Here is a 120,000-nt window from a genome sequence, read left to right as displayed (position 1 = left end):
CCCGCCCCCCCTACCCCAATGCACATGCTTGCCACTTCAAACGACACACATCTGATCTCTCTCTCTCTCTCTCTCTATTGCATACACACACACACACACACACACACACACACACACACATATCGGTGTGCGCCCGGGCGTGCAGGGTTAGAAACACAGAATCTTTTGCTCCCGTGGATGTGAAGCCGCCGCACTCCAAACGAGGCAGCTCCGCCGTCTTCCTCCTTTTGGTCGGAAAATTGAGTCACGGTCCTTCTGCTCCCATGAAGCCGACGGACAAACCAGGCGAAAAATGGAATGAGAAACTGCCCGCAGAGTTTTTCCCGAGACCGTGGAGTAGGGGTTTGGGGGGGACACCACCGCCGCCGCCACCGATTCTATAACGGCTGCATGGAAATCTCAGGCGATCCGAACCTGAGCTCGTTAGACAGAGCCCGGCAGGGTTAGGACGACGGACGAGAAAGCGTCGGTGGTCGTCTGCGGTAGCCCTGCATATCCACAAAGACCGCCGTGGCTTAATGCAGCGATTTGAAAGAGGTCATGTCAGCTGATGTGCCTCCTTCCGCTACCTAGTCAAGCCGTCTTGCCCCGCCGCTCCCTCATTCTCAGTCCAAACCTCCCGAGAGAGGGGCCATATTTGTAATGCAGATCACCCGTCTCCCATAGGGATGCAACGGTACAGTGGGCTCATGTATCACGGTTTTTGGGCCACGGTAATGGAAGGCTTCAGTATCTTTATATTTAAGAAAAATAATAATAAATAAATGAAAGTTCAAAAGTGTAAAAAAGGTTTTTATTGTTGTCTGCCAAAAATAATTTGTGTAACGCTCTGTGTGTATGACTGTGGGGGGAGATAGGGTTCAAGTGCATTGGTTGGTTGTTATAATTTGCTTACGTTCATCTGATTGGAGGGGAGGTGTCCAGGATAGTGGGTAATTGGCCCAAGTGTCTAGGAGGCGGTTGTGGAAGGAGAGGAGAGCACCCGGTGCCAGTGGAAGTGAATGTCTGAAGAGAAGTTCTTAATAAAAAGGGACACGGCCATCCCAGGGGTTCTTTTCCGATTGGAAACCTTGATTGACTGCACTCTTTATGAAAACATTTCTATGTCGTTTTATCTAGTGTTTATATTGAAAAGGCACATTTAGCCACGCAAAAAACACCCCTCATGCAAAAATAGAGAAATGCAGACCATGCCGCGCCCATATTCCGCGCCAACGCATCGGTTGGACTGAACCGTATAGCGCGTACCGTACGGTTCGATAACGTACCATGTACTGTTGCATCCCTCGTCTCCCATCATCTTATCTCTCCAACTGTAGAGAGAGAGGAGTGGGGACTATGAATGTGACAGGCGGTGTTCGTTATTTCTCCAGCCCACCGGTGTGGAGTCCAATCAAGGGGGTCTCTACGCCACGAGCACCCTCTAAAACCGAAGGCTTTAATGCTTTCACCAGCACACACACACACACACACACACACACACACACACACACACACACACACACACACACACACACACACACACACACACACACACACACACACACACACACACCAACATATTCCTGCATCCAGTCGGCAGCAGGCGGGTCGACTTGGTTGGGTGGGTGGTGGTACGGGGTTATGGAGTGGCAGCAGCTCCGCCGCCTCGCTGAGTGGCTGATGGCGTGCGCTCCTGCTCGACATGCAGAGCCATTAACATCAGCCCACGCGCTGCCGCACGCCGTTTCCATTAAACGCTACAGAGTCGCAAACCTCTCGAGGCCGACGCCGGGACAACGCTAGAACCCTGTTAAAGCTTCGCTATTAGCAGGTACCCAAATGATACCCTCCAAACTAAAAAACAGGAGGGAGGTGCTGTGATATATTGTTCCTCTTTGAGGACTTTCACCGTTTAGCTCTCGCTTGCTAAGCTAGGCGTATTGTGTGTAAACAGAAAAATAAGCTTCATTGGCCAGACTGTCAACATTACCAGCAGCTAATACAAAGTAATTGGTGTAGTTTATAGGGGTGCTTTTGGGGTGGGGGGGGGTGGTCTGGGGGCATCGTGTGGTCACAAATCTACAGTTCGCAGGCGGAAGCCCAAGACTCTTGCTTGCAGCACTGTGGCTGTTTGGGCCATTGTGGAAATATTTACCTCCCAAATACACATCCGCAAGGGTAATCAGCGGCGTGTGTGCACTGATCGCAAGCCTGTTTGGTGGTCTGATTGACTTAGGCAATGGACAAATAGCTGGAGTGCTAGCTGGCATCTTCCGCCGATAAAAGAGGACAAACACCGGCCAGCGCCATGGCCCCCGATTCTCGCTCACCGCCTCCCGTCCCCCTGCCCTTGAACCGCCAAGATGGAGACTGAGCGACAGATAGACAGACGGGCAGGAGATGTGATTTCAATCTGGGGGATATGGTTTTCCGAGTTGCCGTTTCATTCCGGGGTTGCACAAGGGTAACGGTGAGGAGAAAGCTGGGCCACTCAGGATATTGTTCCATATACTTTTTTCCATATAGACTTAGCCAAATGGAATCCCTGGGATGGGATGGGGGGCTGGGCTTTTTTTTTTCTTCCCCTAAACGAATGATTTTCTGTAATCCAATCGCAGATGTTGATGTAAACGGACTCTTGTCAAGTGCCGTGGATATGTCACTGAAGATGCCTGTCGGGAACGCTCAGCTCTTTTTAAAGTAAGGGGGTTAGCACGGGCCACCAGTCAGTCAGGCTGGAGTTGCTCCACCCTCCCTGGGTAGTCACAGCTCATGCCTTTCCTCGAACGATATGGAAAGCAATCACATGAGGCAGTGGGAAGCGGTAAACAAGACTAATCAATATTCACACTCATTCACCCTCATTAGATAAGCTTCTGCATGTGCGTGTGTTCGTTTGCTCGTCTACGAGTGCATGTGTGCGCGGCCCCCCCTGGTCCCTAGAGCCGCCGCGTACACGTTGCAAGCCAATATGGCACCGGGATTCAAAGGCTGCTCGCGGAGTGCATCCGGCAGAGCGGCCCTGGAATGAAAGGAGATCAGGATTCCCTCCACCAGGAGAGCGGGGCATGGAGGGGGTAATGAATTCCAGGAGGCTGAGAATGTTAACGAGTTCATTATTCCGGCACGGTTTGAAGTAATTAGCAGTTTGCGTCCAAAGCCATCCAAGACTGGGGTTGCTCTTGTCAAATTAAGCAGAGCGAGAATTCGGATAAATATTTGCACACGTACGAGTGCATGAGTGGTGGGGGGGCCTTTGCGACAGCCCTGGAAAACTAGCGCGTGGGCGTTGTTTTCCGCTGCTGTTTCCTTTTTGCCCGCCATGTTCCCACCGTGCTCACGTCTGCTGGGTCCTCCTGGAACACGTCGAAGGCTCCGGCGCACGGCGGTGGCGCCCTGGTCCAAAGCAACTGGATTTTGACAGAGTTTCAACTTGAGCCCTCCCCTCCCACCGATCCCATACGTCTCGCGGGGCACGGAGATGATGATTCAGGTTGACCGGCTGGGCGCGGTCCAGAGCAGTGCACTCCACAACTGTGAGCTGGCACGACTGGCTCCGAAAGCACTTGACAAAATCATTTTCCATAAATCAAATCCTTTGCTTAACAAGCTGTGCCCGGTGGCGGTCGACCGAAGGCGGCCCCATTAGCGTAAGGTGGAGCCTTGACAACGGGTCTTCGCACCTAGGCCGTGAATTTTCACACGGACCCCAACAATGCTGTCCTCTTCACTAGTGAGAGCGACACCCTTGGCCGCAGTCCACCAAAACCGCTCACGGTGACATTAATTCTCAAATTGTGATTGTTTCTTTAATGTCAATTGCACCGTTGTTTTAGTTTTAAATATTGGTTCACATCATCGCACGACCTCGGTGAACACCTTACCGTTGAGAAACGTACCACTGTGCTGCAGCTTGTCATTGTGCTTGAACGCCGTCAATTGGGGTTTAAGCCTGGTAACATAAGCTGCAGTGGGTTGTGAGAAGGAAGCGGCTCATCTTCCTGCTTCTCATCTCTTACGTTAGTGTGGACACAGTCAGAAGAGCTGATTTGTGTCCGTACAAAAGAGTTAATTTAACCCTGGAAAAAAAAAAAAAGGATAAAATGTGCAGTTTGCGACCACTGTTTTCTAAGTATAACCTATAAAGACTGTTTCATTGATTATGGGAGCTTTCCGTTGATGAAAAGTAGATTTCATTTCATTTAAAATTGTAAGACTACGACATTTTTTTACCCATTAAACTGCTTGACTGACATGGATTTGATCCCCATCTCCGATAGTGATTGTGGCTAATATTTGTAGTTTTACAGTCGGCCTTGCAAGCAATTTCTTTCACCCCATATGTCCCTGAGCTTTGCACGTGAGATCACATCCAGAATCGTCCCCGATGAGCATGATCCTGGAAGAGATAAGAGATAAGAAGACGTAACTGATCCTCAGACGAGACGTGTCATGGTGAGACGGACCCCTTTCCGGGCCTGACTGTTTGCTGTTTTGGGGCTTACGACATGTCTTCTGATGTATCCAGCGCAACAATTGGCGTTCTGCTGTTCATGCTTTTCTTCCAATCAGTTTAAACTCCGAGTGATTCCCAGAGAGAGTACATAAGTCCACGATTCGATCCATACAGATTTTAGCTAGATTTGCGATGAGCCTCAAACCCCCTATCCCATACTCGCTATGGGACATTCTGTCTAAATCCATGGATGCACATTATGTATTATATTTTATTTTTTATTTTTTTCAGCCGATACCGATGATTTCACATTTTTGTATTTTAAAAAGGTGTTAATAGCATGAAGTTTATGCACACCTGAGCTTAAGAAAGATGTAGTGAGCAAAGATGGATTATTTAATTTTCCATAGCGCTGACCTTAACCAAATCTAAATCACATCACTATTGTTGACACAACAAAAACAATTAACAGTTCAGACTCGTCAAATTCGTCATTTTTTTTTTTTTCTCGTCAAAAAACTTCACACACTGACTTTGGCTTTAATAGAGCATTTTCACATAATCTGTCAAATCAGACACGTCGATGTTATTATATACAGGTTATTTGTCGTAAAGCGAATCACTCGATACAAAAATAAAGGTTTTTATGGAGCTGAAAGCCTATGGCTGCTCTGTCTGCAGATAAAACACAATGCATAACAAGGAAATGGGAAATGGCCGGGGGAGAAGCTATGCTACTTTGAGGACATGAGGGGGAGATTTTTCTTGATAAAAAAACAAGCATCTCTGCCTTCTCGCATCCGATTCAGTTTCTTTTCCCATCAACCACACGAGCAGCTGCAGAAAACAAACGCTCGCTGTCGACGCTAGTGCGAGGGGCTGACAGGTATTTCCGTACAAGTTGGGCCAGGGTCGGGAAACGGGATTTGTTGCTTCTCCAGTATTCCATTGGGCTCTCAGTCCTGGGAATCGGGGACTATATCCTTGCATCTAAAAGTAGAACAAAATCACAATATTATCATCTTCCGGGGTATTTTTAATAGAAGCTGAAAGCTTTGTTTATCCAAACATTAAATTAAATAAATGACCCGCACTTCCGTTTGGCTGCTTGCCTGTGAGATCAGTGTTTTCTTGGAGGATTTCATCGTACCTTTCCAGCAAGGAATAATTGTTGCCATCCGTCCTCGTCTTTGTTGCGGCTCGTCTGGCTTTTCAGCTGTTCCACAACCCTTGCCGTTGTCCGTCCTTTCCCGCAACGTTTCTGTTGCTTGGCGTTTTTGTTCCAAGGTTAATGTAGCGGTCCTTATATCTAGGGTTCAAGATTGTTGGCAGATAATACAGGGGCTCTGCATGGATGTGAGCGAATAGCTGCTCGACCGCTTGTGAAAGGGTGCTCTTGGATGTTTTCACTGCCTGGTCTGTTGCAACAGTCGTGTTTAACAGACGTTTTAAGGCTTCGATGGAGGGGATCACGTCAGCTGCTGCGGTTGTAGCTGAGCTAATATCTCCAGTCAGCTGTCCACACGGGTCGAGAATGGTCCACATGTTTTCAATTAGCGCCCATTGGTATACGCTTAGAGATGCAGGTAATTCATGATTTACTCTGTATGCTAGAGGCGTTCGCTTCTGCTCCGGCAAACTCCTCAACATATAAAACCTGCTGTTCCATCGTGTGGCTCCGTCTCGTTGGTTTTCATGCCCAGTTGTGTCTGTAAATCTTCAGGACGGGAGGCGGCAAGTTGGGAGCGCTTCAAATGCCCCACCATCTTCCTCCCGATCAAAACACAGTCTGATCGTTTACGGCACGCTGTAAAGTGTGCGCCACGCGGCCCAAGCTTGCGACCCCACGTTTCTCCGCAGACTCGGCCCTGTTGTGCGCATTGTCCCTAAGCACAACGTGCCCCCTCTCCTTTGTTATGTTCCACTGCTCAAACATGGTTTTCGAAAGCTTCACAGATCGCTGTCGCTGTATGCGGAACCGGAGCACTCCTGTACAATACTTTCCTTTTCATGTTGAAGTCTTCATCCAGCCGCTGAGCCGTCAAACCAAACATACCCACTGGACTAACGTCAAAAGTCCATACGTCCGTGGTAAAACTTATGTCGCTTACATTGGTATCGATCAGACTATGAACGGTGGCGACCGTGTCATACAGGGCAGAGATATGTCTGCAAAGTAGCGGCGACTTGGGGGAGTATACAGTGGTTCAAAATGCACCATTAGCTGGCGATGAAATCCTTGGTCTTCTACCATGGAAAAAGACTGGTCATCAAGTGCCATACATTTCCGTGATTTTGTAATGAATTGCTTTAGCCTTTGGGCTGTCTGTAGTAAACTTCCTGTCTGTTGAATAGGCACTACCGCGTTCCCTTTTTTATTTTTTTTGTGTGTGCCAGTGCTGGCTGCTTCGTATTCCTTCAATACATCGTCGCTGCGATGATGACTTTTCAGGTGACTTATAAGGTTTGTTGGGTTAATTTGCGGGCTTTTCCTCCTCCTTTTGGAACCCTGGTGGAACCTGTATCGCAAATTGCAATCCTGCCGTCTTCCTCTGAAACTGGCGAAAAAAACGTCCACGTCGGCGATTACATGTCTGGCTCTGGTCTACACCGCCTGGCTCCACCCAGGCACGGCAGTTTGACGCCACGAGCGCGGCAGCAGCGCGCTGCCTCTGCGCTTATTAAGTCAGAGAGCCTGGCTTCATCTCATCAACTGTATTTTTCGGCTATTTCATTATCTGAATAATTCATAATTATATAAATTTCCCATTGTCAGCCGATTATTTATTGGCCCGATCTATTTCGTGCCTCAGTAAAAGAAACATGTGAATTGTGGCTTTGTGAACAGCAAGCAGTTCCATCAAAGCAGTCGGACATGATTCACATCAGCCAGAGGAGGGAGAGACCAGCGCCGGTGGAATCTAGCGTACCGATAATTCCCAAGTTCGTTTGGGGGTTGGTTTGTTGTGGTGTTACTATGCTTACTCTGGTGTGTAACCGAGGGAGCTTGTTACCGATCTTGTTTTGTTTTTTTTGTTTTTTTTGTTTTTTTTGTTCCCGCCGTGTATTTATACCACATCAAAGAAAACTTTTCAGGCCGATACTCGCGCAGGGCGCAAGGTTTCATACGAAGCCGTAATACGCTCGAGGGCTTTTTAGTGGGATAATGGGTACTTTTTGTGTGGCTGTAAGTACAGAATGGTACTGGCATGTGCTTTGTTGCTGTGTCTCATCACCGCCGTGTTCATCATCTGCCTGAAGAACCGCCTCGCATGAATTATTACATTGCAACGGCTCCCACAAAGGACTGTGTGGTTAATACAGCAAGAAAGAAAAGGTAGTGGCAGAATGCTGTATCAAGTTTCACTATTAATGGAATGAATCTCAATCTCGACATCTACTGGTATGCACATTGTCATTTTTTTCAGACGGTTGACAGCCGTATTCTTGCGGCAGGACGTCAATTCGTACTGGAAACAATGAATTACCACAATGACAGCGCCGACCAACCTGATGTTATTTATCTCATAGTTCACTCTCCAGTCTCCACTATTCAGAGAGACCAGAATTCCAATAAGACGGCACATAATAATGTCATCTTTATTTGGGTGCGTCAAACAAAGCATTCAATTTCCTCGATATATTTCCAATTGCGAGACTGCGTTTGGAAAAGGAGCTTTGGTTCGGAGGCCGGGATTGATTTTAAGATGGCTCTCATGGCTCTCCGTCTGCCTCCGAGTACAGCTCAATGTAGAAAACCCTGCGTACACAAGTACAAATGTTCTCCTCTTTCATTTGTATTCTCATGGCTCACGCCCCTCCGCACACCCACATACTCTCACACACACACACACACACACACACACACACAGACACACACACACACACACCGCTAAATCCCTAGAACGGCGGCCTGCCTATAATGTAGTATTTACAACTGACGCATTTACGGCAATCAAGTGAAGGTAAGCGTCATTCACTCTGTTCTAATTCTGCTGCCGCCCTTTTCCCAGTCCCCCGGGTGCCATTGTGGCTGTTTGTCCCCCCCTCCCCCAGGCACTGGGAGATAAAGTGTGACTGTATCTCACAGCACCTGTGGACTTTATATTTGGAAAGCATAGCGCCGGACTACCAGTGGGGATTTGTTAATGTTGAACTTTTTTTTTCCCCCATTTCCTCTCAGAAATGTGAAACTGGGAAGGAAGGAAAAAAAAAATAATGGAGTGGATTTCTGCAGGGTGAATTTTTAGTTGCTAGGCAACAGTTGTTGGCATTGGACAGGAACCCTCAAGTAAGGGAGAGGGTGGTTGGGGTTGGGAGGAATAGGGGGTGCCGGTGATGGAGGTGATGTGGCGGTAGGTGAGTTGAGTGGATTGAAATGGACCTGTATGAACTTCCCCGACTTTCCGGTTGCTGTTGTTATTGTTGTGACGGATTGTCCCCCATGCCGTAGTTGTGTACTGAAACCGCAAACCACCCTGCAAGGACCACCCTGCAGCCCTCCCAAACTTTTTTTTAATTTTTTTTATTAATCTGAAACATTGATGGGTTTTTGAATTGAATTAGAAGTGCTGTCTGTTTCAACCTCTGCCTGTTTAGAGTTATTTGAACAAATCACCACATTACTCGTCGAGCTTCCTAACAGATGTCCTCCCATCACGCCCTCCCCCCATCTCTCTCTTGGAATCGTCATTTTTTCTTCTTTGTTCCTCCATCATCTTCTCACTCGGCTCATTTTCGCCTCTTTCCGCATCCCCGCTGGCCCCCGGGGCTAGCAGCCGAGGACGCCCGTGACATTGATTCAGGATTTTCTTAACACTGCGGCCCATCCCGGGCCAAATCTCTCCCGTCAGATTGGATGTTTTGGATATTTATAATCTCGGGGCATCGGCTAATGGTATTTGCAGAGCGAAATCAGTTTAGCGCGTGTTCCCTGTAATGGCTCTGGCTGCGTGGCGCTCGCCAGAGGCCCCGTCTTGATAGGTGGAGGGATGGCTCTAATTTGGAGCTAACGGGCGCCTCAGCCTAGTTGGGGGCTGCAGATGGCTGGTGGATGAAGTGGTGGGGTGAAATCGGGTCTCTTGCACAGCTATTGGGTCTCCCGCTGCACAGAGGGAAGAGGTTAGTCCGCGGCCAAACTAATGGGCTCGTTTGTCACCAGATTAGATTAGATTATCACATTGAATACCTCCACCCGCCACCCTCACCCACCCTCACAGAGGACAATCTTGTGGAAGTTGGTGCCGCCATGCGAGGACACAGGTCAAATAGCCACGCCAGCAAATAATGCACAGGCAACCAACCCCTCACCTTTGTTCATACTGCCACCCCCAACACCCCTCCCCCAACTCTCCCCCTCCATCCACACGCCTGAAAATAGAGACGAGAGACGAGAAAGAGAGCCTATCACCGTGGCAACAGAGATGCGAGGTGGGCGCCAGCCAGGCAGGAAGGTAGGCGGTCTTTGGAGTCCCATCATCACAGTGTCGCATGGCGACACTGTGATGATGGGAGAGGCACTGGAATGTACCAAGTATGGACCCAAGTAAAGGAGGAACAGACAGACAGAATGACAAGACAGGCAAATCAACAGACAGACAGGGACAGGGACTGTAATGCTGCAGTGGCTGTTTGGCATTCTTCAAAGCTGACTGCTCTGTGCCCAACCTCTGCTCTACCCTGCATAGGTACACACACTCACACACCCCAGACATACATTTCCATACATTCCTACTCTCTCTCTCACACACACACACACACACACACACACACACACACACACACACACACACACACACACACACACACACACACACACACCATCCATCCATCCATCCATCCATCCACTAATAGGTTCTAAGGGCTATTTATGGGCTCCATCATGGACTATTGTTGCTGTTGAATGTTAAGGTGATCCCCTACAGAGTGTGAGACAGTGGTGAGTTACAGGTGAAAACCACTTGAGTAGTAACTGTATCCACGTGCTGATGTCCTGGAATCCCAAAATCCATTGATAAAAAGGGTGACGTTCTGCCATATTTCTATTACCACCCACATACCCAGCCAAAAAATGTACACACACGCACACACACAGCTAACCTCCCCGCAGCCGTGTTGGCAGATAACAAGGAACCTCATCGGTATTCTCCCCCCACCGCCCCTCCCACCAAAACCCAAAGTAACCCTGGCAACAGCGTCTCCTTGCACCCTTGCGGTGGAGATTGTTGGAGGGTGGCGGTTGGGGGTGGCGTGTGCGTGCGTGCGTACGTGCGTGTGTGTGTGTGTGTGTGGGGGGGGGGTCATGCCTCTACTTGAACCTGTCAAAGATCTGCAGCAGGTTAACTTGTACCTCTGTGCCTCCGCTGTGTTGGATTTAAGGTACATGGGGGGGCGTCGGCCTCCCAGGAGAACATGCGTGTTCCGCTTGCGAGGACTGGCAGTCAACCGTATGTTTGTGTGCAGCCGTGCTTTAATTTCTCAATTCTTGGGCCAATGGTAGAGCATGGACCCTGCTATTTAACCAATATAAATGTCACAATGTTAAGATGGCAAGTTCATGGTATAAATCTACCGTTAGCACGAGTTTTGTCATTTGTAATCCTTGCTTTTCTTCAACGAAATTCCTCAAAATCCCCAATTATTGCAGTTTTCAAGTCTTTAGTATTGCTTTTCGCCCTTATTCACCCAATGAACAAACGATGGTGTTCTTTCTTCCTTCACTCCCCAATCACCTCCCCTGCCCCTGGGGTGCTGACGGAGCCAGCGCCAGGATCGCATCAAATCAAATCAACTCAAACTCATGTTTCCCATGGACCCCGCCCCCCCCTCCTCCCCGCAGAGAAGAAGTCCTCTGTCGTCCTTGGCACCGACGCAGATGTAAGATGACATTAAGGAGAGACATGCGGCCCGGCGTGGCGCATGAGGACCCGAGAAAATTCAAACGCTTGGCTTGCAGCCTGCTCGTTCGGTCGCGTGCACATCCACGTCTGAGGGGCGTAAGAGCCTCCCCATCCGCTTCACAATCTTTTGTGAGCTTTTCTTCAAACCCCGCTACCTGCTTGGCCTTGAAATGTGTTGTAATACAGTACCGCGTCCATGCTCCATTGTGTCTTAATGTATATTGATCGGTGTATGAAGACATCTGAGGTTGTATTAATAATCCGCTGTATTAATTGTATCCAAATATATTACAATGTATTCTGTATTCTCTATAAGTCCAAAAGATCTGTAGTAGTTGAACTGACTGTACATCACAGCCCTCACCCCTTCAACCCTTGTTTTGCTTTGTTGATGGTTAATAGGTGAGGATCCTTCGTGGGTGGAGAGGTCTGTGCACGTAGGGTCCAGGAGATGGGTTTATAATTTGTGGTTAAAGATGGATAGAAATTCAACAATCCTGTCGCTAGGGGAGAGCTCGTTGCCACAAGGCATGGGGCAAGACCCCGTAGCGATGGTCGGTGCTTGGCGACCGGGGGTGGTGGAATCATGACCCCCCCCCCACATTGTTACACATGACTACTTTACTGCCAAATTATTGCAAATTCACAGCCCTAATGAGACGAATAACAAACACACACACAGCGTGGCAGTCCCTGCAAGAAAGAACCCGTAACCCATTGTGTACAACTTTTCTTCCTTCCGTGATGAGAAAAGCATTGTTGTGGATCCAGCCCGAATCCCGGGAGCCGCTGTCACTGCCTCCCTGCGCCATTTCGACAAGGCTTTTAGTGAACGGAGGAGAGGGAAGGGCCTCCCAGTCTTCCCCCGCACTCTGCTCATTAGAGGGCTGGGTAACAACAGGGCGCGCTGCAGGGGAGGCTGGCAGCGTGTGTCATGGAGGAGTCCTCGAAATGGGGCGTAAGGCCAAGGGGGTGGAGGTCTCAGATGGGACGGGCGAGGTGTCCGGCGAGGAGGGCGGCGGCAGAGAGATTTCCGACCCCTGCCTCCGTTTCCCCCAGACAGATTTGGGGCCCAACCGAACCGGTTGTCAACCCACGTGCTATTACGCGGGTTGTTATCTAGATAGCACCCAAGCATGTTCGCAGGTACCGCTTTTTGCTGGCAGAGGCAGCGAGGTGAGATCAATGTTCTCTTTGTGCGGAAAGAATCCGCTTTGACGAGTTATGGGGCGCTCAAGCATCGTGGATGCTGGGTAGATGTGATTGCTGAGCCGGGAACGGCTGTTTGAACTCGAATCGGGGCGCTGTGGCCAAGCCTAATAGGCTAGGGAGGGGCTGAGCGTCTGAGGGGCTGCGGGTCTTTCGGCGCCTGCAAATAGAGGCTGAGCAAAACAAGTCCAGAAGGTCGTGCTTTTATTGCGTCAATGAAATTACACTTTGCACTTGAGTTACTCTCAATGAGTGATCGGAATGGCCTCTCCTCCTCTTTGGTAGACTCCAGATGGTTTACGTTTGCCTTTGATTTATGATCTGGATATACACAAACACACACACACACACCAGACAGTGCGTACAGTGACAGAGAGGTATTATCATGTCTGCTTATTGCGTATAAGATACACATGACAAAATCAATAATTCAGACGGGAGTTGTGCCGGCCAACCGCATTACGGTGCAATATTGCGGCAATAACACTGAATGGCCCGTTTGTCACCGTGCCCACGGTGCTGGCCTCCAGGAAGAGGCGGCGATAGATATGTCTCTATTATGTCGCGGTTAAACCCCTCAGTCTTGTCCGGATAGTCATTTGTGATTCAAAGCATTTTTTCTGATAACGGGCTCAACCCTCCTAGGTAAAAAAGGCAGCGCCAACAAAGACCAGGAGAATGGGAAAGGTAGGGAATTGTGTTATGTCTGTCCGTGTTTAGCTCTCCACCAAGTCTATGCAAGCATCAGCTTTGTGTTTCCTCCTCCGTGTACTGGCTGGATGTAAGTCCAGCTCCTCTCCCCTCTGCGTATCTCATTGTGGGTAATGGGGGAGCGATGGGTGGAGGAGGGAGAGAGGGGGCAGTCAGGGACGCATTGAGTGATCGCTCTGCCCTGCCGATCGTTCCTGTCCGGTACGAGGTATAAGCGCCAGGCCGAGTTGCCGGCTCTGGACCAATAGGGCCGACGCCGGTCATGGGGAGAAGAAATAGTTCCTTTTTCATCTCACCTAGTATAATAGTTACATACAAGAACCCCCCCCCCCCCCCCACGGCCCCTTTCCCCCGCTCACTTCCCCATTCTGTTCCATCGTGGCTTCCCCCTCCTCTGTTCTCCTTGCCCTCCCCACGGAGGAGGGGAACCCTGTCTTTCATTCTGGGCTGTTTGCTTTGCACACAGAGCTGGCAGGTCCAGCAATCACCACTCCTCTGATTGACATGGACGGAGCCTGGAGGAGCTGCCGGCCCGACGGAACATAATGAGCAATGCGTTATTGATTGTTTTGCGAACCAACCTCTGTGCGGGGCAGCAGTGCCACCGCCCCTCCTCCCCAGGGTGGCAAGTGAGTACCTTGAGTCAAGTACAAATTTGAGGTTTTTGTACTTTTTGCTGCGTTTTTGGGGACTTTTACCCATTTCAAAGCAAATATCTGAGTTTTTATTCCAATATATATTGCCTGTAACGACTACAGATTGTTAATTGCTAGAGTCTTTTTTTCCATTCTATCAACGCAATCCGTTTCATAAAAAAGGTTATCTTTAAAGTTTCAGCCTGCCACCAATAAGGGGTATTAGGGCGGCAAAACCAATTGCTTAACCAACAGAGGTTAAGACGTTATGATGTCTTCAAACTGAAATACAATTCAGTACTTGAGGGAAGCTGGTATTGCTATAGCTAAGGTACATACAAACTATCATTTTGAGCAGCAAGATACCCTACAAGCTACCTAGAAAAAATGTAACTCCATCAAACCCTGTGAAGAAAATCAACTGTGACGTTACGTCATTTTCTCTTGTAGCTACTTTAAAGCCGTAAAATGAATTTTGCATGCCTTGTACATGTCCCGCAACAATCATTGGTGAAAATAGGTCAAAAAGCTTCAGGATTGTTTTTGGTCTTTTTTTTTGGTCTTTTTTTTTTTTTTGCAAACTATTCTGCCCAGAGATGAACTTTTTAATGTTTGGACACAGAAATGTAATTGATGCCTTATGCCTTATGTGCTGTGTATCACTACCATAATACTTGGACTGGTAGACTGTGGATTGGTCCAGGCACGTGCGTTCTCCACCAATCAGAATCGAGGAACTGCATGCCATGGATAGGTGGCTCTGTGGACTTTGCTCCCCTTGTCTTTAATAGGATATGAGTGCTTCGGCACCCTCCTCTGCAAACACTTCCTTATTTTCCGTGCATAACTTCCAGCGTGCAATATGCAGTGTTTCCGCTGCCGTAGCCGTTAGTGAGCGGTGACAACAGTGAAACGTGAAAAAGGTTTTTACGTGCATCAAGAAATCCACTCTGGCGCAAGGTAGCCTTCTCCCATCTGTAGCTCGCTGATTGCTAATTTGTCCGAGAAGTGCGAGGTTGTATCCATTAAATGAATCCGGGAGCGTCGCGCCGTCACTGACAGCGCAGCCGTCACGCACTGTCTGGTGTTTCCGGTGTTGAAAAGATGTCAAAACACGACAGCTTCGTGTAGTGTTTAAAAATCGTCATTTTGTTTCCCCGAAGAACGCTTTACTCGTGTTGAAGGGCGAAAAGTAAAAACTATTAGTCCGTGGTGTGAGGTTCCGCTCTTATTTGAGATTTGGACGTCATGAGTCACTCAGTCAGTTTTCCGGCTTTTCGTTTGTCTGGTTCAGGTCTGCCCTGCGAGTGAGGGAACGATGAGAGTCAGAAGAGTTGGTTGGGCTCTGGGTTGTGTGTTGGAAAAGTTGAAAAATTACTTATTTTGGTGGAATGCAAAGTGTAAACCAGTCGCATTCAATATGAATTATGCCAAATGCCTGAAAATTGTTTGCCTTGGACTTTTATTTAGCCCTCGGTAATTATTACGGTTTGTGAGTCCGACTCCCGACTGACTCCCAGCTCATTTAAGAGATCTGTTTGCTACAAACGACTCGTTTCCGAGGGGGGCGGGATTATTTCGTTGTAAAACGTGTTTCGTGGCAGGACGTAAGGACATAAGGAAGCATTGTTTTACACAACATTTTTGGACCCTGCACCCAGGCAAAAGTGACCTTTTTTTTTTGTTTATACCACAGTTGACAGCATCCCTACTCCATCGCCGCCTCCCACTAATAAAGGAATTTCTTGGGGGAACAAACACTTCAAGTGCGTCCATCTCCTGGTGGAAAGTTGGAGCGAAACTCTTGGAGGGGTTTCCAATAACGGCAGACGTGTTCGCACTCATCTCCCTCTGTTTACCCGTCGTTTGGCAAGCGGCTCGGCGCGGCGTGGATGTGTGTATGGGTGTGCGTGCGCGTCTGTTGCATCCATACGCACATCTGGTGTTTGCGTTTGCCACCGAACATACGTCTTTCATCTGTGTGGTCTCGTCACAGTGGTCAGCGAGAGAGAGAGAGGGAGAGAGGGAGAGAGAGAGAGAGATTTAAAGGGAGAGATAGCTGCATTATAAATAGAAGCCATCCATCACCAGGACGTCCTTCAGTTGGCACACGTCAGTCCCGGTGTGTGTGCGTGCGTGTCACTTGCGCTGCACCTCCGGCTCCGGACGCAGCACAGCTGTGTATGGCGGCGGCGCGGGGCGCTTGTGCCAGGGAGACCGACTACGAACACCGATGATGAGCCCAGAACCTTCTGTGTGGGAGCAGGGCTCGACATAACCCCTTACTCCTTGAGGTGCTTGGGTTATGTCCTCAGAAATGTAACTGGAATACCTTGAAAAGTCTTTGGAAAAAAACGTGATTGAAATTGCAACATTGAAAACCTCTGATATTGCCCCTGGCTTTGTTATTCAAATCGTAACGTAATAAATATTTCCAGGATCCCTTTTAAGACATAGATAATGCCAGGAAAATGTACATGTAATCCAGCATGGTAGGAAATAGGCACTTATAATGATGAGATTAATAAAAAATATATATATAATATATATTATATATATATATATTTTTTTAAATATACACATTATAGATATACTGATATAAATAATAGACAATGAGATAAAGAGAAGATGAAAGATGAAAATGAAAAATGCTTGAAAAGTCCTTGAATTTCATTTTGTAATGCCAGAATGAACCCTGTAATAATGATAATTGATTTTAATGATCATAATAGAAAAATGGTAATGATAATGGAACGGAATACCTCGCCATCTGTTTAGAAGCCGAAAGGATAAGAGAAAAACTTTTCAACATGGTACAAACTGTCCGAAAAATTGCCTGAAACAAGTTTGACTTCATGCCAGGGCCCTGAGGGGGTCCCCACATAGCGACAAACTGGAACCCCCAACCCACCCCAACGCCGCCTGTCTGGTCCCTTCTTGAGCGTTGAAAGGCTTTGGCAGGCGCTGACGTGTGGCATTACGGCGCCGCGGTTCCCAGCGAAGTGGCAAGTGGCGTCACGGGGCCCGACAGACACGGAACACGGCCGAGAGAGAGGAACGCTGCGCAAGGGGGGCGGGTTGAGCCGAGTCCCTCTTTGGCTTGCCTCAGCTGATCCTTGACATGTGGATGTGTGTGTGTGAGTGTGTTTGAAAGGGTCCGGCGGGGGCCAATGATGCGATGCAGCATCCTGTCAATGTGTTTACGGAGCGAGACGTGCAGCTGCTCTCGGCTCCGGACTGGAATGTTCCGCCAGCGAGTTCCACCAGCGAGTTCCACCCCCCTCCGCCCGCCTCCCCCAGCCCAGTGTGTGGACGGGACTGCGTAGACTCTTGATCAATAAAGTTTTTCATGTTGACACGTTCGCATGTTGACGTCCTCCCCGCCGAGCTCCGTGAGCGGTGCGGAGGTTTGATTGGCTTCCAGGGAGGTTGAGATTGCGTCAGCGCCGCGAAAGCCTCTGCTTTTCTGCCCTCATTCCGCTCTTTCGTGAATGTGTATTATTTATTTTTATTTTTTTGGGCCTAACTTAACTTTTTGTGGGTCTTACTTGGTGGCGGGGTCTGCTGAGAGGAGAAGGATGGTTGTTATTTCTTTTTGTTGTTTTGGGGATTTTGGTTTCCTCGGAGGCGCCGCAAATGTGGGTCGGGGGAGATAAAGAGGACTTTTTTTTTTTTTTTTTTTAACCGGGACGTTCTATAGTTCCCGCTTTTCAAGTGAGCATTGCGTTTCCTGTTTTGTTCGTTTGTTTGTTTTGGGGTTTTGTCTCCAGGAGGAATACAGTGCTGTTTGGGGGGGGGGGGGAATCCACCAAGGGAAACGTTGGCCATCGTCAGTCAAACTGTACTTGTTATCAGCCCGTGGTGCAGCCCGCCACTAGGCGTGTCCAGGTGAAATCCGCCACCGTGTTTATCTTTCCGGGCAAATGATCGTTCTCTGCTGCACTCAGAGACAGCTCGCCTCGCTTGACTCCCGGATTTTTGGCGGAGGCGTGTGTGAACTGTCGCTGAACCCGCCGAAGGCCAACATCGGGGCCACTTCACGATGGCCGACATTTCGTCATGCCCCAGCGCCCTGCCCCCCCGACCCCCACCCCGACCGCCCGCCTTCTGTGGCGTTTACGAGTTTGCACTGCGCCCCGACCCATCCATTTTTTTTCTCAAGGCCCCTTACGACCAGGGGCGGGCGGAGGGCGGAAGCTTGGTTGTTGGGGAACTCCTCGAGCGGAAGCGAAGTACGGTGGGGGCGGCATCCGAGCAGAAGCTTATAGAGCGAGCGGGAAGAGATGGGGGATGAAAGGGGGAAGTCAGGCGTGTGCGATGATCGAGGGCCCCCGCCCCCCTCCCTGAAGCGAAAAACGTGACAAGGCAGAGCGACATTGGACAGGAGGAGCCCCACTCCCCATGTGTTGGCTTCTTTTTCATTATGAGAGAAAAAAAACAACTAAAATTTAGGGGGAATTTTTTTTATTTTTATTCTTTTGTATTTTTAAATGTGATTATGCTATAAATTACTTTTTTGTATTTTTGGTGTGTGTGTGTGTGTGTGTGTGTGGCAGTGCCCGCCCTGCGTGATAATTCTCTCGGTTGGTTTAAGGGGCAAAGAAAGTTATGTACAGACCCTGCGGTGGGTGGGTGGGTGGGTGAGGTGAATGGAGGTAATGTAGCAGTAAGGGATGGAGAGATGGCGGCTCTGGGCTACGGCTGTTTATAGAAATCCTGCTCCATATTAGTCTGGACGCAGACACCTCAGGGAACACACCACCCCCACCCCCACACCCTCCCCGGCCTCAGGCGCTATCTTTATTTTCATTACCACTTCCCCCCTCCACACTCTCGATTTGCTTTTATATTTTCCTATTTCCCCAAACAGGTTGTTTCCTTTGGGGGGGGTGTTAACGTGTGTGTGTGTGTGTGTGTGTGTGTGTGTGTGTGTGTGTGTGTGTGTGTGTGTGTGTGTGTGTGTGTGTGTGTGTGTGTGTGTGTGTGTGTGTGTGTGTGTGTGTGTGTGTGTGTGTGTGTGGTCTGCTCACTCGTTTATTGTGCTGGAGACACTCGCCACCCTACACACCTCCAACGACGCCCCACTCCCCTCGGCCTCCTCCATCACGCTTTTATTACACAATGGGACCCACCCCACCCACTCCGCGCCACCTCCCGTTAACTGCTGCACTTCAACCGCAGAATATATTCTTCCTCGTTCTTTCCTCTTCTCACTTCCCCACTAGCTGTCACTGGGGGAGGAAAATTTAAGACACGTGTTTTCCTCTCTTGATAAGATCTGGTCAGCAAGGCCGTTATTTGTCAAAAAGCAACAACCACAAGGTGCAGTAATCGGTGCACGAACACAGCGTTGGGTTCACAATACCAATAAAAACAGAACTTAACTGATTTAGGACCTGGATAGTAAAACATTACAAGATACCTGTAATATTGGGTTTCCAATGAAAGTTGACAGAGAAAAAGCATCTGGATGCATTGGAGTGCCTCAAATAAGTCATATTTCCACATTTGAATGGGTGTGGATCACTGTTGGGGGTCTTTTGGGTAGGGTTCCCTGCGTTGACGGGACCACCGTCTTTAAAGGGTTGAGCAACATCCTTTTTAGTCACTTGATGTTATACAGTATATCCAATTATTCATGTCAATACATTTAAATTACGTCATGATGTTCATTAGTTGTCATATAATATATTCCTTTATCCCTTGAATTAGATGTTGTGGAAATGGCTACCTGTCGACTTTGAGCCACTCAACCTGGGATGCTATAATGGGCGACAGCTTGCTCGGAAAAACAAGTTACGACCACTGACCATCTGGATGCGTTTTGGCGTAGAACCAAATGGAAAAAAGGCAAACCTGAGCACACGGGACAACAAATCTAAATAGGGAAAAGATGCTTGGACCAAATATTACCGCTCTCAAGTATGTCTTCTTCGAATGTGGCTGCTCGGGGGCTATCGCCTTGCGAGCACAAAAAAGTATGAAAAGGGAAGATCCAACCTACTATTAATGTTAACTTTCACAAACAAAAAGGACATTCTGCGGAGGTGCACATTCACCTCAAAGCGGGGCCAGTCATTCCATGGGCTCTTGTAACTTGCTACAAAGGAGGCGGCTGGTAATCGGAGGATCCAAAGTGTCCCAACTGTCCTTGAGCAAGAGGGTCAACCCCGACCTGGCAACCCCTTTGTGTCCTCTGGAGTAGAAAGGGCTGTATTTTAAATGCAGTCAATTTACCAGTCCATTTAGAAATATGCCAATACATTTGTTTGGTGAACTCCTATTTTTTAAGCCTCAAGGTTAACATGGTGTCAGCAAATGCCTGCATCCAGTGATCATTTTTCACTTTAAAAGTAAACTTTAAAATCCATGGACTGCTGGATACAGGCTGCTTCAAAATCGCTTGGATCTTGCTTGGTCAGGTTCTGGCACCGGCACCAGATGATCTTGTCGCGCATTTTTTACTTGCGGCGTAGCACGTCGAGGGCGTGTCACTTGCAGTTAAATCAAAACAAGATAAATGAAATTAAAATTTGACAATGGGGTTTTAAATTGATCATGTGTGATCAAATTATCTGTGTGTGTGTGTGTGTGTGTGTGTGTGTGTGTGTGTGTGTGTGTGTGTGTGTGTGTGTGTGTGTGTGTGTGTGTGTGTGTGTGTGTGTGTGTGTGTGTGTGTGTGTGTGTGTGTGTGTGTGTGTGCAACCCGTGATTCACCGACACGGAAACTGGATGGTCGTCATATGGCCTCGGCAGGTTCAAGCCCAATCTTTCTGTCCGTGAACCACGAAATTCTGTACAAGCTGCCGAACCCAAAGGGTTAACGCTGGTGTGATTAAGTTGAGGAAGGGTTCTGCGGAGTCAAATTAGCTTCACGTGGCGTCTTCTTAGCACATGCCCTCGGATCGCTTGTCAACGACTGTCAAGGATTGACGCTCGCCAGTCATCGCCGACGTCATATTACGTCGTCTTGCCCTCTTTCTTCTCTTTCTGCCCTTTCCGTCTAGGATACTTGCCTCCCTCCTCTCTGACTCCCCTCCAGTTATTAACCACCACCCCCCCCCCCCCGGGAGGGTGTCGAATTAATTCATGATCACACTGTCTGCTTCTGAGTTTCGAAATGCACGAATGGAAATAATCCATCTGCTCTCATTTGAAGTGTGCTATCAAAGTAAAAGTCCCTAAAAGTTCCTCGTAGCAATAGCAACTGTGGGGGTTGGGTGCGGGGGCACAGGAGCAGTAGCCCCCCCTCCGCTGTGCGCCTCACCTGCCTTCAGCGCTTCCCAAAGCACCCCTGCACCGGGAAAGGTCAGCTGTCATCGGGACTCATTATAAAGAACAGAGACTGTGTGTGTGTGTGTGTGTGTGTGTGTGTGTGTGTGTGTGTGTGTGTGTGTGTGTGTGTGTGTGTGTGTGTGTGTGTGTGTGTGTGTGTGTGTGTGTGTACACTCTTCGTGCACCCCCTCGGGTGTTTCTATGGCTCTGTATTGACGTATGCACGGGCACGCCTGTGAGCCTTTTTGATTCCTCGTGCGTACGTTTGCTGAGAGTTTGTGTGAACTGCAGACTCCACAGCCAACAGTGGAGTGGATGTGCTTGTCATGTGTCGTGTTTTCGTTTTTTCCGAAGTAACTCTTATCTTTGGTAAATGATCAATTTGTAATGATCCTTTTTACACCAAACTCCTCTGCTAACCTTTTGCCCAACACACACACACACATTTCCACGCTCACCCTAAAATGCCTCTCTTCCTCACCTGCACACGTACTCAGTGTCCCGTCTTGTCTGGTCGTGATCCATGCGTCTGCTTGAGTGGCATTGACTTTTGCTCTCCCCTCACACACACTCCTATACACACACTCCTACACACACGCACCCTTGAAGCAAGGCCTCTCCATCACCCTCCCCCGGCATGCTGAATTTACAATGCCGTCCTTGACATTGTCTCGGCCCCCACGTGCACCTTTGCCGGCCTCAGAGACGGATAGGGAAGGCAGGACAACCCCCCCCCCCCACACACACACACACACACCACCCTGCCCCCACAACCTTTTTTTTTTTTTTTCTTCTTCTTCTTTTATTTGGAAATAAAACAGCTAAAGAAACTGCAGGAACCATGGGAGCTTTTATTCCTAACCGCTAATCATGTGTCCACTTTCCCCCCCTCCATCCCAATTACAGCCTTGTTTGCATAAACCGCCTGCACAAACACAACCCCTCCATGTAGCACCCCTGCAGGGCTGGTGTGTGTGTGTGTGTGTGTGTGTGTGTGTGTGTGTGTGTGTGTGTGTGTGTGTGTGTGTGTGTGTGTGCGTGTGTGTGTGCGTGTGCGTGCGCATGCGCGTGCGCAAGCAACTATGTGCCTCTCAGTTTGTGTTGCCGTGCTTCTGTTCCACGCCTATGTGTCACTTCCTGAACCCTGTGCGTGTGTCGCTGTGCGTCTGTGTGTGCACGGCATGCCTTAGGGTGTGTATCATGCTGTCAGCAAATTCTCTCCAGAGATAACCTTGAAGAAGTGAGGCGGTGTGCCGGGCTCTGATACCGAATGCCAAGCTGCGGAGAGCTGCTGGCTGCGCATTGGCTAGAATTTCACTGAGGGACCTTTTGGACCACTTCCTCACAGAGTTAATCCCAAAGTTGTGACGGGGGAGAGAGGTGGAGGGGGAACAGGCCATAGGTTCCTGGGTTTCCTTTCTCGAGGCGTAGCTCGCACCGGAGGTGTAGCCGAAATTATTTGCAGTTTTCCAAATAAGTTACCATTCTAACTGGTGCTGGGTCCCGTCGCCTTGCGTTAGGGGTCCCAGACACTCCCGCACTTTACAGCTAAATCAGAAGCGTCGCTCTAGGTAGCTCCGATTATCATATCAGGCTTTACATTCCAAATTGGGTCACAGTCCCTTTGACACAACAACCAGGAGACAGTTCTCTGAGGTCCATAAAACATGTTTTTGAAGTTTTATGTTGAAAATAGCACTCAGATTATGCATCATAACCATTCGAACATGCCTCTATAGCCCTCCTGTTCCAGCATTCTCTGTTTCTGTGGGTTAGCTCCTCTCTCCTGAGGCCCCTAGTTCTGTGAGCCAATGGGGTTTGAGCACAAGTTCCAGGTTCTGTTGTCCGTAAATTTTCACTGATTTTACTTTATCAGTCCACTTCCTCCTCAGTCCTCTCCTGCAGTTTCTTCACGGACTGTTGGTATTAATTCCTCCTTTATTTAAAAGGTTTGTGCTGGTGGGTAAGCCAACAGCATTTCCCAGTAGCACTTGTTATTCTCCAGCCATGGGTGGAGTTACTCAGATGGAGGGCGGTTCTACTGAGGCACCAAGTGACGGAGGGATCGCTAATCTGAATGGCTTGTTGAATCACATGTTTTCTCAAATAGGCAGCTCACAAAAAAACGGACCCATCTGGCCCATCAGAGACCCGAATGTATGTGCACAAGCACAAGTTTTTCATAATTTTTCCCCTTGAACGTGGTTACTTTACCTTGGGCATTCCCTTATCCGTCTTTTCCTTTTCCTTTTTTATTTCTTCTCCATCCTCTCGTTCGCTCGCTCACACTCTCTCTCACTCTCCCTTGTTCCCACGCTAGCTCCTCCGCCATTTAGCCAAAGTTAATGGACTCCGGCGCATTCAGCTTGGAAATATTGTGAATTAAACAGCGGCTCATGAAATATTCACCACGCTCCTCTGTGTGTGTGCAGCCAGCCGTGCACAGCCGGGCCGGGTGACTCCATCATGCGCATACACACACATACATAGAACCCACTTCGACTCCCCAAAAAGCCAAAGCAGCGTCTGTGCATCCTGGCGCCACACCAGAAGAGAAGTGAAGTGTTTTGGAGTGGGTGCACTTCACGCTGCCTACTGCCTAGTATGAGTCAGACGTTTTCTGATATCGACCGCCCATATTGGAAAGGGTTTGTTGGTTCTCATTCACCAAAGTGCCTCTGGCCAGCGAGCGCTTGTGGGTGGCAGTCCTGCCCTCCAGCTCCACCCCCTTGGACTCCCGCACAGCAATTATGGTTGCATCCTCTTTCCCGTGCGCAGGGACGACAGGCGGAAGGTGGTAGATCTACACCGCGATGCAGATGATACTCCATCGCGGTCATTCCCAGGGGCCCGGGCGGCAGTTGTCCTCGTCCGAGCTGTCGTTCCATGCATAATTCAGCGGGGGACCTTGTCCTCGGCGCTTATTGCCCCGGAGACCGGAGCCAGGCACTGATGGATGACCTCCATCCGAGGGCCAGGCCGGCATTCCAGCTGCACCAGCTGCATGGAGAGCAGGTTGTCCCGCTTTGGCACCTGCGGCGCCCCTTGCACATCATCGCATTACAGAGGGCACTCGTTGGCTCACTCCGCAGAGAGGCCTTTCCCAAAGCTTTTATCTTTGCATCCCGTGGACGGCAATGCTCCGAGCTCTGAGTCAGGGAGAGCGAGGTGAAGGGTGCAGCCTTTATTGCGCCCTCAGTGCAGTAAGAGACCAGAGGCGTCTAAGGCAGGTCCTCTCTATTATGTGTCAGAGAGAGAGAGAGAGAGAGAGAGAGAGAGAGAGAGAGAGAGAGAGAGAGAGAGAGAGAGAGAGAGAGAGAGAGAGAGAGAGAGAGAGAGAGAGAGAGAGAGAGAGAGAGAGAGAGAGAGAGAGAGAGAGAGAGAGAGAGAGAGAGACCAACTTTCTCAAAATATCACTGTCAGCAAATCCGTTGTACTGCCAGACTTTCAAGTTATTCTGCCAATGGGGAGTGTTTATTTATTTATTTGGGTGACATTATTATAATTTCCATTATTTATAGGGCCACACTCATGGCCACTCAAGTGACAGATGTAGACGTCGATGTTGCTTTGGGAAAAGGCAAATGGGTTTGGCAGTCGTAGCTTTCCGGCTCACAAGGCATCGTCTCCAAAGGGAATAACGAGGCTGTTAACCAGTGCAATAAATTGCACCAGCCTCATTGAGCCTTGTTTTTTTTTTTATCATCAGCTAGCTGCCGTTACGCCTACAGCTAAGAGCGTATTTAAGAATTTACCCCATGCTTGTTGTTCTTATCCCGCAACATAACTATCTGAAAAACACCTGAAAAGCAAGCATGAAACTCAGCCATTCTCATTCTCACCCAAGGCTGAGCTGAAACGCCCCATTTTAGGCGGGTTTCAGATGCACTTTGCTCATTTTCTAATGCTGTTCACTGAGGCGGATAAGGCTCCTTTTCCCCTCATCGGTAAAGAATGACTTGAGGGTGAACTCAGGTAAGTACCTTCCTCCGCTAGACAGCGACCCCTTTCTTTGTTGCTCTGGGGTCCTGCCAAACAGGGGCCCAGTCCCAGGAAGCAGCCAGCAGCTCTGTCTCTCGGTCAGTAACATGACCAGCCTAGCTTACATAGCGGGCACAGTCAGGGCGCACGGCTTTGGGATCTGTGCCAGCAGCTCAACATTTTCTTTCTGGGGCATTTGCTCCTTTCCTTCTCCTTTGTTTATAAGTGACTTACTCTCCTGTCACTGTGGCCACTAAATGCGAGATTAACGTCCATGTTTGCTCTCCCAGTATTCCCCAGATAGTTGGAGCCATGTACTGGAATAAAGCAGCCAGTGACACTGTCCCCAAATGTTCATGTCATTTGCCTCGCCATATCATAACTGGCAGCAGGTGCCCACCCCGCCCTCTCTCCCAACAGCTTTATATTTATCTGTTTCAGTCTGCTGAACACAAACCTCATTATTGCCACGGCAGCTCCTCAAACACAGTGGCAAGGGTTTCTCAGTCTGCCTTTTACCCAGCTCCCAGTCGCGAATTAGCTGGCGGAGAGCTGCTCGCTCGCGGCTCTTATTTTCCATAATAAAACACAGCTCAGCATATCCCCGTCCTGCATGCGTAAAGAGGAGCACTTGTCGCATCAGCTCGGGTTAGACGGGACAACGTCAAAGCGGCGGACCGGGAGCAGAGAGCCCATACCCCTGCACGTCTGCCGCGGAGGCATTAGTGCCGTCGCAAGGCCCATATCGCTCAATAAGAAGCTAAGGGAGAAGTGGCTGGCGCCGCATTGTTTCCCCGACTTCAGCTGCCGCGCCGAATTCTTGGAGGCCACCCCCGGTGGAGCATGAAGGGATCTCTGTGGGGCTGCACAGCGACACCGTTTACTGTCCTACATACCAACAGCCCTGCCGGGGGCCTAGGCAGTGGGCTCCGCCGTTAACCTACTTCTGTGCTACCCAGCCAGAGTGGCCCCGCCCGCCCCACCTCACCCTCAACCACTACCACCCCACTCCCCCCATGTTCTTCCCTTCAAGTGGAGCCGTGATCCACATCCTTTGCAGAGCAGAAGCGGGGGCACGGCAAGACCTCTCCGTCAGCCCAGTCCCGGCAAAGCCTGTCATATTGGGGGGAAAGAAGAAAAACTGAAAAACAAGCCAAGCAACTCGCGAGTTAAACTGGTAGACGTGAAGAGACAGCAGCGCAGAACGGAGATATACCCCGGCACTGCGGCGGCAACGTCTGGTAACCTACAAACGTGCACGCGCCTGCCATCCGGGATCCCGTCAAGAAGCGGCGGCACCGTCAGCTCCGTGACAGGGGTGTTGCCGGGGCTCTGACAGGGAAGGTTGTTCAGAAACTGGAATATAACTCGGCATCCATCTCTCTTCGTTATTGAACTCCACTCCACCGCCACAACCACATATGCCGCTGAGTCCGCCACCACCGCAGTATCACCTTGGCAAGAAAAGGGTGCTGGTAGGGCAGCAGTCATTTCCCTATCTCTCGTCCTCTCTCGCTCACTTGCCCCCCCCCCCGTCGGTATGTAAATGCAAATGGCAGTGTCGTGTTGATCCATCAGACAGGGCTGCTGAGACCACGACGGGGCCTCCAGTCAGTCTGTCTCTCTGTCTCTCTGTCCCTCAGCTCCCTGCTTGTCCCCTTATGCCTCCCCCAATGCCGCCCCCCAAACCACAGAAGGAACATGGAGTTTTCTTCGCATTGCCTCTCACAGTTCGCTGTTAGCTGGTTTTCATTTTGGCTCTGGGTGGTTTGACTGCCGGAGCTGACAGTTGTGTGGAACTAAATGAGATTCGCAGATCGCTCTTGCGGTAAACAAAACTAATTTTCCTCTCCTCTCTCTCTCTCTCTCTCTCTGTCTCTCTTTTTGTGTCCCCCCCCCACAGGTTACAGGAAGTGGCGAGGCACCACTCGGGAGAAACCAGCCAGTAGGGGAAAGCCGCGCACAGAGGAAAGGACTAGTGGATATCGGCTTTGGAAATTGCACAAAGTGCATGGATTTTTGAAAAGATCCCTCCGGAGGTCGGAGCTGGAATTGCAAGTGGACATCTTTCCCATCATGCTTTAGCACATGTAACTTAGCAGGACACAGGAACTACCTCCGCCCAGTTTGGCCCGAGAGACTCACTCCCGTTTGGCCCGCTCCCGTCACCCTGAACGGCTTCCTCCTCCTCTGTCCATCCAGCAACCTAGCCACCCGCCGGAGATGCCAACGCCGATGGCGACGCAGTGGCAGCTGTTGTGACGGGGGGCGGGGGGAAGCCAGAGCGTGCTGCTGGGTGCGTGTGTGCCCGGGGGCCAGGGCGGGCGGAGGACCGGGAGGGGGCGTGCTTTTGGGGGCGTCGTGCGGCGCCGGAAGCATGCGACCGTGGGCGGGTTCGTGGCGATGGATCACCCTGGTGCTGCTTGCCTGGGGCACGCTGCTGTTCTACATCGGGGGCCACCTGGTGAGGGACAGCGAGCACCCGGAGCGCTCCAGCCGCGAGCTCTCCAAGATCCTGGCCAAGTTGGAGAGGCTTAAGCAGCAGAATGAGGACCTGCGACGCATGGCCGAGTCCCTCAGGTACCGAGAATAGAGAATGTCTATCTTCTGTGCACACTATGGTTTCAGGTGCAAAATAAACAGAGAATGGGTTTTTGTGTGTGTGTGTGTGTGTGTGTGTGTGTGTGTGTGTGTGTGTGTGTGTGTGTGTGTGTGTGTGTGTGTGTGTGTGTGTGTGTGTGTGTGTGTGTGTGTGTGTGTGTGTGCGCGCGCGCAATGAATGAAGGTGGTTTTTTTTGTTTTTTCGGAGCTTTAGATCCGGCTGTCGCTTCTCCTCTGTGATATCCCGATTCGCTTTGATGCGGGGCCCTCGTCAACACAGGCAAACATAAAAAATGTATAAAAAGAAACGTGCATACGCGCCATGTCAGGCAGCTGGCCCGCGATTAAATCCCTTGCTTTTGTAATTATTCAGAGTTGGCGCGAGTACAAAGGTGGGATTCACAGCGTGAATGAAAGAGGAAAAAACAACAACAAGCGCAGCTTTCGCACGGCCCCGTGTCCAGATGGGATCCTGACACCGTGTGCACGGCGGTTGCTTGTTAGTGGGTTCGGGGCATCGATCCGGGACCCGCAGGCCTCTGCTGTTGTTTACCGGCAGCGAGCGGAGGAACCCTTGGCGCCGCGGCTAAGTACGTTGCGCAGCGAGCCCCGAGCAGGCAACTGCCACGCCGAGGTTAAGCTTTGTGAACTATCGACAGTGAGAGGAGTTCCATCCTTTATTCGTGTGTCTGTGTGTGTGTGTGTGTGTGTGTGTGTGTGTGTGCGTGTGCGTGTGCGTGTGCGTGTGTGTGGGCGCGCGGCAGTAGAACGGCTCTTGAGAGGGGCTCCTGCCAGCGTCTCATCATGCAGCGATCTCTTGTCCACAAATTAGCGCCCTAATAGACGCACGGAGGCTGTTAGCGAGCTGCCCGTCAAAGCCCCTTCCTATCCGCCTCTTTTCCACCGCCCCTTCTTCACCTCCCCTGCTCCCTGTCTCCCACCGTTTCACCACCACCACCACCACCACCACCCAAACTGCTGACAGAGAGGTGGAGTCCGTCCAGGGTTTGTCAGGGGCTGACGGACAAAAAAAACAACTCACTAGCTCGCCGATCAACTGAGTCGTGGCGCCGTCCAACCCAATTTGGGGAATAATTACCAGGGGTTCTCAGCCTTATTTTCTGGACCGTGACCCCGTTTTTACGGTCTAACGACAAGAGGCGTGTGCTCTTAATGGAAGTTACAAAGCCCGTACGAGTGCTGCCCCGTGTTTAACTTCTGTTTATAGATTTGTATTATTCTTTTTTTTTTCATCCCTATTTTTTATTCATTTTTCTGATGTTCCCATGTTCTGTCAACCCCCAAAACCTTACTTCGCAAAATTCTTGCGACAACACCCGAATGTGACACATTGCACACATACAAGTCATTTGACTCTGGCTGTAACTGGTATTCACAGGGGTAACTTCACAAAGTGATTGAGCGGCTTTTGCAGCTGCCCAACCGGTGCTGCAAATAACAGAAAAAGCAACTGTCTCACTCTCAAAACACAGCAAATGGTGAAATGCGCCACTAGCTGGGCTGTCATGCAAATTGCGTCTCGGTGCCTTGGTGCTATTTGCAGGTAATGAAATTAGGTTTTATTCAAACATTTGGTGCAAAATTGGCCCCTCTCTATGCAGGGTTTCCCCCAGTGCATTGCAAGCCCGGCGACCCGCTGGGCTTTATTTGACGCTCCGCCTATGCATCATTTATTTTTTTTAATCTATTTATAAGGTTGTTGTTTGAAAATATCAACATTGACTGCCACTTATTGAGTTTCAATTTTTTTCTATTTATTAAAATGAGTCAAATCTTTTTTGCATTGGTTCTCTCTCTCTTACTCACTCACTCACTCTGACAATGGACCCGTCTGTGAATAATCCTCCTGTTCGTGCACACTCTGAATCAAAAAATGATCATGCGTGGGGTGTTTGAAACATCCCGTTGGGTTGGGCACCGAAACCCGGTACCATTATGCAAACCGGTATGATCGGTATCTACCGGACTGAATCACAATGCAGAATTGGGTTACAAACAGCAGCGGTGCTCGTCAGTGTCACATTATGGTCGCTTAGCCAATCAGATAAAAGAGGCGGGTTGTAAAGGTTTTCACTACAGATAACGTCCGGTTCATGGAAACTATCAGTTATTGGTTAACGTGTGAAAAGTATATGAAAAGTAATGAAGAACAAATGGGGTTAGTTCATAAAAAATTGCTTAAATAGCAGCGGTCTAAAATGCATGTTACACGGAGACCCTGTTGAGTCTCCTGGTGAGTCTCCGTCTCGACCCCCGTCAGGATTTGGCATAGCACCGGCGCAGTCCCTCCAAGATTTTCATTATAATTGTACATTTTCGTTAAACACTTTAAATAAAAATAGCTACTGTCCGACAATTATTTTAAGTTTGTCATAATGACTCCAATGGAGACACCCCCTACTGATGCACGGATTACAAACTTTTCCACGTGGATAATTGTGATCAGACGCAAAACAAGGGCAAATTGCCACTCAACAGCAAAACCTCATGGCTGTGTTTGCGCTGGCTTATCATTAGCGCAATATCTTTTGTGAATCAGACGTTGAGACGGAGCAGATAGCAGGCGCGATTGATGAATGATGATTCATGGTGCTATTAGCACCAGCTTCGTGAATTCCCCCTTCAGTGTGGAAAGATCAACAAGAAACGGCAAACTGTAAAAAGAACAATACAAGAAAGTGGAGCATAATGTAAGAAATGGAATTACAATAGGATCTTTAATAAAAGTAATTAACAGTATTTACAATGTGGGCAAGTAGCGCATTGTACAACGTATAAACTCTACAGCCCTGCAATGCAAAAATTAAAACTATCTTATCTATCTAATCGACGTGCCAACACAACCCACCAATCAGCTGGTGGCGTTAAGCCTGAGGTGAACGGCGGATTGAGGCGGCAGCATCCCCCCCCCCCCAGCCCGGCAGTTGTCAGTCACCCACCGGGCCCGAAGCCGCCTGCCCCCCCCCCTCACCGAGAGAGATCGTGACAGCCACGGCTGAGTGATGTGCGCCCGATCGATCCACCCCACCACCTCCATCCTTCCACGCCCGAAAGGGGGGCAGGGGGGGCGGGTGGGTATGAGGAGCGAAGGATGATGGATGCGGTTGGGGATATGCCGCGCCAGGAGTCGAGAGGGAGGGGTGTGAATGGATGGATGAGTGTTTGGAGGCGGAGAGGAAAGTGGCGAGGCTGCCGTGGTGGCGCGGCGCCAACCCCGCTGCGTTCAAATCCACTTTCATCCCTCGTTTTTTTTTTTTTTGTTTTTTTTTTTGTTTTTTGTTTTAGCCTAGCCCGTACCTTGCTATACAGACCGCCAGACAACAAAACAATAAAGTAAATGATGGGGGGGGGGTTGCTTAACAAGGGAGCAAATGTCAACTGCGGTGGAGAGGACACTGACAGGTGGAGCGAGAGTGAGACCCCTCGTTAGCCACTGACAGCTCCGTGACTGGCTCCCCTGTCAGAATCCGACACTTTGTTGACAATCCGTTGCCATGTATGAGTTTTTTTGTTCTTTTGTTGTTTTTTTTTTTCATGTTTTTATCTTTCATGATGCAATGACGTCGCAAAACCTTTCAGTGGAAAACACGGGGAAGACTGATCTACACCTTCATGAAGGTACCGCGCTCACAAGCAGTGCAAAGTGATGTAACACAGTATATTTGAGAGTATGGGTATGGTGGAGCAGTAAGTGGTATAGCATAAAATAGTATGTATATATTAAAGTTGGCGATTCTACCAAATTCACGTCCGTGAAAATCAGTGAAATCTGCCGCCTTCCACATCATAGACAATGTGAAAAGGAAAAGGGAAAAAAAACAGGCGTGAAGTGCCACCGTGCCGAGTTGTGCAACTGCTGAAGTCCTGAAGAAAAACTACAGTGACAACAGCACACGGCCAGGGTGTTCTTGTCCGCGCACGAATCTGGCATTTATTTGGCAAATGTATATTCAATTATTTTAATGCTGTGGAGTAGTTTTTTGATTTTTGGCACTGTAGGGGTAAAGATAAAACACCAGCTGCCAGATGAAACAGCACCGCATGTGTGCTTAAAAAATTATCATCGCCGTGAAATTACGTATTTTTCTTTTAAGATCTGTGAAATCTGTTACTTTTGATTATTGAGCTCCGTGAAATTGAGCAAAATTTACAGTGAATCTGGTATCATATATATAGTATATGAACTTAAGTAATATTTTTATAGCACTGATGTATCGAAAATGATTATTAATTAATTATTACTGATGATATGCATTAGACCACACTACACATGTGGACTTGGTTGCAGTAAAGTTTTGTTGCCAAAAATTGCAATTCCAAATGCTAATTTTTTCCTGTCATGTGTAATCACATGCTTATCATATTATACATATGCATATCAGAAACAAATGGAAATATTTTAGTACACATCAACATTACAAAAATCGAGTAATAGGTCTGTAAAATTAAATTTCATGCCAACATACAGTGATCACCAAATCAAACATTTACTGTATGAGTTGTGCTGCTGCTAACACTGCCACTGGTCTTCATGGGGAAGGTTGCTTTGGTCATTTACCGTTGAAAGGTTGCTACAACTTAGGCAAATATTATGGAGTGGTTGAATTTGCAATTGCGATTGCAGTTTACTGGAGGGACTGATTAGAGACAACGCCAATATGTGTTTGGGAAGGGCCACTACAGCTATGTTGAGGAGTCCGATGGCCTCAGAAAAGCTGTTATGGTGGGTACAAGTGCACACAGCTGAGGATTTGTAACATTTCTGTAAGTGTAATTTGAGATATGGGTGGTTGTCCAGACCCTCACAGGCACACAGAGGCAAACTGGCAGCCAGTAATTCTCTCAGCAGAGCGGACAACACTCTGCCGCCTGGAGGCAGAGGGAGACCAAACCGTGATGGACGCTGTGAGGATCCTCTCATTGATGGAAGTGAACCGGGCCAGGATTGGTTTTTACGATGTGGAGTTTTGTGAGCCGCCGCAGGCAACCGTAGTGATGATGAGAGAGTTGTTTAAGGGAGTTAGAGATAATGGTCCCCCGGGAAGTTCAACGACTGGCGGTGATCTCTTTTGAGAGCGGTGAGCTCCGGGTTGTTAACAGCTCACTGTGGCTCAAAGCGGGGCTGCCTCCATCCCGTGGATGAAGCCCCCATGTGCCGTCCGCTAACTTCAACCGCTTGAGTGTACCTCGAGCGACCTTTCTCAATGACCCAAAATGCTCGGCGCTCAGGAGAGGACGGACAGAGCGTGGGCAATCCATGAGGGGCAACCAGTTATTTAGACCAGGGGTTCCCAACCTTTTTATTATCACGGACGCAAACACGACTCTCGGGGCGCGCCCCGATCGCCGTGTCCAGTTCCTCCGAATAAAAACAACTAAAAACCGGGCACGGGTAGGGATGGGTATCATCAATATTTTAACGGTACTACAACTCTTACCGATACTGCTTATCGATCCGGTACTTTAACGGTACTTTTTTATTTTTTATGAGAGAAACGAAAACAAATTAAGAGCAGAATTAACACTGCTTTATCTTCTCCGCATTACGCGTAGAGTTAAATTAATAAGATTTTAAATAAAATCAATTTTCTTAATTTCTCAAATACAACAGTATTTGAGAAATTAAGAAAATAGATTAGTACCGATAACCTCAGAGCTTAATGATATAACGTTCGTATAACGCAGGATGGCAGCTCAGGCGGTAGAGCTGGTGGTCTAGTGATCTAAAGGTTGCTGGTTCGATCCCAGGCTAGCATGCTGTAGTGTCCTTGAGCAAGACACTTAACCCCTAATTGCTCCTGATGGCTGCGTCCGTCGGTGTTCGAACAATTGTAGTCGCTTTGGATAAAAGCGTCTGCTAAATGAAATTTAATGTTAATGTTTAATGTTTAATAATTTAGTCCCAGGGACCATTTAATACTCATTTAATACAAATATAATATAAATAAAAACACACTGTTTTTACAGTGTGTTTTTATTTATTTTGTTTGGGGGAAAAATCGCTCTGATCGCGCTGCGGAGCGGAGATCGCTTCTGAAAAAATTCTCGCCCTCCTTCTCACAGCTCGGTGGCAAATGGCCAGCGGCCCGGCACCAGTCCACGGCCCGGTGATTGGGAACCTCTGATTTAGACAACCGGACGTGCAGTTTCCTTTCCATCGGAAAGCCCGAAACGTGACGTTGTGGATTCCCTTTCTGCTCTAGAGCTAGAGCAGAGCAGTTGTAGAACAGTCTGTGTTCTGCCAACAACATCTTGTAACGCTTGTCGGTTTATGACACTTTGCACGGTATATCATTCCTAAGATTGTTGGATCTCTATTATTCATGAGCCCTGGACTTATTTATTTCAATTACCTACGCCAGAGTGTCCTGAAGTACAGGGATAGTTGTTGCATCAGTTTTCCTAAAGCAATCATTTTAACCTTTGTACTCATTACTATCATTCGCCAGCGACGGCCGCAGTTCGGGGGGATTTATGCCTATAATGCGGCACTAAGACACTGTTGGTAAAAGCCAGTGTTCCCGGAGATTTCGGCTACATGCCTTACATGTTAATGTAAAAATCTGTCCCTGCATCTGAGAGATCTGAGAGTCTGGAGAGTACAGTGACAATGAAACACCCCTGCATGCCCCAACCCCCCAGAGCCCATCTCCCGCATGGTGATAGATGCTCATTTAGCACTAACGACGTCGCTGTCTGTTCCCGGCCTAAACTCGTATCGACCCATCCTGGTCTCTCAGGCAATGCCAGGGAAATCGGGGCCGACTATGCACGCCACACACACACACACACACACACACACACACACACACACACACACACACACACACACACACACACACACACACACACACACACACATACACACAGTGGCCTGATTGTGATGGCTGTCCATGGGCTGAACAGCTCTGTCTGTCGGGCTTGGTGAAAAAGCTGGCCAACCGTGAAGGGGTGAAAATGTCAAAATCTTTGAATGCACCTTTTCAACAACTTTTCAAAGTCTAGTCTTTATGAGTCAGTTTACAGGGAAATAATGTGGACTGTCGCAGACGTATAGAGAATAAAGCGTTTGAGAAACATTTGCTGCAGTTTTTGTGCCGCGCCCAGGGTTTGGTTTACGTGCATTTCCTGTCTCGATCCCTCTGCTGGGTAGCTTGACTTATTTGAGTCAAGTGGTTGAATGAACGCAGTTTGTAAGTGGACAGTCTAGTTTGCCAGGCTGGAATGCATCACATGTATAATGTCTAGTCTGTCACACGCACACACATACACACACAAACACATACATAAAAGCATCCACTTATACACAGAATGGTATTTAAACTTTGCTTCCCCTTCATGTAAAGGCAAATTGCATTTGCGTGGCCAACTTTCATCTGCAGAGCACTTTGCATTCCCATCCATATGTATGGATTCGCAGGTCAGCTTATAGGTTTTGCTTTGAAGTTTTACCAGTGTCAGTATATAGAATATTCAGAATATTTTGAAATATGTATATGCAGCCCTAGCGGCATAATGCCCCCGCCCCCCCGATGATCAAACCACCACACCTGGCCCTGACCCACTCCCCGATGAACTCTACAGTAGCCACAGGTGTCGGCGAGAGCTGCAGCTGGGGCAGCGTGGTACTTCGCCTGCTCTCCAGCAGTGCACTGCATCCCCGATTTCCACCTAATCTCTCCCTTTCGAACTTGAAATACCCACAGAAAAACACTCCCCATGATACATGAGTGACTTAGAGAAGCCACTACAAGTGTGATTATGAACCCAAAATGTCAGCAGGACTGAATGCCACAAGTCTCTGCGACTCCTTTCCGCAAGCCATAAGAACTGTCAATGCTGAACTCACCAGGGGTCCTCACTAAGTCACTCACACAGGCCCCACTGCCTTACTGTACTGTATGTAGCATACTGTACTGCATACTGTTTCACTGTTCTGGGTTACTGCATACTGCGCTGTATTGCTCTTCTGTTCGGTGTTACTGTATTGCTGTGTCATACTGTTGTATACTATACTGTATATCTCCATACTCACTTCATATTCACATGCACTTTACTGCACATATCTGTATATACAAATAGCCTATCCCATATACATAACTTCTATTATCCCATATACATAACTTTATTCCCTTTACTTCTATTTTGTTATCTGCTATTTTGTCTTATTTCATTTTTATGTTATTGTATTTATATTATTCTATGGACTAACTGCATTACGTTTTAGGAATCAGTTTCAGTTAGTTAGCTCGGTAGGAATTACGTTACGCTATTATGTTCAGTTTAGAAACTATTGTGCATAATCTCTGGGTGCGTTGTAAAGGCATTTCAATGCATATATATATATATGAACTTATGTATATGTAGTGACAAATAAACCTCTTGAATCTTGAAGCAGAAATGGCCACTTGTCTGGTCGACTGTTTGTAAAACAGACGAGGCAGACAACCATCCACTGCTTTGGGTTTTGCAACACAATGAAATTCTGCAGCGTCGGGCATCCAATCAGTCAGGCCGAGCCCGGAGTTGGAAGTGCCAATCATCAGCCCGCCCGCCAGTTATTGACCCCTTAAAGGAAATGCCCTCCAGAGTTACTGCCTCTCACGCAGCTATAATGCTCCAGTTTTTTTTCCAGCTGGCTAATAAGGCAGTGAATTCGTCTGCCTCTCCTTGGAGCCTTTTATGGAAAACCTTCAGAATCCAACTATCCTAACTGTGTAGAAGCTAAACACCACAACCCTGTTTACTGCACATGGAGGTTTTTAAAAGTGCTTAAGCCAGCCCGCGCTTGAGGTCTTCAAGGATTTACCCAAACCTAACTGCGCGAGAACCCGAACAGGTGCATATTTTATGATGGTTCGGGTCGACGGTTGTCTTCTAATGCCTCAGGTGGAGCAGCAGAGAGCAGGTGCACACATGGATATTGTACGGCCAATTTTGATTATTGTGTCTGTTCGGATCCGGAAAATACCCAACCCGACTCTTTCCCGAATGACCCCGGTCCGATCGGGTTCGGGTCAGAATTTTGAGTCCTGTGAAGACCTCGGCCCTGTCTGCCGTCCCTGCCCTGATTAGCTTGCATCGCATGGTGCGCTTGCAATGGCCCGAGTGTTCTGTTGCATCCGGAGGAGGTACATCACTCCCTCGGGTTACCTTTTCTCTTGGACACCAAAAAAAAAAAAAAAAAAATGAAACGAAACAACGCTCTCCCGGGAAAACAAATGCTGTCACCCGAAGAAGTTGCCCTACTTCCTGTTGCGACGACGGGGTCGGGGTGTGGCCCGCCTGGAGATTCTGCCGCGCATTGTTTGGAGCGTGCTTGTGCCGTGTGAACCCACTAAGCAGCTGATACTGAAGTTGGTGGTGGAGGGGGCAGGGCACCTGGGTTCTCACTTTCCCTTTGGATGGCTCGGCAGAAAAAACAGGGAAATAGCCTCGGGTTTCCCTTTGAAAAGGCACGCGCACACACAGGAATTTCGGGCGGGTATATGTGTATTTATTCAAAATCTACAATACCACAAATGTACTGGGGGAGTCAGCAGGGTGGGCTTCTTTTTTTTTTTTTATTGTATTTTTTTTTTTTAACCATCAAAAGTGCGTTGCATAATGTAGAAGTCAAGAGTATCCTCTTTATGTCTTACTTCTCACTTTTGTTCCTTTAGCTCGAAGCGTCCGTGATGCTTGTTGAAGTGTGGGAAGACAGGAGTTTCTCACAGGGTAGGGGGGCGGGGTGTAGCGTGTGTGTGTGTGTGTGTGTGTGTGTGTGTGTGTGTGTGTGTGTGTGTGTGTGTGTGTGTGTGTGTGTGTGTGTGTGTGTGTGTGTGTGTGTGTGTGTGTGTGTGTGTGTGTCTCTGTCTGTCTGTGGTGTGCTTTGTCTGGTGGGCAACGGTGTGGGTTTAGATGTAAAATGAGAGCGGCTGTCTGAGCAACTTTAAAAGTCCCATCTTTGTTGGCTGCCAGCGGTGGACTTTAACTCTCTCAGGGAGTAAATTGAATTTGCATGCTTTGATGACTCATTAACGTGGCTCTAACCGTTGCCCCCCCCCCCGTCTTTCAATTTGTAATAACTCCATGTGGGGGGAGACGTTTCAGTATCGTTTGCTGATGACACCTCCGTTTCATCTCTGGCTGAAGGGGTCTGAGGTGTGTGTGTGTGTGTGTGTGTGTGTGTGTGTGTGTGTGTGTGTGTGTGTGTGTGTGTGTGTGTGTGTGTGTGTGTGTGTGTGTGTGTGTGTGTGTGTGTGTGTGTGTGTGTGTCCCCGGTGTGTGTGTGTGTGCGCGCGAATAGGTCTCCTCTCGAGTGTCTGGTCCGCGTCTTCATCGCCCCGGGCGTTCCGCGAACAATTCACCGAGACAGAATCCGATTTAAATCCCCATTTGCCAATGTAGAGAAAAAAAAAAAAAAAAAAAAAACATGACGCCGCGCGGCCGTCATTAGATTACCAACGCGCGTTACGGAGCGGCGGCCCTCGGCACGCGTCGTATCATCGCCGCGAACGGTTAAAGCGGGATGAAAGGCCGCCTCAAACATCATTTAAACTATAATTAGCAATTAGGACTTGCCAGATTCTCGGAGAAGAAGAGGAAAGAAAAATAAATTAGCCGCGCTTACGGCGGCGCTACGCCTCTGAGCACTGAGCACTGTCATGCGTGCTGGCGTTTAATGAAGACCGCTGTAAAGATCTGAACAGAAACGAGCGAGCGCGAGAGGAAGACAGAGAGGGAGCAACAGCACAACAAGCCGTGGACGACAAACAAACAGGGCACAGGGGATGGCGATGATGGTGGGGGGATATCTGCGGTGGACTACTCTCTTATTGTTTCTCTCCCTCCTCCCTCCACCAGGATACCGGAGGGCCAGGCGGAGGCCGGCTCGCTGGCGGCGGCCGGGAGGCTGCGCTCCCTGGAGGACCAGCTGACCAGGGCCAAGCAGAAGATCCACAGCTTCTCGCAGCGGTTGGTGGGAGACGGTGAGAGGACATGAAAGAAAATCAAGTTTTGGGGACCGAGAAAGTGGGAAGGGGGATGAACACAATGAAAGATGAGTGAAAAGAAGTTTTTTTTTTTTTTTTGTTTGTTTCTGTTTTGTTTTTTTTCCTGGAACACGGCTCATTCGAGCCAGGCAGACCAGTGTTCTGCAGGTTACTCATAGACAAGCTGTCACGGTTGTTACATAGTCGCCAGGATCGCAGTTATTTGAGCCAGTCGCGATCTTTTTGTGAAATCGTTCGCTTCCACAGATGAGATTGCTTGTGTCCGTCCAAATTTCAGGGGCATCTCAAAATGATGTGGGAAATGTCGCAATAAACACAACAGGTTCAGGTGGATTTAGGCAAATTAACTTTGTACCCAAAGGTTGAATCGTAAATGCTGATAAATGGCTCTTCGGCAAACAGGCAGAGATGATGTTACGGCTTTCATTTTTATGATACTATTGTAGTGGCATGAAGTCAACAAAAAGGGACAAATGCCAAAGAATACAAATCTTTATTGAACATGTTCAATATTTACAATCTGATATCCTGTAGTGCGGGGGGAAACCCGAGGGCGCGGCCTGTGGTTTGTCATGTGGGAAAGAGCGATAGCCAATCGGGAGCCAAGCTGACTGAAAGGGAAGAAGTTCTGAACACAAGAGCAGCCATGGCAGCAAATGATCAAATGTACAGTTCATGTTCACACCGTCTCCACCACTTCACCCAGTGTATTTTTATTTTCTTCTTTTGGATTTTCTGTAAAACAAAAAAAAAGTTATTGTCTTTTTTGTCATTTTAAACATATGTTTTCATTTGAAAAATCTTGTCGTGAGGTTCCAGGCATTCCATTGAACAGATTTTCCAACGCGGTTGTCATGACTTTGCCAACGTTCAGGTTCAGGTTAAGTATAATTCATCGTCCAATAATCCAAGTTCTCCCCCACCTCACTTTGGACACTCGGGTGGTGAGTTGCTTTGTGACTTTTGGCTACTGACACGTTGAAAATGCGTGCGTGCGCCACGCGGGGAGAGCTGTCAGGTGACCGAGGGGAATGTGTGAATGAAGTGAACGCAGTGTGGACGCGTGAGGGAGGGAGGGAGAGAGAGAGGGAGGGAGGGAGGGAGGGAAGGAGGGAGGGAAGGAAAGACAGACGGACAGAAATAAAATAAGGAGGACATGCGCTCGGAGGGCAGCGCAGGGTCAGCCTTTCCATCTTGCCGCAGGAGGAAGCAAAGTGCTAAAAATACCCCCCTAGCTTTCTCCAACTCCGGAAGGAGGGAGGGAGGAAGAAGAAAGAGAGATAGCACTGGGGAGCGGGGGGCTGTCCCCCCCCCCCTCTCATTTGAAGACAGCTTTTCTTCGCCATATTTATTTTTTCCTCCCATCCAATCCGGAGCACAAGCAGCTGCGTCCTCCATGTGGGTCAGGCCACATTGTTTGGTCTGGGCGGGGTGCTGGAGTTCCTTCCTGTTGTTAGAGGGAAGAAGAGAGAGCGATATGAAACGGTGATCAAATGGCTCCTTTAATGAGGTCAAAGCAACACCCCAAGGAGAAAGCAGTAAAGAAGAAAAAAAACAAAAGAAGGGAATATAATAATGGTCCCAGAGCCATTCTGCATGCCAATAGCCTGTGACGGAGGTGTGGAGGGGTGGCAGGTTGGGGGGCGGTGGTCGGGTGGGTTCTTTTATAATACGTAGATGCGGCTCAACCTGAGGCTCCCAAGCTGCAAAAAAAAAAAAAAAAAAAAAAAGATTTTTCTTTGGTCAATGTTGTGCATTTAAATGTCTTACGTAACACTGGAGGCAGCCGATCTATAAACAAATGGAGCGACAGCCGTGTACTTTGAGATGCCAAATGTGTTGCCATGACGATTTTGCAACAAAACTCCCGCACAATATAATTTAAGCCATTGATGTAAACATTATGTCAGGTTCAGGGGAGTTTGAAGATAAGCAGGTTGCGTAAGATGCGGATCCTTGTTGCTGTGCGGCTTTTTTCGACTCCTAGTATGGAAACCATCACCCCTGATAAACACCCACTCCACCCATCAATGAGTTAGAATCATTTTAATCTTTTTTTAATCCAAGTCGGTCCCATCTTATGCTTCTTTTGACCGATCCCCTTCGTGCCCACCCAGGTCCGGGCGCCACCCAGGAGGAGCTGCGGCGGCGGGTGGAGAACGGCGTCAAGGAGCTGTGGTACTTCGTCCGCAGCGAGGTGAAGAAGCTGGCCACCGTGGAAGCCGGCGAGAGGCAGAAGTACGCCGACTCGCTGCTCCAGGACCTGGGCCACCAGGAGAGGTGGGGGAATCTGCCAGTGATATACCGTGTGGAAAACACGATTGTGATTGGTCGATAGCAGCGATCGGTGGGTCGGTTATTTATATTCATGAATAACGGCCGCTGATTTGTTGATAATGACCACTGTCACATGGGCAACCACTTCTCGGCCTGGGTTCATGTCACTTGTTTCAGGCCGCCTACATGATAATGCTAACGCAAGCTAGCAATGATGCTATATAGAAACTGCAATGGAAGACTTGAGAGATTAATACGGATATGCCCAATTTCATATTAATGACAGTTAATAGGTCAGTCATGTGTAGGGCAAAGTTGTGTTTTTTTGTGGGGTGAATTGTTCACTATGTTGTTGCGGACTGTTCTTTTTGGTGGAAGCAAAGAAGCAGCGCTGCGCTAGCAAACTGATTATAAAACTAGGCATGCTAGTTATGCGAATAGGCATATTAGTTATAAAACTACGCATATTAGTTATACGAATAGGCATACTTGTTATAAAACTTTGCACACTAGTTATAAAACTAGGCATACTAGTTATAAAACCAGGCATACTAGTCATAAGACTTGGCATACTAGTTCTACAAATAGGCATACTAGTTAGAAAACGGGGCATACTAGTTAGAAAACTAGGCATTCAAGTTACTGAATAAGCCAAGGCATACTAGTTATAAAACTAGTCATACTTGTTATAAGACTAGGCATACTAGTTATAAAACTGGGCACACTAGTTTTAAAACTAGCCATACTAGTTACAAAACTAGGTAAACACGTTATAAAACGAGGCATCCTAGTTATGTGAATATGTGTGAATTTGCTCTTAAGAAAGTTTTGAACTGCACAGGAATTTTCCTTTCACTTAAACGTATCTCATAAATAAAAACACATTATGTGTTTTTATTTGAGAAATGAGAGCTGCACCGGTGGTTATGAGGCAGCTTGGGACCGTGCACCTCTCCTCAGGCTCATGGATAAAAGCTTTGAATCCAGACAGGAGCACGGTGCTGTTTTTGTTTTGTTAAATAAGGAAATTTAGTAAGATAAAATATATTGTGCGCAAATTGCGCCCTCAGAGGACACACACACACACACACACACACACACACACACACACACACACACACACACACACACACACACACACACACACACACACGCACTATTTTAGATCCGGTGCTATTCATAAAACCCGGCGAGCGTGGGTGCCCCCTCGCCGGGTTGCTCTATTTATCTATTATTAATTTTTCCTTCCAGCGCTGTATGCGCTGCTTGAAAATATCAGATTCCATGTGATTTGCGCTGTTCACACTGTCATGAAAAAAACAGATCCGAGTCACATATTAGCAAAACAACAAAATCTGATTTGGGACACTTTGGACTGCAGTGTGAATGTAGCCTTCGTCAATCAGGTGAAGCAGGGCTATCTAAGTGGAGTGACTTTTCCGAAACCTTACTGGTATTCGTAAAGAATTGAATTAGAATTTAGATGAAAAAGAATCCCTTTTATATATAATTCTTTCTAATTTTTTTGAAAAACGTGACAAAATAGATATGGATCTATAGTTAATTAAAACAGAATGGATCGTCTGCTTTAAACAGAGGAGTAACTTTGCCAACTTTAAAATCCTCTGGCACAACCCCTGTTTTCAAAGGCAATGAAAAGATGTGAGCAAGTGGCTGCAAGCTGAGGATGTTTTTAGTTTAATTATGTCACTTGTTTCTTGGATATCAGAGGGTTTAACAGATAACAGGAACATTCCTTGGAATAAAATCCAGAAGATTACCATGCCAAGCAGAAATGTTAGCTAATTCATAACCAATTTTAACAAAGAAGTCGTAGCATTTTTCAGCTATGTCAGTTGGATTGTTTAGATCATTTGCACCATCCAAAAAGACTGAAGATAGCTCTGGGTTGTCTTTTCTGTATGCGACAACTGATTTATTACTTTCCGCATGGTTTTTTAATATCTTTTGAACACCACCTTCAATTTTTCACTGGAATATTTCTTTTTTGCAGAACTTATGGAATGAATATATTTATTTCTATAGGGTTTATGAACACCATGGGTAAGAGGAGTAGGATTTGAGACATCTTTTCTGTACAATTTTATTATTTTTCCTCAACAGCTTCAGTAAATCAACTGTAAACCAAGGCTTATTGAGGGCTTGGCTGTATTTCTTGGTAGGACTGCCAACTGGAAACCATTAATTGAAACTAAAACAAATTGCTTTCATAAAAGGTTGATATGCAAAATCACCATTATTTCATCCCATGAAATACTGTCATATCCAGGCTGGATGGCTGGAGCCTCTTTAAATTGAAATATTTGACTTGCGCATAATTCTTTTGTGCATTGTTTTCTTGGTATGTTGAGCTCTATTAACCTTGATTAAAGAGAACTGGAATATGGGAAAATGATCTGAGAGGTCTAAATACAAGACCCCCGATTTCATTCCTTCGCTCAAAAAGTTAATTAAGATGTTATCAATCAGAGTTGCAGAATTTTCTTTAACTCGTGTAGATTTATGAATAAAAGGGAAAAACGTCACTTGAATAAAGAATATTAAGAAAATGGGTATTCCACCAGATGCCCCCTCAGCCCTATTTGACTTCAGAGAGAGATCATCCCTCATTTTAAATTCAGTCCCTCTGAATAAACAAAGATACTCCACTTCCAGATCTAGTGTCTCTTACGTAGTGAACCAAATTGTATTTAGGTTATTTAAAAAGTTCTCGAGTCCTCTATAAGCCATGTTTCTGATAAAGGAATAACAGAAAAAAAAACCTGTCTCAGTGAAGATGAATAATTAATTCATTTGTCATAGTTGCCGGAAAGACTTCTTATATTCAGATGAAAAGTAAAGAAAATATCTGGAGTCAATTGATTGCAATTGACTGGAGTACAATCGATTGTAAGAATCAATTGTAGAGCGATCAAAGGGTTTAAAAATCTGGCCTTCAAAATCTGATTTGTTGGGTTCCATATTGTGTGTGAAGAACAATGTGCTGTAAATGTGTGGTTAAGTAATCAAAATACTGTATGGGGAATGTAAAGCTGACGTCAGATGGCTGGAGCAAGCCTCCATATGTAGGGGATCACTCGCATTGACTGTGAATGTCGGTCGGCAATTTTTTTTTAGTTAAGAAATGCCTTGGAAGTCTTGTTAGGTGAAAAAAACACTGCCACAGAAAACCTTGCAACCATCTTCTATGAAACCTCCACCCCTCTTTTTCCCCCCTTTCTTTCGCCATTGTTGTACATTTGCTATATTCATATTTAAGCTGTTTCTCTATGCAATTGAATGGAAGTGATGCTCCAAGACCAGCGACTGGAGTCCATAGCAACCGCATAGCAACCATCAAACTTCACATTGCCCTATTCTGTAAATGCCTAAAGGTCAGATCTAAACTCTGAGCGTTGGCCTTCCTTTGTTGTGGTGTGCTTTGGATAGGTGGATGGACATTAAGTTTGTCGTATCTCAAATTGGCAATATCACCTCCCTCTCGAGCTGCCTTCATTACCGGGAGTGAATTCTTTCCTTCTTTGCCGGCCGGCTTCAGGGAAGTCCTCATTGATAAAGACGCCTGAGCCCTTCAGGTTTTTAAGCTTTATCCAGAGCAACAAGTTTTTCCTTCAAACACAGAAATCTGACCACAATGGGTCAGGGCTTTGCTGATGATGACATTGGCTTCCCACTTAATCCAACTCTTATTTTCAAATGATCCAGTCTGAATAGTTTTCTCTTTAATGCCATCTACAACACCATTATGGCGTCTTGACTGGACCTCCAGATGACCTGTCTGAGACGGAGATCAAGCTGCTGTAAGTTGTGTCCAAAATCTGCTCTGGTTTCACTACAGTTCTTGGACCAAGTTTAACGTGAGATTTTAAAATCGTTCAAACTCCTTTTGAGTCCTTTCTAGACCCACCTCGAAATCAAAGACTTGCATTGACAGCTCATTAATCCTCCTGTTTGAAGAATCAACTATGATCTGTACACAAGTTTTGAAGCTTTTTTTTTTCTTGTAGTTGAAGCAAAGTTCTGGTGAAGCCTTTTCGCTGGTCCAACAATTCAGGGTGGTGGTTTGGTCCTCAAGGCCTACTAGGCCCATCGTTCAGCAGAATAGAGCCGGAAACCTCCACAAGATACCAGTAATGTCCACAATTTTGCTGTAGAGAGCAGTGTTGGGTAGTACAGTAGTAATATTACCCAGTAATGAGTAGTGTAACAAATTTCTAATAAAACTTCAGTTGAAGCCTTAGCTGCTCTTACCGGCCATTACCCTGACATTCAGAGGGTATTCAATCTAGGCAGGTATTCCTCAGATCGTCTCTAAGCAATATTCCCAATGTAGCGGTGTAATAAGCTGGATAATGTGCAGCCGGCCGGACGTTTTTAACGCAGAATAACTCCCTTTAGAGTGACACAAGACCCTCACCATCCCGTGGGGGGTTAGTTAGCGACTGGCTGGCTGCACGTTATTCCTTACAAAATCATTGATTGTAGACAACATTTCTAATTCTCAGGTATCCTTTGCGTGTTTTCCAAATCCTTTTTTTTTTTCCCATTTTGTAACCGGTGTTGTGTGGGGGTTAAAGGTCACAGATAATCCCACGCCAGATAGCCAGGATGGCTCGCCTCTGCACGGCCCAAGTGAAAGATTAAAGGGCGCTTATTGTTCAGCCAAGTGGTTGGTTGTAATCCCCCCATCGGAGTGACTTACAGGGCCCATTGTCTCAGCCTCTGCTGCCTTAACTGCTTTCTACAGTCTGACTCCTCTCGCTGTGCACGCGCATACACACACACACACACGCACACATACATGCAGAGGTGCACGTACATATACAATCACGTTCCCTGTAAAACCTCACAAAGTCTCCTTGTATGGCGAAGGGGAAGCTAGTCTGAAGAGGCCGCTGGCAGTGGAAGGAAGGCTGAAATGTTTACCTATGTGGTATAAAAGAAAAGCTGACTAAGCATATTGGACATTTAAAAAGTATTCAGTTGAATAATAGATGCAATGAATATGTTGTACAGTACTGTGGACCAGAATGACTGACAGAGTGATTTATTGTTGTTTATTTTGATGAATTAATTTATTGATAGTTTTTTAGTTATGGCTTTTTTGAAGGATATGTCATTGTATTTTATGATGGATTTCATGAAAGATTTATTTATTAATATGTCACGGGTCCTCCATAGCAACGGCTCCAAAAATATTATCCTAATATATATACAATATTATATACCGTCTACTTTGAAGGGACTCATAGATTGGAAGCCAATTGTTGAACAACAGCCGGAGTTCAAATGTTTTGACCTTTGACCCCACTGGCAAACTTTCGAAGGGCTTCCGATCAGAATGCAGCAGTTGTAGACAGTTGTTTTCTAGTTGTTTTTAATGGGATATTTGATTAGATACTGTCAAAAATGAGCCACATTTAATGAGTTTTGACAAGCATAAATGGGATTTATTGTTGATTCTCGTCTTGTGTAGCTTGATTCTATTACACTATTACTGTACTTAATAGAGTATCAGTACGATTCTATTCTATTTATGGAATCGAAACAGGGTTTTTTTGGATACAGGTTTAGTTTTTGAGCTTAGAGAGCGATCTTGTAAGCAAATATTCGAGAGTCACAGTTGCAGATCAGGTTTTTTCAATGAATGCAAAATATAAGTTTATATGAATAAATATTTTTGAAGAATGTTTAAAAAGATGAATAAATTCACACGTGGAAAAGAACATTTCACTATACATACGATGTGGATTTTACAGTAAACAGTATCAATCTGCTGTAAGATAAACAAGGATCTCAAATGGATTTGTTTTTTCATTTGCTGTTGGAATCTTTAAGACCTAATCTTTTTTTCATGCTCATTCTGTCATCCATCCACATTTATCTGTGTAAAGTTACATAACAAATTCAGAAAAAAAATAAAATAAAAATACTTAACCCCACTCCTTGTTTTGATTCCAATGTTCTGGCTCTAAGATGAGAACACGCTTTTAAATCGAACTCTGGTTTAGCTTTTTTTAGCGCTGAAACACTGAAGGCTCTCTGAAAATGTAGATTTATGGGAGTATAATGGAAACGGGGGGAGGGGTCTTTCCCACCTCCACCCTGGACCTCCACCTCTTCTGCCTTCCCCGTCTTCTCCCTCCCCCACGTGGACATGGAGTTGTTTTTCCTGTTTCCATGCCATCGCAGCCTGCAGCGTCTGCAGCCTCGGCTGAGCCACAGTATATCGCTCGCATCTGCATGCATAAACACACACTCACACGCACACATTATTGTACTGCTATCAAATTGAGGTCTTAGTAAATACACCTGGTGAGTGAGGGCCCATGTTCCTGGGGCACTTCTAAACCAGAAAATAGTCCATTCGGAAACCGGCCCTCAAAAGTATAGTAAAACACACACACACACACACACACACACTTCTCAGAGGCCTTGGAGGGCCTGTTGGTTCCCACCCCCTCTCGCTAAGTGGCGGGGCCGGCGTGGTTTTTCACCTCTGAACCTGCAAGACGGTGTCGCAAATCCGCTTGACATCTGCCATTCTCACACGCTCACTCACTCACTCACTCACTCACTCACTCACTCACTCACACTCACACACACACACTGTGGTTAGGGCGTTAAAACGAGACAATGAGTAATGGTCACATCTCGGCAGTGTTCTCCACGTCGTCATCAATATACGTGTAAATATATAGATCAGGGCTGTTAAAATTAATGTGGTATTTAACTTTGATTAGTTTAGAAAGTTATAGCATGTTTTGTTTTATGGAACTAATTAACGGGTGCTTTCAGTTTTTACGCAGTGGACTAAAATACTGTGTTGTGTGAGCCAATTTGACTTTGCCCGCACATAATTATATAAAGAAGAAGACTTAAAGAAATTAAAGTAATTGAAGTAAGTAACACTTATATTAATTATTTTAAATATTTTAATTACTAAGTATAGTTTACTCAATTTAAAATGTGCACCTTAATCTCTAAATGTCAAGTTGAGAATACCCCAAATAAAGTTTAAACAAATCAAGGTAGTTTTTTAAAGTTCATCCAGTGACTTTATTTTCACTCTTTTACACAATTGATTGATTTTGGGAAAATAGTGTGGGTTTGAGTGTGTGTGTGTGTGAGTGTGTGTGAGTGTGTGTGTGTGTGTGTGTGTGTGTGTGTGTGTGTGTGTGTGTGTGTGTGTGTGTGTGTGTGTGTGTGTGTGTGTGTGTGTGTGTGTGTGTGTGTGTGTGTGGGCTTGTGGGCGTGTGTGTGTGGGCGTGTGGGCGTGTGTGTCCTAATGTGAGTCAGTGTCAGCCCTCACCCTTACATGCTGGAGGTTCCCGCCTATATTTGTAAACCAAACGGTAAAATGTTGTCTTTGTCGGCCCCCGGACGCTTTGCCGTCAGCCCTGTGGTGAAGGCGGGCAGATGGTTGTTGTTTATTATTATTATATTGTATTTATTAATTTGTGCTGATTATTATTATTATCCTTCTTCTTATTATTATTATTATTATTATCATTCTTCTTCTTCTTCTTCAAATATTAACACAGATGGTTCCCGTGGGAATGTTACCCCATAGCTGCATAGGATGATAACGTCTTTACAGAATTGTCATGAACATTAGCAGTTTAGGGTTGTCATTGGCCCCTAGGCTACTCTTTGTGCAGGGCACCCCTTTACTCATCCTGCTTTACCTGATTGAGGCTGTCCTGGCTGTACAGAAAAAATCACCACTGTGTTGCTCATTCTGGAAGCTGGAATTTGACAGAGAAGTAGCCCACCTTCTCCCCTGCTGCCAAACGGCACTCCTCCGCGGAGCAGCTCACGCCGGCGAGTGGGCACCGGCACTAGCACGACAAACAAACTCATCTAGAACAACGATCAGAAACAACACAAAACACAAAATAAACTACGCGTTTATAAGGAACGCTCACCCTCCCTCTCTCCCCCTGCCTCTATTACTCTCTCTCTCTCTCTCTCTCTCTCTCTCTCTCTGAATGCTTGTTTCTTATGGGCCAATAGGGGTCAAGGATGTTTTTCTCTGAAGTAAATTTAAATAATTAAAAATTGTCTGGCCAATCCGGGGCCTTTGTACACTTGGGGCCCCTCGGCTGCAACCGATCTCACAAATCTCACAATCTGTCCGTATGTGTGTATGTGTGATGGCTGCAGGTCCATCATGACAGACCTGTACTACCTCAGCCAGGCGGACGGGGTGGGTGAGTGGAGGATGAAGGAGGCCAAGGACCTGTCGGCGCTGGTCCAGAACCGAATCACCTACCTGCAGGTAACCTACAGGATCGCCTGCTGCTCCGCCAAGTGTGCACCCTCCACACCCACACACACACCCACACACACACCACACACACACACACACACACACACACACACACACACACACACACACACACACACACACACACGTGCACACACGTGCACACACATGCACATGCACACACACACTCAGGCAACTGTCCACCAACACCCTCCCCCTCCTCCCGACACACATGCTGTGGGCTTTCATGCAAAACCTATCCCTCACACACACATCAACACGTTAACATACGCACACACACATTCTCACACCTGCTTGTTAAATTTACACCACGGCTAACTGTCAACAGTCTTCTGTCAGCAGGCAAAAAAGGAGTGTTAAGCCCCTTAACGGTAAATAACTGGCATAACCTTTCCGGCACCACTAGTGATTTTCACTATTCACACGTGCAGCTACATTCCGGAACATTACCTTTTTGTGCCTTTTTACACATGCCATGATAATGCCGGAATAGATGGGCGAGGAACAGTCCGTTCCAGTGTAGATGCGATGGCTTGGACAATCTGTGACGGCAATGGACGTCAATCTGAATTGGTTTTGTTTTTTTCCTGGCGCTCAAAGACCAGCGCTTCGGTGTCCATCTCCGCGCCCCTCAGTTCCCTTCGCTGACGGAGGGACCTGTCAATGCCAATGTTATTAAATGAGTGTGATCATTTTAAACTTCTGGACCCAAGGAACTTTCTGGACCGATTCTTCCTCCCCCTGTCCCCACATTGCATCCCTACATGTAAAAGACATGTCTAGGGTCTGAGTGGAATTTTTAAGAAGAAAAATAATAACATTTAAGAATAAAAAGACTGGTCTCTATGGAGACTGGACATAACTGGACAAACGCCACAGTTCAGATCAGACTCGCTTTTTTTGAGAATGTTTTTTTTTTATTCCTGAAAGCAAATCATTTTTATCAATATTTGTACAAAAATAAATAATCGTGAAAATTCACAATTTTTGCTTTGCCGATACTGTATTCGGATTCGGCTAAACCCCCACTTCACGTGCTTTGAAATGTGCCTGCTTCCATTCGCAACACAGCCGTATCGGCATTTTCCCAGGAAATGTTACTAGGTCTTGGTTGGAAATTGCCGGCGCACATTTCCCGGACTATCGATCCCTGTTCCTATTCACACATGACCCCATGCAGGAACACTTCTGGACTATTGCTGGGAAAGGGTGTGAAGGGGCTTTATGGAGTGTTTCAGCAGGCGGTGTTCGTGGTGGTGTGATGGGCGGTGGTGGCGTTTGGATGCCGGGAGGGGGAGGATTCCTCCCTTTCTAAACTGCATTGACAACATGCATGACTCGTATACAGCATGCACATATGACACCAGCATCTTCACACATGCGCAGGCGAACACCCACACACACACACACACACACACACACACACACACACACACACACACACACACACACACACACACACACACACACACACACACAGCAATGTACGTAGATAGGTCATAGATAGGTTCTAGTAGGGGTGTCACGATTGCGATTCAAAATCTAAAATCTTTCAAAATGAGGGTTCAATTTTGAACTTCCAAATCACAAGCAGGTTCGCAATTCTCCCCGTATTTTTGTGGGTAATACTGTTAGATATGGTCACTATATTGGGGCGGTCAAGATCTGCCGGTAAAAATCCCCGTGCTTGGGGGTTAGGGGCCAGCTTGGAGTCGTCTGTGGCTCCCGGCTCCAAACCGACTTGGGGCTGGGAGAGCCGCGGTCGGCTCCGGAGGATCCGCTGCAGCCAATTCCCTAAACCAACACACACTGCACATGCATATGGCACGAGGGCTGCAGGAACAAAATTCAAAAAGAATTTGAGTATTATAAAAAAACAAAACAATGAAGTTCAATATAAGTTCATCTAGTTTGTTGCCCAGTGAACACACATTAGAGAGAAATATTCCCGGTAACGGTGTGCCAAGTCTGCATTGGCGGAGACGCAGTAGCGCGTCTCCCTCTCTTCTGGCGTTTCACTGTGTGTACAAGAGAGAGTGCACTTTTGACCAGAATGTCCAGTAAGTTCACAGATGTGGCGATGAAAGTGGGAAATAAACCCGATGGAATGTCATATCGAGTGCAGAGGTTCACAAACACCGGCTACCACCAGGTATTTGCCACCGGACCGTGACAACACGGGCGGGTTAGATCTGCGATCTGCTCAACAGCGGATCAGAAGCGGGAAACAGAGCGAATTAAGTACATCTAGAGTTTTTATTTTCTCTGTTTGGACAAAAGATTGCTCTGATCAGAGCTGCAGGTAGTAATTTGCCTTTTCCTACCAGCGTTCCCCTCTGTCAAAAATAGCATCTGTTTTTCAACTTATTGTTTATTATTCTGAAGTCTAGTTTTGCTCAAGCTCTTAACTGTTTAGGTGTGTTGTTTAAATATTCTCATATTTTTTATAATTATTTATCATTTTTAATATTCAAAAGAAGTTACTTATTGAGAAACAAATGTATTTCTTTACAAATCAGTGCTGAAAAAAATACATATGTTTAAATCAAAAATTGAATTCAATCATGACCTTAAAATCGAAAGTCAAATCAAGCTGTGGATTTTGAGAATCGTGACACCTCTCGTAGGTAGGTATGTAGATATTGATATGGGTAGATCGATCTATCTATCTATCTATCTAATCCTACCCCTCCCTTCACCATCACCGCCGGTTGTTCCCCTCACCGGGGATTGCAGCGATCCCAGTCGGAGGGCGGGGCACCGGATGCCACCGGGCGCGGGGCCCTGTGCCCTGCGGCATTCATGAGCCGGCGCGTTTGATGAAGAGGACCCGGGCAGCGTGGCGGGGCGGAGACAGCTCAGCTAACAGCTGCTGTCGCCACCGCTGAGGGATCACACTGCTCCGCTAGCTGCCATCACTAATTCATCACATGCACGTGCATGCGCGAGAGCCGCACTTGCTTTCGCCGTGTGCACAAGCACACACGCACGCACGCACGCACACACGCACACACACACACACACACACACACACATCAATATCGATATATTTTGTTTATATGTGTACACGATAACACATGTTCCCCACTTGTATCTTCCCCACATAAACACACATGGCAGTGCATAAAAGATTCAAGAGGTTATTTGATACATACATATACACACTGCACGCACACACGCACACACGCACAAAATTGTATACACGTACAAATGCACTCAAGTTTGCAGACCTGTCAATATATTCACCTGCACTCACACAGAAATCATCACTCTCACGCACACACACACACACACACAGATAGACACTAAGGCATACATAATTACAAACACACAACGGTCCCCTCCCTCCGTCTGTCTGTGCTCCCCTCGCCAGTCTCTATCCCTCTCTCCCTTCGTCTATGATTTGACGAACTCCATCTCTGTCGGAGCGCCATCTGTCCACCCACACCACTCTCTTGTCAACACCCGCTACTCACAACAGTCGCTTTTGTTCCGTCTATTCTTGTCTATTCTCAATTTCTCGTTATTATTATTTTTTTAGGCTGTTAACCTGATTTATTTGGTGTTTTTCCCCCCACAATGGCATCCATCCATCCTCTTCTCTTGTGATATTTCCTTTCTTTTTCTTCTCCTTCTTCTGTGATCTGTTTAAAAGGTTCTGTATCTGTGGTTGACGATCATCTTAATTTTCCCTTTTCCCGGTGCTCCATCCTCGTCGTCGCTGTTTCCCAGCAGCAAACAAAGTGCCACGAAAATAGATTTGTCAGATGAGTCACTGTTGGGCTGCTGGCTCGCGAAGTGTAAAAAAAAAAAGAAAATAAATGAAACCGTTTAAAACAAAACCACTTAAGGCAATAATAATGAAATAATGAATAATGAATAAAAATGTAATGATAAATAAAAACATTTTTAATTGATCATTATACAAACTAAACTAAAAAATGGACTAAAATGGCAATATACAATAAACCTAAAGAATAATAATATATATTTTTTAATATAGCAATATAGAAACATATGAATTATAATCAATAAACCACTTTATCAATCTGTATCAATTCACATTTTGACAAAAGTAGAAAATTGTGCAAGTTTTTAGGAATATACAGTATATCAAATCTCTACAATATAAAAAGCTGAGAGCTCCCAAAGATGGACTCCCTAAGCACTTATCGCAATTATCAACCTGACATTTAACCCAACACACACATACAAACACACAGATGCGCACACACACACACACACACACACACACACACACACACACACACACACACACACACACACACACACACACTCTCATAGCTCCACACGACTATTGTTGGCTGTCAAAGCTAGCGCTACTGCATCATGCACCGCTGGCTGTTGGGGAGTAATAGAAAAAAACCTTTTCAACTAGGCTTTCCGTCAACTCGTGCCCGCCATAGATTATTAGCCGCGTTAGGTCGACGCGCGCCCGGGGGCCCCGCAGGGCCCCTCGCGCTTCTAACCGAGAGCCAAAATAACACTTGTAGCAGCTGGTTCTGTCAACGCTGATGTCTGCTTTTACACTGTTTATGTTATGGAACAGCGTGAGTGGGGGTGTGCCCGGGCGGCCTCGCCTCCCGCTCTCCCTTCTGCGTGAGCGAAAGAACGGGAGAAAGGAAGGAAAGATAGAAAAAAGCACACGAGGGATGGGGGCCGGGCGTCCTGATTACGGCGAACCGTCTACAGCTGTGGCAGACTAATGAGGAAAACACTCCCATCGGCGCGTAATTGCTGTTTAGGAAAGACGGCTGGCACTAGGGCGCACACCCACCAAACCCATCCACCACGCAGAGTGCGTCATCTTTCTTTTCTTTCTCTCTTTTCTCTTCCCTTCATTTCTTTTCCTTTGCCTTTGCTCCCCCCCCGCCCCGCTTTGATACTTGTTTCGCCTGCCTCCGTCTCCCCCTCGTGTGGTCCCCCCCCCCCCCCCCCCCCGTCGTCTATATGTGTGTGTCTATGTGTCGGAGCTCATTTATAACACAAGGGGAATTGGAGGAAGGAAAAAGGGAGGGAGGGAGTTGGGGGGGGGGTTGTAGAGGGGTGGAAAAGAGAAAAGAAAGTGGGAAATAAAATGGAATGAGATTGTATGGAGCGAAGGGAAAAGGAGAGAGAGGGAGAGAATATATTTGCCGCTCTTTATTACAAGACAAAGAGCAGGAAACGGAGCATGGGCGACACGAAGGTCAAGCAATAAAATAAGAAAAGTTACATTTCTTTTTTGACTTTTTCCCTCCACCTCTCCCCTCCACCCTCCCTCCCTCCCCTCCACCCCAGAACCCCCCGGACTGCAGCAAGGCGCGCAAGCTGGTGTGCAACATCAACAAGGGCTGCGGCTACGGCTGCCAGCTGCACCACGTGGTCTACTGCTTCATGATCGCCTACGGCACGCAGCGCACGCTCATCCTGGAGTCGCACAACTGGCGCTACGCCACCGGCGGCTGGGAGACCGTCTTCCTGCCCGTCAGCAACTCCTGCACCGACCGCACGGGGGCCACCACCGGACACTGGTCGGGTAGGTGTTCGCGGAACGCTTGAGATACTTACGCAGGTCTATCCCTGTTTCCCACGGCGTGTCTGGAGCAAAATCTCCCTCCACATGCCACAGCAGTCCGACGCTGCACAGTCGAGGAAGTTAATTTGACTTCATGTTGTACGGTAGCAGTCCAGCCTTGTCTACCTGATTTTATTTGATTTTTATCTTTTTTAATAACTTCTCGAAAAGTGACTTTTTGCAACGGACGCAGATTACGGATTTGTCCCCCAATACTAAAATAAAAATGTGGAACTCCTTGCAAAAAGATCCATAAACGAATGAATAAGATGATACAATACAATTCTGTTGTTTACGTTTCTGAGTCTATTTAGAAAATTCGAATAACGATATCTTTGTTTGCAAGTTATGCAACAGTTTTCCGCTTAAATGACTTGAATCTGCACCAGTCACCAGCCTCACAAATAAAATGTCAACATATCGATATTGAATGACATGATGGTTACTATTCGTATCGATGGCAAATCGAATCGTGAGATCCTGCCCCGAGGAAGAGGAAGAATGAGTCTGTTTTGGTGCCAGGTTCACAAAAGACGGGGGATTCAACACTGTATCACGCTAATTTGCTGTTTTTATGAATTCTATCATTGTCATTATTACGATGACAGTTTGGGGCTTGTGCCAGGGCCTTTCCGTCGGGCGTCCAACTCGATAAAATGGCGACAAGAGCGGAAGCGGCCACGTGGAAGCGCGGCGGCTCGGCCGGGGCCGTGAGCACTGTTTGTCTGAGCCGAGCTGACGGGACCTAAATCATCCGTACATGAAGATCAATGATGACGCCGGGTTTTAACTCCATAGAGCCAGGGCCCAGCTTTGTTCTCTATCTCTATCACTCTCTCTCTCTCTCTCTCTCTCGCTCTCCGCTCCATTCGCTCAGCACTCCATTTTCACTATCGTTTGACTTGTGCTCCCTCCGGGCTCCTCCCTCCTTTTTGCTCCTTATCTCCCGCTCTCCCTGCGCCTCCCTCCTCTCCCTTTTTTTTTTTCTCTCCACTGCCTTTTATGCATCCTTTCTCCCCCTCACCCCTCCACATACCTCACCCCACGCACACTTCCCCCTTCCTCGCCATTGAATGCATTTCTCCTACAGCGACTCTTTTTCCAAGCGGCCTGCCTGTAGGAACCGGAGGTGGCGTGCACCGGTGCGTTCTAGCGAAACTCCCCCGCCGCGACGCTCAGATGACTCTTTATTTTGTGTTTGCCTCACATAATTATTATTCATTTCCGACGTGGCGCCTTCCGGAGCACCTCATTTTTTCCACCCACCCCCCCTACTCCACATGTCGACCGAGCTACAGCGCCGAAGCCAAAGCGTGCGGGCAGCCTAAATAAGGCGTCGAAGGTGCTCTGAATTTCATATGCACTGACCGAGCATGCAGAGCACCGCACTGCCCCCCAGGAGGCGGCGAAACCCCCGGCCCGCCCCCAACGTCTCGCTGGTTGCAGTTGTGTTCTGTGCCTGCGCAAGTTAAATAATTGAGGCGGTGAAAGAGCCTCATTCTTCATGGGGGATCCGGCCCAAACAAAAACAGCACCATCGGCGGTGAATGTCGTTTTTTTCCACCGTCTAACGCCTTTTACGACTCTCCACCGTTTCTCTACTTTCGTCGTTGACATCAGCAAGTGTAATTTGTTTGGAAAAAGTTTTAATTGTCACGTTTCTGATCGAGGCTGTGTTTTCTTTTTGGCAATAAACCCCCATCAGAATTTACAAACTCTGATGAAATAATGTGCCAACCGGCTCTTATTTTCATTAGCGTTTGTCGTAATTTTGTCCCGATTGTGTTCAACAACTGTTAAATTGAAGGGGGGAAAAAACAAAGAAAATCCACTTTGCAGAAATGTACTGTGTGTGTGTGTGTGTGTGTGTGTGTGTGTGTGTGTGTGTGTGTGTGTGTGTGTGTGTGTGTGTGTGTGTGTGTGTGTGTGTGTGTGTGTGTGTGTGTGTGTGTGTGTGTGTGTGTGTGTGTGTGTGTGTGGCAAGATCATCCAGGCCTGCCTATGATGTTAAATATCAAGAGAATTGATTTGAAAGCAACAAACGTCGACTGGACTCCACTCCAGTAGCAGTAAAAAGTCTCCTTGACCTCCCGCTCTCCAAGTCTTTTCGAAACCCCACGCTGGGCCGTGCACTACAACATGTCGGCTTGAAGTTGGCTACCATGCTTAGAAGTGGTATAACGGAGCGTAGATCCATGATCCGTACGGGTCGCCCCCCACGGTTCGGCTCACATGTGAACAGCGGATCAATTGCAAAATGTAACCATCATAGTGAAATACAGTTTTACTGCCACTGTTATTTTTCAAGGTAATAATTCCCTCAATCTGGATGCAGAGTTGCTGTGAAAAGAAGATAGATAAGACAGACGCGTGCTGTGTTTTACTCTGAAGTGCAATGATTGCTTTACGGTGAGCTGCTGTATGTCGCCGCTATGCGTCTGGGAGTCGGCCATATTCGAGTGGTTAAGAGCCGCTAGTAAACAAATACGATGTGTATTGAGAGATGCAGACTTCTCTACAAAATCGACTGTAACTTGTTTAATTCTGAACCGATTTCATGAAATTTAGTTTGTTATAAACGTGATAAAATGAACATGATACTGGTTACTTATTGTAAATAAATTCAGTTAGTGGGGGCGAATCATATCATATTTTTTCATTCATTACATGTGTAAAGGAAGAAGGTATCATGCATGCCTCATATTGCATTTTACACACGTGGACAAATTTGTTGGTACCCTTACAGCTCATTGAAACAATGCTTCATTCCTCCTGAAAAGTGAAAAGCAATTAATTAAAAGCAATTTTCTCATGTATACCTGCATGCCTTTGGTATCTCAAAGAAACTGTGAAAAGAGATAAATTATTGCTAAATAGATCAATTATACTCTAAAATGGCCTGGACAGATTTGTTGGTACCCCTTAGAAAAGATTATAAATAATTAGATTATAGTGATATTTCAAACTAACTGCATTCTTTAATTGGTATCACACATGTCTTCAATCTTATAATCAGTCATTCAGTCTATATAAATGCAGAAAAGTAGTCACTCTGCTGTTTGGTATCATCGTGTGCACCACACAGAACAAGCAAAGGAGAGAGTTGTCTGAGGAGATCAGAAAGAAAATTATAGACAAGCGTGTTAAAGGTAAAGGCTATAAGACCATCTCCAAGCAGCTTGATGTTCCTGTGACTACAGTTGCAAATATTATTAAGAAGTTTAAGGTCCATGGGACTGTAGCCAACCTCCCTGGACGCGGCCACAAGAGGAAAATCGAGCCCAGTTTGAACAGATGGATAGTGCGAATGGTAGAAAAAGAGCAAAGGACAACTTCCAAAGAGGTACAAGCTGAACTCCAAGGTCAAGTTACGTCAGTGTCTGATTGCACCATCCATTGCTTTTTGAGTGGCAGTGGGCGGCTCCATGGAAGAAGACCCAGGAGAGCTCCACTTTTGAAAGAAAAATATAAAAAAGCCAGACTGGAATTTGATAAAAATGCATATTGACAAGCCACAATGCTTCTGGGAGAATGTCCTTTGGATGGATGAGTCAAAACTGGAACTTTTTGGCAAGTCACATCAGCTTTTTGTTCCCAGACGAAAAAATGAAGCTTTCAAAGAAAAGAACACCATACCTACTGTAAAACATGGAGGAGACTCGGTTATGTTTGGGGCTGCTGCTGCTGGGTCCGGCATGGGGTGCCTTAAATCTGTCCAGGGCACAATGAAATCTCAAGACTATCAAGGCATTCTGGAGCAAAACGTACTGCTCAGTGTCAGAAAGCTCTGTCTCAGTCACAGGTCATGGGTTCTCCAACAAAATAATGACCCAAAACACACAGCTAAAAGCACCCAAGAATGGATGAGAACATCTATGACATCTATTACTCTGACATACCAAAGGCATGCAGGTATACATCAGAAAATTGCTTTCATCAAAATGTCATCACTTTTAAGGAGGAATGAAGCATTGTTTCAATGAGCTGTAAGGGTACCAACAAATTTGTCCACATCTGTAATTTAACAGTGTTAAATATTTTTCTATACTTTCAGATTTAAAAATTGTACATCTTGAGTGTCGTAAATAAAGCAAAGTTATATTTGTCTGCTTTTCTTTTTATTTTATTGTTTTGTTTTTATTTTTTTATTTTTTTTGCTGATCCGTAAAAACATCCGACCTTTGACTCAAAACCATGATACAAGTTTTGTGATCTGTTGCACCCCTAATCCTTAGCATAAAATGTAAAAAGTGGAATTTGGTTTTTACCAGGGGACGAGTGTGTATAGCACGAGGGGTTGTAGGAGCTCAGTGTGGAGTTTCCCTTCAGGTTTGAGACATTGGTAGACCGGGAGAGAGTGTATGGTCTATACTGAATGTGTTTGTGTATTGGATTCATGCATGCGGGGCCATCTTTGTAAACAGAACTTATAGCTCACAGGAGGGGGGGTGTTATAGCGGTCAAGGCATTATGGGAGCTGCTCCAATTCCTTCTGTAAACACATGGGGAGGCAAAATATGAAGTGAGGTTTGCACTGGACAGACTGACAGCTGCCAATTTGGCCCCCATCACTTGCATTAAACTTCTGATAAGAAACCATAGAAGTGGCCGCCAGGTTGATATTTATACCACCCGCTGTGCTGTAGTCATTGAATTTCCCCCTAAAAAGACATGAAATATAGATATAAAGTACCATTGTCAGCGTGAGGGCTGGTCTTGTGAATCCCACACAGCCAGACCCGAGCGGCGCCTCTCATTTCATGTCTGACGTCAAAAGGAATATGCGGAAAAATGAGGGCACGCAAGCTCTTTCTTTGATCACCTCAATTTCTGAGCGCTCTCTGTGCGGTGGCCGGCCTCGGTCTGGTTCCATGCTAATGGCTTAAGCTCACACGTGTGTAATGTAGTCGGCGGCTCAAGCTAGCTTAACACCCTCTCATACCGAACACACACAGAAGCAGCTAATGGTGAACAGTCTCCTCCGCCAATGCTACATTGATCAAAGAACTAATTTGCCAAAAAGTCAGCGAGCTCCCCCAAGGGCTCTATAGCTGAGATATTATAACCTTACCCAGAGGGATTCTGATGGGGAGAGCGGCCAAGTTCGCATTCTCCACCCTCAGCACTATGTGAAATAGAGAAGGCATACAACACACGGCCAGCAATTTATTGTCAACAAAGAGGGGTCCTGCACAGACGATGTCGGACACGGCACTTTCCCCTGCTCTGACTCCGCTTCTGCCAAATGGTTTTCAAATCCACTTTAGTTGATGGGATGTACAGTTTATGAATTCTGTCTTAGGGAGGAACGCATTGTCAGCTTGCAGCTCAGAGGAATCCAGAGAAGCAGTGTGATCTAATTAGCTGTGCATTTCTGCCATATATACAATGGTGTGTGTGTGTGTGTGTGTGTGTGTGTGTGTGTGTGTGTGTGTGTGTGTGTGTGTGTGTGTGTGTGTGTGTGTGTGTGTGTGTGTGTGTATGTATGTATGTATGTATGTGTGTGTGTGTGTGTGTGTGTGTGTGTGTGTGTGTGTGTGTGTGTGTGTGTGTGTGTGTGTGTGTGTGTGTGTGTGTGTGTGTGTATATATATATATGTATATATATATATATAAATAAATACCGATCAGCCACAACATTAAAACCACTGACAGGTGAAGTGAATAACATTGATTCATCTTGTTCCAATGGCACCTGTCAAGCGGTGGGATGTATTATGCAGCAAGTGAACAGTCAGTTCTTGAAGTTGAAGTGTTGGAAGCAGGAAAAATGGGCAAATGTAAGGATCTGAGCCACTTTGAAAAGGGCCACATAGTGATGGTTAGAAGGCTGGGTCAGACCATCTCCAAACAGCGGGTCTTGTGGGGTGTTACCAGTATGCAGTAGTTAGAACCTACTAAAAGTGGCCCAAGGAAGGACAAAGAAAGAAGGTGGCCTAGTCTGATGAATCACGTTTTCTTTGACATTATATCATGGCCGAGGTTAGGGTCCTATCCAATTGCGCATCAGTGGGATGTGCTGGAACAACTCGCCACTTCCAGGACTTAAAGGATCTGCTGCTAACTTCTTGGTGCCAGATACCACAGGACACCTTCAGAGGACTTGTCGAGTCCATACCTCGATGGGTCAGGGCTGTTTTGATGGCACGAGGGGGGGCTACCTAATATTAGTGGTTATTGGTGGTTTTAAAGTTGTGTGTGTGTGTGTGTGTGTGTGTGTGTGTGTGTGTGTGTGTGTGTGTGTGTGTGTGTGTGTGTGTGTGTGTGTGTGTGTGTGTGTATGTGTGTGTGTATGTGTATGTGTATGTATATATATATATATATATATATATATATATATATATATATATATATACACACACACTACTCACAAAAGGTTAGGGATTTTCGGTTGAAATTTCAGGATGAACCTAAAATGCACTATAACCTTTACAGGTGAACTTAATTTGACCTTCTCTAAACTTTTAAATGCACATGTCCAACTGTTTAATGTTTCAGTACTTTTTGCACAACTTGCTGTTCTCTAACAAGGAGCTGAACGGCAAAATTCATAACAGGTGTTTGATCCATAAATCGACCAATACATTTCCTGGTTCAATTAGAATTCATAATTAAACAGTCCTCTTCATCATGCTTCTCACATTTTGACATCATGAGACAAGACAACAACAACAATTGATCAACAGTACCTCGCCTTGCGAGGCTTCAAAAAGGATGTTCTCAGAAGGAAGTGGCCACTGAGCTTAGAGTGTCACAGAGTGTCATCAGCAGGTTGCAACAGAGATACAGAGAGACTGGAAGAGTCACAGAAAGGCATAGAAGTGGACGTCCTTTGGCCACATCCCACACTGATGACCGCTTCATTGTGAACAGTGCCCTGCGGAACCAGATGATGAATGCCACTCAACTCCAGGCACATTAAAGGGAAGTGAGAGGCACCCAAGTGTCACGTCAGACCATTCGAAACCATTTACATCTGCGTGGTCTACGTGCTAGACTACCTGCAAGGGTACCTGACCACACCACCAGGCACAGGCATCATCGTCTTGTATGGGCCAGGGAGCATTTACGCTGGACGAGGGACCACTGGGCCTCACTGCTGTTCTCTGATGAAAGTCAATTCACGTTGAGCAGAAATGATGGCCGCCAACGATGTTGAAGACGTCAAGGAGAGCGCTAGGCATCAGCCACTGTTGTCACCAGACGAGCCTTTGGTGGTGGTGGTGTTACAGTGTGGGCAGGTGTGTCTAGTCAATACAGAACTGCCCTACACTTTGTGAATGGTACAGTGACAAGCCCATACTACCTGAATAACATCATTCATCCAGTCATTGTGCCCCTGCATGAACAACACAGGCCTCATTTCATCTTCATGGACGACAATGCTCCAGCTCATCGAGGTCACATCATTAGGGAACGGCTGCTGGAGACTGGGGCACCTCAAATGGAGTGGCCTGCACTTTCTCCAGACCTGAATCCCATAGAAAACCTATGGGATCAGCTGAGTCGCCGTGTAGAGGCTCGTCACTCTGTGCCCCAGAACCTCAATGACCTGAGGGCCGCTCTTCAAGAAGAGTGGGGGGCCAGGCCTCAGCAGATAATAAATCGACTTGTGACCAGCATGAGACGTCGTTGTCAAGCTGTAATTGATGCTCAAGGGCACATGACAAGTTATTGAGACATTGACATTTTTTGTTGTTGTAAACCCACCACTGTTGTTGGCTTTTGTTTCAAATAATTGTTTGAGATGAGGAAATCACCATTGCATGCTTTTACTTAAATGCCCTACTTTCATGATATAATATCACTGTCGTGTGAACTTTTTACATTTTCCATAAATTTCGCCCGATAGCCAAATATCCCTAAATTTTTGTGAGTAGTGTGTGTGTGTGTGTGTGTGTGTGTGTGTGTGTGTGTGTATATATATATATATATATATATATATATACACACACATATATATATATACACATACATATATAGATAGATACACATATATATATATATATACAGTGTATCTAAATATATATATATATACAGTGTATCTAAATATATATATATATACTGTATATATATCCCTATCCTCCCTTGTATCCTGCTACTGCTGTTATATAAGACAGGCCTGGGAATATTTCTTACCGTTCAATATTTAATGTTTCTTCCAATTTATATTCAGTTCAGGCACTGACGTACACACACACACACACACACACACACACACACACACACACACACACACACACACACACACACACACACACACACACACACACGTCTCAAATCGAAGCCTTTGCTTTCTGTGGCCTTGTTTTAATGTGTTTTTTTATGTGCCTCTCTGTGAAAGGCCATTTGTAATGAGTCATTACAGTGTTGATTTGGAAGGGTGTTGTGAAGGCTCCGTTTGCAGCTGCATTGTACCTGTACGTGGAAGTTAGAGCAGCCACTCTCCTTAAGAATGTATGACTCAGCCTTGTTCGTAAAAATGGATAGAGTGAACTCACGTTTCCCCAAGCTCCGCCAAGGAGTTCTAAAAGTTATTTAAGTTAATGCACAGTTTTACTTGATTTAATGGAAATACTACTTTGAAGTATATAACTAGTATCTGTCAAGCCTTGTGCTTTTCCGAACAACAACTAATTCCTTAGTAATCCACTTTTGAGTGACTACAGAAGGAGGCCGCAGATAAAGCCTTTGACTTTCCTGAGCCAGCTAACGTAACGCCTTCCGGCATTATTGGGAGATACGGTCATAATTAACCCTTACGACCACACTATCTATCACCATGGGATTCACTAAACAAGGTAGTTGGGGCCCAGGATCAGTGTGGCTGTATAATTGTTGCTTGTTGGTTGGTCTAATGAGCAACAGGTAAAACCCCATCCCCACACACACTCAGGATAGGAGCTCTTGTCATGAACTGCTGTCCATCTGCTCCTGGGCTTTTTCCACTTAGCCCACTCTCTACAATAAACTTGTGTGTCTGAAACCCCATCGTCTGTGTCTCTGTGCCGGAGGGCCCTGAAAACGCCAATTGGGTGGCGTGTGGCAGGTGAAACTGCCACACTGGCACCTGAACAGGGACTGCCAGCACAGGAGAGGAACACAGCACCAGCCCTCTCTCGACTGGCAGCAGCAGCACCCAGGATGTCTGGTGGAGGACCGGGGGAGAAGCAGCCACAGCAACCATCACAGGTAATCACTGGCAGCTAGCTGCTCCGCCCAGCAGCCACCGCTGAAACCATGCAGAAAGCCAGGTCAACCCTCCATCACCCCCCACAACAGCCAGTGACAGATGGAGCAACGGGACACCAGACGCCTGGTCCACGAGTGTGGACGCCTCCCTAGCCAACGGACTGAACTCCTTTTTTGCGCAGATTGAGTCTGGCAACAACACCGCTAGCTTGCCAGCTAATTGGAGTTACACTGCTGGGGATAAGCGCGCACTCTGTGTCTGAGCATGATGTCAGAGGGCTCTGATGCGTGTGAACACCAGGAAAGCTGTTGGCCCAGATGGCATATCTCAGTGAGTACTGAACACCTGTGCTAACCAGCTAGCCCCGGTGTTCACTAGGATATTCAACGGTTCCCTGGCAAAGTCGGTGGTCCCGTCCTGATTCAAGAGGTACACCGTGATTCCTGTCCCAAAGATCGCCTCTCCAGCTTGCTGCGTCCTCAGCCCCCTACTGTACTCCCTCTAAACACATGACTGTGTGGCCAGGTCCAGCTCCAACAGCATCATCAAGTTTGCTGATAACACCGTCGTGGTGGGCCAGATCACCGACGACGATAAGAAGGCCTACCGTAAAAATAAGGAGCTGATCGTGGACTTTAGGAGGGGATTACAACCAAGGACCCACGTTGATGATTAATCTGACTTCTGTCGACAGAGTGAGCAGCTTCAAGTACCCCGGAGTCCACATCACAGATGATTTAACATGGACTACACACACAGACACTCTCGTGAGAAAGGCAAGGCAGTGTCTCGGTGAGGATCCTCAAGTCCTTCTACTCTGGAGAGAATCCTGACAGGCAACATCATTGCCTGGTTTTGGGAACTGTACTGCTCAGGACAGGCAGGCCCTGCAGAGGGTGGCACGTTCAGCTGAACGTACTACTGGAGCTACCCTCCCCTCCTTGTAGGACTTATAAACCAGGAGGTGTATAAGCAGATAGCAGTAAGGCAGAGCACGCAGGATCATGAAGGATCCTCACCACCCCAACAATGGAGTGTTCCAGCTGCTGCAGTCGGGCAAGCTCCTCCGCAGTCACACAGCAAGGACAGTGAGATTGAGACAGAGTTTCTTCCCGCAAACTATATGGACTGTCAACGCTGAACTCACCAGGGGTCCTAACAAAAAGCACTGAGACACTCACACAGACCCCACTGCCTTACTGTACTGTATGTAGCATACTGTACTGCATACTGCATCACTGTTCTGGGTTACTGCATTCTGCGCTGTATTGCTCTTCTGTTCGGTGTTACTATAATGCTGTGTCATACTGTTGTATACTTTACTGTATATCTCCATACTCACTTTATTCTCATGCACTTTACTGCACATATCTGTATATACAAATAGCCTATCCCATAACTCTATTCCCTACACTTCTATTTTGTACCCCCACTTTGTATTATCTTTTTGAGTCTTTTTTATTTTTATTTTATTTCATTTATATTATTCTATTCACTAAGTGCATTACATTTTAGGAATCGGTTAGTTTCAGTTAGTTAGCTAGGCAGGAATTAGGTTAGCTATTATGTCCGGTTAGTAACTATTGTGCATAATCTCCGGGTGCGTTGCAAAGACATTTCACTGCATACAGTGCATCCGGAAAGTATTCACACCCCTTCACTTTCCCCATATATTTTGTTACAGCCTTATTCCAAAATGGATTGAATTCGATTAAACAGTGGGGCCTTATAGAGAGGTGTGCGGCTTTCCAAATCATGTCCAATCAATTGCATTTACTACAGGTGGACTCCAGTCGAGTTGGAGATCTCAACATCTCAAGGATGATCAGTGGAAACAGGATGCTCCTGAGCTCAATTTTGAGTGTCATAGCAAAGGGTGTGAATACATAGACTACTCACAAAAAGTTAGGGATATTCAGCTTTTGGGTGAGATTTCAGGATGAACCTAAAATGCACTATAACATTTACAGGTGAACTTAATTTCACCTTCTCTAAACTTTTGAATGCACATGTCCAACTGTTCAATGTTTCAGTACTTTTTTTGCACAACTTGCTGTTCTCTACCTGGTTCAATTAGAATTGGTATTTAAAGAGACGACACCTAACAACTGATCAACAGTACCTCACCATTGCGAGGCTTCAAACAGGATGTTCTCAGAGGGAAGTGGCCACTGAGTTTAGAGTGTCACAGAGTGTCATCAGCAGGTTGCAACAGAGATACAGAGAGACTGGAAGAGTCACAGAAAGGCATAGAAGTGGACGTCCTTTGGCCACATCCCACACTGATGACCGCTTCATTGTGAACAGTGCCCTGCGGAACTGGATGACAAATGCCACTCAACTCCAGGCACATTTCAGGGAAGTGAGTGGCACCCAAGTGTCACGTCAGACCATTCGAAACCGTTAACATCAGCGTGGTCTGCGCGCTAGACGACCTGCAAGGGTACCTGACCACACCACCAGGCACAGCCATCATCGTCTTGCACGGGCCAGGGAGCATTTACGCTGAACGAAGCCCGGTGGGCCTCAGTTCTGTTCTCTGATGAAAGTCGATTCATGTTGAGCAGAAATGATAGCCGCCAACGATGTTGGAGACGTCAAGGAGAGCGCTATGCATCAGCCACTGTTGTCACCAGACGAGCCTTTGGTGGTGGTGGTGTTACAGTGTGGGCAGGTGTGTCTAGTCAATACAGAACTGCCCTACACTTTGTGAATGGTACAGTGACAAGCCCATACTACCTGAATAACATCATTAATCCAGTCATTGTGCCCCTGCATGAACAACACAGGCCTAATTTCATCTTCATGGACGACAATGCCCCAGCTCATCGAGGTCGCATCATTAGGGAACGGCTGCTGGAGACTGGGGTACCTCAAATGGAGTGGCCTGCACTTTCTCCAGACCTGAATCCCATAGAAAACCTATGGGATCAGCTGAGTTGCTGTGTTGAGGCTCGTAACTCTGTACCCCAGAACCTGACCTGAGGGCTCTCTCGATCGTCGTCAGACGAGCTTCCATCGGAGTCTCCAATCCTTCCGGTTCTCCATACACCCGGCCAGCTCAGAAGAGCTTTCAGCTCCCGCATCCTTCTTCAAGACGTCCACATACGTTAGCGCTGAACGTCCTCGCGATCGATGCCCGTGCGTTGGTTCCCATACGGCCAGCCTGCTGGCCGGGAGCTCCCGATGTCTGTTGCAGTGGCCGCCCAGCCTCATCCTCCTAGATGCTACCTTTTTGCTGAGCCTTGGCAGTTGCCCGTACATGTCCTTGTTGGTAATGTGGATGTTCTGGTCCACATTCAGAACAGCTCGTAGCATTCTGGTGTAGCACCCATCCAGGGACTTCTGCAGGGTGGGTGTCAGGGTCCAGCTTTGGCAGCCATACAGGAGCACAGACTCCACAGTGGCGTGGAATAGGTTCAGCTTTATCGTGTCGTGGGAGATTCGAGCAACACACTCTTGACATACCGTTCAGGGCCCTCCACGCTAGTGCCTTCCTGACCTTAAGGTCCTGTTCTGTGGAGTTCACCCAGGAACCCAAGTATTTGAAGTCATTGACCTCTCGCAGAGCGTTGCCATCTGATGTTGTAATCGGCGGGTCGTCCATGTGGAAGTTATAGGTGATTACCTCAGTCTTCTTTGCATTCAGTCTGAGGCCAGCCTTAGCACATTCGACCTCCACTCTGTTCAGGAGTTCCTGTGCCTGATCTACACGGTCAGACACCAGGCAGATGTCATCTGGGTAATCTAGGTCTGCCACGGCTACAGCAGTGCTTCTTCTAGACTTCCTTGGTGTAATTGTGAAGCCAAGCTCCTGTTCCCGCCCGTTGATGGCTTTCCTGAGCGCGTAGTGCAGAGCTATGATAAAGAGGAAGGGGGCAAGAGTGTCTCCCTGCTGCACCCCTGCTAGGATTTCGAACTCCTTGCTGATGCCATCTGGGGTTACCACCTTGGCTCTTGTGCCCTTGTACATGGCCTCTATGGCCCGGAGTAGATTCGTTGTTCTTCTTCACCTCCTCAATGATTATCCTTAAGGCCAGAATCTGGCCTACGGTGGTCCTTCCCTTTCTGAAGCCATTTTGGTTGTCCCTCAGGTGTGGGTCAATGGCGTCCCTAATCCGGCTTAGTATCATGCGGTTGTACATCTTCGCTATGACACAGGTCAGGCTAATGCCACGATAATTGTCTGGCTTAGACAGATCTCCAGATTTGGGAATGTATGTCGGGCTTGATGTTATCTATCAGAGCCTGGTTGCAGATCTCCAGTATGATGTTGTCAAGATCGCAGTTTTTAGGGGCTTCTGGGGGGATACCGTCCGGCCCAGCACTTTTTCCTTGCTTCAGGGTGGACTTCACTGTGGCAAACTCCGTAGCTGTAAAGGGGCCATCGTCAATTTCGAGATTTGTGAGGACTGCAGGTATCTCTTCCTCAGCTCTGTCCACTGTTGGGTGGGTGCCCAGGAGATCCCTGGGTGAACCAGGAAGTTACTCCCTCTTCTGGGCTGCAGCCTGCCAGCTGTCCCTCACTCGCCCTCTTGCGCCCACTCGTCTCGTTTATGACCTTCCATGACTCCTTGTATCTCTGTTCGCCATGTTCTGCCTCCACCCTCTTCACCTTCTCCAACATCTCCTCCCCTTTGATCCTGTTGTAGGTGTTGAACAGCTGTTGTTTGGTGCTGTTCAGCTCCTCCCGACTCTCTGCAGTCCCCTCTCCCTCATAGTTTCTGCGTGCCTCTGCCACCTGCGCCCACGCTTGGACAACTTCTGGGTGTTTAGATCTAGTGGAGGCTCTGAGTCTCCCCTTTGTCGGCACCCATTTCCTGGTTGCATCTTCGTTAGCAGAGAGGAACCACTCGTAGGTTGTAAGGTGTTTCCCTCCTCGGCCAGCAGATGTAGGCGGGCTCTCACCTCCGCTGTGTAGTTGGCCTGGAGTTCAGGACTTCAGACCCGCAAAAGCCTCCCAGTCGGGCCGGGTCCTTGGGGCGCTCTTAGGGACCCTCAAGCTCAGGCGCAGCCTTATAGCGACCACACGATGATCAGAGCCTACAGAGTCGAATGTGCTGTAGGACTCTGCGTTCAAGATGGACTTCCTCCACTTCCTCCTTACCAGTATATAGTCCAGTGGGCGCCGCATACTGGTGGCTCAGTCCTGGAACGTCAATCTCTTGCCCATCCTCTTACGGAACAGGGTGTTGGTGGCCAGTAGGTCATGTTCCGTGAGGAGGGCAGCTAGATGTTCTCCGTTGCGATTGGTATTGCTGTGGTACGTGAAGGGTGCGTCTTCCGGTCCAAGTCTCGCATTGAAGTCCCCCAGGATTATTAGGAAGTTGTGAGCAGGCACATGGTGGATCGCTGTTCTTAGGTCATCATAGAACCTTTCCACTTCCTCAATCAGTGCCACGTTGGTGGGAGATTACACACTCATGACCGTTGTTACTGGGTTTCCCTCGAAATCGGCACTAAGGATCCTGTTGGTGTGTGGTTGCACTCTACGGAGAACCTTTCGTGCTCGGGGGCTCACCATGAGTCCCACGCCACCTGTTGCTGCTTGGGCATCATTACGCCATGCAGATGAGGTGATGAACGTGCACCCCCCACTCTGTGATGGTTAATTGGCTGGTCCATGTGCACTCTCCTATGCTCCTGGACTGCCAGGATCTCCACTCCCTTTTCCTCAACACAGTGTGCCAGTTCTTCCAACCTCGCCTCTTCCCTCTTCCCTTACTATGTTTGCGTTGTAGGTTGCCATAATACATTGCCTCCTACAGCGCAAGAGTGCATTGGACAGTGGGCTGTGGTCAGACTGAACCCTCCCTCCCCGGAGGAGAGGGTTTGGGGTCCAGTTGTCATAGTGCCCTCCCGAGGGAGGACCAGCACCACCGTCCGCTGCGTGGCTCCTGCGGACTCCCGCCACTGGAAGTATAGGATAATCGGTGTCTTGAGTCTCCATGGAAGCTATACATTGCGCATTAATAATGACTGTGGAGTGCAGCTCCTCGTAGCCATACTCTGGCCGTTTCAGGCTTAAAGCCTTCATCCGCCCTTGCTGCACACCTTCAGATGGTATACGGTGCGGAGCCAGGCGCGAGCAACGCCTGTGGTTTTTGTTCGGAGTGACCTTCTCCTAGATAGGTTGCCTACCATGGCGAAGCCCCATCTGCCCACTATTTTACCCATAGCTGGGACAGTGGTTGACAGGCACCAGGGCGTGTTCACCCGCCGGTGTGCCTGCGCACCGCGTCTATGGGGCCCACTGCTGCTCCCCGATCCCCTACAGTTTACAGTTTACAGAGGCTGTATACCAGCAGGAGGAGGCTTACACACTCGGCTCCTCTTTTCGCCCCCCTGCAAGGAGGGCTAGCCGGCCGCAGTAGTTGAAAGCAAAGCACAGCAAGCAGAAGCGACATGCAGCATGCACAAACACATGCACAAGCTACAAACACTACTACTACTACTATGCATGCACTAATGCACAAGACGCATCACACGCACCCTGTGTGCAAGCACACACACACACAAGGGCCGCCCTTCAAGAAGAGTGGGGGGCCAGGCCTCAGCAGACAATAGGTCGACTTGTGAACAGCATAAGACGTCGTTGTCAAGCTGTAATTGATGCTCAAGGGCACATGACAAGTTATTGAGACATTGACATTTTTTGTTGTGGTAAACCCACCACAGTTTTTGGCTTTTGTTTCAATAAATTGTTTGAGATGAGGAAATCACCATTGCATGCTTCTACTTAAATGCCCTACTTTCATGATATAATATCACTGTAGCGTGAACTTTTTACATTTTCCAAAAATTTCACCCGAAAGCCAAATATCCCTAACTTTTTGTGAGTAGTGTATGTACATGAGATATTTCAGTATTTTATTTTTAATACATTTGCAAAAATTTCAAAAAAACTTTTTCACTTTGTCATTATGGGGTATTGTGTTTAGATTGATGAGGGGAAAAAAAAAGAATTTAATCCATTTTGGAATAAGGCTGTAACATAACAAAATGTGGGGAAAGTGAAGGGGTGTGAATACTTTCCGGTGCTCTGTATATGTATGAACGTATGTATATGTATGTGACAAATAACTCTCTTGAATCTTGACTGTTACATTTGGTCTAATTCTAATTAAAGGGCTTGACTCACTCTTACTTTTTCAAAGGACGACTCAACAGCCAAGCTTAAGAGGGCAATCAGCTGTGACTACACTTAAGCTTTGTAGTTGGAACTGTAAAGGTTTAAACCAACCAATAAAGCGTATCAAAGTGCTCCACTATCTCCAGCATTTAGGAGCTCATCTGCATTCTTGCAGGAGCCTCACTTGAAGGTCTTGGATAATTCTAGGTTGCGGAAGCGCTGGGTTGCCATCCTGGGAGAAGAGGTGGAGGTAGTGGAGGGTTACAGCTACCTGGGCGTTCACCTGGACAACAGATGGACTGGAAATGCAACACTGAGGCTGTCTACAGGAAGGGACAGAGCAGACTCTTCTTGAGGAACCCCAGCCCTTCAATGTGTGCAGCAAGATGTTTAATTATCTTCTACCACACTGTTGTGGCTAGTGCAATTTTCTTTGCAGTCATCTGTTGGGGCAGCAGCATTAGAGCCAGCGACTCCAAGAAACTGAAAAAACTGATAAAGAAGGCTGGCTCTGTGATGGGGACTGCTCTGGAGCCCCTTGAGCTGGTTGTGGAGAGCTCCACTGCAATAAGGACCATCACAGGACCATCACTGCTGCCCACCGCAATAGCCACCTACAATGACTCCTCTCTGTGCCAGGAGAGAAAACTCCTCTCAATGGCAATGCACAAGGCACATTTTTACTTTACATTTAACTTCCACTTTGAGCTTTACCTTTCACTAAGTTAGATTCTATTTTATTCTAAATATTTATATTATTATTATTATTATTATTTATATTTTTCATTTATTTAGTTCTTTATATGTATTAAAACACACATTCTTTTGTAAATTATGTGTGTTTTGTCATGTATGTCATTGCTGCTGCAACACTGGAATTTCCCTTTATCTTATCTTTATCTTTATCTTGGCCAACTGTACCACACTGCTTTCCAAAGCTAGAGGCGCTCCTATTCTAATATACAAATCTGAACCTTTTGTTTCCTCCAATGTCATCTCAGACACCAATGATAGATATATTTTTGTCACTGGAAACATCTGTAATACTAAGATGATTCTTGCCAACACATAATGCGCTAAATTGGGACAATGGTAACTTTTCTTGCACTTTTTTTTCCCCCAAGCTTCCAGATATGTTCTCACACCTTGTCCTCAGGGGAGATTTTGACTTGGTTGGGTCCCTTAGATCGGTTCTTCAATAAACCTAGCAATCCATCTAAATCTTCTAAAGTTTCCATTATTATTTCTGTTACAGACTCCTGGTGTTTTTTTAACCCCATAGGCAGGGAGTATTCATGTTTCTTCCCTGTATATCATACTTAAACCTGCATTGACTACTTCTTCCTAGACAATAGACTCATACCCTCTGTTGTATACCCTCATGTTCTCACAATTCCATTGTCATATCAGACCACGCCCCCTCGACTTTATTTCTAGTAGTAGGTGGAGGACCTGAGTCTCGTGCACCTTGTCACTTCAACCCACTCTTGTTGCCTGTTGACAAATCTTGTCATCTCATTTCTCATTTCTGCCTGCTCAGATTGATCTTGAGAGCTAGAGATTTTAGAGCCACGAATGATACACCTGGGGTCCCATCGTCTCTTCTCTGGGAGACATTTAACGCCTACTTTAGGGGACTGTGGTGTGGGGATGGGGTGGTTTGAGCAGCCACACCTGACCTGGATCTAGGTAATTGGGATCAGAGTGGCTGCATACCCGTTGCTCGTTGGTTGGTCTAAAGAGCAACAGGTAAAACCCCCATCCCCACACACACTCCGGAGAAGAGCCTGTGTCATGACATGTTTCTATCTGCTGCTGGGCCAATTCCAGCTAGCCCACGCTCTACAATAAACTGGTGTCTACAACCCCGTCTTCCGTGTCTCTGTGCTAGAAGTCCCTGAACACGCCACTTGGATGGCACGTGGTAGGCTCAACTGCCAAAGGGACAAATTATTGTCCCAAATTATTATCAGAGGAAAAAGAGACTGAGCTGATGCCTCAGATATTACAGTTGGATAATATACATGCAATTTCAGAAAGGACCGCTTTCTTTACAGGTTGAGTTCGATAACCTGTCAACTATTGAAGTTGAACACATGCTACTCAAATCATGACATACAGGTACTCCTCACTTAACGACCTACCTGTTTAACGACCGTTCGGACGAATGCGGACCAGCTCTCCGACCAGTCGGTACGCTGCACACAATACCGTGGCTTATTGTACGCGGTGCGGCATCCCAGCGTCAAGCATCTCATCGCACGTCACCCTTTCTCAGCCTCAGCCTCGTTCCCGCGGTCGTTCAGCATTCACTACACTAGCGTTCACAATCTCCAAGACTGAAATAATGGTAAGGGTGCGGGTCCTCGCTTATCGACCAATTCGCTTAACGACCTGGTCGTAGGAACGGAACTTGGTCATTAAGTGAGGAGTACCTGTACTCAGTATGAGTATGGGGATAAGACGAGTAAATTACTTTCCCACCAGCTCCTCCAGACATCCTCAACTCATCAAATCCCTCAAATTCAAACTCCCACGACGACTGTAACGACTAATTCTCAGCTAATTAATAATCAATTTAGGGGCTTCTATGCCTCTATCTGTACTTCCGAACAATCAGTTGACCCTTCGGTTTTCGACTCCTTTTTCAGCAATCTCAATGTTCCCGCCATTGATATAGCTTCCAAGCTTCAATTAGAGGGGCCAATAACAATTGAGATTTCACGACCAGCATTTGCGATGCAGTGCTCAAAGTGTCCTAGACCGGATGGGTTTCCAGTCGAGTTTTACAGGAAGTTTATGGCTGAGATGGCCCCTCTCCTGATCAACATGTTCACCTACTCATGGAACACCACCTCTCTCCCTCAATCCTTGTCACAGGTCTCCATTTCATAAATTCCAAAAAATAATTAAGACCCCCTTTCCTGCAGATTCTACCGCCCAAATTCACCAAATTCATAACTTAACATGGACAATAAAATATTAACTAAGCTACTGGCTATGCATTTGGAAACGGTCCTGCCATCTGTAATTTCCCCTGACCAGACAGGCTTTATTAAAAATAGACGTGCTTTTTTGAATGTTAGATTCATGTTAATAAATGTTATGTACAACCCCTCAAAATCAAAGGAACCTGAACTTGTAATCTCTTCAGACGCTGAGGAAGCGTTCGACAGAGTAGAATGGGGTTATCTTTTCCGTACTCTGGAGAAATTTTGCTTTGGCGAGAGGTCATTGCTTGGGTCAACTTATTGTACACCTCGCCACTTGCGTCCGTCAGAATGAACAACAAGCCCTCTGACTACTCCCTCTCTTAAGGGGGACGAGACAGGGATGACCAATGTCCCCTATGCTCTTTGATGTCCCCATTGAGCCCCTCGCTATTGCACTCCGATCTAACCCTCACATCACAGGTGTGACCAGGGGCGGCATGGAGCACTTTTCTTGGATGACTTACTTATATATTTTTCCAGGCCCATACATCTATGCCTAATGTGCTCTCTGTTATCAATTAATTTGGTGTCATCTCTGGCTTCAAGCTGAATTTTAATAGGAGTGAACTCTTCCCTCTAAACACTGCAGCTCACAAATACCAACATTACACAATACCCTTTAGAATAGCTCAGCACAATATCACATTGTGGCGGGTCCGCACAGGCACTGATTCAGCCGATTCGAGGCAGCTTGGCGGCTGCGGGAAAGGGAACTGTGCTGTCGTCTGCAGCCGGTGCTTGACCACGCCCCTTCGTCTGCGACACACATACTTGGGGTTCCAAGTCACTGACAAATTCCAAATTCTTTTCAAGTATAATTTTACCCCTCTCCTCACTCAAATAGATTTGGGATATGGCCATTACGCTCTTTATCTCGAGCTGGTCTCATTAATTTCGTCCAAATGTTTATCCTGCCTAAATTTTCTTTCCTATTTCAATGCATTCCTTCCTTCATCTTTATCCAAAACATTTTTTTTTTTAACTTGATGGGATTATCTCAGGGCTTATTTAGGATAAAAAGAATTCAAGAATCTGCAAGGCATACCTGCAGTCACAGAAGAGGTTCGGGGATCTTGCACTCCCAAAGTTTTCCCAAATTCCACATACTTCATTATTGGTTGTGTGCAGATAGCTTGCATAATGTTGGTTGAGCTTGGTTGAGGTTGGAAGCATCTTCCTGTATGTCGTCTTAACTGGCTGCTTTGGTTTACACCCCTCGTGGTTCAGCCTGCTCAGATAACCGCAAAAAACATTTGCATCAAGACGACTCAAAATCTGGAATCAATTTAGACGCCATTTCAGATTGCAAACCTTTTCACTACAGGCTCCTATAGTTTAAAATCACACTTTCCGTCCCTCTCTAGCGGATGGAATTTTTTCGATGTGGTCTAATCTTAGCATAAAGCCATATCGAGGGCTCTTTGCATCCTTCCAACGGATTTCGATTCATTTAGTAGGACCCGACTCAGAATTTTGTCAGGCGAATCGGATTCGGCTGTTCAGTGCGAAAATTCGACTATTCGGCAGGGCTGGGCCGGCTCGGCTCTGCTTGGCTCTTCCTCTAGCCGAGATAGGCGGCCGCCTAGGGCGCCATCCTGAGGGGGGGGTGCGGAGAGGGAGCGATGTAGGCATATTTTGCACACCTGTCCCCCTTCCCGACGGCTCTGACCGCGCATGCGCTATTGATGCGCGTGGCAGCAATGGGGTGCCAGCGATCGGCGGGCCAAAACTGTGTTTTTATTTTGATGTAGGTTATTTTATTTTACATCTCCTTATGGAACAAATAAAGTGCGTATGGAACGGTATGGAATGAAACCGTGCATTATACGGACACTTTCTCCATGACTCTCTCCCCGATCACCCCCGCTCCGTGCGTTATGTGCAGAAAATAATCTTAACGAGTCTACAAGTCGTGCCCCGTTCCTCCGTGCCCCATCCCCACACTGTTTTTAGTTGTTTTATTTGGATGAATGGTGCAGGGCGATCTGGTGCACAGAGAGCTGTGTTCCCATCCGTGTTCGGACGTGGACAATTCACACATATAAAAATATATTTATGATGGCCCTTATTTATAATTCTCAATTGAAATGTTATCCCTGTGCATTTTTTATGCTTGTATCTCTCTCTGTTATTTTAATGCACACTGACTGAAAAAAAACCCACTGCTAGACTTGATGAATCTCAGTCAAGTGATGGGTTTCCGCAGCATGATTTAAACTCATCACCTTTCAGGGGGCAACCCTAAAAGTTAGTATCTAAAAGATTCTTTTTTTAATTTTTTTTATATATATATATATACTGTATATCTTCAGGTTCGTGGCTTTGTCCGGGACACAAGCTCCCAATTTCCCTCTCAGCCTGTAAGCCCCTCCATCTATGTTTTTTTTATTACCAACCCCTATGTCAAAAGGTATCATCTCATGTGGATATGAGAGAATTTTATCATCATTTTCATCATTGTTGGCTGCCAAGACATCATGGGAGCAGAATATAGGCGACTTTAGCGATGATCTATGGGCTGATATTCTTCTCCGGGTCCACTTCATCCCTATGTGCCAAACATGGTCTAATTCAATGTAAAATCATACACTACACTCCCTGGACAAAACTAAGACTCTCTCAAATTTATCCTGATATTTACCCTGTCTGTGACAGGCGTCGACAAGCTCCTGCCTTGCTGATTCATATGTTTTGTTCGCTTTGGTTTGCTTGCCCATGTCTTCATAACTATTGGACCAATATCTTTGAAACATTATCAGGGGTAGGCTTACTTCAGATGCCCTTTGATCCAGTTGCATTAATAGCACTCTTTGGGGTAATACTGGATACAGTGGTCCTGCCAAAAATTGAAACAGCCCTTTTTGCCTTCTTGACCCTATTGGCTAGTTGACAGATATTACTTGGTTGGAAGTCATCCTCTCCTCCATCCCATCAGGCCTGGATCAGAGATGTTCTTCACTTTAGTAAATCAGGAAAGATTAAATGCACACACGTGGGTCTACCGCTAAATTTTTCAAAATATGACAGCCCCTCTTTGACCATAAAGAGATATTGCAGTTTCAGAGTTGCAGTTTCCTTTTAATCTTGCTCCTTTGATTACCCAATACTTAGCACTGTAGCGCTAACAGTGATCAGTTTGCAATTTACCATGAAGATTGCATTTTGTGTTTGTTAGTTTATACAGGGGAGTGGGGTTTATTATGAAAAAAAAAGTCATAATATATACTCATATTTGTAATTACGGTTTTTGTTTATATGCCATTATTCTTTTGTGTGTTTTGTTTAAAAAACACGTTGAAACAATTTATGAAACTACTGTTTACAATGTGGAAAAACATTAAAAAGAAAAAAAGTTTTGAAAAAGAGTCTTTTCACGTTGAAAACACCTGGGGTTTTAAGACTGGAAGAGAGTGAAGGTTGTGTCTGCCAGGCATATCCCTTCTGTCGAGATGAGATTAGTGTGTGTGTGTGTGTGTGTGTGTGTGTGTGTGTGTGTGTGTGTGTGTGTGTGTGTGTGTGTGTGTGTGTGTGTGTGTGTGTGTGTGTGTGTGTGTGCGCGCATCTCTCAGCATGCAGACATGGCTGCATCTCTATTCGCATTCATGAAAATCTTGGGTTTGTGTGATGCCCCCCCCCACCCCCGGCAGGAGGGAAGAGAGGGTGCCCAGAGTGGATGACCTTACCTTATCGGCACCAACTATACTTCCTCGCCTCCTTACCCTTGGACCATGGAAGGGGATGTAGGAGTGGGGTGGGGGGGTGCACCCAACCGCTGTCCAGCCTGTTCCCGGGCTGGACGTGCGCTCATCTTGGCCTTTCGGCGGAAGACGGTCAAAGAGCAGCTGTCACTCTGAGAGGCAGAGTGAGAGAAACGGAAATGGAAAGGGGGTGCATCCAATTCTAGCCCTGTTACTAGGCTAGTATGCCAGGATGTTCTGTAAATGGTCTGTAATGTTGGGGCGGAGGCACTTGGGTTGTACAGATTTTGCTGAGTGATTTGATTTCATGAGCAGATAACTGTAGGTAGGTTGGTAGATACATAGGTAAGTGGTAGATAGGTAGGTAAATGACAGATACGTAGGTAGGAAGGTACAGTAGGTAGGTGATAGGTAGGTAGGCTGTAGGTAATGGGGAGGGTACGTAGGTAGGTTGGTTTGTTGGTAGGTAGGCGCATGTACAGTAGGTAGGTAGATAAGTAGGTAGATAGGTAGTAGGTATGTATGCTGTAGGTAATCAGGCCTAGGTAGGTAGGGAGGTAAGTGGTATGTAGGCTGGTAGTTAGATAAGTAGATAGGGAGGTGATAGGTAGGTATGCTGTATGTAATCAGCAGGGTGGGCAGGTAGGTATGTAGGTAGGTGGTAGGTTGGTTGGTAGGGAGGCTGGTAGTTAGATAAGTAAGTAGGTAGATAATAAGTAGATGGATAAGTGGGTAGGGAAGTGATAGGTAGGTAGGTGGTATGTAATCAGGAGGGTGGGCAGGTAGGTAGGTGGTAGGTGCGTTGGTAGGGAGGCGGTAGGTGATCGGTAGATAAGTGGGTAGGTAGGTACTGTAGATAACAAGTATGTAGATAAGTAGGTAGGTACGTAGATGACAGATAGATGATAGATAGATTCAGTAAGCCGTACAGTACAAACTTAGCCTCCCCCCATTCCACTTTTCCACAAGTGCTAACTGGTCTGGTAGACTTTCATCATGTTATTTTGAGCCAAGGTTTTACCAGGCCCGCATTGCCGAGGCGTACATTTTTAAGACAACAAAAATATATACATATATATATTTTTTAAGAAGTTTTTTACAGCTCTTGTTTTGGTACTTTTTAAGAAGTTTTTTACAGCTCTTGTTTTGGTACTTGATCTAAAAGTGTTAATTAAACACATCACAAATCTATTTTCCTCCTCCTCTTCCATCCCTCTCCCTTTTCAGGTGAAGCCCACGACAAGGACGTTCAGGTGGTGGAGCTGCCGATCGTGGACAGCCTCCACCCGCGGCCCCCTTACCTTCCCCTGGCCATCCCAGAGGACCTGGCCCAGCGCCTGCACCGTCTCCATGGCGACCCCTCCGTGTGGTGGGTGTCGCAGTTCGTCAAGTACCTGGTGCGCCCGCAAGCCTGGCTGGAGAAGGAGATCCAGCTGACCACCGCCAAGCTGGGCTTCAAGCATCCCATCATCGGGTAGGGATGTCCTCCAGTTCCACATGGAACTGTTCCACATGGAACACATCTGGGCTTTCACCATGGCTCCAGATGTTCTATTTAGACCGTCAAGCTGACTGGTACTTAGCTAACCTTGCAACCGGTGCAGTGCAGACCCTTAAGTGCCTTGCTCAAGGGCAACTCATGGGTAGAAGTTGAGGTAAAGGGGGGAGGGCCTTGCTTTCCCAGACCGGGTTTTCGGGGAGAAGTTCACCGTCTGAGACCAGTTGGTGGTAGTAGTGGTGGTGGTTCCTTTTCGAAAAATATCTCCAGTATTTGCACTCAGTGGTAATAGCAGTCACTGCAATAAGAAGTTCCTTAGAAGGTCTTTTTTTTTATTTATTTTTATTTTTTTGTTAAAAAATTGATTCAGCTTTCTATTCTTATTATTTGAGTGGTTGTTTCTTCGTTCTTGTGTTCATTTATTAATCCATACAGCCATTTGGTTTTCTGTTTGTTTATTTCTTCTTCTTTTTTCATTTTTCCTCCCCCTAAGAGCTTGCCTGCCTCTCCACATGCTTACTGGTTTTATGCCAAATCTCACCCTCGTCATCTTGTCTTGTCCTCTCTCTGTGATTCTTCCCCTTGTCTTTTCTGCTTTGAGCTGTGTTAGTTTGTTCTCTCTCCCTGGATCTGTTCCCTAAACTCTCGGTCTAGGATTCAGAGTACCAGGAGAATGGATGTTAGGGATACAGGATACTGAAAAATACCCCTAAATACATCTATGATCTCTGTATTTATTCTAAAATGTTTCAAGAATGCTTGAATGCTGAATTTTTTAGCAAGTTCGTTGGTGACATCGGAATTGAGCTTGATGGCACTCCATTAAATAGATCTCCACGAGTGATCGAGGCAATGTTTGCCTTGGGAGGTTTATTGGAAAATGGGAGTTTATCGGTGGATTTATTTTGGGAAGAGCGACAGAATTAAGGCAGATAAGCGCTGTTAATTGTGTTGACGATAATGATGTAACTGTCAGCAATTTAAAAGCAGGATTTTGGGCTTTGGGATACGCTACGATGAAGGTCTGAATATTTAGACAGATCGAAAGCACCCAACCCCGTCAGCTTCCGCAGCTCGCGACTTTGGGTAAGAGTGAAAATGCCTTGGCAGCAAATGTAAATTACAGTTAAAACATATCCACAGTGGTAATTTGTTGCAGTACTTACATCATTATTTCAGACGATGGATGACTCAATGTGTTTTTCTCTTAAGAGGGCTTGATTGGAAACCCAACTTGGTCACCCTGTGATGCCACCCTGTCTCACGCCTGCTGCAGTGGGGGGATAGGCTTCCCCCCTGAGCCCCTGAAAAGGGAATAAGTGTGTTTTCGCAAAATGGAAGGATGGATATCCCTAAGCCTGACTGCGAGCTGCCCCACGGCATGCTGGGAGGTTGGATCTGCAGCGTGGGTTGAAACGGCGATCTGGCACATGGTGATCCAGCACCAGTGTGCTGTCGTCACGAGAATGAGCTGGCTAAGTGGCACATTTTTGGCTCTCAGTAGACCCCCCTGGATTATGCTAGCTCAGCCCGGGGATATCTGGAAACAGCAACATACCGCCATAACTTGTGTTGAAGATTAGGAAGTGTCGTCCCAAAATTAGTCTTGTAGACTTTTCTTCTGCCGCCATCAGCCATTGAACTAGTCTTGTGGCTTTATCAAACAGAAGTAGCTACCTGGAAGACTGCATGTGTTTACAACGCTGTTCATTTGGTCTTCGTATACAGAATCCAATAATAAAGGTCCATCAGCGAATTAGTTCTGCCCCCCGCAGTTTGATTGGCGCGGAAACACACTATCGTGAAATACACATTGTGGAAGTGCCGTTTAAATTAGATTAAGTGTACTAATGAAAATAATAATGCTAAACTTCTTAAACTGTGAATTACATTTCATATTAATACATTGAATGAAAATGAGTATTTACCTATGTATGCCTATGTAAACCTGTATGCTGTATGTAGAGCTGTCATAGTTATTGCCTTATTGGAGCTTCCCGCTATCAATTTGCAGAATCCTTTCCACAATCATACGTTTCCGTCCAAATGTCGAGAGTCCTAGAATCAGTACGGTTTATTCAAGGAATTTGATGTGGTGAAGGTACAGCATTGCTGTATAGACCAAAACACTTTTTAAAGTAAACAACAATAGCCAATTATACAATGAAACAGCCATAACAAAAATAGCCAAATATAGAGGAGATACAAAAAGCGATGGATATTTTGTATGGGAAGAATAAATGTGTATACAATATGTATACAATAATGAATAACAATACTGCAGTTTAGGTGTAGGTATAAATGATTACCACGTTATTACTAGATTATTACAATGTCTAAACTGTTATTACATTAGGGAATTCTAAGCCAACGTTAGAAAATGGTGCAATAAATTGAATGCACATTTTGCTAGTTTCCATCAAGTGGATTGAGGCGAATTTACAGAATTAAAACAAAATCGTTTCTATGACAATTGATCGTGTATGGAAATGTCATGATCGTGATAGTAGTCACATCTCTAAAGAGCTCCTGCAATATCGTCTTTAATCCAAAAGCTGAGAGGAAGTTGAGAAACGTCGGCCTCACATCCTCAGAGGCAGTCTTCTGCCTCCTTCTCTTTCTTTTTTTTTTTATCTCCGTCCTTCTGTCTTCCTCCTGTCTCTCTGTGAGCCATTACTACTCCCTCTGCCTCTCTGCGTCACTCCCTCATCCCCCCCCTCACACTCTCTCTGTCTCTCTCTCTCTCTCTCTCTATCTCTCCCTCTCCGCCCCGCTTCACTTTTGTTTCCACCTCTCCGCCTCTCACCCCACCCTGCGGCCGCTGTCTCTCTCTGTTTCTCCTTCCTTCCCATTTTACGCATCTTCCCATCTTCTTACGGTCCTTTCTCTTTATTCCCTCCGCCTGTGATCATCCCTCCAGTGTTTTTTTTGGGGGGGGGGGTTTTATCTTATTTATTTATTTATTTTGTCCCATGCTGCGATTGTTCCCCCTTGTCTTTTTTATTTTGTTCATATTTCTATTTCCGGCTGCTCCATGCTCCCACTGTCTCATTCTCACTCTCAATCAGCGCACACATCTTCCATGCCTTGTGAATCACACACACACACACACACATTAACACACACACACACACACACACACACACACACACACACACACACACACACACACATACAGACACACACACACACACACACACACACACACACACACACACACACACACAGATCTCTGCCTCTGTCTTTGTACCCTCAACCACGCACCCTCCCTCTCTCTAGTGTACTGTAAAAGAAACCCACCCAACAACAAGTAATACAGGTACTCCTTACTCAACGACCAAGTTCAGCTCCAACAACCAGGTCGTTAACCAAATTGGTCGATCAGCGAGAATCCGCGTTATTTCACGGTAAGGGGGCGTGGGGCGTGGTTGAGGGTGCGTGGGGGGGCGTGGCGATTGCAAACGCTAGTGTAGTGAATACTGACAGACTGCGGGAACGAGACTAAGACTGAGAACCGTGATGAGACGAGCTGTGTATATAGTATATATAGTGTATATAGTATATAAAGTGGTATGCGAGATGAAATGCTTGACACTGAGACGCCGCAGTATTGTACGCAGCGTACAATACAGACTGGTCAGAGAGCTGGTCGTCAGTCTGAATAGACGTTAAACGGGTAGGTCGTTAAGTGAGGAGTACCTGTATTACCATTATTATTAGTAGTAGTATTATGTGTATTATTAGGTGTCCAGCCCCGAAGCGGCGGAAGCCCTGTTGCTATGTCTATGCATGTCATGGATCCGCCGCACTCACATACAGGATGAATAAAATGTGTATTCGGAGCAGGCAACATGCCGTCGTCCAAGTTTGATCTAGATCGGTCCGTTATTGTCGAATAACGTCGTAAAATACTGTATTTATTATCATCGGCACAACATGCATGCATGAGCAAATGACGGCTCGCACATGTCACATGATAGCACTGCCGTCTAGTGATTGGTCAACAACCGGGTCCGCACCAAGATAGCGACACGTGCGGATGTAACTGACGTCAGAACTCAGTTCATAAGATCTAAGATTTGTATTCAGTACTGTGGATGGAGTTTGTGATCAACAATCGCCACCTCACCAAGATGGCTCACGTATTCTACAACGGAGAAATCATTACGTGCATGTGCACGTTGACGGCATACCCAGATCACATGAGTTAATAATCTAAACCTTACCAAGATACTGACACATAGAGATAATGTAGTCGCAATATGGAGTTTAACTAAAGGAAAATAAGATACAAACCCTTAACCATACAAAGTTGCAAAGTGACAGGTATTTTTCTAAACACACCACAGCCACAAACACCGCACGATCATAGATACACCGTAAGCAGGTCGGAACAAATGAACTTCTGCAGTCACGAAAACACACCAGAACAGAGAGTCAAAGCCCATCCGTCCATTGAACCTTAACAAAGGGCTTTCTATCCTGCATCCTCCTTATTGCTGCCTGCAGCTATATTTATTATTATTATTTTTATTATTATTATTATCCATTCTTCGGATTAATGGATTTTAGCTTAGTCAGAAAGTTACAACAAACATTATTAGATTTCCTGTGCTTAAGTAATTACAAATTCCTGGGTAATAACATTTTATACTTAAAAAAACATGAAAAAAGAGAGGAGCTAAGGCATGCATTTGATGGGAAGTCGTTTATTTTAAGATATATGTATAATTGAGAGTGATGTCAATATCTTTTTGTCCATATTATCGGCACTCAATTTGACTTTTTAGTAAAATTGCGCATCAAAAGCGGATTTTCATGTTGTTTTCCAAGCCGGGTAGGGGTCAAACAGAGACGGAAACGATAGACTGGACTCCTCAGGGACAAAAATTATTGATGTGAAAGAAGCGAGGGAGGTACAGGCGGAGAGAGCGAGCGACCGGACAAAGGAGTAGAAGGCCCTGGTAAGCCGCCCTCTTAAAAAGATATATTCTGTAGAGAGAGAGCGAAAGAGACAGACGGACAGATAAGGAGTCCAGATTTGAATGAGAGGATCCCAGTTTTGCCCCTGACCTTCCCTCTCTCTCTCTCTCTCTCTCTCTCTCTCTCTCTCTCTCTCTCTCTCTCTCTATCTCTCTCTTTCTCTCGCTCTCTCCCGATCGGTCTCCAAGTAAATTAAATTCATTCAGAGCTTTATTGGCATGGGAACCATACCTTGAGATTGCTTGAACAAATGGAAAACAAAAAATATGATGTTTAAAATTATACAGGATAAATGTTGCATAGATAGACATAGACAGATATAGATGCTATAGGTAGATAACCTCAAAATTAAACAGAAAAATCGAAATATTAATGTTAAAAAAAAAAATATATATATATATATATATATATATATAAATACAGATAATCAAGATAACCTAAGATAAAAATATACATTTCTTTATGTTAAAAATACATATTACATGCTTCAAGGAACATCCCCAAGACTGACTGACTGATCTCTGGCCAGTGCCGGTAATTAGGCACTGTCTGCAAATTCTCTTTTTTCCTCTCTCTCATGCATGCTCTCATTTAACCTGTTTCACTCTACCTCTTTATCGCTCACTCCTTTTCCCTCGTCTCTCTACCCGCCTCTCTCCACCCCCACCCCCCGTCCCTAATCTTACTCCCTCCCCATTCATTCCTCTTTCTCTCCCCGTCCATTTCAAAGGGGGATTTCTGGAGTTTATTTGTCCACTCTTGACTTTGAAGCGTCCGTGCGTCCTAAAGACTCGACCCAAAGAGGTCACAGAGTTTTTGTTTGTTTGCTATTCTGTGGTTATTGAAAATCTCGGCTTTCCGGCCGCGACAGGGTCCAAAAACAACAGGGGACAGCATGTGTTTAAAACAGCCAGAGTGTAAAGGTGTGACTGAGTCCCTTCTTCTTTTATTCAGTTTTTTTTTTTTTGTCTTTGAGGGGTTGTTTTTTAGCTTTAATCTCCCTCTTTCTGTTTTTTTTTTTTCATGTCTCCGTCACGCTGCATATCTGCCTTATTTATCTCCCTTTCCATCTCTCTCGTTCCCCATCGCGTGTACACATGTACTTGTGTCGTTTGCTGCCTTCTTCTGTCTTGATCTCGCTCTCTCTTTCCTGATCAATATTTCAATATGATCTGTCTCAATGTTTTATTTGTCAGATTGCATGATGAGTTATTAATAATTCAGGAAGTAGAAGAAGTTTGAGGGAAATAAAATGCTTGGCAAAAAATAATAATAATAATAAGGATAAAAAAATATTATAGAGAAATAGAAATAAAGATAAAAATTTTAAAAAAGCATGTGAATATTTAATGTCAAATAAAGTTATTACAATTAAAAAATATATATAAATTAAAAAATAAATACAAACAAAAAGACAATTGCTCAAGTATAAAAAAAAGTGCCTTCTCTCAGTTAAGACGTCTAAAAACAGAGTCTCTTCAAAGCTTTAAAAGACAGAAATAGAGGATAGATATCCCCCTCTCCCTCTCTTGGTTTCTCCAGCGTGCATGTGAGGAGGACGGACAAGGTGGGCACGGAGGCAGCATTCCACCCCATCGAGGAGTACATGGTGCACGTGGAGGAACACTACCAGCACCTGGCGCGACGCATGCACGTGGACAAGAAGCGTGTTTACCTGGCCACCGACGACCCCTCGCTGCTGCAGGAGGCCAAGACCAAGTCAGTGTGTGTGTGTGGGTGTGTGTGTGTGTGTGTGTATTCTTGTGGATTACCACTTTAAAGTATTCATAATATGAATACCTTAAAGTGGTAATCCACAAGAATATTTTGTAAAACAAATCCCCTTTTTCATGCTTTATTTAGCTGGAACTTCATGAGAAACAGCCATTCAACGCATTTGTGTTATGCAAGTGCTCCTCTATATGCTGTTACCACTGTTGGTGGCAGGGTCCACCACCGCAGTTGAAAGGCAGCTGCAGTGAAGTTGATTAACTTGATTTATTTGATTGAGTACTTAGCGCAGCGCCCCGGGTTCAATTCCAGCACGAGGCTGTTTGCTGCATGTCATCCCCTCTCTCTGTCCCCTGCCTTTCCTTTCTCTCCGCACTGTCACTGTCAAATAAAGCATGAAAATGCCTAAAAATATCTTTAAAAAATAATTAGTTACGAAGAAAATGGTCAAACTTTTGAGAAATGGATTTGACCCGCCTTCGAGCGAAGACCAAACGTTGCAGTTTTGAATGGAATTCTGGGACTTCTGGAGTGTGATCCAGCCAACAATCTCATGGATTTCCACTTTAGGTTTAGGGCTTTCAAATGGTGTGTGTAGATGTGTTGCGTGTGTATGTGTGTTGGTCTGTAAGTCAAACAGAGATTTGAGTAATTCAGCCCTGTGTGTGTGTGTGTGTGCATTCTGTACTGTGTGTGTGTGTGTGTGTGTGTGTGTGTGTGTGTGTGTGTGTGTGTGTGTGTGTGTGTGTGTGTGTGTGTGTGTGTGTGTGTGTGTGTGTGTGTGTGTGTGTGTGTGCATAAACTCTGTCTGGCCGGCTCTCTCTGTCTACCATTCTGTCAAATAGCTTTAATTTCTGCATCGATGCCTTGAGCTAACCTTGCCTGACTCTCTCTCTCTCGCTCCCTCTCCCTCTCTCTCCCCCTCTGTCCCTCTCCAGGTACCCGGACTACGAGTTCATCAGCGACAACTCCATCTCGTGGTCAGCGGGCCTCCACAACCGGTACACAGAGAACTCTCTGCGGGGCGTCATTCTGGACATCCACTTCCTGTCGCAGACCGACTTCCTGGTCTGCACCTTCTCCTCGCAGGTGAAAAAAAAAAGATCTAAGAATGGCATTAAGACTTGACAACTTTAAAAACACACAAAATCACAAAATTGCTCTTTTTGCTATGTTGTAGTATGAAAACAATAAAATAAAAACATACATATATATAAACACTCTATACTGTATATGTAATGGTGTAGAAAATGAGGAAGACAGTGAATCATGATGGTCAAGATTACTTACACTAATCACATGGGTTGGATTGGATTTATCGAAATACAAAACTTACTTAAATACATAAAAACATACTTATATATTTTTTGTCTCCTGTAGTAGGACTGAGCAATTAATTGCATTCAAACCGACAAAGCAATTTGACAAAACGCAATTTTCAAATCGCAAAGCCTGCGATTAAAAGAAAAAGAAAAAAGAGTTTTTTGTTTTTTTTGTTTGTTTAGTTTTTTTAGTTTTTTTATGTTACACAATCTAACCAATAGGGCCGTCCAGGGCCAGCTCTTCCTAAAGGCGATATAGACGGCAGCCTAGCGTGCCATCCCAAGGGGGAGGAGGAGGCCCGGAGAGGGGAGCGATCGGGTCACATTTTGCACACCTGTCTCCCTCTCGGATGGTACCGACGATGCGCGCACCACTGATGGGATGATTTTGATTGGCGCACCATAACAGTGTGTTTTTATTTTATTTGACATCTCCTAATGGAACAAAACCGTGTGTAATGTATGGGCGATGGTAGCTCAGGCGGTAGAGCTGGTGGTCTAGTGATCTAAAGGTTGCTGGTTTGATCCCAGGCTCCTCCTGCTAGCATGCTGTAGTGTCCTTGAGCAAGACACTTAACCCCTAATTGCTCCTGATGGCTGCGTCCGTCGGTGTTTGAACAATTGTAAGTCGCTTTGGATAAAAGCGTCTGCTAAATGTAATGTAATGTAATGTAATGTAATGGGCACACTTTCTCCATGACCCCCCCCCCCACCGAAAGCTATTGTTTTAACCGTCCACGCTGCCCCCTGGTGAGACCCGGTGCCCCGGTCCGGTGCCCCGGTCCGGTCCACCGTCCGCGATGTGTTCTGCTGGCAGAGCTCGGAGATTCATTGCTTGTGTTTAGTGAATAATACAGAAGATAAGGAACTTAAAAAAAGTTGCATACTAATTCGCAATCGCAATATTGGTCGAAAAAATCGCGATTCGATTATTTCCCCAAATCGCCCTATCCTGAGGTTATATTGGCATTTCTCAGCTGTTCATTGCCACCTCTTAATCCTGAACTGATCCACATCCGGTTATTTTCTCGTGCAAAAAAAAAAACTGAGCTGGACTGAAGCTCTTGCTCAAGCTCTTGCACTTTCTGGCCTTTAGTGGAATAATGTTGCTGCCCCACGCAGTTCCTGGAGACATTACGTGCTTATAAGGGTGGCGAGTCAAATTAATTGATTAAAAAAAGCAGCAGTGCATTGAGTTATAGCCATACTATGATTTGATTTGATTATTGAGAACAGAAACACAAAATAATCTTTATCAGGGTCTGCCTCATTCTCCTATACCTTTGCACGGAGCCAGCTAAGATTTTTTTGCCACATAGATATTGCACTGTACATACAACAAACTTCAGAGACTGTGCTGGGCATAGTACAAATAAAAAAGAAAAAGATTAAACAAGATAAGATTAAAAAAGAGAAAAATAAGAGTACATTTCATTAAAAAAAATACTATATATTTATTATATATCTATATTGAGTATTATAAAGAAAAATAAATACCATATCCACAGAAACGTTATGTATAAATGTACGTAATTATGTACATTGTACAATATTTTTATGCCGTGCAATGTTTGCGAACTGAGAATGAAGACAAACAACCCCGCCTTTCATGTTCAAACAATTGAAATTCGATTGTTGGTTAAAAAGTATTGTCGTCAAAGAGCTATCGCACTTTGAAAACTGTGTTGTGTAACTTCATGGATGCTCCCTAACACGGCATTGAAACAGCGCTCAGCTCTCAGCACCGCCTCTGTCCATAAAACAGCAGCTCATTCTGGGGTAAGAGAGCGAGCCGCTCTCGCTTGTGAGTTATGGATGTCATGGAGTTATGGAAAGGAGAATATCTGTTGAATAGCTTTGGAAATCTGTAAATGGGAAAGTGAAAAAATAACGGAAATGTAAAGTCAAATGGTCGTGCAAGCATTTGGGCTTACAACTACGGAAGGTCCAAAGGGTCAAACTAGGAAAATGCGTTGATGTCGTCCAAACGATACCATAAAACAATTACCTATAACACCGTTGCTTTGACAGCCATATTATATTGATACTTTTTCCTCCTTATGCCCTAGGTGTGCCGCGTGGCCTACGAGATCATGCAGACACTGCACCCGGACGCCTCGTCCTACTTCTACTCGCTGGACGACATCTACTACTTCGGTGGCCAGAACGCCCACAACCAGATCGCCGTGTACCCGCACCAGCCGCGCGGCGGCGAGGACATCCCGCTGGAGCCAGGCGACGTGGTGGGCGTGGCCGGCAACCACTGGGACGGCTACTCCAAGGGTGTGAACCGCAAGCTGGGCCGCACGGGCCTGTACCCCTCCTACAAGGTGAAGGAGAAGATCGAGACGGTCAAGTACCCCACCTACCCCGAGGCCGACAAGCTGCTGGGCTCCCAGAAGAAGTGACCGGGCAGGGAGAGGATGATGAAGAAGTGGACGAAGAACAAAATGCAAGGATGGGAATTGATGGTAGAAGGGACACCAGACTCCGGTCAGAGAAAGGAATGAAGGAAGAAAATGGGGTCTTTTTGTACAGGACCAGGAAGCGTTGAGAAAAAGGGACTTTTCAAACCCAGGGGGGTGAGATGAAGGAAGACAATACTGTAAATGTGTGTGTGTGTGTGTGTGTGTGTGTGTGTGTGTGTGTGTGTGTGTGTGTGTGCGTGTGCGTGTGCGTCAAGTCAGGTCGTCAAAGAGTCGCACTCTACCCCCCACCCCCCTCCTCCCCCCGCAACCCTAAAAGACGCTCTCGCCCCCTGGGGGTCCGTAGAGACGTTGTGAACGGCGATCCGGATCGGAAAAGCCAACGAATGAAACGGAGACGTCGAAGAAGAAAAAAAACAAACACTAGAACGTTTTCACAGCAACACGACCGGAACGGACCGGTATTCAGACAGACGCACGCACACACACACGCACACACACACACACACACACACACACACACACACACACACACACTCATAGACACACTCCGGACCCCCCGAAAACACACAACCCTCCCCCCGGACCCCGGTCCCTTAAACCCCCAGCAGAGCGAGCTGTAGATCAAAGGCGGGCGGGGGAGGGATTCGTTTTAAACAAAAAAAGAAAAAGAAAAAAAAACAAACAGAGAATCAACACACACGATAATGAACTGGAGAAGAAGAAAACAAACAAGTGTTTTTTTTGATTTTTATTTAAAAACGGGAAAAAAAACAACATTGGTGGTTTTGATTCTAATCACGCCTTTTATTTGTTCTTCCTTTTCCTTTTTTATTTTTAATTGAATGTACTGTATCTTCTTGCCATGCTCACCACTCTTGTTCCTTCCGTCCTTCCTTTCTCCCTTCCTCCCATTGGCACTTCCTTCCTTCTCCTCCATCTCGTCTCTCCGCGTGCAATTAATTTTATACTACCATATTGTGCTTTTTATCAAGTGTTTTTTTAACTTGTCTTAATTTCTGGCGCATATGGGGCTTGTGCATTCTGTACTGTACTTTGTGTGTGTGTGTGTGTGTGTGTGTGTGTCTATGTGTATGTGTGTGTGTGTGTGTGTGCGTGTGCGTGTGCGTGCGTGCGTGCGTGCGTGTCTGCCTGCGTGTGTTGGTCTTCTAAGTCTATAGGGCCATATGATGACCCAGTGCCTGTTTCTCTTTGTTTTTTGTTTTTAAGAAGTGTGTTTTCTCAATTTTATTTTGTTATTTTATTTTATTTGGGGTTTTTTTTGTTTTGTTTGTTAGTTTTGTTGTTTTTCCTCCATCTGGACTGACCTCTGTCGGCACTTAGAACAATAGCGAGTGTCCAGCCACCAGAGGGCGAGGGGGGGGGGGGGGGGGGGGGGGGGGTCAGCGCAGGGAGGGCTATCTCTCCCCGAGTCCCCCCCTTCCCCACACCCCTAAACCCGCCGTGCACGCGCACATGCACTGTAGCCGTCCCTGAAATAGAGGCTCACCAAAAAAAAAAAAAAAAAGCACTCCGCCGAGCAAACACCCCACCCATACACACTTTCTCACCTATTGTTTGTTTGTTTTTTTTTTTTTTTTACTTTAATCATTGCCATAAAAAAAGAAACATGAAGGATAAAAAAGTTGTTCGCCTTTGTTCAAGCAAAGAAAAGGAAAAAAAGATTAATGCTGTCATGTCAAAATTTCCAGCCCCCCCATCCCCCCTATACCACCATCCCCCCAAATCATCGTCATGGTCAAGGCTTTTTTTTTTTTTTTTTTTTTTTTTTTTCTTTCATAAATTCTGTTCCTGGGCATTGTCTTTGATAACCACAGAGCAAATAAACTTGATAAAACCAACGTGTTGTTTATTCATATTGTATTTAATTTGATTTTTTCCTATTTTGGAAAGCGGGATTTTAGGCGGGATTTTGTCATTCGTGTCCTCAAAAAACATAGGTTATGAGTACCACCACTGTGTTATTTTATCAACTTGTTTTTTTTTCTAGTTATTTTATTTATTATTATTATTATGCTTGTTACCAGCTGAGACACGAACACCGGTCTGTTGGAGCTGCAAATAGCGGGGTGCTTCAAAACAGCCGCTGTGATTCCCGCCCAGAACCAAAGAACAGGTACTTATCAGAATAATCACTAGATTTCCTGCCTTCCTCTCCTCCCTCCGTGTCAGCATCATTTACCATCTCACCAAAAATATTCACTGATTACAAATCTCTCCACTTTGATGTCATTGCTGCATGTATGTGTCATTGGATGACGGCGAGGTAAAAAACAACACTAAGCTTCTTCGATGGCGTGTTAGGGACCATCTACAAAGTTACACAACGCAGTGTTTGTGTGCAAAAGGAGGCGATGTGTATTTTTATTGCCCCCCCCCCAACAACAACAACGACGAAAAAGCTGAAGCAAATACCAAACCGCACCATCCAGTCCATTGGAACGCCTCTCCAGTCCCTCGTGAGCTTTATGAACGCACAGCTCACTGTAGGGCACTTTAATTAAAACACCCTGGGCTGTCGCCGCGGCCTGTAGCAAGTCGTTTAAGAGAGACGTTAACTCGGCTAAGTATTCCGTTAATTGCTCGCCGCTCCCGCTAGACCAACCCTTTGTTGTGTTTTTCGCCGACACTTTATTCCTTCTCTTTATTTTGCGCTTTTAATTGTCGTAGGCCGCTCCTTGGGCCGCCGAGGTGTGGGAACGGGAACCCTCTCCGTTTCAGAGTCCGATCCATCGCTTGTGGAAAATATGGGTCAATAGGTGGAGTCTGAAAACAGTTGCTGGGCTTCATTTGTTCTGATGGGTCCGAATGCCGAGAGAAGGGTTTGATGCGCTCTTGTAGCTGATGGAATTCAAAATGCGCAGATAACAGAGTACCACGCCGCCACCGCCTCTGAGAAATTCTCATCTTGTCAAAAGCGGCTGAAAACGCTACGACCGCTTTGCGTGGGAGCGAGCGGAAGGGGTAAAAAAAAATAAAAATTTGAAGTCTGGGCCAAACCCCAATCAGAGGCCGAGCCAGATTCCTCCTATAAAAAGGAACCGTTGACACAATGGAAGGTGTCAATCTCTTCTCCGCTTCAAATCAACTGGCAGGAGCATTAGAGTATTCAGTTTTCAAGGCCCCATATGTTTCTTAATTCAGCAATTTAGTTCAGTAATTTTATTTAAAACATTTTTTTTTTTCTCCATGCTTTTGTGTCATCCCATCGGGAGTGGGTAGTTCTGAGTCATAGTTCCTACCTCTGAGCTAGATCTGACCCGAAATTCCGTCTGTCTGACTTCAATGACCGTTCCCTGGCACTTTTCCCCGTAGGAAGTCAGATTTCTGAGTTCTGACTTCACTGGGACGCATCAATTCTCAACTGTCAAGCTGAAAAGGCCGTCGTAGCAGGTGTTCCTCCCGCTTCCTGCTACTATTGATCATGGTGCCACTCAATTCCCAAGATGACTGGCCTCCCCAATCCAGAATTTACATCACAGGTGTTTGTCCAACAGATTTCACGTTCTTTCCAGAACTATCGAGACCCTCCAGACAACCCAATCGATGGAGAACTTGGAAAAGCTTGAGGTAAATGATGTTGAATGGATATTTCTGCTGATCCTTTAGAAACCCCACTCGGGCCGGCTCTTGGCACGGAACTGGGCCAACTTGAGCCCGTAAGAAGTACATCAGCACTCGCCACTTTGTTTGGCACACACACTAAAGACTGATCATCACCGCGGAGCCAATAAATCGATGTACTCATGCCGAGTCCTCAAACAAAAGGGAAGACTGCATTGTTACTTTGATGATGGGCTTCTCCCCCCCCCCGAAAAAAGAGCACAAAAGCATTTTCACTGGGATAACAAAGATCTCCCAAAAAGCAAGAAAACAACGGCAGTTTTGTTGGTTTGAATCAATACCAAGTTTGTTTGCAAATCACACAATGGCCTCCTACAACATGACACAGTTGTAAAAAACAACATTTCAGTAGGTTATCCTTTTACAGCCGATCACCAGTATTGTATTTTTATATATATATATATATATATATATATATATATTTAATGCCTTCTATTCCACTCCCTGCTGGAAAAAAGCTATTCCTCAGTGATGCATTTTTGACAAATTACTGACTTCAGAGCCAAAATTTCTACCTCTTATTAAAACGGTGCTTGGCAAAAAGCCGTTCATCCATGCCCGCTCGCCATGAAAATAAATCCATTTCTTTACACTTATTCTGCCTCTCTGTAACCGAGCGGCGACAGCCCTTTACTGCCGCGTCCATTGACTGAGCCATTTATCTAGATTGAAAAATCCTCTGCCTGGTCGCTGCGTTGGCTTTCGCACTTCATTATTAACACTAGCAAGCGGCCTGCTCTTTGCTTTTGTTTTTCACAGGCAATCGCTCGCTAACCACATCCCCAGGGAGGCAGGAAGCGTTGGATTCAGAGTGACTGGTACTGGTCCACAAATGTTGTTTCCCCTTCTTCCCATCAAGTGACTAGGATGGAAAACTGACTCCTCAACGCGATATTGCCTTCGAAACAATTAATGAAGGGATGGTGCCGACAGCGGGAGCCGTCCGGGCCACGGGGGGATGTTTTCGACCGAGGTCACGAGTTCTTTCACTATTTACTCCACGATGGTGTGCCTGTCGGTGACGGAGATGGTCCGTGATTTCACAGTGGTGGTGTCTGTTCCAGTCGCATTACGTAGGAGGTTTTATTGATGGCGTCATAAAGGCGGCGCCATGAAGGATAGAGAGCTCTGTGGGACGCTATCCACAGCACAGTGGACCCCCTGTTCTTACCCACTAATGGACTGTGTGTGTGTTGAAATGGTCTGAACACAAGCGCTAATGTCCCCCGTGCCATTGCAGCAGTGGTCTGATACAGTGAGGGCTCCGCCACCACCACCACCCCATCCTGATCCCCACCCCTGCCCTCCAGCTGCTGCAACTGCCTTCCCCCTTTGCAGGGTTCTGCTCACTGTGATGACCATTAGCGTCTGGCTGAGGGGCTGCATGAGATAAGGGTGATTTAAAGCCCCGTAGCATGGTGCAGCCAGAGAGAAATGGTCCTGCTGCCGCTTATCTCCCGCCTCCGCCATCCTCCACACACCTTTTACATTAGGCTCCCCCTATTCAGGGCTATCCGTCTTGCGAGTCAGGTTTGATAAAAACCCGGCTGCAGGTATACAGTAGAAGGCGTCAGGGGTTTGGGTAGGGAGGGGTTTGGGATTGGTACGGGACTCTGCAAACTCGATGGAGCGCAGACGCCAAAACTTGACGACATCCCTGTGCCGCCGTAATGCTTCCATGCAGGGAACCCACACAGACAATACTCCACTTCCATCAGACTTGTACCAGGGAGATCCAAGTTCATATAAGGCTGGACCCCGGCTAATTGCAAATCTATAGCCTTGGTTAGATGAATGTGGAGGAATGAAAAGAATCATTGCTCAGGTCTGAATTAGCTTGTGAGTTATTTGCATGTATTCACTGGCAGTGCCTCACTAGACTCACTGTGGGAAGATGGGAAAAAAAGAAAATAAAAAGCTTGATATATAGTTGATGCTGAGCTAATTCTGTGGTCATGACGATGAATGGAATGCCCTACACCCAGATGCCTTGGAATAAAGTATGCCTGATAAGGATTATTGAGCACTGACGCCTAAGAATTTTTATGAAGGATGCTGGAGCCAGTATTTTAAAGGGGACCTATTATACTCCTTTTCAACAGGTTAATATACAGTAGGTCTCTGAGGTCTCCAATGTCACGCCCTCCACTTCTGCCTTCTCTTCCACCAAGCCTGCAGCCAGTATCTCTCTTCCCCTCCTGTGTGTGTGTGTGTGTGTGTGTGTGTTATTATTATTATTATTATTATTATTATTATTATTATTATTATTATTATTAATAGTAATAGTAATAATTATTATATAATTAAATAAACAAACAAAAAGGCCAAATGGGAACATAAATGATAAATCAGAGTTCTTAGTGTGCATTTGGGTCTGACTCGCAATCTGGTCTGCTGGGTTGCCGGTGAGCCCCGCCCGCCTCATGGACTCTAGCACTGTGCCCACATGCTGCATGTGCCGCCCCCAATTGTCGCTATGAATAATTACATCATCTAGGTAGACTGCAGTGTTTGCTGCATGTGGACACAGGACCCGGTCCACGAGTCTCTGAAAGGTGGCTGGGGCACCAAACAACCTGAATGGAAGAGTGACAAACTGGTTCAACACAGTGGAGGAAGCCGATTTCTCCTTGACTTTGGAGACAAGGAAATCTGCCAGCAGCCCTTGGTTGAATCCAGTGTTGTGAAAAATTGAATGGTGGCCAACCGGTCAAGGAGTTCATCAACCCGGGGCATCGGGTACGCGTCGAATTCGACACCACATTTACCTTTCAGTAGTCTACACAGAACCGGAACGACCCATTGGCCATACCTACCAGCACAATGGGACTACACCAGTCACTTGTACACTCCTCTATCACCCCCATGTCGAGCATTGCCTCTAATTATGCCTCCACGACTTTGCATTTATGTTTTGGCGAAGACATCAGAGAACCGCTGCTGCAACGGTCACTAGAGGTAGCGATCCTCTGCTCCTCATACGCAGACTTCACGCAGGCGATGAGGAATAAGTGTTATCATCCCTTCCAAGGTAAGGACACAGCCAAGCGTCTTCTCTCCCTCCCATCAGCTATTCCCCGTTCTCCACCTCTGAGTAGTTCCGAGTTCCACCGAGACGTCCCAAGCAGCTCTGAGCCAGAGCCCATGCAATTTGTTCGAGGCCGTTTAGCCCAGAAGAGAGGGTTCGCCGTGTCAATACCAGGTCCCGTTGTATTGCGGCCAAGTTGGCTATATCCACCTGCCCAGTCCGCCCAGTAAGAGCATCGGCTCATCAGTAGTGAGAGAAGTACTGACGAGCCGAGCAGCCTGTTCTCCCCCTCTCGTTCCCAGCTCGATGCCACCCTCTTGTGGTGCACCCAGTTCTTGCCCCTCTCTGCCCTTATCAACTCTGGAGCAGATGAGAGCTTCCAAGACCACAGTGTGGCCATACAAATGGGGATCGAAATTGAGCCCTTAGATTCCCCTCTGGAAGCCAAGGCCGTCAAAGGGATGCTGCTTGCCCAGGTGCAGCATAAGACGGGTCCGGTAACTCTATTGCTTTCTAGTTACCATCAAGAGTTAATCTGCCTCCACATTATCAACTGTCCACACATACCACTGGTACTCGGTTACCAATGGCTACAGACCCATAACCCTCTAGTGGACTGTACCTCGGGCAAAAAAACCTCCTGGAGCACATTCTGCCATTCCCACTGCTTGCTTTCTGCCCCAGCCTCTGCTACCACCGTGACTCTACCTCTTCCGTAGCCTCCTGACCTGTCCTCTGTTCCACAGGGTTATCATTATCTCGCCCAGGTATTCTGCAAACACCATGCTGTGTCCCTTTAACCTCAACGCCCTTATGGCTGTGCCATCAAACTCCTGCCTGGTTCCCCTCTCCCCAGAAGTCGGTCGTTGGGTGCTGGTTTTTTCTTGGTTGGGAAAAAGAATGAAACCCTGAGGGCCTGCATCGACTTCCATGGTCTGAATAACATCACGATTTAAAATAAATATCCTCTGCCCTTCATTTGTTCTGCTTCTGTCCCCCTCCATGGTCTCACCATCTTCTCCAAACTGGATCTGCGCAACGCATACCACCTCATCCGCATCCGTGACGGTGACGACAACACTCCCTTGGACACTTAAATATCGAGTATATCTTGAATATCTAGTTATGCCATTCGGGCTCACCAACCCCCCCTTCCCCCCACTGTGTTCCAAGCCCTGATCAATGAAGTCCTCAGACACATGATAAACCGGTTTGTTTTTGTTTATCTTGATGACATTTTGATTTTCTCCCAGTCATCAGAACATAAGCAACCTGTGCGTTTGGTACTCCAACACTTCCTTGAGAACAGGTTATATGTCGAGACAGAGAAATCTCGAAAATATTACCGAGTATATAACCAGGTATATAAGCAAGTACCATGTCTCAATGGTGTCAATCCTGGTGTACGTCATCGCACATTGCAGATGGACTCTGCCAAGGTGACCGCCATGTCAGAATGGCCTGTATCCTCCAACCTGAAACAGCTACAGCTGTTCCTGGGGGTTTACAAACTTTTACAAGTGGGTCATTCAAATCTACAGCGGCATTGCAGCCCTGCTCACAGCTCTCACCTCCATGGCCATTCTCTTCCGGTGGACACCTGAGGCCAAAACGGCCTTCAGCCAGCTCAAGCGCCATTTTGCCTCCACTCCTGTCGTCATCCAGCCTAATCCAGCCCTTCAAATTATCATGGCGGTGGATGCCTCGGACACAGGGGTGGGTGTTGTTCTCTCGCAATGTTCCTACTGACAACAAACGTATTTTTCTCTTGGAGGATCTCTCCCCCAGAGAGAAACTATGGCGTTAGCAACAGGGAGCTCCTTGCTGTTAAGCTGACCTCTTGAGGAATTGCTTCACTGGTTGGAGGGAGCTGACCAACCCTTCATTCTATGGACGGACCATAAAAATCTTGCATACATTCAGTCAGTTAAGCGGGTGAATTCCCGTCAACCTAGGTGGGCTCTCTTTTTCGACCCGTTTATTTTCTCTCACCTACCGTTCTGGCTCCCAGAACATCAAGCCCAACACCCTGTCCCACCTGTACTTCGCAAAGGAGACTACTGCCGACCCAGACCCCATCCTGCCGCCCACCTGTTTCATCACTGCCATCACCTGGGAGATCGAGTTTCTAGTGACCCAAGCCCAGAGGCAACAACCTGAACCAGGTAATGGTTCCCCCAATTGCCTGTTTTCCCCAACTCTGTCGCTCTGAGGTTCTCCAGTGGGCTCATTCCACACGTTTCATTCGCCACCCTGGTATCAATCGAACGGTCACATTCATCCATCAAGGGTTTTGGTGGCAGACTAGGATCCAGATACCCGGTCTTTCATTGCTGTCTGTACCCTGTGTGCCCAGAACAAGTCGTCCACTAAATGCCCCCCCCCGGCCTTCCCAGTCCCCTGCCAGTCCCCAGTTGTCCCTGGTCCCATATTGCTTTGTCACCTGTCTCCCTCCGTCAGAACGTAAAACTGTCATACTCACCATCATTGATTGCTTTTCCAAAGCCACCCATTTCCTCGCCCAGCCCAAACTTCCCTCACCTAGGGAGACCACTGACCTTCTGGTGGACCAAGTCTTCCACTTACATGGCATTGCTTCAGACATTGTGTCAGACAGATGCCCCCAGTTCATTCACAGGTCTGGAGGGCTTTCTGCTGTCCTCTGGGGGCGACCGCCAGCCTGTCTTCGGGTTACCATCCGCAGACCAATGTCCAGTCTGAGCGGGCCAACCAGGAGATGGAGGCTGCGCAGGAGGAGAAAATTGCTGTTCTGTCTTTCCAGGCCCACATCCATCCATGTCGCAGAACCTGTAGACGTGCCCACACAGCCCTGCTCCGCGTCTCCACCAAATCCCAGCACCAGGCTTAGCGCCGCCGCACCCCAGCACCCAATGTGTCACCTGGTCAGAAGGTATAGATTCTCTCGAAGGACTTTCCACTTAAGATGGAGTCCAAAAAACTGTCTCCCTGTTATGTTGGTCTTTTTTTTTACACTTCACAAAGAAAATAACAAGAACTACAACAGCTTATTTCAATATACAGGGTGTTTGCGTAAACGGTCCAGGAAATCACACACAGCATTCATCTAGTCACCTGGGCACAGATATATTAAATAATGGTGTTGTACATGAACAAAACATTCTCTCAGCTCAGTCAATTATCTTCATGCCAAACTGCATTTAATTCCTAGAAGGTTCAATGGTTTCTCCCATTTTCTTATAAAAAATAATTTATATCAGGGATTTCCACAGTTGAACAGAATCAGAATCATCCCCGACCCACTTTGTCATTATAGTCTTTCGCGCCAGCATTAAGAGAAATTGAACTGTTTCTTTGTGTACCTTCAAAGAGTCCGGCATACTTCCTAGTAGGGGAGCAGTTGTTTCCCTATAAGTATATTTATTTATTTGCATATTGCCTTCCAGAACAATTGAATATTTTTGCACTCCCAAAGACAGTGTTGCCAGACTACGCCAATAGATATTCCAATATACACAGTATATTGCAATGGGACAGTTTGTAGATACCCCTGTTGCCTCTTTACTATAATTATATGGAGATAAGCAGACAATATGTAAAATATTACATTGCATCTCCCTATATCTATTGCATATTGATACTCTGGAAGGCAACAGCGGAATTTCTTCCCACGTTTCATTCATTTCATTCATTTATTGCCACCTTGAGCAGTGTCCGCCAAGTTGTTTTTAATGGTGCAAGTTCAGTTTTTGTAACTCTGAATACTATTTTGATACAAAGCATTCATGCACCCAACAAGCGAGAGTCATCTCAGAAATTCAGAATATTCATGTTCTTGTATACATCGCGCCTAACTTGTAAATATTTGTAAAAATCCTTGGTAGATATATTGCACTTAACGGGTAAGTTTCCTTAAAAAAATTCTTTAGGCTCCATGTCTTTATTATGTTAGTTATTAATAGATTGTCCTTAGCTATGATTGCCGATTCGCTCACTCGCTTTTCTTAATACATTTAGAAGGGAAAAGGGTTTACAGATGATTCCCTCTATTTCAAGCCACAGAAATTCTGTTTGTTCAACCACCCATAAAGAAATGATCCTGGCATGTATTGGAAATACATCATTTTACATCTTGGGTAAACCCCAGTGTGAGAGAAAATGCAGATGATCAATTCTTCGAATGATGTTTCATATGTGTTATATAAGACAGTAGCCTTTTTATATCTTACATAGCTTTTTAAAATACATTGTCTTGGGTTTAAATGACTCATTTGGATCTCACATTGAAGAGACTGTTCTTTAACTATAATACTGCATTGTCACAAGGCAAGATCACATCTTCACTCAACCTTGTGTGGAGATAAGGATGAACCCAGGGGGCTTGACAGAGTATTGTGGTTTGTTTTATAGCATGGTAAGATTGTATCTGTGACCGGAGTTTGACTGTTAAATCATTGTATGAGAGAAACACCAGGGGATATGATTGAGGGGCACAGTCTTGTGAATGACACCTGACCAATGGTACACAACCTCTCATCGGTATACAGACCAGAGGCAAGGGCAGACTGACCAGCATCATTGTTTTGAAGTACATCTGTATCTTTCTCTTTATTCTGCAGAATAAATATCTCTAATGCTCTCATATTGTTTCCAGTTGCCAAACAAGTTTACCTCATCGACCGCGCCGTGAGAATTCTCCAATACCCACCCACCTCATTCTTTTGGGAGTTGTGAAATCTCCAATTAAAGTTTGGGTTTCCAGCCTGCCCAAATAAAGCCTGCCATTTCTTTATAAGTGTCTCACATATAATTTGGTTTTATATTTACAAAAAGCATAGACACAGTGAATTATTTTAGGAAGAATTATTATCTTAATAAGAATAATTCTGCCAAAAAATTATGTAGGACGATTCCTCCATCTTATCATATTTTCTTTAAGATGTTTTATCAAGGGGTTTATATTTTCAGCGTACAGCTGATTAACTTTGGGTGTGACTATTATTCCCAGATAGGTGAACCCCGCAGGGGCCCAATGAAATGTCTTAACCAAATCACGTTCAACATGTCCACAGTTCACCAAGGGCATTATTTCAGAATTTTGGAAGTTAACTTTGTAACCAGATATCAGTCCGAATTTTTTAACACATTCTATCAGAGCTGGTACCACATTAATTGGATCTGTTAAGGTCAATTGGACATCATCTGCATATATGAGAATTTTATGTTGTTTTGTCCCTATTTTTGTTCCCTTATTGAATATTTTGATTTTGTCTAATTGCTATTTCTTACGGCTCTATAGCCGGGGCAAACAGAAGTGGGGACAGTCAACTTACTTATGCCCCACCAGGAGTAGACAGTAGTAGTAGTAAACAGTAGTTTAAAGGATTCCTTTAAAGGGTGGACAAAGTCGAGACAGAGGCTGTAGGTGTCTTTAGTTTAACCCAACCTAAAAAATTGGATCGAAAGCCAAATCTCTTCAGAATTTCAAACAACGCTTTTTCAACCTTCATAGATACAATGGCTCTGGGGGTTTGACAGTGAGATAGTGAATAACGTTAAATAAACCTCTAGTCTTGTGATAAGACATTCAACCCTTTATAAATCCAGTCTGATATGCATCCACAATGTACAGCTAAGTCTTTACACGTTCTAACCTAGGAGCATATACCTTGGATAATATTTTCGTGTCCACTCCAAGCAGACTGATGAAATGCTGAAATGAAGAACATAATTCTGGGTTTTTATTTTTCTTAAGTATTCGCATTATGTGCATTGATTCTGGGAGTTTTGAATCCTCAATGGATTTATTGAAAACGCTTAACAATTTATTCTTCTTGCCATTCAATGCTTAAAAAAAAGCTGGAAGCTGACCCTGGTGATTTCCTCCACCGGAGGGAGGATATAGCTGTATCAATCTTCATTGGAGTGCTGGGGCCTTCCAATAGACTAGCTTGTCATCGGGTAGATGTGGAATAGTTTGATTGTTTAAGAAGAGTCCTTTCTTGAGCTTATCTAAGTCCAACTCTGAGCTTTATAATTTCTGACAGAACCTTTTAAATCTATCATTAATCTGACGGTTATTCACTTGGCTTTGATTATTCTCTTCCTGTACAACTGAAATAAAAGATTTCACAGGGGCATTCCTTGCCAATCGTGACAATAGGACTCTCTCGGAGTCAGCATGCTCGTTAGCTTTTCTAGCTAGTGTAGCCTTAGTAATGGACTTTCCTCCCTTCTTAAAATTGTCTTTCCTCTTAGTCGACCCACGCGTGGTGAAAAAGTTTACTTTTCAAAAAAGTTTGAAAAGAGAGATTATAACCATCGTCATCACATTTGAGAGAAGTTAGCTGGCAAAAAATACACTAAAATATTAACTTACAGACAATCCAGTGGGGAGGGGAAACTTCTGTCCAGCTCCGTGGATCACCTGACCCGATGTTTGTGCTTTTGAGAGCGAGTCCCTTGTCAACCCCTGTGCTCTCCGTCTCAAACTCCCTGATTCCCTTCGTGTCCATCCCGCCTTCCATGGATCCCACGTCATACCCGTCTCCAGCAGCCCTCTGTCCCCCCCCCCCCCCTGTGCTGGCTGGTCTGCCTGCCTGACCTGCCCCGCCTGCCTTGCCTGCCATCCTCTTACCCACTTATTACCCCCTTCATTCCTTCAATAAACCCCTGTTCATTTTACCACTACTCCTGTCTGCCGCTTGGGTTCACTACTTTCAGGCGTAACATCCAAAACAGGTCTTTGAAGTTTTTTGCTGAAAATACCACTCAGATTATGCATTCTAGCTATTCTAACATGCCTCTATAACCCCCCTGTTCTCGACGGGCTGTTTCAGTGTGTGCCACTTTAAATGACAATGAGCCCCTGCTGTAGTTTTGTGAGCCAATGGGGTTTGAGCACGAGTTTGGGTTCCGTGAGCCAATGGGGTTTGAGCATGAGTAATAGGGTTCCATTGTATGAAGAACGTCAAATTTCACTTATTACACCTAAGCAGTCCACCAAAATCAGTTTCTGCACAAATTTGAGGCCAGAAATAAGCAATCCAGTTGCTGAACCTTCATTCATAAAAGATCTACAAGGCCTAATTTAAAAGTTTGTTCCAACTTTCGTCAGGCAAGAGCACTGCTGCACTGCTGGTTGCAGTGCACTGGGCTTTTTTTTTTTGTTTCATTTAATTAGGAAATGTTGTAGAATAAAATTAATAAAATAATATGAATACATCTACAATAAAAACACAGTGTTTTTATTGGTTTTGTTTGGAGAACCACACAGTGGATTTATTAAAAAAAAAAATGTTTGTTTGTTTGTTTGTTTGTTTTATATATAGGGGCAAAAAAGTATTTAGTCAGCCACCAATTGTGCAAGTTCTCCCACTTAAAAAGATGAGAGAGGCCTGTAATTTTCATCATAGGTACACCTCAACTATGAGAGACAAAATGGGGAAAGAATCCAGGAAATCACATTGTAGGATTTTTAATGAACTAATTGGTAAATTCCTCGGTAAAATAAGTATTTGGTCACCTACAAACAAGCAAGATTTCTGGCTTTCACAGACGTGTAACTTTTTCTTTAAGAGGCTCCTCTGTCCTCCACTCGTTACCTGTATTAATGGCACCTGTTTGAACTCGTTATCAGTATAAAAGACACCTGTTCACAACCTCAAACAGTCACACTCCAAACTCCACTATGGCCAAGACCAAAGAGCTGTCAAAGGACACCAGAAACAAAATTGTAGACCTGCACCAGGATGGGAAGACTGAATCTGCAATAGGTAAGCAGCTTGTTGTGAAGAAATCAACTGTGGCAGCAATTATTAGAAAATGGAAGACATACAAGACCACTGATAATCTCCCTCGATCTGGGGCTCCACGCAAGATCTCACCCTGTGGGGTCAAAATGATCACAAGAACGGTGAGCAAACATCCCAGAACCACACGGGGGGACCTAGTGAATGACCTGCAGAGAGCTGGGACCAAAGTAACAAAGGCTACCATCAGTAACACACTACGCCGCCAAGGACTCAAATCCTGCAGTGCCAGACGTGTCCCCCTGCTTAAGCCAGTACATGTCCAGGCCCGTCTGAAGTTTGCTAGAGAGCATTTGGATGATCCAGAAGAGGACTGGGAGAATGTCATATGGTCAGATGAAGCCAAAATAGAACTCTTTGGAAAAAACTCAACTTGTCGTGTTTGGAGGAGAAAGAAAGCTGAGTTGCATCCAAAGAACACCATACCTACTGTGAAGCATGGGGGTGGAAACATCATGCTTTGGGGCTGTTTTTCTGCAAAGGGACCACGACGACTGATCCGTGTAAAGGAAAGAATGAATGGGGCCATGTATCGTGACATTTTTAGTGAAAACCTCCTTCCATCAGCAAGGGCATTGAAGATGAAACGTGGCTGGGTCTTTCAGTATGACAATGATCCCAAACACACCGCCCGGGCAACGAAGGAGTGGCTTCGTAAGAAGCATTTCAAGGTCCTGGAGTGGCCTAGCCAGTCTCCAGATCTCAACCCCATAGAAAATCTTTGGAGGGAGTTGAAAGTCTGTGTTGCCCAGCGACAGCCCCAAAACATCACTGCTCTAGAGGAGATCTGCATGGAGGAATGGGCCAAAATACCAGCAACAGTGTGTGAAAACCTTGTGAAGACTTACAGAAAACGTTTGACCTCTGTCATTGCAAACAAAGGGTATATAACAAAGTATTGAGATGAACTTTGGTTATTGACCAAATACTTATTTTCCACCATAATCTGCAAATCAATTCTTTAAAAATCAGACAATGTGATTTTCTGGATTTTTTTTCTCATTTTGTCTCTCATAGTTGAGGTGTACCTATGATGAAAATAACAGGCCTCTCTCATCTTTTTAAGTGGGAGAACTTGCACAATTGGTGGCTAACTAAATACTTTTTTGCCCCACTGCACGCCTTTAGGGCGTCCCGTAAACATCTCAGACCCTTGAGTGGATTTCCCAGATAGAGGTAAACTATCAGAGGAAACTATCAAAGTCTTCAACACGGTCATTTTTTTAGCGCTATTTTGTCTCTCGTCCCACAGAAAATACGTGGGATACTTAAAAGCCATTTGTATTTGTAAGTTTGTGATTGAACTTCATGTATTGGCAACACCAACACACACCCAGCATTAATCTTATTTTAAAACTTGCAAAGTGGCAAAGTTGCAGAAGCATAAGCCACCTTAAGCAGATGGTTCATAAAGTGTCTAAGACATTCTGTTTCTGGTTTATTTTACACTGTTCAAATTTCCTAGCACACTCCCACTGTGAAAATGAGACAAAAACAACTGTTTTTGACTGGATTTAATCCCTTTTGTTTCATTGGTTAAGGCAAAGGAAAAATGCCCCCTGAAGTCAACAAGAGCCTCATGGGTGCATTTCTCTGAACCAACCAGAAAAAGGATTTTTTTTTCATTTTTTCATTCATGTTTCAGTGACAAAGTTTTATTTATATATGTAAACTATTTTAGAGCATTGTATTACTTAATAATTTTGTCTCCAGGCTCATATGGCGTGATTCCCTGAGGGCACAGCATCAGTTTTCAGTACCTGTGACACCTGTGACTAGTAAACCCAATATACTAGCAATGGCGACATCAAGGGAAATACATCAACTTAGAATTAAATAGTCATAGCTAGAGATGGCTTCTTTTGAAAATTGAAGCGACGATATGTCGGGTGCCTTTGGTGACTGTTTACGGAACAACTTTTAGTCTCACCCACACCCAATGCAATTGATTAGAGGACGGACCAAAGAAAATATAAATACACATTCAATTTTTTTTTTCTTCCTGTTACTATATTTCCCTAACTTTTGTCAGAAAATCTGATTTTATTCAATTCATTTTGCGATATTCAAAGGCAGTGTGGCCAGGTTTGAGCAGGAATCGATTATTGGTTCTCACCAGTGTGAGAACTGTCAATCAACTCCATAGGTTACCATGGAAACGCATGGAAAGGGCTATGTTTCAAATTCCAAGATGGTCGGAACTAGGCCGCCATGTTTTTTGGCCTCAAAAGATCTCCATGTGAGGGAACGGGGGACGAGCTGTCCATTTCATACACAGTCAATGATCCGGCAAGCAGGGACGATTAATACTTATAAAGTAAAACCCTTTTGACAGGACCTGAAAGAAAGACACGTTTGCTTTTATGAAAATAAATGGAGTGTGCACTGAAGATTGCATGTGGAGAAAATAGAAGAATCCAGGGAAATTTCAGGCCCCGGAGGGAGTGAGTGTTCTATAATTGTGGGAGTCGGCTGATTGTTCCCGTCGCTGAGGCTAAGTGGGCGGCGGGCGTCTTCCTCCGGCGGCCGCTCTGTAATTACAGTGCTCGTTGCACAACAGCAGAATGGCCTCGCCAGGAGCTAAAGGACAGCCAGTCCTGTCTGGACTCTGTACATCTTTGCTTTCCTCCTCGCCTTCTCTCTCTACCTACACCGCTCTCTCGTTTCCCCTCCCCAGTACTAATCTTCTGCCACTCCACTCTCTTGATTGGCTCTCGTTATAATCGTCCCATCCCCTCCTCCTCCACCCCCCCCCCCCCCCCCAACTCCGCCACCTCCTGGCCTTTGTCCTTTTGATCTGATGACCAAGCAGAAGCAAAGTGTGCCCGTGTAATGAACTGCATTTGCAGAGGTTAATAAGTTCTTCTTTGATGGCAGATTAGGGCCGCGGGCTCTGCATTTAAGTGCATCGTTGCCGTTGATGGAGCCGGGGGCCGAGGGAAGGCCGGGAAAGCGAGAGTGCCGTCATTTGGATTCGTTTCTCGGACGATTGATCGGCCAACGGTCGATCACCAGGCGACCTCCGACACGGTTAACCCTCTGGATTCTTGAAGCTTTTTTTTCTGTTGTTTGTAACATGGGCTACATTCGCATTTAGCTTTTGTTTAGCAAAGGCAACTGTATCACCCCTAATACACGGAAGCATAAGCATTACTACAGTCTTACAGTACAGTTAGCACTCAGCTAAAAGCCTGCCAAAAAATATAAGAAACAATAGAGATGTAGTGAATCTCTGCTTGTTTCTATTACTACAAACCGCAAGTTATTAAGTCTTGGATAATGTGCAGCCAAGTGGTCACAATCACAAATAAAGCGGCTGCCTGTATGTAATCTCACCTATTACACGGATTCCTACTCAATAAAATGATACACTGAGACGGAATATTGATTTGAAATGATTAGTCCCCAACAGCATCGAGCTCACTGTGTGAAACCAGGGACGTGAATCCAGGTGCAGGAGCGGTTGCCCGTGACAACGGTCATTATTAATGGACAGCGGCTATGATTGAGAAATTACAGACGGACTATTACCACAATTGACCAATCACATTTGAGTATTCCACAGAGCTGTGAAATAACAAAAAGGACAACATGCCGTTTGTTATCAACGCCGATAACTGCAACTTCAAAGGGTTGAGATAAGATAACATAAGTTATCTATATCTATAAATTCTGAGAAGACCATAAGGCCTGGGACCAGAATGTCCAAGGAACTTGCTTCCCTTGAAAGAAGTCTATTTTTTTTTTTTTTTTTCTTTTCTTTTTACCCGGTTTCTCCGCTTTTTACAAACATCTAGAGTGAAGAAGAAAAATTATTAAGGCCGTTTCTAATATATGGTGATTTTGAATTGCTCTTTCAGTTGAAATGAGCTGATCCAGGGAGTGGTCATTAAACGCCACGCTGTGGAAAAACGGCCAATTTGTTTTCCAGTTGGCCTGGACCCAATGGAAGGGGCTGATTCATAAGGTGAATGGTTTTTCGGTAATCTACTGCCAGTTCTTTTATATATATAAACATTTTTAAAAAATGACTGATTGGCCTCAATTCCAAAAAAAGGGGATTCGATGTCACATTGATTATTCACAGTCTAATGACATGTTAATCCGGGTGCATGAAGCCGGCAATTAACTCGCAATTATCTAGTTTGTATTAAAAGAGGGAAATGTTTAAACAGCACTGGATGAAAAGCATTTTATATATAAACCTCATTATCAGGAGGCCCTAATGTTCCTTTTTATATCAGTTAACTGAACCTTAAATAAAAAAATCATATTAACTCCATCGCCCTATTCTGTTTTGAGGGTGGTTGTTTTTTGTTGAGGATTACAGGAGAGCGCTTTCAGCTATTTGCAACTTGTAACGCTTTGATTTTTGCAGATAACAGAAATCTGACGTAAAAGTTGTTTTCTCAACCTGCTTTGTCCTCTTTTTAAGACCATTGCTTCCCTGACTCGTATCGATTCCTCCTCCGCTCGTCTTCCTTAGAGCTCATTCGCCGATCGCTTTTCTTGTAAGACACTGGCTGGTGTTTTGTAGCTCGGGCCGCCGCGCAGGTATTGTGCCGGTTGGGGGTGGTTTTTTATCCTCTCCATGTAAATGGGGGAAGCCATGGAGACTGACGCTTCGATTAGACATGTCTTTTGATTCCCGCCTGCAGCCTCCAGCCTCCCTCTGATTACTGCTTTCTCCTTGACATAACTCAAACTTTGTGGTTCTTGCCACGCTGATCCCTGTCATTTTGAACCCTTTTTAGTCACCACCATGACTGAATATGCCTGTCCGTTAAGACCATATGGTGATTTATGATTTGTTCACTATTGGCTCGAGGCGGCCTCAGAGTTAATGCCCGTCAGCCAGGTTAGTGACAAAAGTTTGGCTCTTTTTTGAGATTCAGCGGTTTGACTCGGTGAGAAGATTTGATCAATTTTTCAGACTCTTCGTTTATTTGATTCGGTCGGCGTAACACAAGTCTGAAGAGTCTGTTCAACTCTGTGAATAGAATTCTCACAAGAGTAATTACATTTTGTGGAAATTATTTGCTTAGGAGGAATGAAAAGTGTTAATCAATCGTATTCAATATGAATTACGGCAAATGCCTTGGCCTATTTTCACATAAAGAAAGTGAGGTGCAGAAAGTTATAGGAGTAGAAGTAGAAGATTCACTCACTCTCGCTCTCTCTCGCCCACTCACTGAGCTTGTTGGGCACCCTGTGGGGCTTGAGGCGCATGTGTGACTCACGACTCTCGCTTCTTTTCGTTAGCAAAATCGAGAGTCGAGTCTCTACCAGGCTACAGCTACCGAATTGCGAACAAACGGTTCTTTTGGCAGAGTGACTCCCCACTCCTGAGTCATCTGAAGGATTAGTCTGCTACAGTATGCACAAGTCATTGACTATGATCAGGTTCTATCTCCTAGGGGAACGCCACACTGGCTTCTTTTGTAAAGCTCTTCTACCATGGAATAACCGGGCAACACATGTTTTGATGACCGTTGTGGTGAACATTGGTGGTAGGAATACTGTTGATGGAATAACAAACCCAACTCACACGTGGTCAGAATACCACCAAATCGGGCACTTTTGTTTTGCATGTTTGTGGACAGGCGCATTCAAATACTACATCTTCTGAGCCCTAAAAGCATTAATTCCCTCAATTTACCATCCATTTCCATATCAGGTTAATAAAGAGAATAAGGCTCAATGGCAAGCTGGACACACATTGAATAAGAATAATCAAGTCAACCCCTGTTGGCCCTCCCTGTCGGCACGAGAACAGTCTAAAAATTATGAACAGCGAGTATTTCTTAGGATGCCCGGGCACACCATTCATCAAAAACTCAGCAGGCTTTCTCATTTCCGAGACTCGGTGCTTGCTCATATTGTTAAAGGTATATTTGCCCCTTTGCTTAGCATCCGTAATATGCTCGTGACACGGTAATGCGGTCGACGTCCCTGGTATGCTGAAGTCAAAGGTTATTGGTAGTAAAATAACAAAACAAGAGGTTGACCGAAGTGAGGATTGCCCTTGAGTGTTGGCGTAAGATGCTCTTTGTTGGTTGGCCTTCAGTGAAGTTCTTCTGATGGCCCCAGTGGGCATCAGATGTTGGCGTCTTTCTTCATTTATTTGACCTCCACAGTACATTGTGTCCCGGTGTGCTGGCTCTTCCAAATCGGCATAAATGCAGCCACCCCAGATAATAGTGGGCATAATAATGGGCACCAATGACACTTCAGGTCTTATAACGAGGAACACCCTCTAGCCGGGACTTGCTTTATTGTCATAATGTGAATGGTAGAAGTAAGTTTGACGCATTTTTTTCCCCTCCCATCCCAGGTAATTTTTTTTTGCGCACGCATGTTATTTTGGAATGCATGCTTTTCCATTTAGCACTTCCCTGAGTACTTTGTAGTCTGTCGCATTCCGTTGGCGGTTTAGTCCCTTGGTCAAACTCACTCGTCGACTTTCCTGTTTTGACTTTCTCAGATGCCCTGTGATTTCAACCGACAACCCTCCCCGTGCATAAGCCTTCATCTTCATCTACTCTGGCAAAAAAAACCCCCAAAAAACAGGAATCAGAATGTTGCGGTTTGACATTTTAAACAAGTGTGAACTTTTATGCTTTCCGTGACTTGAGATCTAAACACTCCCACGGAACGCTACGTTGGAAACACTGAGCAATTCCCCTGTCATCCCGGGAATCCTCTCCCTCTCCCTCTCTCTCTCTCTCTCCCTGTCTCTCCCTCTCTCTCTCTCTCCCTCTCTCTTTCTGCCCCGTGGGCTGACAATTCGCTCACAGCTGCCAACACGGAGTTGGAATCCCAGTCTCGCCGTCCCACGGGGGGGGGTTCCTCGCCAGCGCCGCTTTGGCTGTTTGTTGCTGCAACCGCCCCTCCAACACACGAGGGGTGTCACGATCAATATTTCTGAGCGTACCTGCCAAGGCCCCCTCTGACAGGACCGATCTTATCTACCCTGTGTGTATATGTGTGTGTGTGTGTGTGTGTGTGTGTGCGCGCGTGTGTGTGTGCGTGCTCGTAAGAAAGACAAGGTGGGTGGATGAGGGTGAAAGACGGATAAGCAGAGGAGCTTGATGGAGAGGAGAACGAAAGCAGGAGAGGGATCGTAGAGAGAGAGAGAGAGCGTAGAAGGAGGGGTCGTCATCGCGGCTAAATGAAGAGTGTGCGCACCGCTGAATAATTTATACACACCCAAAATAAGACTCTGAAAAACCTTGTTCTCTCACGCTCCTCGCCAGATAGATAAGATCCCAGCCGTCTCCCCATGGGAGAGGAGGAAGGGGAGGAAGAGGAGGAGGAGACTGTGGCGGCTGCTGTTGAGGTCCTACCTTCCTTCAGCCGGGGGACACCATCAGCTTCATAAGTGCCTTTGTAATGAACGACCTTGCGCTTTTTGGGACGGAGGAAATGGTGGCGATCAGGCGGCTTGTTCAACAATTCGGACGTCGTTAATGAAGACACAAGTGCAAGGTTGTTCTTTGTCTTATCAGAGGTTTCACTATACATATATTTATGGCATCGGGGCCCTTCAGGCTCTTCAGCGCGCCGGAACATTCTGTTCCGAGAGGCACTTCAGTGTCCGAAACAAGGCCCGCGGATTAATTGACAATTATTTTTGGACATCTGTTGTGTTTCAAACCCCTGGGATCCATATTTAGAATGGCAAACATGGCTAGGCCAGGCTATCAAATGCTCTGGAAAAAACAAAGGCTTATCATCGTGTAATGGTTAGTCTATCACATTATGATTAACGCTTCCTGACTGATTTAAATTTGTTCACATCCAGTTAGGTTAGCGGGCCGATACCTACGCGGTGCAGGACTCTGACTGTTTCCTGGACGTGGCACAGGCAGTGCTGTGATGCATCACTAACAGATTTCTTCATTGAGAATGCATGAACGTCCATTGAGAGAGGGACTGATGGTAAAGATTAAGAGTATGTAAGGGATTAGAGAGAAGGGGAAAAAAAGACACCTTCTTTTGTGTAAGCGGTCCCAACAATTTCCAAATTGACTGAATCCCTCTCTCTCTCTCTCTCTCTCTCTCTCTCTCTCTCAGTAATTATGCAAATGGTAACTTCCTATCTTCTCCTTCCGTGTGGTTCTCTGTCCCCCTCCCTCCTCCACCCTGGTTCTGCTGAGCGGGTGAGGGTACATGTGTATTCTGCTGACAAGCAGGAATCCAATTATTTGATCTGACGGAGGAAGTGCTGACTTCAGAGAGAGAGAGAGAGAGAGAGAGAGAGAGAGAGAGAGAGAGAGAGAGAGAGAGAGAGAGAGAGAGGGAGCAAGACAGCCAGTTCTTGTGGTCCTAGAGAGTCCTCCATAATGTCTGCTGGATATGCTACATATAGTATAGTAAGCCCACAGGGACAATGGCTGGTGGCTATGCTTTGTGTGTGTGTGTGTGTGTGTGTGTGTGTGTGTGTGTGTGTGTGTGTGTGTGTGTGTGTGTGTGTGTGTGTGTGTGTGTGTGTGTGTGTGTGTGTGTGTGTGTGTGTGTGTGTGTGTGTGTGTGTGTGTGTGTGTTTGACAGAATATAAAAATGGGACTCGTAGTTCAACTTGAAGGATTCTGTCCGGGAACAATTTTCGATCCATCTCTGCCTCCGTCACAGGATATTCGCCCTTGGAGGGTGGTTGTTTTTTTTTTTTATGGGTTTATTTTTTTTTTTCTACACAGAATTACAGCCCTTGCAGCTGCGACTTCTCTCATAGACCAAACTTAGATGAAAAAGAAAGCAGACATCAGTCGCTGACACCCTTTTTCAACTATAGATTTGCATTTTATTTATTGGCGCGGCGAGAGGAATAAACAAATAGAGCGGATAAGATAAGGGAAAGAAAATAAAAAAGACCCTTAAGGGCTCATGGGAGTAGGAAGAAAGAGGAGGAATAACAGAAGCTGGCCATTCATCAGAAAGATAAAAAAGCTACACCTTTCTTTCAACAGCGTTTTCTCACACCACGTCGCCTGGAAAATGCCCTCTCACTGGGACTGTTGAGGGGGTGTCCAACATACGGTCCCCGGGCCAATTTGGGCTGCAGATGGGGTCCGATCCGGCCCGCCACATGATTCTGGGAACTGAAAATTACAAAAAAAAAAATTATAATAATAATTCTTATTGTTATTACCTATAAATTAAGTATATATAAATTAAGTATAAAAAATTATATAATGTATTAATTGTGTGTGACAATTTAAATAATGATTATCAAAAAATTACGCATAAAAAAAGTATATCATATATTAATTGTATATAATAATTGTATTTAATCATTTATAAATAATTTATCATTTATATTCAATCAAATAAATCAATTAATAATTATGTATTAATTTATTAGTATAAATATTAGACACAGCGATTGGTTGCAGTGAGATCTTTATGAAATGTGTCAATATAATTACATACACATACAGTATATATACATATACAAACATATGATTATACACGTTTTATAGCAAAGATGTGCGATGAAATGTGTCTGAGGGTCATGCAGTGTTTAATCCGTTTGAATGGAACTGTGTTGTTGGGAACTTCCACATGGAGTGATTTCATTCCACAGAGACATCGTGAGGCACGACTGCACTACAAGGTTGTAGACAGCCGCCTTCTCATTTTTTGGATAAAGTCATAACACGCAAAAAGTATATCCTTGTATAACAAATTCAACGCGTCTCCAGGACTCACTGCGGCATTACCTGAGCCGATGCTGCGTTCAACGGAAACTCTGAAAATGTAACTAGTTTTATACGTAATGTTGATGTAAAGATGAGCGACAGCACCAACTGATTCCATGGGAACTCAAAAATTTGTAATTGGTGTCGATAATGTATTTCTGCCTGCAGCTATATTTATTATTACTATTGTTTATTATTTATAGTTTTGGCCAGCAAGCTTTTTTGTTGTTAGTAATTAATAAAACTTTTGCCAAGTCGGCGCCCCACTACCAGAACCGCCCACGCCCAACAGACTCCCACAGGCACATGCAGACGTACAGAGTATACCTACATGTTAGGTACCTTAGGTACCTTACCCCCATGTAGGTAGGTATATTGAAGGATGGATGGATGGATGGATGGATGGATGGATGATAGATGGGTGGGTAGATGGATGGATGGATGGATATATGGATAGATGGATAGATGGGTGGATAGGTAGATAGGTAGATAGATGGTTAGATAGATGGATAGATGGATGGATGGATGGATGGGTGGATTGATTGTCTTTCAGCCTGCAATCTCCGGCCATCTTCACATCAAAACAATAGACAATAATAATTGGCAATTTGGATGGAGATTAATTCAGTGAAAAATACTTTTATTCTAAATAGTCCTACAAGGTGCATTAGCACGAGTGGATACAGTGAAATTCCCACTGAAGTGCCTTTCTGCTCTTTACAGAGTAAATTTGCCCGTTATAAAGTATAGGTTTTAGTCATTGTATTTAAAATCCCCAGTGCAGCGGCTCTCAACTGGTGGGTCCCGGCCCAGAGCTGGGTCGTGGGTGCATTTGGAGTGGGACCGTGTGCGTAGACATCCACTTCGTCCTATGTGTTTATCATTAGGCCAATTTGCATGTTATCACTGTCCAGATAAAACCTCAGGAAATGAGTTGGTTTGGTTTCAATGGTGTTTCTCTTTTTTTTTTTCTTTTTTTTTTATCCCTTATTGAACTTTAAGTTTGATCTGTACAAGCTGAGAACCTGTGCTCCAAGGTAATATAGACTAGAGTATACTGTATATTATATGGTATAGTAGTATAGTGTATTATAGTATAGACTATATATAGTATAGTACAAGATTGTATTGTAGTTTATACCATATATAGTATAGAGGTATAGTGAACTGTAGTACAGAGTATATATAGTATAGAGTACTGTAGTACAGTGTATATACTGTATATTATAGTAATATAGTGTATTGTATTATAGAGTATATATAACATAGTACTTTAGTGTATTATAGTTTAGAGCATATATAGTGTAGTATTATAGTATACTGTAGTACAGCATATATATAGTATAGTAGTATTGTGTACTGTAGTATATAATATATAGTATAGTAGTATATTATACTGTAGTACAGCATATATAGTATAGTAGTATAGTGTATTGCAGTATATTGTAGTATATATAGTATAGTAGTATATAATATTTAGTATAGTAAAGTATATAGTATAGTAGTATAGTGAATTGTAGTATAGTAGTATATAGTATTGTATATTGATAGTGTATTGTAGTATATTGTAGTATATACTGTATACATTTGTATAGTGTATAATAGTATAGTATATTGTTGTATATGTAGTATAGTAGTATAGTATACTGGAGTATATGCAGTAAAGTAGTATAGTATATTGTAGTATATGTAGTATCGTAGTATAGTATATTGTAGTATATGTAGTATAGTAGTTTACTCGTTACCAGGTCCCCGGGCGTGTCCACGAATGCTGCCCACTGCTCCTGGCTGCCCCCCCGGAGGAAGGACAAGCCAGGATGGGTTTAATGCAGAGGCCTCATTTCACCAGCCACCATCCACAGCATGTGTATGTGTGTGTGTGTGTGTGTGTGTGTGTGCATGCATGTGTTGTAGTGTGGTGTGCTGTGTGATAATTAAAGATTCTTCTTCTTCTTCTAGTAGAGTATATATCTATAGTATAGTATATTGTACTGTATATAGCATATAGTAGTATAGCATTAAATATATTTGGTGTCTGTGGATCTGCACCTTCAAGAAAATAAAGGGAACCTCTACAAAAAATGTATATATTTAGAATAAAAAGTAATTCTGCAATTCTGTGTGGCAGTGTTTACTAACAGGAAGCAGTGAGAATATGTAATATGACAACACTCTACTCCTATTGTCCAATTGCAAATTGAAAATAACACACAGGACAGAAAGTGGAACAAAGATTCAAATAAACAGGTCTCGACTTTGCGGGAGATGAAGACAGAGGAGGTAAAGAAAGAGAAGTGTGTGTCTTATAAGTTCTTTGCTTTACTCATTTTTATTTCTTTCCCCCGGTGAGTCTTCCGTTTGATTTAATGTCAGACACAATTTGCTTTGAGCAGTACAGTATTTTCCAAAATACACCTCTAATAAAATAACATAATAACTGTTGCTGAGAGGAGCTGTTGCAGTGTAAAATAAAGTACTTTTTGGATCCTGCTTACAACCTCGAATGAAAATCAACATTCATATTTACCGGGCTACAAAAGATGAGTATCCACGGTGCCAATTTACAGTGAAAAAATTGATTTCAAAGCTATTCAAGGGCATTGAAAGATCCACATCATTCACATGCATTACAGCATATATGTTATATACCTTATTATACAATACAAAAAACTATATCAATCAATCAAAGAACCGTTGTTCTTTTTTTAACCCAACGCCAATCCCCATTTACAATGGTGTTGAGTTGCAACGAAAAATAAAATGCAATTAAATGAAAAATACATGCCTTCAAAACAGAATAAATAAATAAATAAATAAGATGAACAACAACAATGAGAATATAAGAGCTATTATAATTGCCACTCCAAGTCTAAAGGAAAGAACCTTTTGTTCAAATTGACGTCTTGTCAAGTACTGGATGACCTACTTCAGGCGGCGTACAGTATTAGCATTGAATGCGATGCGGCTCCTTAATAAATGATGGGATGTTTCCACGGCCTCAAAGTCTGAAGAGTTCCAACTGCAGCGAGAACTCATGCAAGGCAAGTTGCTAATGCTGCTTTTATCAGTTGCTATGTTAACAGCTGTGGTGGGGGAAAGCAGCCTGTCTTCATATCCTGCACCTTGTCTTGTATACTGCTCTGCTGACAACTTCTTCATCAATTTGTTTCATGAAAGGCTGGTGCACTGTGAATAGGTGGGTGCAGCCGACGGTACTTGGCTATGATCTGCCACAAAAACTTCACCGGTAATGAATACTCAATTATGTGTAAACTGTTATAACGCTTATCCAACAGCAATGAATGTCATGATGTTATATAATGAGCGCTTCGAGGGTTCATGGTCCAATTTCAGAGATTAGACATTTGTGCCAATACAAAATGAAAGGGTAGGCACAAAGGTAAAATTGGGTCACACAGTGTCTTTGTTTTTGTCGCTATCAATGTCAAACTTGGTAGGGCCCCTGAGAGTGCTGTCCTCGATTGTTCTACCAAATTTCAAGGTCCTATTCTGCTGGGAGGTGGAGTTGTGATAGATAAGATATTGCGACACAAAATCTGAATTTAATTGGCTCATATCTAAGAGATTTTGTATCCGATCCCTTAGCATTTTGAGAACATTGCCAAGGCTTGTCCATGGAACAGACGTACCACATCTGGTATTATTCCGACCTATGGTTCACGAGAAGAACAGTTTTCAATATTTTCCTTCTTTTATTTTCCATAATGGCAGAAAATCTATCTAGACGGACTGTGTTCTTGAGGAAAATCTTCATGAGAAATTACACCGATAAACCAAGTATCAGGTCTCTAGGACAAACAGGGCTGCAGGGTCAGGATTTCAAGTGTGACTACTTATTGTAGCGCCCCCCTGTGGCCTGTTGAAAAAGGCATTCCCAACTACGCGGCTATTCTAGGAGTACTCTATGAAAAATAAAAACTCCCTTCGACAGAAAATATTGGGAGGGATAGAGTCAAGAATATACTGAAGTGTTGACTGACTGTCAGTGTCAGTTATACAAACCATTGGCCTGGACTGTATATCGATGCCTTTGCGGATTGTACAGGGTAGAAACCTCACAGCTGACAGCTCGTGTCTTGGTAGTACAGTATGTCAGTTTCAAAAAACAAAAACTAGTATCGTGTCGAGTTATAAAAAGACGCTGTCGGCTCTGTTGATGGCGAGAGAGTCAGTGGGATCTGTCAGACGGCGTCAAGGGGCCCGATGAAAAGTTCACTTGTCTTGAAACCAAAACTAAGCCTTAGGAAAGTGCATTTCAAGACCATATAGTGATGTCATACAACCTCTTTGGTTTTTGGTGTAGAGTTTGGGGATTTGATGTCGCCTGTCAGTGGAGTTGGGCTTCGATGGTGTTGACGATGAAGATTGCTGAAAGTTCCATACGCCCATAGACAAAACAGGGATGTTTTTTTTAAGGATGCTCGATCATTTGATACAATATACTTTATAAAACTATAAAAGGAACCCTGAAGTTAGGCGACCATGTTGTCAAAGGCCATATGTGGGGTTCTTCGTTTGGGCTTCACAAAGGGTTCAAATTGGGTGCTGGTTGGGTAAAGTCTGGTTAATGTCCGGTCCAAATTATTTGGGCATTTGTGTTCACACATACAGCTCCTCTGGGTAATGTCCAGAAAATCTCAGGGTTGCAGTGTATGTGTGAAAGCAGCTTAAGTCAGTTGTATGTCCTGCATTTCAGGCTTGTTTGCACAGGTTTGGGTTTGTACTAGCCCTACCGCTAAGAGGCTTGCACTCGTGACAGACAGCTACTGGCCCAGTAAACTTTCACGCTAATAGCTACTACACCTGGAATGAGAAGATATGGAAGAATGTGGCCTGAAATAATATGAACTTACTTGCTGAAAAAGGAGCTTTGCAATTTAACTTGCCAACCATGTCTTGATGTGGCAAAGGTTGTTCTTCTTCCACAGATCTTCAACAGCAGTGAAATGAGAAACAGCATTGTTACGTTGCCCATTCCTTATTCCTCACCACTGTTCCGTTCCAGGAGGGAATGCGAAGCGAGTTATATTAACGTAATTTAACTCGTGGAAAATGAAGCGGATGAAATACGATTGTGAAACAGCATCTACAGTTATGGTGAATGGGAGCAGATCTGAAGATTTAGGGGCCCGTTTCAAAGTGCTACCATGGCCCCCCAGGTCTGTAGGCCAGACGGGGTGGTTGAGGTTCTTCGAGTTTGACTGCTTATTATAGCGTGGCCAAATGTGACGAATTAGAAACAGGTCTTCCTCCCCCAGTTGGTGGCTTGTGTGGGAAGTGAAATGTTTCCTGCTTTTTGTCCTGTGTTTGACATGCATTGAGGCGTCACCTTAGTAGCAGCGTAGACAAAGTGTTGTGCGGGGAGGGGGCGTGGTGCTGAGCAGGTGACGCCCAATCAATCACTTATCTGCCGTCGACGTCAAACAAGCCGCCGTGCTCGTCTTTCCCTTCGCCTTGGATGTCTTCCCCACCCAGTCGTCTCTGGTCTGTTCTTCTCAACCTCACAGCCTCCCATCTGATTCCTCCTCCCTCATCCCACCTTGGGCTGACGGGAGCTAATGGCGCCCATTTGCGGCAACATAAATCAGCCACTGAAACTCAGCAGAATCCACAAATTGTTGGGGTGTTTTCACGTTGCCAGTGATGTAGGATTTAAAATCGAAAGTGGAGGCCGGTGGGAGCTTGAGTTGGAGTTTTCTTCCAATGAAGTTACTTGTTTTTTTTGGTCAAACACACATACACAAGCACGCGCGCACACACACACACACACACACACACACACACACACAGACACACACACACATGAAGAAAACATTTTACACCCAGAAGGATACGTATGCACAAAACTCTATGAAGTGCTACACAAATGCAAATGCAACCAGACAAACCAGACAAATACTGGTGTTTGTA

The 120,000-nt window shown here is 45.6% G+C and overlaps 1 protein-coding gene across 1 annotated transcript; it reads left to right on the top strand.

Annotated features, from left to right (window-relative positions):
• Positions 1–27,525: 27,525 nt before the first annotated feature.
• Positions 27,526–91,253, top strand: fut8b (fucosyltransferase 8b (alpha (1,6) fucosyltransferase); the record flags this gene model as incomplete). Its single annotated transcript, XM_080024029.1, has 9 exons — positions 27,526–27,728; positions 38,616–38,740; positions 40,882–41,044; positions 49,229–49,343; positions 54,654–54,891; positions 79,173–79,419; positions 85,969–86,145; positions 87,096–87,246; positions 89,549–91,253. The coding sequence occupies 9 exons, from the start codon at positions 27,526–27,528 to the stop codon at positions 89,885–89,887; spliced, it is 1,758 nt and encodes a 585-aa protein (XP_079880155.1). The 3' UTR covers positions 89,888–91,253.
• Positions 91,254–120,000: the final 28,747 nt, after the last annotated feature.

Source organism: Zeus faber, assembly GCF_960531495.2.
Source record: "Zeus faber genome assembly, chromosome: 2".
NCBI classification, from domain to species: Eukaryota; Metazoa; Chordata; class Actinopteri; order Zeiformes; family Zeidae; genus Zeus; species Zeus faber.
The sequence above is the reverse complement of the archived record's forward strand: the minus strand, read 5'-3'. Positions and strand labels throughout refer to the sequence as shown.